The sequence below is a fragment of the Colius striatus genome, chromosome 14 (genome assembly GCF_028858725.1).
Source record: "Colius striatus isolate bColStr4 chromosome 14, bColStr4.1.hap1, whole genome shotgun sequence".
NCBI lineage: Eukaryota > Metazoa > Chordata > Aves > Coliiformes > Coliidae > Colius > Colius striatus.
In genome coordinates, this window is record NC_084772.1 from 19,333,342 (window position 1) to 19,475,515 (window position 142,174).

The 142,174-nt window shown below is 43.5% G+C and overlaps 4 protein-coding genes across 7 annotated transcripts in view; 3 read left to right on the forward strand and 1 right to left on the reverse strand.

The window, feature by feature from the left end:
* COTL1 (coactosin like F-actin binding protein 1) overlaps positions 1 to 4,501 on the reverse strand; it is a 21,155-nt gene extending 16,654 nt beyond the window's left edge. The window contains exons 1-2 of the mRNA XM_010201932.2: positions 4,349 to 4,501; positions 4,014 to 4,096 (exon numbers count right to left, since the gene is read on the reverse strand). Of these exons, the coding sequence (XP_010200234.1) occupies positions 4,014 to 4,096; positions 4,349 to 4,425 (160 nt within the window). The 5' untranslated portion in view covers positions 4,426 to 4,501. The remainder of the gene's footprint in view (positions 1 to 4,013; positions 4,097 to 4,348) is intronic.
* A 3,681-nt stretch (positions 4,502 to 8,182) lies between these two features.
* KLHL36 (kelch like family member 36) lies at positions 8,183 to 23,182 on the forward strand. Its single transcript, XM_062007474.1, has 5 exons — positions 8,183 to 8,478; positions 8,722 to 8,803; positions 12,149 to 13,222; positions 14,180 to 14,337; positions 19,850 to 23,182. The coding sequence occupies exons 2-5, from the start codon at positions 8,744 to 8,746 to the stop codon at positions 20,403 to 20,405; spliced, it is 1,848 nt and encodes a 615-aa protein (XP_061863458.1). The 5' UTR covers positions 8,183 to 8,478; positions 8,722 to 8,743; the 3' UTR covers positions 20,406 to 23,182.
* A 4,423-nt stretch (positions 23,183 to 27,605) lies between these two features.
* USP10 (ubiquitin specific peptidase 10) lies at positions 27,606 to 75,911 on the forward strand. Of its 3 annotated transcripts, none has more exons than XM_062007628.1 (15): positions 27,606 to 27,723; positions 45,978 to 46,046; positions 48,659 to 48,704; positions 53,361 to 54,386; positions 57,842 to 57,933; positions 59,433 to 59,542; positions 60,010 to 60,065; positions 61,425 to 61,528; positions 62,308 to 62,407; positions 63,494 to 63,674; positions 67,797 to 67,962; positions 71,761 to 71,905; positions 73,164 to 73,229; positions 74,734 to 74,931; positions 75,179 to 75,911. In XM_062007628.1, the coding sequence occupies exons 1-14, from the start codon at positions 27,703 to 27,705 to the stop codon at positions 74,919 to 74,921; spliced, it is 2,370 nt and encodes a 789-aa protein (XP_061863612.1). In that variant the 5' UTR covers positions 27,606 to 27,702; the 3' UTR covers positions 74,922 to 74,931; positions 75,179 to 75,911. The 3 variants fall into 3 exon arrangements, with proteins under 3 accessions (XP_061863612.1, XP_061863610.1, XP_061863611.1); XM_062007626.1 differs by having other exon boundaries at positions 74,734 to 74,917; XM_062007627.1 differs by having other exon boundaries at positions 74,734 to 75,911.
* A 3,516-nt stretch (positions 75,912 to 79,427) lies between these two features.
* CRISPLD2 (cysteine rich secretory protein LCCL domain containing 2) lies at positions 79,428 to 113,978 on the forward strand. 2 transcript variants are annotated; one of them, XM_062007545.1, is made up of 16 exons: positions 79,428 to 79,479; positions 84,085 to 84,159; positions 88,118 to 88,446; positions 93,725 to 93,843; positions 95,643 to 95,775; positions 95,901 to 96,016; positions 97,687 to 97,787; positions 98,894 to 99,052; positions 99,905 to 99,965; positions 100,574 to 100,640; positions 101,619 to 101,749; positions 101,891 to 101,934; positions 102,909 to 102,981; positions 103,673 to 103,748; positions 108,420 to 108,553; positions 110,508 to 113,978. In XM_062007545.1, the coding sequence occupies exons 3-16, from the start codon at positions 88,204 to 88,206 to the stop codon at positions 110,560 to 110,562; spliced, it is 1,512 nt and encodes a 503-aa protein (XP_061863529.1). In that variant the 5' UTR covers positions 79,428 to 79,479; positions 84,085 to 84,159; positions 88,118 to 88,203; the 3' UTR covers positions 110,563 to 113,978. The 2 variants fall into 2 exon arrangements, with proteins under 2 accessions (XP_061863529.1, XP_061863528.1); XM_062007544.1 differs by lacking the exon at positions 79,428 to 79,479 and adding an exon at positions 83,312 to 83,338.
* Positions 113,979 to 142,174: the final 28,196 nt, after the last annotated feature.

Consider the following 142,174-nt stretch of genomic DNA (forward strand, 5'->3'; position numbering starts at 1 on the left):
ACACAGGGGGTGTCTACACTGTGTGTTTAATGACCCTGACACAATGTTCTCAATGTTAGTCTCCATTCTTTGGGTCAGACAAAAGCCAGTACAGTCACCTACACTGGTCCTCACATGGGACTGCAAGAAGTGCTACCAATAGCCATCTCCTGACCTTCTAAGGACTTTACTGTGCCAGTGGTTTAACCAACCTCTTTGACTTTGCTTTGGGGTAGGCTGGAGGAGAGATGTTCACACAGCTGGGGGTGGTCTTTGGAAAATAGACTAAAGCAGAGTCTCCTACTGTCCAGCCAAAGTGTTTGAGTTGTCTCATGGCCTGACACAGACCTTCACAGCAACAGCCTGGCAGCCACAGACAAGCAAAAGTCCAGGGTTCAAGCTGTGTTTGCAGCATAATCCCGAGACCTTGAACAAAAAGGCACATGTGTTCTTCCTTTGAGAGTGGCAATTGCTGTCCCCAAACAGAAGCCTGATAACTTGAGTCTGCAATTCCTTCAGGTTTTTTGCTAGTACAAAGTTCAGTAAAGAGTTTAAGAAGAAAAAGCCTCCACTCCTGGATATGTGACATGAGGGTCTGATGTGCAGTGCACATCTGAGAGTAGAGCAGTGACAGTAATGAAACCTGCACAAGGCACAGTGGGTGCAGCAGCAGCTCCTGGCTCAGGGAGCCCTCATTGCCCAGGAGCTCAGCACCTCGGTCTGCCCCTCTTCCTCCAAGGGCAGCCCACAGAGCCTTGCTGGAGGTTTGCAAAGAGATGGTTCCTAACACAGTCTTTTTGAACTGCTACTTCCATTAAAAGAGGCAATTTCAGTTTCTTTTCCCTTTGTCCTCAATCGCTCTTGTTCCCTGAGGAGCTTTGCAGAATCAGTAATGGGCTGGCCATGAAAAAGGTTATGGATGGGGGCAAGAAAAATACAATCCTGCTACCAACAACCCCCTCCAGCCCTCCTAACTTGTCATTGCACATGGCAGGATATCCACCACAGGCAAATGGCTTCCAACCTGGTACAAAAGCCCCTCTTGGTCTCAGAGCCACATGAATTAGCACACAATGACAACGGCCTGCTCTGTAATTGAATGCTCTGGAGGGGAGCAGCACTGGAGGGAAGTAGTACATAGCACATGCCCAAGGTGCTTTTAATAAGGATGGTTGTTAAAGCAAACGTGAGCCACACAGGAGGCACTGCAATAGATGGTGCAGAAAGGAGAACAGAGCATGCTGTGACAGAGGAGCTTGGTGACACTTTGCATGCTGAGGCTTTCAATTCCAGCTCCTACTGTCACCTTCAACCAGTAAATTCTGCCGAGCTCCTACCAGAAGCAGCTGCAGTTCTTTGTGGCTTTCAGGGCAGTGTTTTTCACAAAACAGGAATTCAAAACAAGGAAGGAAGTTTATTCTGATGACAGTCACTTTAATCTTTTAATCACATTTTCCAAAGCTATTTGCATTGATAGTAGCTCTTCTCCCTTCTAGCAAAATCCCTCTGGAGATGAGGCATGGACAAGGAGAGACATAGCAAAAGGAAGGAATAATATTATCAGCTCCTCCAAGCCCTTCCTACTCTTTTTAATTGACTTTGTTTCAGCAGAAATATTCCATCCTGTTCTTCTTCCTAGTAACATTTGGCACCTCTGTTTCAGATGGGAAGGAAAGCTCTAACTTCACTGCTGGCACCAGCCTTGTTTTCTGACTACATCTAATGGTCCAGGCGAAGGGATCCTGCACAGATGGAGGCACCATAACTGCTGCACTGTAACTCGTGGGTGGAGGAAGATCCTTTCTAGCTCTTAGCCAAGAATTCAGTACCTGCATTTCCCAAGTTCCTGAAACCTCCAACAACTGCACTCCAGAGGTAGGTTTGAGGACAATCTCTTGCCCCTGGTCTGTCAAGGAGCAGCCCATATGACAGGCACAGGAAGGAAGAGGGAAAGAAGGGAGAGGGAAAGAGAGCAATGAAGTAGATATGAGGGATTTAGCTCCACCTTAAAGGCTAACAATAGGCCAGGGTCTACCCCACAGATGCCCTTTATTTAACTCTTCCCTTACTGTGCTTATGACTAAAATGTGCAGAAATTCTTCTTTGCTGTAAAAATGCTTCAGTATTTGGGCCAGTTTGGCACTTTACCGGTATGAAATGAGGTTTCCTTGAACTCTGTTTTGATACCCCATTTATAAATAAGGGTTTGGCACATGCAAATGATGGCAGGAAAACAAAACTGGCCATATTCCAGAGTGCAATATGTGCCTCCATTAGTTCTTACACACACTCTACCCAGCCCAACCAGTGCCTATTCTCTGCCAAATCTCCTCTGCTTGCTTAGCCACTTAAGAAAAGCATCCCCTTTGCTACAGAAGGAAAGGTGGGAACTGTTCCTGAGAGGGTACCACTTCATATAAAACCTTAAAAATCAGCTCAGGCAAAATGAGACATGGATTCCTCAAAAATAGTGGAAATAAATGGGGAAGGTTCCTCTGCAAGTCTCAGATGTCTGGAGCTTCTGGAGATGCTCAGTCATCTTGGCCACAAGAGAACATGAAAGAGAACATGGCACTCAGATACTGAAGCTGTTGACCTCCCAAGAGAACTACTGACCCTTTAGATAAACTTCAGAAGTGCTGAGCCCAGGGCTTCCCTGTGAGCCAGCCAGTTGTTGTTACCCTTATGTTGCCCATTACAAAGAGTTGAGAGGAAGGAGCTCTTGCAGTACAGGGTATCACCTCTTCTGCCATCAACTACAAGAGGAGCCTTTTGGGTTCTGAGAATTTTCCCTGAGAAGGCCTCAAGAGCATCTGGAAACGAGTAACTGTGTTAAACCCTGTCAGACCCCACTGCAAATGTAGCAGAGCAGTCTAACACTGTCTAGTAGCTGCTTCCGAGGACCAAAACATCTTTCTCCTATAATATTTACTGACTGATCAGCCCAGTCTTGCCCTCATTTAAGCTACTGGAAGTTCTCCCCTTCCAGCTCAGTAAAATACAGCCAATACAGATCTCTTGACAGATCAATTTGGTCAGGCACTGGCATTTCAGTAGCATGTGGGACTGACTATAGTGGGACTGACCCACCCTGAGAAGGGAGAGACCACTCAAGAGACAGTTCCTTTGCCGTACAGACAGAGAGATATAAACACACAGGTTAATCCTAATCCTTGATGGTGGTGGGGGTGAATGAGGAAGACTTTGTTACAGTCCACTCTTAGTTAAAACACTTTGTATCTCACGTCACACGGTGACATTGTTAAATAGCAGCCAAGAAAGGAAGAAAAGCTCCACAATTCCCCCTTAGAACTCCTCTTTGAGCAAAATCAAAACCTGCTTTTGTAACTAGAACAGACGAAGTTAAACATTCCTCAAGTTATTTTCATTTTCCTCCGCCTTTGTTCCTCCTGTCAATGTTCTACAACCGACAGTTCAACAATCAGCTGCCACGTTTCAACCTTAGAGCCGCAACTGTTGCGGTCCTGCAACGCCACACAGACGGTGGTTTGCAGAGCTGTATTGTTCAAGCCGATCTCCGGCACCACCGCCCTCCCCTTGGCTCCCACGTTCTTACCAAACCTTCCAGCTCCAGTTACTTTAGTGCCGTGTACACCGCTTACAGAAGAATTTGAAGGCAAAACAATGATCTGTGTGATGGCATCTTTTAGCCACACAAAGTGAGTCTATTTTACTGTCGTTGCGTTGATGCTGCAGTGCTAAGCAAGGAGAGCGTTGCTCATCCAGCGTTTTATCTTTGCTGGTAACCGAGAAGCAATGAAAAAATCATGCAAAAGGAGGGGAAAGCCCAAAGCACCTTAAGTCTACGGGTGAGACAAAGGACCGGCTGGACTGTGGACTTCAGCGAGTTTGCGCTCTGTGGCGGCTGGAAACCCGGGCTGGCAGGGCAGGGCGGGCACGGGGAAGGGCAGCGCTAATTCCAGCTCACCCAAGTTTTCTCCCATCCCTTTTCCCCCTTGCACTGGGCAGCGACAAACACGGCGCGGGGCCAAAGCAATCAAGAGCGAGCTTACCTGTGCACTTCCTTTTAAAGGTTTCATAGTCTACCCCTTGGTCTCCGGGGACGATCGTAGAGCCATTGTATTTAAAAGTGACCCTTTGGGAAGGGGGAAAAGAGAAGGGGAAGGATACAGTTAGAAGTCACCTCTTGAGATGGGGGAGAGGGAAAGCGGATAATATATTTTAGGAAGGGAAAAGAGGGGATGGGGAAGAATGCACCGTAGAAGGGCATCCTTTAGGAAGGGGGGGCAGAGGAGAAGGGGCGTAAGGCCCTCAAAAAGAGTCACCCTTTCGGGAGCGGGGAGAGAAGAAAGGGAACGGCAGAGCACCGGTGCCGGGGACCACCTACCAGTTCACCTCGGTGGCATCGTCCCTGACGAGGTTGTACGCCTCCCTGCACGCCTCCTTGTCGATTTTGGTGGCCATGAGGGCGACCGTACGGGGGGAAGGGGGAAGGGGTTGGGGGGGGAAGCGGCCGGAGCTGTGACCCGCCGCCGCCGCTGCCGCGCGCTGCCGCCCGCCCCGCGCGCTGCCCGCCGCTGCCCCGCGCGCGCCCCGCCCGCCCGCCAATGGCCGCGCGGCGCGCGCCGGGCCGGCCCCCGCGCGGGGGGGCGCGACGGCCGCGGGGGATGCGCGGATGGGGGCGGGGGGGTGCGGGACGGGACCGGGAGGGGGGTGCAGCACCTGTGGGGAGGATGCGGCGCCGGGGCGGGGTGAGGGGCGCGGAGCGGAACGCGGCGGAGCGGCCGCCGCCCCGCTGCGCCTTTGATGGCGGCTCCTTTTCCATCCCCCCGGTGTTTCCGCGGCCCGTGACGGGCGGGAGGAGGAAGGAGGGAGAAGCGATGCGCAAGATGGAGCGGCCGCTGCCTGTGCGGCGGGGCCGGGAGCCGGGCCGGGCGCACGGGAGGTAGCGGAGCCCGAGGACGGAGAGCGGGCAGGTGAGGGGCCGGGGGCGGACGCGGGGCTGGCGGGCGGAATGCGGGGGTGCAGCGCCCGGGACTTGTCAGGCTGCCGGCCGGGAGCATCGCCCCGCAGCGCGGCGGGAGCCGCGACCCTGCCCGGGCCGTGCGGGACGGCGCAGGGCTCTGCGGGACTGACTCTGGTCTCACCGCTGCTTCAGGTGTGCGAGCAGGGGCCGGGGCAGGGCCATGTGTGAGTGTGTGAGTGTGTGAGTGTGAGCTGTACTTGTGAGCTGTGTGAGCCGTGTGTGAGTTGTGTGTGAGTGTGAGCTGTGTGTGTGTGTGAGCTGTGTGCCTCAGTCGTTGCGGATGGAGAGATCTCCCCCTGCCGGGCTGCGCTCCCGGCCCCGCAGAGCCCAAATGGAAAAGCCAACCCGAGATCCGCTCAGGAGAGATGCCGGCTTTTAGGCAAAAAGAGAAGGATTGTCTGTAAGATAGCACTTCAGTCCTACGCCCACAGAAACAGACCCTTTGCTTTGCAGAACTCGGCTTGATATGTCACCAGGACTGGAGTTTTATAAAGCAGTCCCTGTATGTGTTAGGGGGTTTCTACCCTAACCCTGGGGGGCTGCATAGTACAATTTTAATAAAAGCTACATTCCATGATATAAAGTATCACTTTTCGGTTCTTTTAAGTTTTGCTGTGGGATGTTAATGATTTATTACCTGTCAATATGTCGTACATATGAAGTCTGGACAGTAAGAAAACGCTGTACCATGCAGTTAGGCAGTGTTTCCAGACATCTCAAGGAACAAGATCGCCAGAGCATGTGCTAATTGTAAGACACATCATTTACTGCCATACAACATGAAGCCCTAATCCTGCACAGAGCTTCTTCCAGACACAGTCTTGAATGACGTGAGGTTCCCTGTAGCATCAGCGCCCGCCACATGAGCGTGTTGCTGCTGCAGTGCATCTCTGGGATGTAGATGAGGTCATAGGGAAGACAGAAATATTTCTGGAGTCAGTACAAGTGTAGGACACAGCATCTGGGTGAAGCACAGTGTCTGTAGACTGCAGGCTCTAGATGATAATGTAATCACATATTCATAGGTCTCAATTTCTATTGATTTCTTTTTCTTTTTTAAAAGCCTCTGTGCTGACCATTATCTGCTCATAAACATACTTCATTTCATAGTCTGCATTTACCATCCTTTGGCACTACATTGCTGTTGTTTATACCTGCAACAACTGCCAGTTGGGTCGTCCTTGTCTCCTTATGCTGCTTCTCAGCTCCCAGTGTTTCCTAGGGCAGAAGTAAACATCAGTTCCCTTAGAAGGACAAAACCTCAACTTGTTTCAGTGTCTGCAGCCCAGAGGCTGGACCCTGTGAATTAGACTCATCAGGAACTTCATGCCTCACACTTTTAAGTGCTAGATTCAGACCTCAGAAATGCATTTATTCCTCCTGTGATGAACCTCTTTGCTTCTTTTCTTTGTCTGTGACACATTTTCATGGATGTTTTTCTTTTAATGCATGGAGAAACAAATACTGTGCTCAGTTTCATCAGGGTATAGCTGGGGAGAGGAAAATATCTGCTTCTTTGGCTTCGGTGAGCTCTGATTTGCTTTTCCATATGAGAGTTTTGAGACCTCCACCATCTGCACATGGTTCTCTCCTTGCTGAGCAGGAAGATGTCACTGGCCTAGCAGGAGCATCTGTCCATCTCACAGGACTCCTCAGAGAGGAAGCACAGCCACCAGTGAAAGTGAAAGGACTTAAAAGAGGACTTATGGACTTCCTCCTAAAATGTCTCCAGCAAGTACAAAGTCTTGTATCGCGGCACTGCTCCTCAGCTGCTTGGACTGTACTATTGAAGTTCAAGAAGGGCATCAGAATGGGTACAGGGTACTAAGCAAAAAGGAGGGCTCTGCAGAGCCCCGGGAGGGCTCCTGATCTAAAATATATCACTGCTGCCTTGTTCCTGTGGCTGTTTGCCATCATACCTTCTTGCTTCTTTTCTGATCTTTCTCTCTGGCTGTCCCCAGTCATTTATTCTCCACGTCTTTTCCATGCAGGAACAGAGAAAAGAATGGAAAATAACAGCTGCTTTCAGCAAGAGGCTGCTCTGAATTTACAGATCACAGCTAACATTAGGGTTGCCAGCAAAGTACGTTTTTTACTCAGTTCAGGAACTGAGGGTCTCTATCCGGGGTTCCCACGGCCACAAGGGCTATAGGAGAGACCAAAGCAAAACTGCTTCTCATCTTCAGATCTGATAATCAGCTAGGTTAGTAGGAACCCATCATCACCTCTGTTTTCTCTGAGGTGGCTGAAGAACAGACAGGGAGGCTGGATGCTGCCAGTGCCAGAGCTGTGACCTGCAGTAGCGGGCTGGGTGACAGCTGGGGCAGGGGAAGGTGCTGACATCCCAGGCAGCCCTGGCACACTCCCCTCCTCGAACACATCATCTCCTGCTGGCGACAACTGCCTCATCACCCTGTGGGACATGTGTCCCAGCTGAGCTGTCCTCGCTGAGAGCAGATGGAGTCTGGAGCACACGCAATCTTGCCACTTCTGCTGCCCTGACCCCCGGCAGATACCCAGGAGGGCAGGATTAACAAAGGCTCTTCTTACAGTGTTTTAGCAAAGACCGTTGTGCTGAAGTGGACACGGTGGGGTCCCTCTACCAAGTCTTTGCTCTTACTTCACCTCTGAAGGAGGTGTGCTGTCAGCCCCCCTGCTCACCAAGATGGTTTTTATTAACTCTTGAGCTTCCTGGGCCCTAATCAATGAGGAAGAGCCCCTGAGCAGTGCCTGCTGCTGAAGGGGTGCCAGTGGCAGGCTTGGCATTTCTGAGGTCAGGCAGTTTCGTGTCAAGCTGAGCCAGATGAGACGGGGCTTCTCGCCGTACCCACAGGCGCTGTGCACCGCGCGCCACCCACCGCTTCACCGGGCAACGCCGGAGCATCCCGCTGCCGCCCGCACCCCGCGCTGCCCCGCGGCTGCCGGACACGGCCAACCCCGGCCCGGCCGGCCGCCGGGAACGGCCCCGACCCCCCGAGGGTCCCCCGCGCAGCGAGCCCACGGGCGGGCGCGGGCAGCCATTTGCCTCCGCTCGGCCCTGCCCCACGGCACCTCCCCCGGCCCGGCGCTACGCGGGTTCTCGCCCCGCCTCGGTCCCTCCCCGCCGCCGCAGCCGGCATTTCCTGGGCCGGCCCTGCCCGCCGCGGCCCTCCGGCGAGCCCGCCCGCCCGGCCCCGCTCCGCGCCGACCCCCGCTCGGCTCCGCGGGGCCGCTACGGGCCGGCCGGGAGGCGCGGGCGCCGCGACGCCCCTTCGCGGGCTCCGCCGCCGCGGCTACTGCTCCTTGGTGCTCCTTTGCTTCCCCCACAGCCTCTTTTTGCTTATGAACTTGTGAAATAAAGGCCGCGTGAAGCGGCGCCGATGTAGCTGCGGGCGGAGGATGCGCCGGCCCGGCCCTGCTCGGCACGGGCGGGGGTCGCGGCACGGAGCGCGGCCCCTCCGGCAATGACACGGGAGCGGCTTCACCCGCGGCTGCGGTAGCGAGAACTGGCAGTAAGTGACTTAGCAGTAATACCCGCGGGAGCCTCCCCTGCAGCCCGGCATACACCCGACTTGTTGACACAACCAAGCATTACCAGCATCAAGACACGCGTTTTGTTTTGACCCTGACATCTTCAGCCCGCAGGTTACCACGTGCGGGTCTTCTTGATGGTGATATTTATTCCGCGCATTCTGGGTTTTAGGAGCCTGAAAGGATCGGCGTGCTGCTAACATCTTGCTTTGCTTTTGTTCTAGAGGGACTGCGGATCAGGCTGTCATGGAGGGAACCCGGCAAACCAGGATCTGTCGTCCACACAAGATAAGTGAATCCTCAAAGGTTTGTACGTTTTGTGTTGCTTACCCAAAACGCCAAGTTACAGAAATAACGAGAAGGGGGATAAAGTCTCTGGGCTGTTGTGGAGGAATGTGAATGTTCTGAGCTTTTACAAGGAGGTATGAACGGTGCTCTACCTGCTCAAATGGTTTTTGTTAGAAGAAGTTGCTGCCTGGTGGTTTTAAAGATAAAAAGCTGCTGCATCAGCAGCGAACGGGCATCTGCTTGTCCTGACTCACAACTTGAAACCCACATCATCAAGCACAGTGTTTTCTCTACAACCAAGAATTCAGTCATTAAATGGGACGTGTTTACTGGGGGATGTTTTTGTACCGATGCATCTCATACAGTCCAAGCTAGTAACAGGAGCAAAGCTGGGATTGCCCTTTAGATTCAGCCTTTTGTTTTGTATAGGACATGAGTCCAGATTTATAAGACATTACTATTAGCTGTAACTATTATGTTCACTTTGTTTCATGCCAGTGAAAACTGCTTTTCTGTTCCAGTGCGAGCAGCAGGTTACAGATGCTGCAGAGCAAGTACCTTGTATGACCAACAACAGCTAGAAGGGAAAAACTTCTCAGTGCCTGTTACCTGCCTTGGCAAAGTTGAAGGAGACAGATCTCATTTTCTTGTGCATCACTGAGTCGTGGTACTGCATTAACAACCTGAGAGAAATTAGATCTTTGAATCCAAAAGAAGTTAAAATGCTGCTCTAATACAATTGATTAAAGATAATGGGGCTCAATTTTGAATGCACTCCTACCAATATACTCTCTCCCTAAGTGCTGGTCCTGTCTACCATTTAAATGGTCGAGTCTGAACGTAATACTAATTCATCACATTAAAAATTAATTAACTTGACAGCATTGTTTTATTTTCCTGCTTAGGCAGCAGCTGTCACTATCAGTTAAACTCAGAATTACTGGGTAATGCTAAAGCTGTTCTGCAGAATATAAATAGCTTGAGAAAGATGTTCGTGTTTAGTGTAAAATTAGCCTTGGTTTTGAAACGTGCAGCTATCAGCTTCTGTTACTCACTCCCTCAACAAATTAGCTTCCTGAGTGGCTGCAGCATGTGAATACGTTCTGTGTCCATCCCCTGCCATACGTCATGATTTCACGCTTGATTTCTGGAGGAGCAGCAGTTCGACATGGCAACAAGCATTTCAGGAGCACGCGTTGTCAGGCGTGCTGGCGGTCAGGATTATGCTGCTGGCTCGACAGGCAGCTGAGTAAATAGGGATCTCTGGCAAATCTTATACCCAGGCCTAATCTTGTTATGCATGATGGGGATATCGGAGAATGTTAGAAATGATAAGCCAATTTGCAGAGACGAGAGGGAATATGGTTTTGGTTTAATCCAGTAATTCTCCCGTGAGTCAGGTTCAGAAGAGGGTGCTGTAAGATGTTACTTTCTGCTCATCCACTGTTCCTTATGGTAGCTGCCACAAATGTGTGGTTTGTCCTTTGCCATATTTACTCATTACCCCACCTCTGCTTGGGTTCCTGTGTGACATCAGCACTTCTCAACCTCAGGAAAGTGAAGATAAAGAACTTCACGGTCCTTTAGCCCCATGTTTTTTTCTGTTACAGATCTCTGGCAGTTTTATTCCTCAGTGGAAGTTACTTTGTTGTCTATGCCATAGATCCCTTTTTAATTTCAGAGATATGATGAGGCAATGAGTATAAGGCAGAATCATCAAAGAGCTTTGTCCCAGATAACTTGTAATAATTGAAGCCTCTTTGCTTAGGTTGGTTTAACTCTGTATACTTGCACTGACAAAGTTACTCCAACAAAAGGCTGTTTGGCAGCTCAGTCCCCATTGTTTAGAAAAGAGCATAAGCAAAACTAAAGAGAAGAAACTTGGCTGTCGAATTAAAACCTTTCCCATCCTTTCCCCATGATTTAACCACCCCGTTAATGGCTTAGCCAGACAGCAACAAACACATACTTTCTGTTTGGGAAACCAGGAAGGCCACAGCTAGTTGGGATGTTGAGGAGAGTGAAGGAAAGGTTGAATGCTTGAGAGGCTTGAAGAGACCTCGGGCCATCTGTGTGACTGTTTTTAGTGTAGGTTTGTACTGAGACACCTTTGCAGGCTGTGACTTCTGGGGCTGCAGTCTGAGGGTGTAGAACTAGGCAAGACCCACGGTCCTACAGCCAGAGCTGCTAGGAGCTGGTTTAGGCACGAGACACAGATGTGCTTCCTTTCCACCTCCTTTCATTTCTCTTACATGTTCTTACAGGCTCTGCAACTCTGCCTGGTTTGGATTTGGTAATTAAAGTTGTGTATTTGCATTTCACCTGGCTTTTATTTAGAGAGATCACGAGGTAACTGACTATGCCATCAAGCATTCCATTCCTCCAGATGGATGGTCCTAAAAGCTGCATCATTTGACATCCTGGGGTGACCATCCCCTTAAGTATGTGTCCTGCATGACGCTCAAGGGGTAACAAAATGTTCCCATTTTGGTTCTTAAGACTGATAACACAAGTCTGTGAGAGAGAGGCAAATGCTGGTTGCTTCAAAAGCTCCATACAGAGCTGGTGGAAGAATGTCTGGACCAGAGGGATCCCAGAAGGGCACTTCATGGTCATGTTCCGAGGGCATTTCCCCTTTCTTTAAAAGAGAATGTTTAGTCATATTTGTTGAAACAAAGACTACCTTGGCTTCTGGAAGCAAGTAGGAGCCTTGTGGGAATAAGTTATCCATGTGTGGCTTTGCACATAAATAAACAGCTGTTATTTTTGAATGCAGTGTGTGTGCCTGGAATGATATGGAAAGAAAGAGAGGGATTTTACCCTAATGAGCTTAGAAATGCAGAGTTCTGAAACGATTTAGGATGGGGGTAGCTGTCAAACAAGCACCAACCCAAACAATGCACAGGCTGAAGGAAAATTTGGCATCCTGCTGCACGTGTGTCTCCCACTCCAGATATTTATTGAGTAGCTTAGTTGAGGAGAACTCTGTAAGGAGTCATTTGGGGGACAAGTAAGAAAGGAAATGTCAGCAAGATTCCTCGAAGACAATGAGTGGAAGAGTTTCAGCAAGCTGGGCCTGTATAAATCATCTGGGAGGAGGTTTGGATGCAGCCTGGTGGAGGAGCTGGAAGTATTAAAACAACAGAAGGGGGAGTAGGAAGCAGTAAGTCTGCATAGGCCTTTCAAAGCCAAGGTGAGGAGCTTGAGCTCGCACTACATTTCTTGCCAGCTGCTTCAGGTCAGATGTTACTACAAGTGTGCAGCACAAGTAACCTTTCTCTCATGCATGGGAAAACACTTTGTGCACACCGAAATTTCTCTGGGTGAAGGTACCACCTGCCTGACACCGTTTGTTCATTCCAGGTGTACAGGTGGGATGACCACTCCAGTTTAGTTCTTCAGAGCCTGAACGAGCAGAGGCACCGAGGCCTCTTCTGTGACATTGTCCTGGTGGTGGATGAACAGAGAGTCCCTGCCCATCGGAACCTCCTCGCTGTCTGCAGTGACTACTTCAACTCCATGTTCACCATCGGCATGCGAGAAGCCCACCAAAAAGAGGTTGAACTTTTTGGAGCTTCTTACATTGGTCTCAAGGCTGTGGTGGATTTTCTTTATGGCAGCGAGCTGTCTTTGGATGGGGGCAATATCGACTACGTGCTGGAGACAGCTCACCTGCTGCAGATCTGGAAGGTGGTCGACTTCTGCTGCGAGTACCTGGAGAACGAAGTCAGCGAGGAGAACTATTTGTACCTGCAGGAGCTCGCCTCTATCTACAACCTGAAGCGCCTCGACTCCTACATCGACTCGTTCATCTTGCAGAACTTTGGCACGCTGTCCTTCACCCCAGACTTCCTGCAGAACATCTCTTTGCAGAAGTTGTGCCAATACCTGGACAGCAGCACCGTGCAGCAGGAGTGTGAGCATGACTTGCTGCAGGCTGCCTTGCAGTGGCTTACCCAGTACCCGGAAAGGGAGAACGAGGCTTACCAGGTTCTGGATAACATCCATTTTCCCTTGATACCTAAAAGTGACCTCCTCCATCGAGTCAAGCCTGCTGTGTGCTCTCTGCTTCCCAAAGAGGCAAACTGTGAGGGCTTTATAGAGGAGGCGGTGAACTACCACAACAACGTCATGGCTCAGCCGGTGCTGCAGAACAAGCGGACGGCCCTGCGCAGCCATGAGGAGCGGCTCCTCTTTGTGGGAGGGGAGGTGTCCGAGCGCTGCCTGGAGCTGAGCGATGACACCTGCTTCTTGGACACCAGGAAAGGGCAGTGGGTGGCAGAAACCCCGCTCCCAGCTAGGCGAAGTCACCACTGTGTTGCAGTCTTGGGAGGCTTCATCTTCATAGCCGGAGGGAGCTTCTCAAGAGACAATGGAGGGGATGCAGCTTCAAATCTCCTATATAGGTATGATCCCCGCTGTAACCAGTGGATAAAGGTGAGACTTAAGCTGTATTACTTCTCTGTTTCAAGTCCTTAATGTTTAGAGTGTTTCCTTCTTGTCAGTGGAAGGACAGGGCTCGTTAGAATAGCCAACTTAGCAACGCTTGCAAATAGAAATCCAAGTTCTTTAAGTTGCAAAAGCAGCTACTTGAACACCTTGTGGAGATGCTGGAGTTACACACACACAGCAAAAGAGTTTGGGGCAGATTTTCAACTCAGCTCGGGATGTGGGCATCTCATCCGTGAAGTTCCTGGTCAGAGCTCATCCACAACTCCTCAGATCACTTCTGGCAGTAATGCTAGAATGGACTTGGAGGTGATGGCTTAGTCCATGCAGTAGCACGTGTAACGAAATAAATAATGGGTCTGATGTAAAAGAAAATGTCTCTGGCACTTGTCAAATGTCTCTGTGCTAAATGGCTCTTAGAACAAGCTATTCACTTTCTGGGGACATTCCAAACCCACCTAGACAAGTTCCTATGTGACCTGCTCTAGCTGGTCCTGCTCTGGCAGAGGGGTTGGACTGGATCATCTTTCAAGGCCCCTTCCAACTCTTAAGATTCTGTGATTCTGTGATTCACTTCCAGTCCTGCTGTAAAACCCTGTGGCCAGTGCAGGTCCCTGTATGACCCAATCATCCTGTGTGGTTCAGTTGCAGTTTTGAGTGCTCCCCATCTGTTTCTTGCAGAGTGTTGGAAGGAGGCTCATGTAACACAGGCATTTCTAGAGTAACCTGTCTCTTAGATGCTTCTTGTCCCCTTTTCTGGAAATTAATGCTATGTAACATGCTACTGCAGAAGACCAGAAGTATGTTATGAATGGTCAAAACCAGTAGCACTCCTTTGCAAATAAACGGGAAGAAGCAACTATCCTGCACTCAGACATGAATATACCTTAAGTCAGCCTCCTCACCAGGTGTTTGAAGATGTCAGCATGTTGGTTTTTTTGACAGGCTGCCTCCATGAGACAACGCCGTGTAGATTTCTACCTGGGAGCTATTACTGACATGCTGGTGGCTGTTGGTGGCAGGAATGAAAATGGGGCACTTTCTTCAGTTGAGACCTACAGTCCTCAGAAGGATTCCTGGTCCTATATAGCAGGCTTGCCCAGGTAAGAGGGAAGTTTGGGAAGTTCTCTGGTGTTGGAGGACCGGTAGCTAAAGGAGCTTGTGCGACTTTAGCTGATGAATGGCCACCCCTAGAAGGAAAGCAAGGGGATGTATAACCAACATGGTACCAGCAAGTAGCAAACCATATAAACATTTGGTATTTGAGCAGCTGGTTCTTCCAGGCAGTGTGCCTCCTGTTAGCTGATTGGTTGTCATTTCTGTCCTGAGGTACGTGTGAAGGATGGGAGGGAGCGCTTTTCTATTCTTAAAACATTTCTCCTGAGGTCACTGGGAGTTGAATCTTTTCAGAGGTGCTGTTTAGATCATGTCAAAGGTTTTTATAATTCACTTGGTTTTACTTTGTCACCTTGCTGTGATTGTTTCCCAGGTGTTTCTCTCTGTTTGGCTGCTCAGGTTGGCCGTTGCAGATAAACCACATTTCCCTGTATGGCAAACAGATAACCCTGCAGGTGTCACCCCTCTCTCAGTCTGACTTAAACCTTAGCTGCCCTGCTTTAGAGAGGCTTTAGTACTGCAGTTCTTGTTGTAACAGCAGCACAGGAGATTGCTGGTACTTTGAATCAATGTGTGAGTGGTGACTTCATAAGAATGGTAGGACAGCATTTTGTTTGCAAACAGCTATTCAGATTTAGTCATCTTTCACATGGAAATTACAGGAGTATTGGCTACACAGCTGAAACCTGCAACTTGAACAGCAGGGCTTGCTTCCTTAGTGGCATCATGAGGGAGATACTTGCCTTTTGATTTGAGAGATGAGGGGTTTTTTCCCTTATTCCCTTAGCTGCAGGGCTGCAGAGCCATAGGCAGCCAGTGAAGGCAGAGAAGCCTGTTGCCCAGTTCTATTTTGGGCAGGTGCTGCAATGCGAGTCTGATCCAGGCTAACAGCTGGGCTCAAGGGCTCTTCACAAGCAGGATGCATTTCTCTGCTTCATTTCTGCTCACACAGGCAGATCCAACAGCTGAGGCTGAACACCACAGGCTGTCCAGGGAAGCTGTTTCTCAGAGGATCTTCAGGCCTTTCTCTTAATTGGGGTGACCCATGAGATCCCAATAACCTCTCACAGAAATTCTGGCACAGCTTTTCTGTTTTAAAACATTATTCTGCCTTGTGTGTTGTTAAAACCCATACCTGGTGTGGATATTTTTTTCCCCAGCATAGAAGTGGTCCAGGGGATGCTTGCAGACTGTAAGTTGTCTGAAAAGGGGCAGTTTTTCTGCATGTTCCAACTATTACCTTTGGATTGGCTTTGGGAATTTGGCAGCTGCAGCAGAGTTCCCTTTAAAAGTGAACTTTGACTTTGGGGGTGTTGACTTGTGGATTAGATTGCCCAGCTGAGCTGCTTGGACTTGCCAAAATTCCCCTTATGGGACAGACCTCACTGCCCTGGCTTAGCTGGTGGCTGACCTGCAGGGTGAGGCTGTAATACAGTCACTACTTTAAGTTACTGCTGCTTCCCCCAAAAATAGCTCTGCATCCTCTCTCCCTGCCTGCTCTGTCCTCATCCCATGCTAACTGTTCCTTCTTGCCAGCTCAGGTGTTTGTGCAGCTGTGTAGTGAACTAGGAACCTTCCCACTTTGCCACATGGCTGCTGTCTTGCATGTCTTTAGTTAAATCCTAATGTATGCTTAGCACTCTCATATTTTCTGTCTTTTCAGCCCTCTTTCTCTTTTTGGGGAGCTCTTGCATTGGCAGGATGTTGTTTGCAACAACCATTTTTCTATGCAGAAGGAACAGAGTTAAAAGAACTTTGTGCAGGTTGTAAAAGGCAAAAAGCAGCAGAGAGGTGGACAACAGAAAGTGCCCTTTGTGAGTGCAGGGGCAAGAGAATGCTGCCTGAGCTCAGGGTATGTGGCTCTGGCAGGTGTGGGTGACTGCTGGAGGGGATCTGGGCAGCCCTTGCCTGATGCACTTCAGATGGATTTGCTGACAGCAGAGGAAGGATGAGAGAGAATTGTGGCATCTATTCAAGATTAGGAAAAGCACGTTAGCTACAGCTCCTTCTGTGTGCTCTGATCCCTTCAACCTGTTCTTGCTCTGAGCTCTGTTTTCACTCCACCACTTGCTTTTGTTCCTCAGACTAATTTTACTTACTATTCTTACCCAAATAACATCTTCCCCAGCCCTGTTCCAGCAGAAAGCCTTTTCTCCTCACATAGAGGAAATCAGCAGCTCCAGTGCTTCCTGATTGCCTGATCAGGCAGCACGTCCTGACACAGCTGCCTTGTTTCCTGCATGCTTCTTCCCTCTGAAGAGAAAATGTGCAGGCTTTTTGTCCTCTTGGGTGCATAGTCCCCAGAAACGGGCTCCCTCCCTGCACCTCTGCTCTTCCTCCTGACTGCTCTAAGCCAGCAGCTCCCTGCAAGACTGTTCCCTGGAGTGACAGACACATGGTGAGGTCATTCTGGGGTGCAGGCCTGCGCGGCTCAGTTTGAGCTGTGTGGGGTTGCACTCTCAGGGGTTATATTTGTTAAAGCTTCTACTCTGAACACACAGAAAATGTTTTGGCTTGTGATTGTTGTTTTTCCTTCCCAAGGGTTATGTCTTGCCGTGAGTGTGGAGATTTTCAGGGCAAAGGCAATGGCTGTGTCTTTGTGTCTGCTGCCAGATCTGTGTCTGTGTTGCTGTGCACAGGCACACTCCTGCTCCTCTAAGGACGAGCTTTGCAAGCTCTCCTTTATCTCTTCTTCCCTCCCAGCATGGTCAGAACAGCACGTTGTTGTTTTCCCCAACCGCTTTCTTGGAAGGAGCTCTGAGCTGTTTTGACTGAAATAATGCTGTGTTACTGAAGAAGAAAACACAGCCTCTTGAGGCAGACGCTTAGCATGGAGAACTACAGCCAAGCAATCTAAAGGGTGGACCTGCTCCAAGTTTGCCACAAGTGAATTTTGCCTGACTCTCAGCAGGGTCCTTGCTCATGGGATAACTTTCCTGCTTTTCAAAGAGGCCATTTTTCAGTTCTTTCCCCCCCCATTTTCCCAGGCTCTTTGGGAGCAGGCTCTGCCACAGTTTCTAGCCCAGAAGGGAGCAGCAGCAGCTGACAAGTTTGGCAGAGCAGAAGTTGGTGCATTGTGTCCTCATCTTGCATGAAAAAGTCATACTGCAGACATCAGTGAAATGAACAGAGTGGCCCTAGGTTAAAGCTTGGCAGAACAACTGACAACAGTTGTGTGAGGAAATGTGTTGGAACAGGTTAATGAATGATGGTATCTGCTCTGTTGGTTGTCTCATGAATCATCTCACAGGGTTGCAACAGGTGGACAGTGAGATCCAGAGCAACCACAGCTCACCTGGACTTTGGCTGGAGTAGGAGATTCCCACAGCTTAAGTGAGTTGGGCCAAATGTTCTCCTGTTAACAGAAAAAATGGTAGATTTTCTAGCATTTACTGCAATGTTAGTTACTGGGTCAGAAACTGTAATTTTTGCAGCATTGTACCTAGGGAAGTTACTCAAAATCAGCAACTTTAGTAGATGTTCTGAACCAGAACTTCTTTCTTCTTAAGGCCTCTATCTCTTTCTGGGCACTCTTTACAGACAAAGCTGCCCAAAGGCTCGATGCTTTCTGTCAGAGGATGTCTGGACCTGCTGTATTGAGGTGTCCTGCTCTGTTCAAACCACAGAGCTTGTAGAAAGGATTGCAATTGTTTTCCATTTGAGCATTTTCTTTCATGCAGTTCTGTATTAATGGGTACATGCAGTTTTGGATGAGCTTTTCACAAGTCAGGCCAAGGGAAACACCTCTAGAGTATATCAATGGGTAATCTCCCTGTATTGGAAAACAACACATTCACAGTGGATTTGCTGCTTCAGGTACAATTGCCTCTTTCAAATTCCTCTTGTACCTATGGCTATTTGCTACACATAGCCATTGATTGAGGCAAAAAGTGGTGCTTCCATGGCAGACTGTGAGCTGTGGAATTCCTGAGTTGCCTTGTGGATAAAGTTTCATAACTGTGCCTCAGTCCTCTCTGTCTCTTTCTCTGTCTCTCTCTTTCTGTCTTTCTCCTGAGTGGCTAAGCAGCAGTACAGTTCTGAAGTAATCTCTGCAAGGTCCCCAGGGACAGTGCTCCACCTCATTTGGTTGAAAGGTCTCTCCTGGCCACTCAGCCTTCTTAAGCCAAGTGTGTCAAGAATGGTTCTGTAGCAGAAGCCTGTTACAATATCTGATTCAGACGCTGGTCAGGGATCAGAAGCTTTAGCAGGCATCTAGAATAATGAACATCTTTGAGCTCTTCTCAGAAGTGTTGTGCTTTCAGGGTAAATGTGGGCTTTCTTTTCTTTTTTGCCTTTTCCCTTGGCACAAAAGTGCTTGGCACTTAGGTGTGTGGAAGAAGTTATGATACCATTTGTGTAGCTGAGAGGAGCTATTACCATGAGAAATAAAACCAGCTCAAGGTTCTCTCCACGTTGAATTTTGAGCATGTTCAGGCATGGTTCAAAAGCATTCCAGGCTAAAGTAATGCCAGCTTAGGTTTGCCTGCCACAGAGGTTGAGTTGTCTTGAGTTTTTGACTACAAAGAGTGGTAGCAGAGGCTGTGAGAGCAGCATGATGAGGGCATTGCTCTGCAGCCCCATGAGTATTCAGTTATTTGGGCTCTTTGTACCAGTGTGAGATGTTTTGCTGTGGCTGTCCCCTGCCTTTGCATTCTGCTTCTAAGACCTCAAAGGGGGTCTGTTGCACCCTAGTGTGAAGTTAAGAACACCCTCAAGAATTAGGTTTGTAGTGGCTTTATTGTAGCAGATCAAAGGGGTTGTCTGTGCCCTGCGGAGACAGCGTGCGTGGTGTTGGTTCTGCTGTTTCATTTTTACTTCGTCCAACGTGGACTGTGGTCTGTGATTGACTGAGGTCTGTTGCCTCGTTTTTGAGTGAGCAGAGAAGGTATCCCCAGGGTGGTAGCCATGGTAGAGCAGGTGGATAGCTCATGAAAGCGACACTGTGTGTGTCACGACTGCAAATTAACTGGGCTGTGAACTCTAGTGGGTAAGAAATGTGATTCATGATCTTGAAGCTGGGGAAGGGGAAGGCAGCAGTAGTTTTCTCGTTGTTTTTTTCTTGGTTAATTGCTAGTGGTAAGTCTGAGAGGTATCATGATTATTTCCTCTTTCTATCATAGAAACCCTTGCTGAGATGTGGATTATTTTCCTCTCTGGCCCTCTCAGACTGACCCAAGCCAAGCACTGGAGCAGGAAAATGGGAGTGAAGGCCACGCCAATTAGAGCAGGATGGGTTACTTCTGTTGTATGACACACTGTAGAGGATGCCTTGAAAGTGATTGTCATACCTGAGTGCTTGTAGCCAGCAGGTATGAAAAGGATGCCTTCCAAAGTGGCTGTGGTACCTTAGTGCAAAGCAGCTTGGATAAAAGCAGTCACTGCATTAGGACTTCTGGCTGTAGTTACCTCTTGTTTCCTTTAGTACCAGTCCTTGTTGAGTGCTTGTGTGTCTTGATAAAATCCCTAAGTGCTAAGTTGGAGCATTTTTGCCTGTCCTAGGTTTACCTACGGTCACGCTGGAACAGTCTACAAGGAATTTGTGTACATTTCAGGAGGCCACGATTACCAGATTGGGCCCTACAGAAAAAACCTGCTCTGCTATGATCACCGCACGGACGTGTGGGAGGAGAAGAGGCCGATGCTGACAGCCAGAGGCTGGCACAGCATGTGCACCCTGCAGGAAAACATCTATTCCATCGGGGGCAGCGATGACAACATAGAAACCATGGCTCGTTTTGACATCCTGAGTGTGGAGTCCTACAGCCCCCAGTGTAACCAGTGGACCAGAGTTGCTCCTCTGTTGCAAGCAAACAGCGAGTCAGGGGTGGCAGTTTGGGAAGGAAAGATTTATATCCTCGGAGGCTACAGCTGGGAAGAAACAGTCTTCTCCAAAACAGTCCAGGTTTATGATAAGGAGAAAAACAAGTGGTACAAAGGAACTGACTTACCCAAAGCAATTGCTGGTGTGTCTGCCTGTGTCTGTGCATTGAAACCCAAAACAGAGGACAAAAAGAAAAAGACCAGAACAAAGAAACATCAAGATCGAGGAAGATGACAACTTCTGGACAGCCACCTGCTGCTGGTGGACTCCCAAAGGACCTCCAATTTAATCATTTTTGTCTAACCTTGATTATTTCTTTTCATTTTTAAATATGGGGTGGAGAGGGAAAGCATCTTCTGAAGCCTCAGAAAACATCCAGGTGAATGTGGGTTCTGGATTAAGCTCATGCTTAAGGTAAAAGCAGCCTAAAAACTCTCCCACTATACAAGGAGAGATATGGCAAGAGATATGGCTGCTCTCCTGAATGTTAAGGCTTAGTCTTTTGCTTCTGTGGTTCATGGCATTTCCACATACATCATATTATATCCATGTTTTTAAAATAAGGGCAGATCTGCAGCTGAAACAATAATGTCACAGGGGAGAAGGCAGAGCAGGGTCTGGTTGGAAGTTCCAAAGCAGTTCAGAGGAGCTCTGAAGCAACTGCTGAGAAAAAGTGAAACAGATCTTTGATGCTGTAAATGTTGAATGTTTGTAACGTTACATTTCCCTCACAATACAGTCTTGAGTTGTCAGGATCAGATTTGTGGAACACAGGAGTATTCAAAGAGAATGTTGCTCTTGGTGAATGCAGGTCAGAGCAGCTTGAAGAGCAAATCACTCCACTGTACTCTTCAGATTAAGGTGACCTTACTGTGTGGCTAAAGAGTAGATGGGATTGACTCGGGCTCAGACTGACAGGATTCTGAATTTTGCAGTCTGGGAAAGGTGAGATGACTTTTGCATCCCTTGTGGTACTTATATCTAAACACAAGAGCAAATTTTTCTTGAGCTTTATAATGCCCCAGGATGAGCTAAAAGAAGAACCTGAAAGGTTTGAGGATTTGGGTTTTCCTTGGCCTTCAAAGCAGATGGAAACAACAGAGCTCCTTGTGAGTTTTGGGTTTGCTGAGTAGGGTAACAATGAGGAGAAATAGCAGGAAGATCCCTCGGGTGAACTTGAAACAAGAAGACATCCCTCCCCAGCCCTACCAGGCTGTAGAAGCTGGGATCCATTTCATTTAATTCGAAGCTCACCCTGATCAGTGTGAGCAAGAGCCCATACTGGACTTATGTGCTGTCAGAAACCTTATTATCCCAGGATGATGAGTAGGGGTCAGGTAATCCTGAAGAACAGCAACTTAGTTTTTTACCTGAGCTAATAGCTCTCACTTTCCTCTTTTTTTTTTTTTCCAAGTTGAAAGTACCTTTTCATGAGAGTAGCCTGTTCTGGTGGGCTCGGTGGGGACTCGGCAGCCAAACACCTTCCCCAGCAAGACAGGTTCAAAAGCAAGAAACCCAAAATATACTCAGGACACTGTTTGGAGTCCAGACAGCTGGACCAAACTGAAAATGGTGTTAGATCCTCTGTAACTCTATCCTCTGCATACCAAGTAAAGAGCTTTCCGACCCAAGTGTCAGGCCGCCCTCTCCAAACACAGCTGATTGAGTTGCAGATACTGAAATTCCCTGCCTGTCTGGCCAGCTGTCAGCATTCACCCCGGGGCCCTTCACAAACCCACCTCTGATCTGCCACAAGTCCAGCACCAGCATTGTGCCAGGAGCCCTTCAGAGGCCGTGAGGAAGCCAGGCTGCAGGGCGACGTTCCTCCTTCCCACACAAAGACATTTGTAGCGAGTTTTTAAAAACAACTTTTATACTTTTTTTACAATGCATTTTGCTAACTCAGTCTCATGTTTGCCAGGCAGGACTTTCTTTCCTTGAGAAGCCACTGCTGTGTCATCCTGAGCCCACAGCTGCTGTGGTGGGGCTGGGGGATGGGTGGCATTTCCCGCAGTGTCCAGCCGCCGCTGCAGTGGTGCCTGTGGCCTGGCCTCTCTCCCCATGGGCCAGCTGCGCAGCTACACCACTGACCACACTTCCCTTCCAGCTTTTGGTGATCTGGGTGGATTTCAAGGGCTTTGGCTTAAAGTTCTGTGCTGGGGAGCTGTTGATTGTTGCTGTTGTGTCTTCCTCAGTCCTCCTTGCACATCTCCTTGTGCACTGGAATCCTGTATTTCACATTTAACTTTTTTCCATCCGGTGCACAGACAGTTGATATCTTTCTTTCTCCTTTCCTTTCCTTTCCTTTCCTTTCCTTTCCTTTCCTTTCCTTTCCTTTCCTTTCCTTTCCTTTCCTTTCCTTTCCTTTCCTTTCCTCTCCTCTCTCTTTTCCCAAACTCTTTACCTCAATAATTGGAAAACACTAAGAAAACATTTTTTGCACTTAATTTCAGCTGAAGCTCTTGTAACTGAAAGAACTCTGAGGTATACATCACAAAGACATATTTCATATTGAAAGACACCTGAATAAATCTCTGGTGCAAGGAAGTGACAGGTTTCTCTTTCAGTGCTAAGAAAGGATTTAAGAAAACCAGTTGAAATTAATTTAGTGAAACTCTCTGAGGGGGTTTTGTTGTTGTTGTTGATTAAAACAATAAGCCTCAGGAGTTAGTCTGTCATTTGCATTTCTGGATTTATTTCAAAGCCTTTGGACACTGCATGAGGTGATAGCTATTCTTTTTTGATCCTAAAAATAAACCTAAAGCCAACCAAACCAAACCTTTTGGTTATTACAGACTCATTAATCAGTTGCTTGGGGTTTTTTTTAATATATATTTGATATCCTTGTCATGTTGACTGACAACTGCTTAATTTTTGGGACATTTTCACATGTAAGTATAGAACTTGCTTTGTTTCTGTTACTGGGTTGCTTGTTACTATAGCCCCCCGTTTACTGTGCTTACATATTACATTAATGTCTGGAAACAATAAATCCAGCTTAGGATATTGTATTCATCACTTGTGTCTTGATTTAATTGAGGTTTTCCTTTTTGACAAACTGGAAAGCAGGCAGGATTTTTATTACATTCTGCTGGCATTGATAATGGTGGAAACATTTTGATAGGCAGATGCTAAATGTAACAATATGAAGTGGAACTAGAACTCAAGTTGGCTCATCCACCTTTTCCACACCACACTCCAAAGCAGACATGAGAAAAGTGGCTTTTCACCTTTTGTGCACTCCAGTGTGTAAGTTGTCTCAAAGACAGGAGTAGATAAATACAGTTGTGACTTCATAACATGAAACTTAACAGCAGAGGCAAAGTATAATCTCAGTACTTATCAAGGTAAGCTTGCTTTTTCCCAGTCTGTCATCCTTTCAGCCACAGAGGCTCAGGGACATCCCTCACATTATTAGTGGGCACTGGGGTGCTGGAGCTGTCGGTGCTGGAAGCACATTTGCATTATTAAAGGAGCAAATCATTCCCATTTGCGCCTAGAGCCCCGTGGCAGAAGCAGTGGGATAAGCAGAAGAGCAGCGTCTGGCAAAGCTCCCACCCGGGGGAATTTGGCTGTTGTGCACCCAGACGTGGCCTGTCATTGCCTGGGAAGTGTTGGTAGATGGCACAGGATGCTGGCAAGCCAGGAGCCCCCAGACCCTGGAGTGCTTTGTGAAGCTGCTGTGCTGGAGTTCTGCAAAACCAATGGGCACCAGCGGATTCCCGCATCGATTTTCAAACCCTCTTGGCGAGTAAGTAAAATGGGTAAAGAAAAGGTGGCTCCTCCTGCTCTGTGCTGGCAGAGAATCAGCCCAGCTCCTGCACCCATCCGTGCCACTGTAGTCATCTGCAAGCTTTGTAAAACATTTCACTTCTTGTCAGGAAGCACAGCTTGCTCTTCCTGCCCTGGGGAAAAAATAACTGCTGCTCTACCTCAGTTTAAAAACAGGCTCCTACCGCCAAATCCTGAGGAAAGCTTGTTTTACCTGACACAAAGCAGCAACCAAAACCCTCAGCTTTTCTCTTTCCACACTTCCATGCCTGTATCTCGGCATCAGCATGTCAAGGAGGTGCTGCTTGTAACACTAATGTTAGATAACACAAATCCCTCGAGATACCCTGAGGACAATTTACCTCATGGGGTGAGATGCAGTTGTTTTGAAGGCTGAGAAAGGAGCTGGAAATGTTTTTGTTCTCAAGTTGAAATCTTAAATTGAAAGATATGCCTGAGTGCTTTGCCTTTCTCCACAAGAGATCTGACTACTTTCTTCCAAATACTGGTGGTTTTCTACAGCCTACTCACAATTCAGGATTTTTAAGTGACAGCAAAAGTGTGTCTCACGTGAGGAGTTTAAGGAACTAATTTATTAGTACTCTTTCCAAGAAGCAATTTAATGCAGAAAAACTGACCAGATTCTAATTGTGGTTCTTACTCTGCTGATACATCTTAAAGCTCTGACCAGTAAGAAGTTTCTATAGAAAAAAACCCCCAAAACTAGTGTGACAAGCTTTGTATGTGTGTTATTTCACCTTCTTGGTGTCCTGTGTCATGGCTTTGGCCCACAGCTGCTCTCCGAACGTCCCTGGGTACACACTGGGATGCCTCTTGCTGGCCCCTGTTTCTGGCCTGTGCTAAAATTTCAGCCACAGAAAGTTCAGAACTTACTCTGCAAGTGCCTAGGGTTCTCTGAAGTGTGAGGCTGTGGGGGAACCTCAGAAGTGATCATCCAGCACAAGCAGCTGTCTGAAGAAGAGGCTTGACAAGAAAGCCCTGAGCAAGTTCTGCAAAGGATGGAGAAGCACTTCATCAACTGGCCTGTGAGCAGAAGCCTCTCCTTGAGATCCAACCAGGGAAGGTGCCTGCTGCTTGGACATACTTTATGGTAGGTGACAACAAAGAGAGCTTCCTCCCCGGCACTGTTCTTGTGCTGTTACAGCCATGAGTAATGTGCCACCACGGTCCCTCAGACTTGTGCTACTTTAAATAATGCTTCTGATTTTTTCTCTGCACTGCAGCTGCCTTGGCTTTCTGTGTCTTAGTCCCCTCCAAGTTACAGTATAGTGCTGACACTTTTAGTTTTTTCCCAGTTGACTCTCACTACAGGAGAAGTCACAAAGCCCTTACTGCACCTAGAAGCCATTGGGATAAAAGTTCTGCATCTCCGAAGACAAAATCTTCAGAGCCCCTAAAGCTCTTCAGGCTAGGAGGAAGCTTTACAAGGACAACAGCAAACAGAAGGCAGCGATCAACCAGGTCTTGCAACACTAGAGGAAGGGATTCCCTTCTGCCCCTGAAAGAACTGATCCCAGTTGCTTCAGAAGAGTGATTTGTATAAATCCTTTGCTCCTGGGCACTGTCATGAGCAGAGGTCTCATGATCTAGTGGAATCACGAGGAGCACGGTATGCAAGGGTGAACTCTTTCCAAGGACTTTGCATTTCCAGTAGGGTAAGGGCAGAAGCTAACTTGGGACTAGCTTATGCAGCTCACTGGCTCATGTCAGGCAAACTTTATTTCCACAGCCGTGGACCTCCTTTATTGTTGATCAATTCACAGAACAATTAAGTCAGTGCCATGTTGTAACGAGCATTATTTCATGAACCTTAAGAACATGGATAGACAGAAAGAATAACACAATCTTGGGTTATTTTTCAGTCAGAAAAGCAACATGTTGTTTGGGAGCTGCACTTTGTGGCCACTGACGTGAAGGACAGAAGAAAATCAAACTGATTTGTGCAATGCAGTAAGCAGCAACGCAGTAACAGACCACTGAAATGGCAAATAGGAAAGAAAACACAACTCAGGTGGAAACTTTCCAGCAGGTAAGCTTCTTCCAAGCATGCTATCACAATAAAACTTACAAAACTGACATCATCACAAAATATTGTGGTAGAACATTCACAGACTTTACAACGAAACTTTTACTAAGGCAGGATAAAAATCAAAGGTGTAGGAGACAGTGACATCCTTTCTGCCCACGTGGGTTTTTTGCCAGCTACACCTTTAGCAGTTTGGTATTTGGATTAACAGCTTTTCAGGCCTGTGCTCACGTGTTGTTTCAGTGATGTGAAGGGGCAGCCTTTCCAGCACAGGCAGTTTACTTAGACAGTGTTGTGGGCAGAAGGGAATTTTGCCTTTAACCAGATGAGCTATGCAAGGGCTTTCACTCCACTATTTACCTTGTAAATTAGACTCTCGAGGGGAGAGGGGGTTTCAGATTTTTTAAACACTCTATGCAAACAGCCTGTACGTTTGCCTCCCCTTTTTTGTTTCTCTCTTTTAATATTAAACAGTCGTTTTCACTGCTGGTTGTCTGCCTTAGGACAGAAGAGCAACACTTGCTAGAAACAAAGAAAGGGAGCGGCAGCAGGGTGTGTCAACTAAAAGGACTGAGGCTGATACAGAAAATCATCTTCTCCCATGAGCACACATTGTGTTGCACTTCATAAAATGAGAGGGAAATGTCCTTATCACAGAGAAGTGGGAGATTGAGTGAACCTCCTCCTCTGAGCAGCCAAAGTTCTATACTGCCCTTTCTTCAACTTTCACAGCACCACTTGCTTTGCCTAACACTTGCTTTCCCAAGTGGAGAAGACTTTTGCAGGATTTGGTAGTTTGTTTAGGGGAAAAATACATGGAGTAAATTAGCGATTCATGTCATGGATTCATGCCTGGGGGGGTTTCAGTATTGTTATGACTCAGTCCTCTCAAAATCATGAGATTGGCTTAGTCACTTCATGGTTTTTTCCAGATACAAAGGCTGAACCTATTCCCACTGTCGCTGTTTGGGCCGGACACGGGCCAGCTTGACTCTGCCAGCCCTACCACTCACCTGCCAGAGCAGCCCTTGGCACGCCGCCGTTCAACACTTGGGAACCGAACCCACGATGGATTCCTTGCGGGCAGCCCGGCTCCCTGCGTGCTCGGATGCTTCCAGCTGCGCTTCTCCTGCACGGCCCTACCTTGCTTCAGCAGAACTGGGCCGGCCGCGCTACCTTGCCTGGGCTACTCATCCGGACCAACGGCTGCATGGCTGCAGCTCCAGCATGTGGGACCAACCTCCTACCACTGAGCTCCGGAGGCGGCAGAGCTCGCCTCAGCCTGGGCCTGCCTCACGGCATCCTTCCCCCGCCCCAGACGCTGCCGGGGGGCGCTGAGGGCCAACTTTTTCGGCCGCCCCTATCCTCCTTCCCGCCTCGTGCGGCCTCGCTGTCCCCTCGGGGAGGCGGCGCCCGGCCACCGCTCCCCGCCGCCGGCCCCTTCCTCAGGGCCGGCCCCTCGCTCTGGGCCGCCCCGCCCCGCGCCTGGCCGCCACCGCGCCTGCGCCGCCGCCGCCCGCCGCCGCCGCCCGCCCCGCACGCAGGCGCGGAGCTCGGCCGGGCCGCCGCGCCCCTCCCCGGCGGCGCCGTGCGCAGGCGCAGTCCGCGCCGCCTGCCCGCCCGGCTGGTGCGTGCGAGAGAGAAGATGGCGGCGGCGGGGGCAGCAGCGTGAGGCGCTCGGGAGACGCCGAGCTCCCCGCGGACGCGGGCGCCATGGCGGTGAACAGCGCCCAGGTATCGGCCGCCCCCGCGCTGTGGGCCTGCGGTGTTGCGGGGGGGGCCGCTGACGGGCTCCGAGGCGCGGCCGGGCCCCGCGGCGCGACTCGCCGAGGGGGGGAGCGTGGTGGCCGGGACTAGGCCCAGGGTGATTCTGCAGCTTCATTGAATCTCCTCAGGGCGGTGGAGGGGCCTCGCTGCCGGGCGGGACGGCGGCTCCCCGTGCTCCTGGCGGCGGCCCTGCCCCGCCGAGGGGCCCAGCGCGCTGGGGCTCGGCCCCTCGGCCGCCAGTGTCACCGCGGCTTGGCGGGGGAAAGGAGCGAGGGGGGGAGGCGGCCTACGGAGTCCTTTGCGGGTGCAGTCGGTGCTGCACCCCTACATGAGCTATCGCGGACAGAGGACAGTTGAGAAGAGCCGGTAGCCTGGGCTTTTTCTTTTCCCTTTTTTTTTTTGAGGAGTGGTGGCGGGAGAGACAGCGATTCTATAATGAGAAGGGAGTAAGGAGATTTGTAAACTAATCCTCCCCCCGCGCAAACACTCAGTAAACCTCAATGCATTGGGGTGCAAAGGGCTGAGTGTTGCAAGATTGCTGTGCCCAGAGATGCGTGTGCAGTTTCCCTGTCTCCCACTGACTAAACCAGCTAGAGGATTTGTGCACGGAGTGAAAAAAAAAACAACCACCAAACCCAAAAGTGCACTCGTGGTAGTTTTTCACTGGAAGTTAAAAGCTCCGTTCCTGATCTAATCTAATGTGTGCATAGAGCAAATGATTGAATGGATTAACTTTGCTATTTCTTTCCTGGGAGGTTTTTCTCCCTGAAAACTTTAAAGCAAAAATGACAAGCAGTGCATGTGGTACACGGAGGTGTTTATTTGCAAGACTTCAGAGAACTTTGTTTTTAGCAAAGAATAAAGTTAAGAAGGCACTGGTCATGTGAAAGATAATTTTGTTAAGAAAAGATGCCTTTTGTGGTAGAAAACAGTCCTGATAAAACTTAAGTGTGTCAAACAAGGTGATGCTTTATTCTGAATTTTATATCTCTTTTTTTCTGAAGGGCAGATAAGGTACACAGCTAATAAGTTGTGTGCTAGTGGCACTGACAGTGGTTTCTCTGTATATTTAATCAGTGAAGAATTACCATAACATTTCTTGTCCAGCTTGATTTACATTTGAGAGAAAGAGGGATGTGTTTTTGTTAATGCAGATGTTAAACTCATTTGTGGGATTTATTTAACATTTAGAAGTAGAATTTTATATCCTCCAACTTTTCCTTTAAAGTGAAGGAAACTCATGTAGATTTGGACATTGTTTTTTACTGCCCTAATGAATGATAGCTAGAATGCACAAATACCAAATGATTCAGGGTCAAACTTGGAAGCTGTTTTACACTCTGCTTTCCCTTGCTCTTAGCAGCAGCCAGCAGTGCTTGTGGTCTGTTTCAGAAGGCTGTGTTCTACATTGCAGCTTTTGAAACTGATTTGGAAGAAATAAGGACATTTTTGTACAAAAACCCACTTCAGTTGATGGTACAGTTTATGGTGAAGCACTGCACAGCTGTAATAGAAAGCAGACTGTGCGTTCATCTTTAATAATTAAGTGTACATAAACTATTTTAAATCAACCCTCTCAATAGGTAAAGGTAGATATTTAGGTCTCATGAGAACGGCTACTTCAATTATATATAATCCTGAAGCAAATCTGTAAGATATCTTTCAGGTAGTGCTTTGTGTCATTAAACACAGCCTCTTTTTGTCTTCTGGGTTGTTATTTTTTTTCCCCCTAACCAGTTTTATTTAAATGCTGTCTGGGATTTATGTGAATTCATACTCTACAACAGTGCAGTGCTGTAATGTTGAAAGAGTTTTACACTTTTTTTGGATGGAGGATCTGAAAATAAGTTCAAGGATGCAGTTTTACATGTAGATGTTGCTCTTTTAGGGTGGTAGTTTTGCAGATCAGTAAGAAAACTAGAGAGTTTGGGTAAAAGTTGCCATGATGCAGAGTCCTAGGCCAAAGTGTGTGTAGTTTCTCTGTGTGACTGTAGTTGGAGTGTACCATAATTAAGACATTTTCTTTTGTCACGGGGGAGAAAAAAACGTCTTCAAGAAAATCATCCTCTTCCAATAGCTCAAACGTGTAGTCAGATTTCTGCCAATTAATGGATTTATGTAATAGTGGGCAGAAATATTTCACCAGTCAGTTTGCACATTGTAACACGTCAATCATGAGACACAAACCATATAATCTATTTTCAAAGGGACATTAATTTTGGATGGCCAAGCACATGAGTATAGGGTAACACAGTTTAGATATTGCTGGTGGTTTATGTATTCCATATCATTATTTCATAATCATTTAATGAGATAGTTAAGTGGTGTTGTCAGTTTTCTGGGCGTCTTCTGAGTATAATCTCTTAAGTTTGGGGTTATTTTTTTAATTGAGGTGACCTAGAAGTAAACCTGTTGTAAGACTACAGGTTTTTGTTTGACAGTACAGATATTGAGCTGATTTACTACTGGATGTAGTTGAAACCATTTGTCATCAAGGTCATTACAAATCTTTAAAATAAAGAAGACTATTTCCCTGTTTAGAAAGAGTATCACAGTGTAGGAACTGTATAAACAGTTGTTTCACCCACTTTTCCTTTTGTTTTTCATAGAAAGAATTAATAGAAATGCATCATTTCTAAATCTTGCAAAAACAAGTTAAGCAGAAGCAAGGATACCATAGCAGAATGAATCATTTATGCTTGTTTTGTTCTTTCACCATTACTGTGGTGTCAAATTAACTCAGTGCCATTTTAAATGTACCCGATTGCCCCAAAACCCAGCTGAAGTAATACCTGGGAGAGTTTGTGTTCTGAAAAAGCTGAACAAGCTCATGAACTGCTCATCCTCACCCAAGCCCGTGTCTGGCTTAGCAACCAGAATAACTGGAACTCGCAACATGGCATGCAACCTGACTCCCTGAAATCCTGCACTGCAAACTACCTCTTTTATAGCTGACTTGGAGAGTTGCTCTCTGGCAGGGTGTAGTTTGGTGTTCCCTTAAGCCAGTGCTGTTTCTAGAAGGAAAAAAAAAAAAAAGGCAGCATTCTGTACACATTTGTTGTGATATCTTATTTGTAGTGATATCTTTGCATTGGATTGCCTGATGTTTGTGGGTGACCTTGATTAGGAAATCAGTCTGTCTCAAAAAAAATGTTAAATAAGTGGGGTTTATGCAACTGGATGGGTTTCTTCTGCCAGATTGCTTGCATCCTATCCATACACATCTAGTGTCTTCCCAGGCAGGAGGAAGTGTTTGGAAAGAAGACAACGTGGATACTGTTTGTCAGGTTCCTGAAATAAGCTGAAAACTGTGGAGAACACCCTGAATGCAAAATGAAAGGTGGTTCTGAGTGAGGGCTCTGGTGGGTGGCCTTGGAGATGCTGTTTGAAGTGCATCATCTTGCTCCTGCTCTCCCCTGTCCTGCTCAGTTGCTCTTCTGTGTTTTAAAGGGTTGAAGAAGCTTTATTTTGCCCCCTTTTAATGTTTTCCATTGCTCAGAAGAGACTGGGTTGGTCCTTTTGCTAGAATGTTTCCCTATGGAGCTTGTAGTTCCAGGCTTTCATGGTCTCAGGTATTTGGGCTGCAGCTGAATCTGTGAGTTTAGATAGCCTGAAGGTATCAATTTTGCCTTTCTTAAATGTGAATGGTGAATCCATGTAGAGTTCAGTGGGTGAATGTGGGTTGGTTAACTTAGGAAGTCTGGGAAAACTGACACAGAGCTTAAATTAGGAACTGTATGGCAGCATGCGAAAAATAGAATAAACCCTACAGGTTTAGTGAATCACTGCTGTTTATTCTGTGCATTCTAGACTACAGCCCTGATTTGGATACTTCATAGAATGGATTCAGCCATTTACCTATTAATAAAACCATTTATTGTAGGCAGTTGCTTAAATACACTGCTTTTCCCATTCATGTAGCTGTTAAAATAGGTGCAAAGTTAAGTGGGGTTTTGTTTATAGGTAAACTAAGCAGTGTCCTTTCTGTTCAGTGTTACACATGCAACATGCTGTCTCCTACAAAAGAGCCAAGTCTGTTGTAATAGAAGTTACTGGCCTTGGGCCACTGGATTATAGTCATTTGTCACTCTACTGCCATTTCAGCAATGTAGATCTTCATTTCCAAAGAATTAAACATGCTAGAACTGCATTTTTTCTTTTTAATGGAGGTGGTTTATTTGTGATCATTGAACATAAAACTGGGGGTTATTGAACAAAGGGCTATTTTTCGTGGGGAGAAAAAGTGTGTGTGTACATGTGTGTGTATATATAACTATGCATGCACACAAACACTCCATAGTGGAGCAGTCTGATGTTTTAAAATTGAGATTTGGGGGTTTTATTCTGTGAAAGTGTAAAGTATACGTTCAGGACTACTTGTTTTATAGTGTCCCCAGTGATGGTGTGGTGGTGATTATTTTCAAAACACTTTAAAGGTTTTTGTTAGGTTAGAGCTTATGCTAATATATTCATTAGCACTATAATAAAACCATGCAAGTACTTTAGTCTTTTTCATTTTGTGTTTGAGACTCTAATTTAATTGCAGATGTTATTGATATTTTAAACACATGTAAGAACTTTTCTTCCCAGTTTGAGAGTGTTGAATCTATTGATCTTTGTTCCATGCTACAAGGTCTGTTTTTCTTCACTTGTAGTTAGGCAGGAGGTAGCTTAAATAACAGCACCTCTAACAAAGTGTTTGTATCTTATTTAAATCATAGACTTTATGGAAAAGCATATGCTTTAACATAAAAATAAGAAAGGATCTTCTTGAGATCCCATGTCTCAAATGTTACTACAGAGCAAACTGAAAGAAGCAAGCAAGAGTGCTTTTGAGAATTTTGCAGCTTATAGTATTGAATGTGAATTCATACCATGCATGGCAGTTTTAAATGTCATTTGCCTTGGAATTATAGTAGGAAAGAAGGGGATATGGATCAAGTTCCATTGAGTGTGACTTTAACACAAACGGGAAAATCACTAGTTCTCTGATTTGACTTTGTTAAAAAAGTTTGGGGTTTGGCTTGGAAGTGGAAGAGAAAAATCTCCTGTCTGTAACAACCTGTAAAGAAGTGCGTGTCTTCAAAGGTTATGTGAAAAGATGACTTTAAAAAAACATACAAGATATTAGGTTTTCTTCAAAGAATTCTGCATATTAAATGCTTCTGTTTTCTTTGAAGCAAACTGAACGCACTAGCAGGAACAGCCGTGCTGTATTCCCTCAGTCCAGCGGGCATGGTTTTTCATACAACATTTAGAGCCTGCTGTAGTGATTCACAGGTTTCCTGCCTCATTTTTCCCCATGAATGTTGCAGGCTGGCAATAGATTTACCAGTGTAACGTAAAATACAGAAGTTGTATATCATTCATGCAAAGAAGCAAAGGCTTTTGCTGGGAAAACGTTTTGTGGAATTCCTTTGTAGGTAGTGTAGCAACACGTTTCCAATAGTGATTCTTACAGTGTCAAGGTAATGTTCTTATTTTCATGAGCACTTACCAGCTTTGCATATGCACATACCTGTCTCAGCAGGAACGTTTCTATAATGTGCTCTTTAGCAATCTACATATGTGTTTTAAGTTGGTTGAAAATCACCTGTTATTAGCATTGAAAAGTCCCAGAAGTGCCAACTTTCGAGAGTAGGAGTTGTACCTGGTGTCAAACACAGGGATTCTCACTACTGGTTGTCTGGTGAAGCAGAATTCCTGTCCTGCATGACTCTTGTTTGAACAGACTGAGCGTAAGTTTTAAAGAGGGAAGTTAATTCAAAGCTAACATTCTTTACAAGGTGGGAGTTAAGGAAATGACTCAGACAGGATAAAAGGGTAGATAGAGGCAAGATATTGATAAGCCATTTGATTCTTGCTGCAAGCTTTAGAATGGATGGAGAGGGAAGTGGGAAATGTTAGTTGCTTAGTTTAATGGTAGCAAAGGACAATTAGATTGTGTTCAGGTAGTGACTTTCAGCCATGCTACTTAGGAGGTATTTGATTAAAAATGATGCTATACCAGTCCATCAGATGAGATGGTCTTGTTATTTTAAATATGAGTACATATGCCAAAAGGAGAGAGAAATAAAACAGAAGAGTCGTCATTGTCAGCACAAGTTACAGCTGAACTGGAGGAAAGATCAAGTTCTCTCCAGTTCCAGTCGACTTCATTCTGTCCATTAAATCACATGGTCTCTTGGGTAACAGCTAGCTGGTACAAAAGTAAAAAAAAGAGTGCTGTAATGTCCTTAAAGTATGGAAAACCTCACTTTCTGTTCCTCTGCTACCTTTGGGATACAAAATCAAAACCAAAGCTACCACTGTTTAAAAAATTCTGTGGAGCACTGTAGTTAATTGATATAAAGTTGGAAGAAAGTTAAAGACAACTTAATTTGGCAATTCCCAATACTCATTTTCCTCTTTTCAGCTAAAGGCTGTGACCATAGGCTATTGTCCCTAAAGGAGTTTAAGCTTCCACAAACCACAGATAATGAAAGTTCCCTAACAGACCTTAAGAAGAAAGGGTTTATGCTGTTAATGTGCTTTCATAGCAAGCAGGAGTGAGATACATGAAATTATTGTTCTGGCATTGCAAGCGACAGAAAATGTAAGTGCAGCAGAAGTGTAAAAGTGTGACAGAGGAGCAGTCAGTTTTCAGAGCGTGAGAAATAAAGCTGTTGAGTTTGCTCATGTCAACAGGTTTGCTTTCCCAGTCTTTTGAACTTTACCTTAGTTCAAACACAACTCTGAATTGTGGTGGTCACTCTTGTTGCTGTGAGTCAAAACAACTGTAAATACCAGATGGTAGCATGTGTTGTTTCAGACATTGCCAAAGACTCAAGAGTTTCCCTAATTGGGGAGTACAAAGGCAGTGGATGTGTATTACACTTGGTACTAATGATAGTCACATAAAGGCCATTGTGGTTTTCTGCTTTGGAGTAATTTCATCCTCAAAACAGAGATTTCCCTGTGTTCTCATCAGTGCTCACCCCTGGAATGGTGCATTAGGGCAGATGTGCACATCTGTTTCCTTTGCTTTTTGCTGCTACTAGTAATGGTGGATGCCATGATCAGAAGCTGCGGTGGAATAGAGGGATCCCTCAATCCCAGCAGCAGTGCTCAATTATGTGCTGAGCTACATGGCATGTGCAGTATTTTCATGGTAGTTTGACTTCATACTTAGTCTCATTCACAGAGTTTTTCTAGCCAGAAACCTTAGGGCTGAGCTAAGGTATTTCATAGCAGTTTGTTTTGCATACCAAATTTTGTATTAAAGTGCTTGTAATGAATGAACTGCCTATTATATTATCTTTGAAGATCAGTTCCAAGTATGAATGTCCAGCACATCCAGTATGTTTACTGAGTAGCCAGATGCTGCAATATTTGATAATGGCAGACATCACTAATTTGAAGCTTAGTTCAGCTTGTATTCTCTGTTGTGTTTGCAAAACAAGCATTTTGAACAGCAGGGCGAACAACTGATCGTGTTTCCCAAATATTTTTATGTTTTTTAAGACGTTTTTATTGGATTTGGGATCGAAGGATGCAATGTACAGCCACATGAGAAGCACATTCTTTGAAAAGCTGCCTAAATTGGTGGTGTTTGAAAGTGGAAAGTGTTAGAAATTCACAATAGGTAGGCTGAAATATGAGGGTGCGGTTTCATTCCCGTTGCTCAGCCTTGTCTGTATTGCAGATTAGATAGCAGTTTGCTGGTGTTTTCATGGGGTCCCCTAAATTGCTCTCACTCCTTTGTACTGTAGATACATGAGGGCAAGGATAGAAGGGGCTGGAGTTACTGATGTACTCTTGAAGGTGAGGGGTGTGAGCAGAGTCACTTCAGACAGCAGATGCTTTTGCCTCTGCCCTTGCAGTGAGTGAGCTGAAAAAACAGTGCTGTGTTGGGTTTGCCTCCACTGCTGTGTATTGATATTCCTGTTTAGAGATGGCTGGATGTGCCGGGCAAGGAAGTGGTGACTCCAACTCCTACCTGGATGGAGTGGTACCTGAGCTAGTGCTTTTGTACTCTGTGGGCTTTATCACTAATAATGTGTCAGAGGATACTCTGATTTAACCCCTTTTCCCCCCTCAGAAAGCAGGAAAATGTTGATATTTTCAATGTTGTAAATGTGTTGAGAAATACCTTGAGTGCTCTGCTTTGCATTCTTTCTATTCATTATGTGCAAAAGTAATCTGCATGCTAACAGAAGATCTCATCTAAAGATGTGAAGTAGCACCACTATCAGTGTTATTCTTTTGAAATGAGCTACCTGAAAAAAAAAATCTTAAAATTGTCAGCATTATTATCATACACTAAACCTACTGCCACATACATACCCAGTTTTTAATGCTGCCATTAAAAAATATGGGTGCTTGATATGCTTACTATCTTAGTTGCAGCAGTATATTAATCTGTACATTCATTTTAATAGCTCTCTTGCATCTACATAAAATTATGTTGCAGATACTGAAGCCCTAAAACTATCTCAGGAGGTGGTGGTATATGTGTGGTGTCTCTATTCTAATACCACTACAAAATACAAGGTTGCTGTCATTGGCAGTGCTAGATGCTGTCAGGCTTTCACCTGCTACTTGTTGCACATAGAGGAGATGGATGACTGTGGGTGGACTGAGAATCCAAACAATTGATTATGTCCTCAGTTTCTGTCTGCTGGGGGACACAGAGCACACTCCTGTCACCTGAAGGAGTAGTGACAAGGACCTGAGTTCCTGCAGAGAAAAAAACAGTAAGAACCTCTGTAGAATTACTCACAATCTTCAGTAGTTACAGAACTTAAATTATGGAAGACTTTATTATGTGGTGGTAGTCGTGTTTCGTTTCTGGGATCTCCTTCAGTCATTTACCAATCGTTGTATGTTTCACAAGTTCACTGGTTTATTTTTGTCTGTTTCTGTAGGAGATTATAACCCAGTTTTGGCAGGTCACAGCTCACAAAGGGGAAAGTCTCATTCTTTTATTGTTCCGGGACACTTGCATCTTTTACTTTATGCTGGCTCCATGCCTTCTCTAAAACCTCCTTCCTCCAGTGAAAAAACAAAACAAACCCACAACAACCAAAAAAAAAGCAAACACACACACCCCCTACTCGAATGGTTTTCTCTGAGTGTAATGCTCTTACTGTATAGTTCAGCATGTGCCAGAACTGGCACAGGAGGAGAGGTGGGATTATGATGCCAGCAAAACAAAAAGGCGAGTAAAAACTGTGTGGCCTTGGTGAATGGAGCAGGTGGTGCTTGTTTTTAATGATCAGGCAATGTTTTACTGTCACTGTTAAATGTGCAATGCCTTGCCAGGTGGTTACCCCTGTGCAAGCTCTGAGTATCATTAGCTTTTGCATTGTTGCCTTTAATTCTTGGTGGCTGATGTAGTTTTATTAGGACTTTGCACCACATTTAGATTAATGCTAAACTTGCTAGGTTAAATGTCACTCAGCTGTAGTTCTAAGCATTCAGTACTTCTAAAATTTAGTGTAGAGGTGTAAAGTTAGACCTTAAAAAGAGGCTTATCAGTCCTCTGTGGATGGGCTGAACTGCCTTCAAAGGTGCTAATCTGTGTTCCTTGTCAGGATGGAGTCCAGATAGCTAAGATTAGGTGAGGTAAAAATTAGCTATCTTAAATCCTGCCCTGAGTAATTGCTTGTGAAAAGCATTGTGTGGGTGACCTGTCTGGCCATGATGATATTAGGGAGAGATTTTAGTTTTCCATGACATTTAGCTGTTTTTATTTAACAGTTATTCAGAGGCTACCTACTCCTTTTCGACCTTTCTTTACCTTCCATTTTATCTTTCAGTTTGCTTGACAAACTGGAACGGTGACCTCCTTACTGCCCAGGGTGGGATCCTCTTGGGACAGGTCTGTATTGATGCTGGGAAGTCCTCTGTGAAGATAAGAGTAGTGGAAATAAGCAAGGAAAAAACTGAATGTACACAAACTAGTGGGAATTAAATGAATGTACAAGCAGTCTTAAATTTTCTGTAGCTTTGCTTTTGATTACTTAGTTTTAGAAGCGTAATTTTTTAGTGTAACAACCTTATCTTAAATAATAGGGTGTCAATCCTGACTCTCACATGCTGTATCTGCAAGGTTAGCACCTTTACTTACATGGAAAGGGCGTTGCATGGAGCAACTCACAAGAGAGGGGTTATTATTAAAGGAGGTTGGATACATACTACTGTAAGAGAGGGAATATTATTAAAGGAGGTTAGTGCTGTAACTGAATTAAAGAGCCTTTTGACTAACAGCAGAGGGATTATACAGTTCCAGAATTCAGCTTTTGGAGAGGAGGGTGGTCTGGCAGGTACAGACCAGTTCTTCCCATTTCTTTTTTTCCTGTGCTGCCTGTACCAGTAACTTCAGATCCTGTGTCATCTCTTTATCTAGCTCTTGTTCCTCATCTTTGGTCTCATCAAGTCATTTGTTATCTCCTTCTTGAACCACTTAAAAATATGCTTGTAGTCAAACTTGTTTAATTTCATAAAGCTCAGGGTCTTGATGCACTTTTTCTTCCCAGAGCTCTACCTCTCTTTTTTTTTTTTTTCTTTGTAATAACCTCATCCGAGTCTAGATGTATTAGTTTTTAAAATCATGGATTTGGTGCATAAAAGTTGCCTATGAGATACTTACAGGTATAGTAAGCACAGGAGAAAGGCTTTCCTCTGTCAGGGCACTGGCAAGAACCTCCAAGGCTTCCTAGAAATCATTACAGGGAAAGCCTCTGTTTGTTCTGGTAGCCCAGAGCATCCTGCCTTGCTGGGGTAGGAGTCTCTCCCTGCTACTACAGACTGTGTGGATGTTAGAAAATATAGTGAACATTCTGGAGGAACTGAGAGAAACTTGTTAAAACCAATACTACAGAATCTTAGTTGTTAAAATACTTGCTAGACAAAGACATCTTTAGACTGTGCTGGACTGTGTGTCTGGCGTTTGGGTGGGCTGCTGTGAGGTGTTCAAAGACAATTTGTTACTTAATGTGGCCAAGGCAGTGTTCTCCAGATGCAGAACTGATTTTACTAGTGTTCTTAGAAGTTTATGCTGCTGTAGGTATCTGGCACAAAAGTTTGCAGCCCTAATGATTTTAGTCTGGCAGAGAAAAAAAAGTGGCCAACACCAAAGTTTTTCTGCTGGGAAGTATTAGATAAAATTAGTAAGAGATTGTTTTGCCTGCCCCACCTATAATAAAATAGTAGTTAAACTGGCTGTGTTCTTGAGTAACTTCATGTTCCAACTTCTCTCTCCTGAGTACTTACCATGTTATAGTAAATCAGAATAATTCAGGTCTTAATTATTTTTGTTCTTGATTATAGGAAGAGTGTACAACATGCCCATTAGAGTCCGTAACTAGTTCAGTAACTAGCTCGTTTCAAGCAGGGCTTGCAGAGCTTGAAGTAAATGTGTTTGCTCAATTAGGAGCAACTAGCTTGAAGCTGATGTTTTCAGAGGGTGTGAAGATACAGACTTAGCAATAGGTGTTTTACCCACCATTGTTCCTGAACACAAAACCGAGGAAGAGCCAATCTACCCATTTTGGAAGTATTTCTTCTCCTTTAGCTATTTTGCAAGGGCTACCTGCTTGGAGAGTTAAATAGGAAAGTATTTTTGTTTTGCTTTTATTTTGATTTAACCTTACAAGAAAATAGGTTGGAAAATGGTACTGCTCTGAATCACTGGCAGATGTGCAGTGATCCTGTAGTGGTGGAGCTGCTGGTTTAAAGGTGTCAACTCTTTGGAGAGTAAAAGATGGAATTTCTAAGATTTGCTCTTAGCAGCTCGGACAATTCACTTGATATTTTCTCTCTTGCTTGATCTCTGGAGTACACATGCCAAGTATTTCTGCTGTGGTCCCAAAATGACTGCTCTTCACTGCAGCCTTATTTGTATAACACATGGCCATATGTTCTTACCTTGGATTCCAGTGGAAGGTAAAAGGAAGGTATTTTTCTTAGCAAGAATGTCAGATGCTCTCTGGATGCAAATGAAAAGGTATATAAAATATACAGTTCTTCTGCCACTGGGCCATTGCTATATGATCACGTATCAGTGATGCAGCTGCATTGCTCTCATTATTACTTGCAAAATAAAATTGTGCCTGGTTTGGAACATGTGGTGTTTTGTTTTGTGGAGCAGAAGATATCAGTTGAGGGAAGCTTTAAATGTGAAACAGCAGAGGTTTTTGCTGAGGCAGTCTTGCTTTGGTGACTAGAAGGTAAGAGAGCCTTTCTGTAATAGGGAAGGCTGTGCTGCAGATATAAATGCAGTTGTGTCTGTGCAAAATAATAGGTTGACTTTCATTCTTCCACTCCTTTTTTCCTCCCCTACTCACTACAGTCAGCATTCTATAGACAACTTCCTTGGGCTGGTTACACTGTGTGGCAGCTGCTATTTGTTTGAAATAGAAGAATGCCAACAAGCACCTCATTTTTGGTAATAGAATGAAGAAAGTATATAAACAGACTATGGGAAGATCTCATTAATAAATGGTGACTGTCAGGAGGTTGGGGCAGCCCTTCTTTCTGTTGTATCCAGTGACAGGACAAGGGGTAATGGAAAGAAGCAGGAACACAAAAAGTCCCATTTAAACACAGAGGAAAAACTGTTTCCATTGTTGAGGTGGGGGAGCCCTGGCCCAGGCTGCCCAGGGAGGAAAACCTGTGCTTTCAGACTAGCCAGTGATCTGGTTTATCCTCTGACAAAAAGATCGGCATTTGAGGATGATCACTCTTTTTTCATAATGAAGTAAATTCCCCTCAGATTAGTTCATGTGAAATGTGTGGCAAATGCTCAGCTTCAGCTGTAAGAATCTTGTAATAACGTCCAAGAAACACTGAATCAAACAAAAAAAGAAGGTACAGTCATGCACTTTATTTTTGAAGCCTGTGATTGCTTAAATGGTAGGCAGGCAGAGTGGCACTGACTCATGGGCTTAGTTGACCTACATTTACCTAGCTCTGATCTTTCTCCAGGCACTATGTAGATTTGTTCATGCTCTAGTTTTAAGCTGCAGGCTAGTGATAAAGGGCTGTAAGCTGTCCTAAGAGTTCGCTCGTGATTCGTTGCGTTTTCAGCTGTTAGAAGCTTTAATACGCAGTGCTTCACCTTAAAGTACAACTTCATTTCCATACATTTTTATTCATAAAAATGGACTTCATTTTTCCATAAAGAGGATATATCAGCATAATTGGGTGGTTTTTTTTTTTCTCCAGAAGCAAATGTGCCTAAAATACTATTTAGGCAGTGATCCAGCTGTATTATGTGGCCGATGATCTTCATAACATCCGGTTATGGGTTCTCACTTGCAAATTCAGAACCTTAAAAAAAACACCAACAACCTGTTTTTGAAGTCTCACAATTTTGTCTGTGTTTTTATAAGCATTTTAGCAAGAAGTTTCATGGTATTTGGGAGTTTAAAAAACCCTGTATCAAATTAAATAATCGTTTATGTACTAAGGCTTGAGAAACATTGACAAACTAATAGAAGTACAGGGTGTAGGAGAAATACCTTGTTTGCTGCTGGGATGAATAACATAAGAACATCTTCTCTGCTAATAAGTGCAGTACTACACATTGCCCTCTTTTCCTTGCTAGAGAACAGGCTTCTGTCAAAATAGTTAATTTTCATCCTCTACTCTAGCCTATCCTGCCAGCTTTAAGAATAAGTACACGTCGAAGTAGCTTGGTGAGCAAGATTGAATAGCTTATGGTACACATAAACTGTTTCATCATTCCAGTTTATATGTGAACTAGTTTTGACTTGTTAGGCCTTCTGCTTGGATACAGTTGAATTATTCCTTGCCATCATTAAGCAAAAGCTGTATTTTTAACTCGTTTGTGGAAAAGCAGTTGAAGTGGGAGTACTTGCAGCTTAAACTAATTTGACTGGAAGATCTGAAGCTGTTAGTTCCTAGATGAAAGCCACGTTAATGCTTCTTGAAAGCAGAAGTTGACACTTCATTTTCCTAGCTTTCTTGTGGCATAGGTGATGCCAAGGTGATGATGCATCAGCAGTTCTATTTCTACACATTTTTCTAGGACAAGCAGCTGTGTAACACGTACTCCTCTTTGTATTCCTCCAGGAGAGCATTCATGTTGCTAGACTGGAATACCAGTGGAGATTTCATTACAGGCAGTGGGATGACATTAGCATTCATTTTCTTAGTGGCTAAGGAGAGCACATCAGAAAGCAGTCAACATGGGGAGAGATTGAAGGTCAGGCATTTTAATCCTTGGGGTCTTTGGAGAACTTTTTCTCCCCCTTCTTGGAATTAGTTCTGTTGCTACTGCTTTTGTCTGCATAGTTAAGATGCCACTTGGCCAGTTGTGGCAATCAGAGTTATTGTACAAATATAAAAGTATTCTTACTTCATTCCTACGTGATAGAAAACACATTTTCTTGTGTAGATTTAATTGGTTTTATGTAATTTGTGTTGTAGATGCAGTTAATACCTCAGAGATGTCAAGATGATGTTGATGAAATGTGTTGTTCAAAGTGGCGTGGAATCTGCTGGAGTGCAGATGTATAGAATGCTATTGTAATTATATTGCAGAGATTGACTTAGAAACTGATTCCAGTTCTGTTGTGACTGGAAACCTCAGCAACTGACAGCCAGGAGAGTTTGGGATGTGGCTTGGGGTGATGTTACAATTGGAATTTTTCAGGACTTCCTCCTAGTATTCTCCTAAGAGTTATTCTTCAAAATCCAGGGTCATTGTAAGACTGACTCTCCAAAGCATTGTTCCTGCTCTACTTTGTGAGTTGACACTCAGGCTATTGCCTACTCTTCAGCATGCTTTTCAAACAGATGTTTTTTTGTCTGAGAATAGAAATCCAAATAATTTTTTGAGGTGCATAATTGAATGTTAAACAGTATTTTTGCTGGGCTGGTTGGTTGGGGTTTTTTTTCATAAAATGAGATTTGTGTAGAGCTCTGAGTAATTAAGCTTCGACTTTTCACTGGTAATATTTCTCAATATTTTGGGTTTGGATGTTGCCATACACAGGTTAGTTTGTTATCTGTAGTAATAGGCATGGATTTTGCTAACTGGGCCAGTTCACCTGTCTGTTCTCTGAATTGTCATAGTGATGGTGCTCATTGTTTGCTCAGGGAACTGTATGCTTGTGGGTACTGTAAAGGAAAAGGCTGTTGATGCACGGGCACTTTGGTACTGGTCAGTACAGCAAGCAGCTCAAATCAGTCTCTTGCCTGCCTTACGGCTTGACTGTAAGCAGTCGATATCTGAAACCCTCTTTTTCCTTGTGTAGGCATTGTGTAACTAATATAATTAAACTTCTGTTTGGTTATTTCAAGTATTAAATTTTATTAGTCAGTTTGAGATAGATCTGACTTTGAGGCTTTTGAAATTGTGGAATGATTTGGAGCATACAAGCTAGGACTCCAGAAGCTCATACTGCTAATGAGATTGTTTCTTGCAAGGGTGTATTGCTTTTATACAGTCCTAAAGCACTTGCTAAAAAATGCTTCCTACGTAGGCATTTCAGTGGCAGAAAAACCTTTTACATTTGAATTAATGATTCAGAGTAAGTGCTACAGTGATGTCTTTCTCAAGCTGTTTCACAACTGTAACAAGTATTTTCTTACACAGAGATTTGTATGGTGCCAGGCACACTGATTGCTTGGGACGTAGTCTGGACAAATAGCAGACAGGGAGCTAGTGGTGTATTTCAAGTTACTTACAATTAAATGTTTCCCCTCCCCAATCCTTTTTTTGTAGAGAATTTTAGACTTGCCAAATGATGTGATACCTTCAGCACATAGTTGTGTTATGAAAAGGGTACAAAATTCTGTCATGCTTGCTATGTCTTGAGAGACAAGACTTGACTTGAGAGGCAGAGGACAGGAAGGTGAGTTGAGTAGGTTTAATGTCATCAGTCATAAGGCTTAATAAGTTTTATTTTGAAACAGTATTTCTCTCAGTTTATTATGCAGGCACCATTTAACTGGTTTAATTTGTGTTTGCAGGTATAAAACGTTGTTAAATAGTCTCATGTAATCAAACAAAATTCTGGTTCTCTCCCACCTGAATGGGATGAGGGGGTTTTGCACTGTGATCTGACTAGGGTTAGTTTTTGGGTTAGATGTTGGGAAATTTTTCATGTCCTGTTTTGAATGAAGAAGCAGTTGCCTAGAGATGTTTGCATATGTGAATGCATCATTCTGTAGTAAAACAGTTCCATTAAGATAGTATTAATCATCACTTTGTTTTTTGACTTATGTTGCCTAATTAAAACAGAAGCACTTTCTTTTGCTCAGAAGTACCAGGCCTGTGGTACCTCCGTTAGAAACAGTGGTAAATGAAAAGATTGTGTTATTCTATGGAGGAATTAGGCTTGGATTTATATAACTTCTAATAGTCTGAAGTTGAGATTATTGTTTTGTTTTGACTGCATCAAAAATGTCTTGCAAAAACATAATTTAATTTATGGTTCAGCAACTGTTTTTCTTAGACATGTTTTTGGAACATGATAATGATAAAATGACTTGGTTCTGCTGAGACTATAAGCCAAGTTTTAAGTCTTGTGCCAGGACCCGGGAAACCCTTCACTCAAGTAAAATTTAAAGATCCTTTTCTATTCAGGCATAATAGTGCCTCAGTTTATAGTTGATTATGTGAAGGTTTTTTAAGGGATTAACCCTTTCTGTGCTTTGAGTATTTGAATCACAGATGTTCCAGTTTATTTTGATTTTTAGACTTGTTTGTCCACTAAACCAGATTGCTTTAGTATGTGTTTAAAAACAATGAAGGACGTTAAAATATTGACATTCTTTGCATACACAAGTGATACACATAGAAATCACTTTCTGTGGAAGAAAGCTACATTATTGTCATTGCTATGGAATTTAAGCCTTGAAATTTATGAATGTAGATGGCATTGAGTCATGCAAACAGCAAGTGAGTTTTCTGTTAATTAACCACCTAAAGGCTGAAAAAGATACTGTGATTCAGTAGCTGTAGCTACAGTTTGTGGCAGCAGCCTGTACTTGAGAGGGTTTTTCAGAGTTTAAGAACTTTTTTGTGTGTGGTTCAGCTTCCAGTCTAGTTAGTGGTATCTTTATACAGCCAAGCTAAGGATTTACAATTGGCAGGATTTGTCACTGCTGTAAAAGCTTTTCTGGTGGAAGGATGGAGGATAGCAAAGAGTTGTCTGAAGTGACTGTCAGAATATGCTGAAGATGAATGAAAGTGGTAAGCTGTACGGTACTGGGCCAAACTAACCTGCTTTATCCATAGCTGTAATATTTGTGACTGGTGACTTTTAATATGAATACCCTTTCACATGCCAAGAATGCATTATTAATGATATTTTTCCAGTCCTCTTTGTCTGTTTTGTCAGTTTATTCAACTCCTGGTTCAACTTCTCTCCCAATATCTCTGCTGTCCTTAATGTTCAGATGCTGTTTAGCTGATGACAGCCAGTGGTGGAAGTTTATAGAAGCTTCCAGGTGCTGTGAAAAGTCAACACATTGGGCTTATGTATTGGAAGTTTCATTTCTGTAAACTAAATAGAATCTTTCGTTTTAATGTGGGGGTTTTTTTGTGGTTGTGTTATTTGTTTTAGAAATACAGATGCAAAAGAGTGCAGAAAGATAACCTTGGGAGAAGACATTTCATCTTAGATTTGTTACACAGAGTTTCAGTGACAGGGGTAACAACATTTTTAACAGTAGCGGTACCACAATTGGTGATACTCAGATCTTGTGTGTTTTTTCTCTACCTGGGCAGTTTCAATTCTGTGCCTGTTCACTCAGGTAGTGCTTTTGGGAGTCTTGTGCAACTTTCTAGTTCAGCAGAAATCTGGAACAAAATAATTGTTGTTTTTTCTGTTGGGAAGGGTAGGTATCTTTGTTGTTTCAAAAGGTAAACCAGTTTGTGTCTAGGACTTATATGAACTTCTCACCCTACATGTTTGTAGGGTGTTTTAAAACTGGTCCTGGGATGAGCTGCAGCTTGTGCTGTGATTACTTGTAGTGGGAATTGAAAGGAAGATGCATTGTATGTGGTTTTAGAGCCTGAAGTACTTTGCTAAAGACTTGGAAAGGAATTGAGATGAGAGTTGGGATGCAAACAGATGATTTTCTGGCTCCCAGCACGCTGGTCGTTTTGAGTGCTGGTCTCTTAATAGATTTTCATCACAAATTTATTAATTCTGTTGAATATAAATTGTTGTTTAACAAAGGTCCTTCTCTTTTATTTTTAGTATATTTTTGGGGAGTTCAGCCCTGATGAATTTAATCAGTTCTTTGTGACTCCACGGTGCTCTGTTGAGGTAAGATCTACTTAAAACTTCTTTTAGAGATAACATTTTAAAGCTGCCTCTCTTTGTATGTGTTTCATATTTAACAACACAACTATTTCTTTATCATTCTCTTAGCTTGCTAATTTACAAACTGAAGATATTGAACAGGAGACTTCTTTCCATGTATGTCAATGTTAAGTCAATTTTTAGAAATAACAAACGAATGATTCCTCCTTCTGCTTGTCATCTTTCAGAGCTGGAGGAGCTGTAGTGCTAGGATGTTGAAAGTGTGTCCAGACCTATTGCCTCAGCTTTGATTGCTTTTTGATTTTTTTAGAGGTGCATATAAAGAAAACTCTTTCCAGCAGTGTTCTTGACATTTTGAGTTCATGAGATACTACAGTTACTACGGTAGACTCTTATTCTCTGTATTTTTTGATAGAGAATGAGGAAACCATTTCTTTTGTAGGGGATTTTTGTGCCATTTTTTGGTGCCATTGTTGTAATGTCAAGACTTGAAAAATAATTTTCCTGTAGGTCAATGTCCATGTTTTTTCCTCCAGTCATATCCACGCCAACATTTCAATTATGTTGCTGTCCTCCCCCCTCAAGATAAAGGAAATGAACAGTTCAGTTGTAGATAGGGAATCCTTTTGCCACAAATCTGATGACCATTATTAATATGGCTGTTTCCTGTAACTCGATTTTCCAAGTATAATTAGTATAGTAGACTGCTAAACAGTAAGAGTGTATGAAAAGAATGGGGTAGGGGAAGATCAGAAAGAAAAAGCTTCTTCTTGCCCTTAGGGGATAGCTTTGTACCTTCTCTGGTGAGTGGGGAGTAATGCAGAATATATCTTTGGATAATAAATACACATTTCTTCTGATTTTATTGGTGATTTCCCACTATTTAATACAGTAGCAGCAGTGTGACCTCTGTATCCTGTGTAGTGTCACCTGAAGTGATCAGCTACATCAGCTGATCCAATGCTTACATTGTGGAAGATGGAAATGTTATATCTTGACTTCTGTAAAGCTGTTCCCATAAAATATGTTGAGGATACATGAACATACAGCATTAGAACCAGTCTTGCTTCATTTTATAAGTGATTGCAATGTAGCACTTCCTGGTTAGCTATTGAAATAAAAAAGTGTGCTGAACAATGTTCCTTAAGTTTGTCCTTGATCTGGTTCACTTCAATGTTTTAATTATCTGGGTGATGAAGTAAAAGTTATGCTTATTAGCTTTACACTGTGCAGATATTTCACAGAAAAGTGGTCTGGAAAAAAGAGGATGAAATTCAAAGAGGACAAGACTAAGATTATAATACTTATGGGCTGTTTGACATATATTCTGCTGGTGACAGTGCCAGGTCTGGGAGTCCCAACATCTGTTTGTCTGTGTCCTCTTGAAGTCCCTTACTTAGAGAGTAAAGGGTGGACTGGGCAAGGGACAAATTAAAGCTGAAAGTTGTCTAGAATGTCACTTTTTATATGACATTTGTAATAGATGTTCTGTCAGGTACCTGTTGACTGAGGTGATTTAGAACACCTGATTGCATGAAATGGGTCAACTCAGAAGTCTCTCCTTGGCAAAGGTGCTGCTGTTGATTAACCAGATGTATAGGGACCAGTAGGTGGACTTTGTTTAAATTTTGTATATTCTTCATCTCTTTTAATGGGAGAAAAACAAGAATCACACGTTTCATTATAAAGTATTAACTGTAATTTTAGAGTGTTCAATATTAATATAGATAATATGTTCTTAACAGCTTGAAGGCTCTTTCTAACCCATTGATTCTCATTTTTCACCTGGAAATTTGATGTATTAAGACCTGTTGTGGTTTATAAATGGATTTTCCACTGCACTGTACTCTGTGTTTTATTTCCCACTGCAGTAATAGTTCAGCTATTCTCCAGCCAGCAGCTGGACTGCAGTGTAGCAATGGCTACCAGTTCCTGCAGGCCCAGCAGGAGGCTTTCAGAAATTTTAGAAATTGCCCACCCCCCCATAGCAGGAGTTCTCTCAACCACTGAGCCCATAATGGCAGCAGTGTTTTATAGCCAACACATTCACAATTCAGATAGAGACTTATTTGCTGTGGTTACCTTGTGCTCAGCTGCTGATGAAAAATGTTTGGTTTTGTTAAATGTGATTAAGAATATATCTTAGCTGAAACATTTGAAGGACAACACTGCAGCTGAACCAGGTTGAGAGGTAAAACTTTTAGGTGAGACTTGTCTGTGCAAACTTTGTTTCATCCTTTCACAGATAATTTGGTCTAGCTTCAGCTTTTGTCTAAAAAGAGGCTGTGTTCCTCATTTTAAAGTTGTGGTGATTTGCTGTTGATGAAGTAAGATCCTGATACTATGAGGTGAATTACTTGAGAAGCTGATGAGCCTATAGTGTGTAACCAAGATAATCTTTATCATTTGGTAATTGTGGTAATCTGCAAGGACACTTGAAGCTACAGTGTGGGATTTGATAAATATAGCAGCATGAGTTCAAGACATACTCTTAGAATATCAAACCTTATAATAATACCTTTTTTAAAATTATTCAGATGTTTCAAATGCAGCTGATACCAAATGCTAATACAGTCATTTCATCTTTAAATCAGTTTCATTTCTTTTTTGTACAGCTCCCCCCATACAATGAAACAGTTTCATGTGGTATTAAGTCTACAGGTAAGTTTGGTGATGGTAAGAAATCAATGTCCTGTTTTGGGGTTTTTTTTTTTAAACTTAAAGGTTGTGACACTTTCCTTAGATTTACTACAGCCTCTTTCAGTTTAATCTTCAGAAGTCATTCAGCAGCTAGAGGCATATTTTTGGCAGGCTGGTTTTTTAAGTACCTTTATTGACTGACATCTGCGAGAGTATTTTAAAATACTGCATTGAACTTCAGCTACTTTGCTGCCACACACTCTCCATGTCTTGTTGAAATACTGTAGGATGTACCTGGAAAAATGAGGAGAGGGCTAAAGTTTGCTAGAGAACTTGTACCGAAGAAAAAAATCAGTGTGGTATTCAGCTGACTCTCCTTTAAGAGCCATAGCATGAGTATTCTCTGGCAGTTGCAACCTGAGACAGCTCTGCAAGCAGTGTTTTGGTCAGTGTTTCTTTTGGTTCTTGTTTCTGTCTGGCTCAGCTATTTTTCTGGAAAATCCCCCTTGGGGTTTTTTTCTTCTCCTTTTGGGTGAAAGTATGATACTTGATGCAAAAATGCATTACAGAGTTCCTGTTTTAAAGCTGTAACAGTCACACATCTATTGTCTCAACCTGTACACCTTGCAACCTGGCCTTACTTCATAGTTATGTAAAGTTGGCGGTTAAATAGGAATTGCCATGTCATGATTACCCTACACAGTTTAAACCAAACTGTTACAGTATTTTAAGCAGCAGCTAAATTAATGTTTGTCTTTTTCCCCGAACCTGGGCGGAGCAAGGAAGCCAAGACTTACTCAGCTGTGTGAGAGAAGGGTACAAATGACATTCAGATCTCCTTCAGCATAATGTCTGACTGGACATTTCTCAAAAAGTACATATGTTGATGTTTAAGAACAGCTGATCATTATGCTTAGCAACTTTGGCCATGCATTTAAAGGTAAATAAGATAACCAGTCATAGAAACAGATCCCATTTGAAAGCAGATATGCAACGTTTCTGAAAATTCCTGAGCGTTATTTAGTACAAGATCAGTTTTAGGACCCTGAGTAGTTTTAAGTAGGAGTTTCAAAAATTCATTAAGAGGACCATATGGCATGAAATCTCTGTTCTGATGACAAGGACATCCCATCCAGTTGTATATTGCTTTGTCTAAGCTATGGATTTAACTTCTTAAGACTGAGATTTTAATGTTCACAAGCCATACAGAAAGTTGGTTTGTACAAATGTTTTTCAGATCATTCCTAGACCCTGAGAGAACCTCTCCCAGCCTTGAGATTAGGTAATGACAGCAAATTAGGTTTTGCCTGAAAAATGTCTTTAACAAGCTTGCACTGTACTGTGCATGCATGTTGTCACTGTGCTGCCTAAGAAGCTGTGGGAACTAAAGTGGAATGCTCTGCTTATGCAGGATATTTATAAGATGATGACATACACTGACCATGTTGTTACCCTGGGTAATCTATGCTTTTTTTCTGTGCTTATCTTAAATATTTAACTTTATAATGGAATTAGAAGATGAGTTAATACTTACTAGGAATAGTCAAATCTTGGCTGAAGCTCTAATATGCAGAACTGTGTTCAGACTAATTAGTACTGTTTTCACAGCTTTTGCTGTTGTACGTAGACTTTGTCCTTGGAGCATCTGTTTCAATATGCGTGTCATATTGTTCATGAGAGAGAAATCTGTTTCAGACCATTCAGAAATAGCACTGTGAACTAGATTGAAACAAAAATGCCCAGAAGCAAAAGTGAAAAGTCAAAACAAATCGGGGGAAAAAACCCTCTTTTTTTAATACAAAGTTGACCCAGTGTTAATGGCAGATGAGCTTCTGCCAATCATTCCATAGACTGTACGGTAGCTGCTGGTATTCGTTATTCTAATTCTGCTGTAAAGTGTGAAGATTAATTCTTCAGCTGTAACTTTTGTGTGTTAAATGCTAGAATATCAGTTGTGCTCGTGGCAAGATTTTAGCCTACAGTGTTCATGTTGCACCTTCAGCTAAACTACCGCTGCAACATAATTGTAAGGGATGTCTTTTGTCTTCTTCTCCCTCACTTGCCCAGAGTTGGCTCTTGTGGTTGCCTAGTCTACAGTGAGATCATTAATTCACCAAAACCAGAAAAAAATATACTGACTTGGATTTTGTCTTTTTCTGGGTTAACTTTTGGTAACACCAGTGCTGGAAGCTTACTGGAGAGTAGAGGAGCAGGAGAGGAGTGCAGAAGTGAGAATTCTCACTTTTGGCTGTGGTAGGCTTAGCTCAGCCACAAAGGCAAACCACATTCTTTGTTTCAAAGCAATGATTTTTTTTTTTTAACTGGGATTTTAGAAAAGAAGCAGAAGTCCCACATTATCTTGAACTGGTAGGGATTTGAAATATGCCTAATAATTCATTCTTACTGTAGCTGGAGGAGTATTAGATGTTACCATTTGTTGCTTGTGCTTTTTAGTGTTGTAACAAAGGGTGAAGAACTGGGTCTCGGTTCTTGCTTGAACTAACAAGTTGTTCCCTAACAGGTAAACTAATGAAGAAGAGTTTTGTTGTGGAATTGTGCCCCATATTCCTTGAAAACCCATACTCTGCACTTGCAAGCACATGGAGCTGTGGCTCATTTCAAGCTGTGTGTGTTCTGACAGTTCAGCCAGACTAGAGCACAGATAGCTACTCACTGCTGCTGCTGAACAGTTAGGTGATGCCTGAGCTCTCCCAGCCTTTCCCTGTTCATCAGGTGTCAGACAGCAGCTTTCCACGTCCCTGCCTCTAGACTGCTGCTTTTTAAAAAAGAAACTTAAGGCCTCTTTCCTGCTTAGTGATAGCTAGTCAGTGATTGCAGAAGTAGTTGGTGAGTGGTGGATTGACAGGCATGGTGTTACTGAATGTTTTCTCATGGGTGTAGGGGAGAGGTGAAGACAATTTGATATTCAGACTTGTTAACATCATTTGGAGAAATCGGATATGTATGGAGAGGTTTTCCTCTGTTTTTTTTTAAAGTTTCCTTTAGCTGACTGTTAGCAAGATTGAAATTGATACATGAAATGTGTTTACTTCTCAGTTAGGTTAGTAGATCAAAGCAGAAAAGGAAGTAACATCTGTATTACATACCTGTTCATTGATTCTTAGTATGTTGTTATTGCTTGTGTAAGTCACACTTCCTCACACATTGAAGGTTTGTTACTCTTCATTTCACATGAAAACACACATACCCTGTAAATTTCTGTTTCTTTCACACTTTTTAAAAAGCTACACTTTTCATCAATGGACTTCCCTAGAAAATATTTGGAGAGTTTCAAAGCAGTTTTGTTGCCAATTGCATGTCAGAGCATTCTCAGCCAGACTTTGTCCTCTGATAGGGTTATTTCCTTAGCTGTGCAAATAACTGGACTTTTTTCCTTAGAAACTTACTTTTTGTGAATGTCATTTTAGTGAACATCTCTGGTATACTTGAAAATAACCATTTGTTGATGTGTCATACATAATGTAGGTTGCACAAAATCTCCAAATTGAGATTTTGGAAGTAGTATCTAGTGTTGTTTGGTTCTCTGGGCAATTTGAAATGGGTTTTTGCCTTCCCCATCTTTTAGGAAACAGAAAATGTTATTTTTAATCTCTTTGAAACAGTAACAAATATCATAGAAAGACCTACAAAACTTCTACTAAACTGCGAGCTTACCCTTAATATTCCTGAGGTTAACTTCCTTTTATCTCTTTATTTGATAGTTGTGGAAACAGTTGTAACTGAAGTATTCTGTGTTACTATTCAGTATGATAAAAGTCATTAGATTCCATTACATTGCAACACTTGGTGACTGACAATATTTTGTGATACTCCAGCCTGCCATGAGAATATTTCTTAGCATTTCTTTAAAGAGCCTGTCAAAGTTCCAAGGTAAATAAATAAATGAAACCAAACAAAAACTAAACCAGAGAAACAAACCTCAAACCATGTTCATTAATTTTTCAGTCCTGCTTGTATGTACAAGTTGAATGCTGACCCATGTTGAGACAAATATGTTGTATTTGTCATAAAGTCATATAGTTATACATCTCATCCTTACATAGTCATACATTCAACTGTGCAAAATAAAGAAGTTATTGGTGAGCCTGGAGCTTCAGAAGCTGAAATTGCAGTGTTTCAGTGCAATTAATGTCAAATATTTCTCAATTATTAAGGATTACGGTAAATCTTTACACACCATAAAAATCAAACCAAACCACCTCAAAAAACCAAACTGTACATATGGAAAGTGTTAAAAGATAAAGGCTTGGATTTTGTAATTGTCAGTGGAAAAGATTGGTTTTAGAGGGAACATGGAGTTAAATATTAAGTGACATTTCACATGCAATTATACAGTAGTTAATGCAGAATATTGTTGAAGTCATTGGGCTTTAGTAGGTTTTCTAATTAGATGAATTTTAGTAGCTATTAGTTGCAGGAACTGTGCAGTAATTTGGAAAACTGCACACTTCAAGATAAGCTGAATCATACTCTCTTACGTTTAAGAAAATGATGTTTAGAAGTAGTTTGGGGATTGAGATAGAGAATAAGAACTTTTTTCTTGAGGGATTGTAGTTTGTTTTCTGAGTTGCAAGGAAATGGGTTCTATTTGTCCTGAATTTGCAGCTTTTTCAATAGGTGTTGTTCACTAACTCAGGTTTGCTTTCTCTTGTCCAGGGGAAGAGTATCAGAGAATTGAATTTGGTGTTAATGAAGTTATTGAGACACAGTCATCTGTACTAAATAACACCGACTACAGTATTTCAAGTACTCTGAATCCTCAGGCTCCAGAATTCATTCTCAGTTGTGCACCTGCTCAAAAAACCCCTGATGATACTCTCAGTGAAACAAACTACAACTCCATTGACTGCCAGTTCAGTGATCCAGCCCTCGCTTTGGACAGCGTTTCTAATGCTGAAAACGATGGCTTGTCTGGAGGCCTCGGACAAAGGGAGCGTAAAAAGAAGAAAAAAAGACCTCCTGGATACTATAGTTACTTGGAAGACGTCAGCGATGGCCTCGCTCCCCCAGAAGCTCTTGTAAACGGCCACGCAAATTCATCGGGACTAAACAGTATAAGCACGGAGGATACGGAACTGACGGGAGACATCCCCTCCCTGGCCACACCAAGGACTTGCAACAGCCCAGACAACTCTGTGGACTTCATTAACGAAGCTGTCTCTGATGATTCTGTTTCTAGCACACTAGACAATACCAGGACTGCAGGGCAGCCTGAGGTATGCCGTGTTACTAATTCTGAACAGTTTTGCATCCCCTCAGAGACTGGCAGAGATAGCCCTTTAAGGACAGCTGTTGTACAGTCTTATGCTGGTACTGATACTACTGAAAACCTTGGCGTTACTAATGGACAAACACTTGAATCCTCTGGTGAGGACACAGCTGCCAATGGGGTAGAATTGCACACTGTGGAAAGCACTGACTCAGACCAAGCTAAGCCTGAGGAAGCTTCACCTACTACTGAGGCAACAGTCCCGGTTGCAGGATCAGTCCCTGTTAATCAGCCTGCAAAATCGTGGGCTAGTCTTTTTCACAATTCCAAGCCCTCTGCTTCCACATCTGTGGTCTATGTTGAGACTAAGTATACCCCTCCTGCCACATCTACCCTGGTCCCTGAAAAACAGGTTGAAGTCAAAGAGGGACCTGTTCCAGTTTCAGAGGATCCTGTAGCCATAAAGATTGCAGGTATAGTTAATACACGAGTGGATGTTACACTGGAAGGATATTGACTCCGCTTGTAAACCGGAGTGTGCAATATTGATAGAGAAGATTCCTCTGTTAATGTTCTTGATAAGATGGCTATTCAGACACTGCTGTGAAAAATGTGAATTAAATAAGCCTAGTTTTGTATCCCCTTGAGTAAACCTTCCGATCAGATATTACCGTGTCGTTATCTCAGATGCGGGTCTGCGGCTTGTCGTACTGTGTTAAGTGATTCTGAAATAGGCTGGTTGCATTCAACTGTGGGCTATTGTCATAAGGAGAAGACATTATAAAAGTTTGCTCTGAAAATGATGTGTTCTCTTATTCAGCATTTAGAATCTTGTGATGTATTCCATTACAAAAAAGGGAAGAGTATTATTTATGACAAAGTACCAGAAATTCCTGGACACTTACAGTAGCTTAAGTGTAACATCTAAATAGATTTTACTTCAGAAATTCTCATTCAGGATCTAGTTTTTATATTTATTGATTTGCTATCTGAGAGGTCTGTCTTTCAGATTTTAAGGAATGATCCTTAACCATTATATACAACATTTTATTCAGAAACAGTGTTAGCTATTGCCTGCTGAAGAATAACCATGCAAAATTGTCCAGAGGGTACATCAGGAAAAGCTTTGACCGTTGGTCCCATTGTGCTTGTGGTTGTAGTGAAAAATGCTAGACTGTGTGTGAGGTCTTTTTTCCCACATTCAGGCAGAAAACATGAAGAAAAACAGCGAGTTAGTTGCGTTTGGTGTCACGAACTCGTGAGTGTTGGAACAAAAATAGCTACGTTAAATCTTTAGAACAGTCTGTCTGTGAAAAGGCTTGTGCAGAATCCTGCTATTTATGCTACAAACTAATTTACAAGTACAGTGGCATTTCATGTGTGACAGCTTTGAGTCAGTTTTCTACTCTAACCAGAACCTGACCTGGAGATTTCTCTTAAGAACACCCAGACTTACATGCCTGCTGCATATGCCCTCCTTCAGTTTCATAATTTAAAATTGTCTGTTGAGAGGGAAGCTGTCAGAATAGTCTGTATTTCTGGATATGTTTTCATTCAGGTGTCTCAAAAGCAGTTGATTTTATAAAAAGAATTATGTATAAGCAGATGATTATGGTTTTTGGGAACCTATACATGTGGAGTGCAGTGTACTCTTCCAATCTTAAGCCATCATTTGGTGATGAATTTTAACTTAGAACTGTTTTATGACAACTGATAGAGCTGCCTCACACAGATGAAGAAGTTACTTTCTTTAATCTTATCCAAGTTACTTGAGTAAACTTTATAGACTTTCGCTCATTCTGTACTGTTTTTTGCCACCAGGTGGGAGCAGAGCCTTTTGTTTTGTCTTAAATGCATTAAAATACCGATGTAATTTTTATAGAGTTTTCTTCTGCACTGTCACTATTGACTAGCTGGGTCTTTTTTTCCAGTATAGATCCTCTTGCAGCAAAGAGGAATTAATCTTCTCATTGTAGCTGATTTAGGTAGGAGTTACATTGCTGCAATTCCTGTAATTGACATGTATTTGTAGGTGTATTCATCACCACCTGATGAATGAGCTTTACCAACGGGTTTTCCGCTTGCCAACAGAAATTTGTGAACATGGTAGCATTGCTCTAGACACGTTTTCAAATCAAGACCATGTTTCAAAACTCATTATCCACCAGAGGGAATGTGAATTCCTTTTCTGGTTACTGACGTGTGCTTCATAGCAGGTTTTGAAAATGTGAGAAGGTTTTGCCATGGTTGTAAGTGGTTTTTAGTTCTGATACTCCTGTAAAAGTTCTTTTGTCTGTTGTGTAAATGTGAAATGAAAATGTGGTACTGAGTGTGATTGTTGTTCACAAAACCAATTACTTATGTTAAAAACCCCAGACTCACTGTAAGTGCTCTAGAGTCTATTTACAAAGCAGTTTTATGGCCACAAGAGGATGCTAAAGGCCCTAATAATGTATTTCATATAGTATGATGCAAACATGGGGAAGAGTATAGTTAATGTTGAAAGTTACTGAGAGGCATTAAAAATACTTATGTTACTATTACATATTATTATGTCCTGACTTTCCACAGTGCTTAAGTTAATATTAACTGAAGGATTGTATGTGTGCATACCACATTTCAGACTTTGCTGCTTTGACGGTATTTTCTGAACTACTTGAGCTTTAATAATTCAATAACATGTTTAAACACTCACAGAAGAAGTTTCTTTGCACCTGTACTGGGTGCTAACAGCTTCCCTCTTACATCTTGTTACTGTCTGTCCTTTCAGGTGTCAAGTTCTTTGTGTGATAGAAAACTGATTTAAATATTTTCTATATCTGGACATGTGTTTATCTTGGCATATTCCTGGTGATTCAGGAAGTGTGATCTTCTAGGAAAAGAGATTGTTTGGAAGCAGAAGGACATGATCTTGCTGGCAATTCTGCCCTGTCACTTGCTTAGTTACGGCTTTGTGCCTCTGCTTCTCCACCTGTGTAATGATATTTTGTCTGTTTAGGTAGTCCTTCTAGTGAGCAGCTCAGACTCTTTTAAGTTTATGCAGTGTAGCATGTAAGGGCTTTAGAGGACATCATGTTTGTTTTAAAAACAGTTAACCCCTGGGGTAGATAATTGCTGTATTCATTTGCATTTTTTATTCTGTCTTGTATGCCTCTTGTCTTTGTTTTGCACATTTAAAATACACCAGATGCAATATATTCTTCAGACAGTTTTTATTCAGATACCTAAATAACAGGTCAGACTTCTTGGGAAAAACCCGTCCTGGTGCTCTGAGTTTTGTAACTCAGACAGTCATATTTATATGCAGTGGTTTCATAAGTTTAACTTGGGCCACTGATGAAGTTTTTGAAAGCAGGAAAACAGTGGGCAGTGTTTTATGTAAGCCTGTTATCTTGTAGATTTTGGAAGTCTTAAACCAGTAAATTAAATGTACTGTTCCAAAGATCATGTTAACATCTGTCCTGTTTGCACCAAGGTATTTCTGTTGTAAGGTGGTGTACGTTGAAACATGTAAACTGGAGACTGCTATATCAGCTCGTTTCAAAGCAGATGAGTTTAGGAAATGCTTCATAAAATTGGTGGCAAGGGATTAAGAGCTAATAGGATTTGATGTGTGTATTTATGTACCTAGATAAAGGAAAGGATCCGATTTTAGGAAAAGAAAAATAAAAACAAGTAAGTCTTCTCAGTTCTGAAATTGCAATGGGTAGTTTTTGTAGCAGCATTCACCTGACCCAAATTCCAGGATCTCTCCAGTTGAAGAAATACATCTGATTTTAATTTTAAAGGGAGCAGAAGTTGTTTGCTGAAGTTTCTGGGAATCTTGTTAGTTGATTTGCATCATTGTGTACCATGTGAACAGACACTTGTTTGGATCGCTCACATGTGCGTTCTGGTGATGCTCAATTTACTGTTTCTCATTCTGCAGAAATACTGGAAAATGTAAGACTAATACATAAACCAGTGTCTTTGCAACCACGAGGGCTGATCAACAAAGGAAACTGGTGCTACGTCAATGCTGTATCCTTACCTTGGGAAAAATTAATACACTTAAGTTAAACTTTGTATGTTATATCTGTCAGAGTTTGTCTGATCATTCTGGTAAGTATTTTATAAAAGTGATTTGTCTTCCCATACCTTTATACTGTGGTTAAAATGTTTAAGGGAAGCATCTAGGAGTCCAGGAGTATTTTGGATCATAAAACCTTGTGTCCAGGGTTCTTTGGCACTTGGTTGCGCGATGCTGTTTGTAATTTGTCTCTGTTACCTCTGTAAAAGTATTTCTGACCTTTCTTGTGACTGAAACCTTTGTCATTTGTGATTAGATTTACTCATGAGTCTTTATGCATCACCTTCAGTGGTTATTTCTCTTTTATACTTGAAGTAACTATTCCTACTCTTTCAAGGCTTTGCTTTGGCAATTGTGCATCATTTAGTTTGCTGTTGAGCAGCCTGTTGCTATGGTCATCTCTGGAAATGCAGTGTTGGAAAGAATCCTTTTACAGCGGGATGGAAGATTAGCTCAGTCTTAATATCAGAATTGGTTTCCTCTGCAAAAATAACTTACCTTGGGTAACAGAAGTCTTCCTTCATCAGTGCTGTGTTACAATAGTTTTAATATGAATGGGGTTTTTATTGTATATATGTATGTCCTGTGTTAGCAATGGCTTCCTGAAAGTGGCAGTTAAGATACTGTAACTGCTGGTACTGCTTGTGAAAAATACTAAGATCAATTTCAGGAGTGGTTGCTGCACAACCTAACAACTTATTACCAGACCTGCAATAAACTTTGGCTTTTATCTTATGTAACCAGTTCTGCACTCATCTGATTGAAAAAAATGGGAGCTAATACATTTCCATGTTTAAGGCTGTGTGTGTTACTCAGTTTTTGCACACTCTGGGGATGGCGTTAGTACCTCTCCAGCTGTTGAGATTGCTGCATTTTTTGTCATTTCCCTGCTCCTCCAGTATTTTAATACATTTCCTCTGTTCACTGTCCTCACCAAGCAGCATGGATTTGGATGTTTTTATAGTATTTTCTCTCAGCATCCACTGTATAATACTGGTTGCTCCAAACTCTCCTTTACACTGCAGAATGTTTCCCATGACCTTGACTTTCTTTAGTTTGCTTTGGTTATGGGAGTGAATCATCACCTTTACCCTGAAGTCTGTCAGAAAACGTGTTACAGGTTATCACTTGCCAATTCTCAAATTGTTAATTTGTGAAGTCTTTCCTGTGAAAGTTCTTTTCCTGTCCTTCTCCTTGACTAAATGATTCCTTTGACTGAAAGTAGTTTTTGACACTCTTAAAATACCAGTGAACTCGCTGCATGTTACAAGGTGCTGGGGATTTTGTCCTACAACTTTTTACATCGTTAGTTAATGTTGTGATAAAAGCCCGTCTGCTCCAATTTAGTTATTGGATTAGCTTTGTTTTGCATATAATTTTAAACAGAATTGGATATTTGGTTAATATGTAGATTATGTTTTCTGAATATTTCCTTAATGCCACTGCATAGACCCTGCAAGCCTTGGTTGCTTGCCCTCCAATGTATCATTTAATGAAGTCCATTCCAATGTATTCCAAATCGCAGCGGCCGTGTACCTCAACACCAATGATAGACAGTTTGTAAGTAGCTTGTTAAATCAAATACAAATCTGTGGTGTGACTGAGCTAATTCAGAAATACCTAACAAATGATTGTTTACCGCAATTGCTGAAAGCTAGTATGTATCCAGAAGTCTTCCTTGTGTGAGTGTTTATGGTGATACGTGACTTTTATAATGAACTTGGTATTTTACAGTTACTTGTCTAGTCAAGGAAGATACTTCCTGTTGCCTAGGAATAACAGTTTTAAATGCTGTTTAATATGCAGAAATGAACTATGAGAGCTGCAAGAACTAACTTAACAGCTTGGTTTCATTGGTGATGATAAGATTAATTTTTATGTCCAAACTTTATTAAGACTTCAATATGATATTGTTTGATTTTGGTTTTTTTGGGCAGACAGTAATAAAAATGATGTAATTATCTTATTTGTCCTTGTAAGTCTTAACATGCAGCTCATGTCTAGTTGTTCCTTCCATTCTGTTTCAGTGTTCGTTTAATGAATGAATTCACTAATATGCCTGTACCTCCTAAAGCAAAACAAGGTGAGTGGGAACAGGGGGAGAAAAAGCCTTACAGTCGTGACAAAAAGGCTCTTTGGGTTAAAGATCAGCATTGTGGGATGCATTTAAGATGTTTAAATACTGATACTTGATCCCTTTTATGGCTTTTTGGATTTTTGGGGTTTCTTGATATCTTGAAAAGTTTGCTGTTGCTTTTCTGTCAATGTTTCCTATTGGAGAGTCATGTCAAGAAGTCATAGGTGTTGCACCATCTATTTTTTCTTTCTATTTGATAGGTGAAATGTACAAGTGCAGTAAGGATAGTTTTTGTTGAAAGCTAGCTTAGTTGTTAAGGTGTCTTCTCCAAACATGGCCTTTCTAACAAAATTTGATATTCACTGGATTTTACTTGGCTTCCTTCCTTCCTCAGATATTTCCATCTGTTTTAGTTTATGAAATACTAATTTGGAACAAAGTGAGACCATTAGAGATCTTTTTATCAGTTTGAGATTGCCTACAAGCATGTGATTATAGCTTTGAATTCCTCTCCCCATCATACGCACTAATTCCCTGTCAGAACTTTCGAAGTGTATGGTTCTTGCTAATACATGTGTAGGATTAATGATGAATCTGTAGTGAGAAATAGAACGTTTCTTTGATGCAAACAAAATCTAGGATTCATTTTCTTCAGTCTCTAACCCCAAATCTGTTGTATTACAAACCTGTAGAAATAAACACCAGTTTTAGGAATGTATTTATATAACATTAAAAGAAAATACCACAAGGAGCTGGTTGTCCCAGTGATTTCCAAGTAGTTCAGACATTTCTGTGGTTTGCTGCTCAAGTTGTGTTTCTGTAAAACAAATCTTACTTATGCAACTTATTATACTTCTGGGTCATTTGATTGTGTTGTGTAGTTTTCAGATATAGTTTCTGAGGCCTTGTATTGCCATTAGTTTGAATGTTCTGTCAAACTGTTTCTTGTTTGCTTTTTGAGGTTGTTTTTTTTGCAGTGATGAAACAGGATCTATTAGATTGTTATCTATTAGATAACAAATAATGTAAAAGTTTTAAGGAAGTGTTCTTTGATTACAGTAACTAGGACAGAATTGTTATGATGACTGTGGATATTTTTGTTAATGTTTGTGGACTGTAAAAAGAGTACTAACTTTTCCAGACCATCTTTAAGTCTATATTGGATGATATAACCCCAAACATTAACAGATAAAAGAGTTGTATCTTACAAATTCTGAGCTTGAGCCTCTAAAGTTGTAATAAAACTATTAATAAAAAATTATTTTGGATTCCAAAATCTAGTGATGTGTGAAGAGAATGTGAAGGTGTAAGGTAGAAAAACTCCTGTGTATTGCTTTTTACATGAACTTCTCTTTTGCCTTGCAGCTTTAGGTGATAAAATTGTGAGAGACATCCGACCAGGAGCTGCCTTTGAACCTACCTACATTTATAGGCTTCTGACAGTTATAAAGTCAAGTATCTCAGAAAAGGTGTGACTTGAAAATCTTGTTACTTTAGTAATTACATTGCAAGGCAGTCACAGTTGTTAAAACAGTGTAAAGCCATCCATCCTGTTCTGTGCCTAAATACTACTAAAATCAACTATTTGGTAGTTCATTGAGTGAACCTAGACTGACTTGGGACTTAAATTATAGGAAGATGAAATTACAAGTTTGGTGGTTTGATGTGTCAGAATAATGATAAAATTGCTGTTGCAATGGGACATTTTGTTTTCTAAAGAAGATACCTATTGGTTTGTGTTTCAGAAATGAACAATTGTTCACTTGCTGGTTGGGATTCAGCTTGGAGTGGTTGAAGATCCACAGAAACTTGAAAATACTAGTTGAAGTTTAGTTTCAATTGAAGGAAAAGATAATGCTGCAAACCATCTTTTGATTTAGCTTTGGTTTGACTGCAACTTTCAATACTACTTTTAAAAAAATAGGAGAAAAGGAATTACCAACTCACCAGCTTAAATTGCTTTTGCCTTTAGGTGCAGAAATGCTTGGGTGCAGGTCAAGCTTATGTGTCTCAGTACTGCTTATGGGAGGGTACTGATTCATGTGTTGATTCTTTCTGAACTGGTTAAAAATGAGGGGTTGTTCAGGTAAAATTTAAGCTTTATTTGACTTTACAACTTTGACTGAGTAGTTGGTAAGTCAGCTGAATTCCTAGGGGAAAGCTAGATGTTCAGTGTCATGCACTTTCTGTTAAAATGGAAAGATGAAAATGACACATAGTAATTGGAAAAACCCCACATTTTATCCAGGGCAGGCAAGAGGATGCTGAAGAATACTTGGGATTCATTCTCAATGGACTACATGAAGAAATGCTGACCCTAAAGAAACTTCTCTCTCCACATAATGAAAGTTAGTGGATTTTTATTTTTAATTTCTTTCCAATATTCTCTTTATTTTTTGTGATGGATTTGGAATGCAGAGTAATGTTTGGAGTAGATGTGGGGGTAGAAATAGTGCCATGTTTTAGAAGACTCAAGTGACATTAACTAATCTTTTGTTAAAGTCTGTTCAAAGGATGAAGTGAGTCCATTCTGTCCAATTTACAAGTGATTACTGGGTATTTGGAGGAGCGTTACCCTTCTGTACATACTCTGCATTTGCCTTTCATAATACCTCCAGTGCCAGTTGTTTGCTGAGCTTTTGGCTCTCTCAGTAGTAGTTAAAAAGATATCAGTGTGTTTTTTCACTAATCCTTAAACTACTTTTAAATCTTTGTTTAAAGTGGAACATTCTAGAACAATTGCTACTTTAAATCTTAAAAACATTGAGTTATTTTAAAGTTCTTGCAAAGTTGGAGAAAAGTTTTCTTTGGAAGAAGGGTTAGAATTCATATGCAGAGTAAAATGCCATTTTATTTTACAGTGGCTTTATGTTTGGGTCCCCTGTTAGAAATGAAACAAAACACTGTTAATCTTAGACAAGTGTGGAATTTAGATCACTGGTTATTCAGTTTCTCTTCAGTAGGCTAGATTTTTTTATGATCATTCCATATTTTATTCTTTAGTTGTGTGCAGTTCAGAGCTTCCTGACTTTGGCACTGGCAAAGAAAATATTTGCTAAGCCTTGGGTTCCCTGTAAAATATCTGTGCAGGAAAAGGACTTGTACTTAATGGCATAACTGTATTTCCAGAGTAACACTTGACTTTCTAATGTTCTATACCCCATAAATTTGCTACTAAAAATGTATCAATCTGCTAGCAAATGACATTTGCTAACATGCAGTCCTCAGTGGGCTGCACTGGTAATGTATGCATGTGTCCAGCTGTGAGTGAACCTGGAATATATTTGTTCTCATTTACATTCTCAAATCTGTGATCTGTACAAACCTTTTATCCTCTGAAAATTAGTGTTGGGTTTTTGTCTTTTGAATTCTTTATCTACCTGTTTAATTTGTAACAAAAGAATCAGTGCTTTTTCTTCTTCTTTCACTTTCAGAACTCTCAGTTTCCAATGGCCCAGAGGCTCAGACTGTTCATGAGGAAGAGGAGCAAGATGAACAAGGGGAAGGCAGTGAGGATGAATGGGAGCAAGTGGGACCTCGCAACAAATCATCAGTCACTCGACAGGCTGACTTTGTTCAAACTCCAATTACTGATATTTTTGGTGGTCATATAAGGTACAGTACTTTTTGGTAAAAGCTATTGAGACTGCAGGCTGCTTTGCCTTTACAGATAACTTCCCTCCACTTTGCTTCATGTATTTTTCACTGTTAGTGAGTTATTGGATGGAAGAGACTGTGAGACACTTTGTTCAGGCCAAGGGAGTTGCATTCTACCATGAAGCATTTGTTCAGAAAAAGAGTTCAGAAGATTGACTAAAATGATCAGAGGATTGATCAAAGATCAGACAATTCTGTCACTTGCTGTAGTGTTTGAATTTTTTAAGATGTCTTGAGAGAACACTGTTCAGAGAACAAAAGCCCTGAATTGCATATAGAGGAAGAGTTTAAAACATCTATACTTTGTGTACAATGTCTAAGACTTCCAAAGAACTTCAGAGCTACCTAATTTTTGTGAGCTCTGAGGAATCTTGAATTATTTTGTAAATGAGGATGCCAAGGGATAGTGAGTAAAATATTTAAACACTTAACTGTCCTGCCTCTGGGAAGTGTATGTTTAATAGTTAATAAATATTAAAGATGAAAGAAGTAAATTATCACAAGATGTTGGAGGAATGAAAAAAATGGGGGAAATGGCTTACAGTGAGATCTGATAGCAACCATATGAAAGCAGAAAGTAGATACTGACAGAATGTGGTTTGGAAAAGAAGCCTCATGGCTTGTTTGGAGAAATATATCTTTTAAATGAAAGCCAGGTAAACACTTAAACATACTGCAAACCAAAAATGCTAGGCTTGAAGAATTATTTATAAATTGGAGACAGACGCATTATTAATTGCTAGTATTTGACCCCCTGTGTTGCCAGTTATTCAGTCTAGAGGTGTGAATAACGTGGGCTCGTGCCTTGTGTCTGTGAAATGCACTGAAATGATTCTTCTGGGATTTGAGTCAGACAGATGACAAATAAAATGATATTTTCCACAGAAAGTGGCAGACAGATGTTTGTACATGCTGATGAATTTCTGTGTTGATGGTATGTTCATGTGCTCAGGGTATTGTTTAATCCCCTTGGTATATTTATCATGATCAGAATTGTTTAGATCTCTACATGATTGCATTAGTTTTTAATTTAAGAGTAACTAAAGAAATTATCTTGTGTAGAAGTCCATGGAAAATGACATAAAGGCAAAGTCATCCTCCAGAAAGGCAAAAACTTGCACTGAGCAACAGAACCACAGGGTCCAATCCGAGATCCAGTCCTCCAAACCAGGTCACACAACTTGCCATAGAAATGTGTTGTTGTAAAACTCCATCCTCGGAGACAGAGGGTGGAGATAGGAAGGATTGAATATAGAATTGCCAGTAGAATTCCACTAAATGAAAGCATCAGAAATGGGAAAAAAATCAAATGGAAAAAGCAACTAAGAAAACAGGGTTTGAGTTGGCATCTTTTGGCTTGGGAAAATTTAGACTATTCTCTTGAGGCCTTGACTGTCTAATAAAAGCCTATTTAGACATAATTACTTAAAAAAAAAAAACCCAAATAACCCAAAAAGTCTTCCTTGAGCCGTGTGATACTTAAATATTTAAGATACACAGTGGGATGAGGATCTGGTTTGCTCGTGTGCAGGAGCCCTTTCTGCTTTGGGCTTGTGTGAGTTTCAAATACTTGTTATGCAAGCTAACTCACAGGCCAGTTAGCAGCCTGCTAAGTATTTCCATAAGTAGTACCAACTTTTCCCTTCAAATGCACTGCTATTTTCTTTTAAAACACATCAAATAAGTGATATTGTTATAGGAAATCATAGTCCAGCAAAGACTTTGCTGGGAAATAAATTTCTGCACATCTTTCTGAAGAAGGTGTTTTGAACAATTATTGCAACCAAGTTTTTAATAACTAAACCAATTTCATGAATGGGATCTGTTCAGAATATTACTGGTGTTATTGATTTAAATCTTCAATACATGGACTAGAGAACAGTTGAACATTTCTCTGTTGATTATTGCACTAAATAATGATTAGCTTAAAAAGGGTTTGGGGAGTGAATCCAAGAGCAGCAAGGCTTACACAGGGAAGGGTTTGTTTATTGAAACACTCTGCTTGCCGTATGTTGAAGGATATGTACTTAAATATAGGCAAGGAGAAAGTGTTGAACTGAAATAAGAATGCTGCTGTTCTTCATACTCTCCTCTCAAGGAGATGTATTTGCCTATATAAAGATGCATTGGCTTTCACAGAATCATAGACTCACAGAATGGTAGGGGTTTGAAGGGACCTTTAGAGATCATCTAGTCCAACCCCAATGCCAAAGCAGATGCCACCTAGATCAGATCACACAGGAACGTGTCCAGGTCGGTTTTGAAGACCCTCCAAGGAAGGACCCTCCACACCCTCCCTGTGCAGCCTGGGCCAGGGCTCCCTCACCCCAACAGTCAAATAGTTTCTCCTTATGTTAAATGGAACATTTTGTGTTCCAGCTTCTATTACCACTAATCCTGTCACTGGATACAACAGAAAAAAGTGCTGCCCCAACCTCCTGACACCCACCATTTAGATATTTGTAATTATTAATAAAGTCCTTCCTCAGTCTCCTCTTCTCGAGACTAAACAGCCCCAGGTCCCGCAGCCTTTCCTCATAAGGAAGATGTTCCAGTCCCTTCAGCATCCTGGTGGCCCTGCACTGGCCTCTCTCCAGCAGTTCCCTGGCCTTCTTGAGCTGGGGAGCCCAGGAACTGAACACAGGACTCCAGATGAGGCCCCACCAGGGCAGAGCAGAGGGGGAGCAGAACCTCCCTTGACCTGCTGCCCACACTCTTCTTGATGCCCCCAGGCTGCCATTGGCTTCTTGGCCATGAGTGCACATTGCTGGCTCATGTTTAGTTCGTTATCAACCAGGACTCCCAGATCCCTCTCCCAGAGCCACTCTCCAGCAGGTCAATCCCCAGCCTGTGCTGGTGCATGGGGTTGTTCCTCCTGAGTTGCAGGACTCTGCACTTGCCTGTGTTGAACCTCATGAGGTTCCTCTCTGACCAAATCCAGTACAGTGATGTTTCAAATATTTTGTTCTATTGTTTTCGATCTGCAATCTATATCTTAACATTTCATACATGACCTGGAGACATTTCAGTGTGGCTTCATGGATTACAGCTCCATTATTTGTCGTATTGCCTTTTAGCTTATTGCCTTCAAGACCCCTTTACAAGCCTCACAGTATCATAAATGAATGATTTTTTTTTTTTGGCTGAGAAAAACCACGTTTTTGTAGCAGCTGAGGCTTTTTAATGTCAGGACTGTTCTCAAAATACAAACAAGAGCTCTTGGGCTGTGTTTGGTTTAAGTTTTCAGCAAAGCTAAAGACAAAGGAAAATTGGGGAGAGTCTGTTTTATGCAGTGATGTTGTGGCTGAGGAGTCTACTGCTGTCTCATTGCACAAAAGAGTGGTCACCAGGCTACTTCCAGGCTACAACTGAATGCACTTCAAACAAAAATAAACCCCAAAAGATCAGGAAACGTGTTCTCGTGCCCTCTTTGTTACTGCTGCCAGCTTTCCGAAAGGCTCCCGTTCATGTACAAAGGAGTCCATGGACAAAATCTGGACACAGAAAATTAGGGGAGGAAAAGGAAATGCCAGTTCTCAATGGAGCATAGTAGATATATTTCCTGTGGCAGGATTTAAGCAAACAATTTAAAATCACTGTGAAATTGGTCTTGGTGACTACAAGAATGCATATTTGTATTGGAGAATCTGGAATTGGTTCTAACTTCTGCACTGGAACACACAGTTAGATAAACACTAGTATTTTGCACTTCTGAAGGTGGATTGGAAAGCATCATTTCATAACTAACACAAAAAGAGTCTGGAGGTCAATGTTTTTTCAATACATTATGAAAAATGGTTACTTAAACATCTTCCGCTTACCCAGTAACTGTTTGAATCCTTGCATAAATAAACCAGGTCAAATATAATCCCATTCAGAGTGCTCTTAGTGGACCAGAAAACCATTTAAATTGCAGTAAAATGGATTCATGTTGTTGAACCATGTTTCACATTTGAATTTCTTTGTCTTGGTTTGGATTAACTATAATTTAATAGACTACAGGCCATTAATTCTTGAAGGTCCTATACTGTTGAAAATTACTCTGCTTTATTACATTTGAACTTCTTTTTGTTTCCATAGATCTGTTGTTTACCAGCAAAGTTCTAAGGAGTCTGCTACACTGCAGCCTTTCTTCACCCTGCAGCTGGATATCCAGTCAGACAAGATACGCACAGTACAGGATGCGTTGGAAAGTTTGGTGGCCAGAGAGTCTGTCCAGGGTTACACCACAAAAACCAAGCAAGAGGTGTGTTCCCTTGACCCCTTTTTGCAGTCAAATACTAAACTTCTTAAAAGGGTTTTTATGCAGCTCTTCCTTTACAAGTAGTTACTGGAACACTCTTACTTACATTAACAAATAGATACTACTTCAAAGTGTCCTGCAGCAGTAAGATGTTTTACACTTAAACACATACACTGAAGGGAAAGGAAATAACCTCTAAACAAAACTGTGCCTATAAATAGGTATTTCTTCTGGGTTGGTCTAGTAATTGGAGATTTTACTGGAGTGTATATTAAGTTAACAGGGTGAACTGTGGTAATAATACACACCATTATGAGTGAAATAGCTTTTAGCTCATCTTAACATACCAGTTCCTGGGGATTGCCACGTGTTCTTAGTGAAGCAAGACTGTTGTTTGAAAAGGTGCTGCAGCTTTGAGAGGAAAGCTTTTGCAGCAGAGCACTACCTTGGTTGTGTGTGACTGTTCTGAATGGGTTTTGATTTACACGTTTCACAAATGAGAAATTAAAGTATTAATTGGTGACAGGCCTACTTAAAAGTCCATCTAGAACTTCACTAAACCATCTGATGATCACTGTGTCTGGATTCATAATCTGAAATCTTTCAATAGCCATTAACACCTCTGTTCCATGTCCTTGGTACTGTGTGATTGACTGGTTTACTGTATGCAAAAAACTCTTAAAGGAAAATGTAATTCACAGTTGGAGAATATCTGGAAAAGAGCAATCAATATGAATGGCAGTAGAAAAATGATGATGTGAAAGGAATAAATAAGGGGGAGGAGCTGTTCAGCGTTAAGAAAAAACATGGAAACAGAGAGATGGAACTGGATATAAAACTTATATGTCAAAGGCTGCTCTGAGTCTTTCTCAGTGATGCTCGAAGAGTAAATAGGAATAGGACCTAGACTGGGTGCTACCTGTGCTGTTTATAGAGTTATCTTCACAGCTTTAAGAGAAGGTTGAGAGGCACCAGTCAGAATTGATACAAATCACTGTAATTGATTTAGAGGAGACAGAGTAGAGAGCCTTTTTGGGATTTCCCAAGTCCTGTGGCTCTCTGCCACCTGAAGTACCAGGACATTTCATTCTGTTTTCTCATGCTACTCTGCATATTTCTTTTTCTTATTTTTCACATAATACAAATCCATGATGGTAATAATTGCAACAGAAGAACACATCATAGGAAACAGAGCATGCCTCTGGCATGATGGTTGGAGAACTTGTGATAGAGGGTCATAAATTAAACTTCACTGTGGTATTGCCTTGCTTCTTGTGGTATGTCTTAGTAATGAACATCAACTCTGCTGGGCAGGAACTGCTTAGATTGATGTTTTGCTTATGCTGTGCATAACACCTTTTAGCAGGCCAGGATAGAAAGAGGCTCTGGCATTGTAGATGTTCTCTCTGACATTTATTTCTATATCTGAAGGTTTTCTAAACACTCCAAATGAGAACATGGTTAGATAAAGAGGGAGCATTTTCATTTGAAAAGCTAAAGGTGGATGACTGAAGCTTATCTGCCTCGTTAACACTCCTCCTGAGTATAAATTTATTTCTCCAGTTGCCTTCCATGTGAAAGAAACATTTGCAATGCAAGCTCATCATGATTTACCACAGAGATTTTGGTTTGCAAGTCATTCATTTCTTCATTTTTTACTGCAGATGGTTTTAATTTCTGTACTGACAACCCAGTGTTCAATTATGGGGTTTGGAAGAAACGGGTGTTCAAATTAGCTGCTGGAGCTTTGGTCTGGCTTATATTTTGGAGTCTGAATGGAAATACAAGCATTCACAATGTCTTTTAGATCATTCTGTCAAAAGAAATTCAAGTTGGAAGAGCTGCTTTTGTATTAAAATTGTAGTGAAAACAGCAAACACGTTGTAGAACGTGCATTGGACTTTGCACACCGTGAGATTCAAAATGTATTGCAAAGAAGTATTTCATCTCTCATTTTTCAGAAGGGGAACTCAGGACTGCTGATGAAGTTAAAAATCATATCCTTAAACATTATTACTGTCTTCCAAGTGTTTTAATCTCAGTTACATTCTTGACAAGTTGTGGGCATAAAAAATAGATGTGAAAGGACTAAACCTAGATATATGTGAATGATTTCTCATAAAGTTTGGGAGTTTTGTGTATGTCTTACTATAAACAGGGAATTGGTCAGGTTTCCATGCAGTGTGTAAATAATTAGGTATTTTAAATGCAAATGAGCTTTTGAAATGGAACAGCATTCTCTTGCTGTTCTTGACTCAGTTTCACTAGCTCCCTTCAGGTGCTCACAGGCATTTGAAGAAAGTTGTTTCGGTTCCTTCTGGTCTTGCAGATCTGTTTGTTACATCTTGACTATATTTTTAAAGGGCTTCATTTTTATCTGCACTGAAGTGATTCTTCTTTTCCATCTGTTGCTTCTGTTTGCAGAGCTGCTTATGTTTTGTGACAAAAGTCGAGCCTCTTGAGTAACAAGCTAGCCTTACCTCATGTACTTCTCTAGGTTACCTTCCACATACTCCTTAGAAGGAGTCTTCACATGCCCTGCAGTTCTCAAGCTGCTCCTTGAGAATCTTACCAGTATTTTCTTGGGCCTCTGACTCATGTTCACTAAACAAACATTTGTGGCTCTTTTAGCTGGTAACTGCTGCCAGAAATCAGGACTCCCCGCACGCAGTCAGGACAGCAGAACATGTGCCTGTTCCTCAGCTGCTGCTGCTCTTCAGTCTGGCACTGTAACACAAAACTGCTTTCATCTGTGGTTTCAGTGAATATGAAGCAGTGCAGCCGAGGTGCAGGAACTGCTTAAACCTCTGCAGTGATATTCTTAAGCATTCTCTATTCCTGGCCTGGACTAGGAGCTGAGAAGTTCTTTTTGCATGAAATTCTGAATTCAAGGACGTCAGATTTGAGATGGAGAAGACTCAATACAGAAACACCTTGAGATAGTAATAAAAACCCAAAAAACTCAGTAGAGCTGCTGCTGTTGCCATGGGTTTGAGAGTTTTTAGATGCAGAAAAGTCTATTTAAGATGGAGGTGAAGTTTTGCACAGTTTATAGAGACCACTTCTGTTTCAAATGTAGAATTGCTTCTTGTAAATTAGATCAGCTCAGGGCCGTGGGGAAATCAAGTACCCTACAAAATCTACTTGCCTCAGGGTCCTTAGGGGTTTTGCTTTTTAAGCTTGGAAAGAGATAATAGTTTTTCCCTATAAGTTTCTATTCCACCCTTGGTTCTGGCAGAATTGGGCCTTGTGTTGAACATTAATATGCTGGTGACGTACAACTCAATTTGGTGTTTACACCAAAATCTTAGTAGTTTGTTTCATGGAGATTCTTTTTGTTTGTGATTTTCTATAGAAAAATAAGTGATTTGGGTTAGGTCTTATTTTACCTTCAACTTTCTGTGAAAAGGTGTCAGCTTTTAGAAATGAAGAGAGCTTTTCAAAACCTTTGTTACTGTTGTCTTCCATAGTTCAGACTTCTCTGAAATCGACAGCATATCTTACAAGTTATTTACTTTTGATTAGAGTGTAACAGCTTGCTGAGAGTTACTAATCACTCAAGTGTTATGAAGAATTATTCCAGCAAGGTCTTTTCAGTACTGCAGTACCTAAATATCTGTGCTCATTCTAACTCATTACATTCTGTTAAGTGTTCTGAGTTCTTTGAGACAACAACAGATGTGTGTTTTCTGCTCGGATGTTTAAAATGAAATCCTTCTTTCCTCATTTAAAGGGGTAGATTTTGAGCAATTCACAAAAATGACAGTGATTTTCTTCACCTTTGTTGCATGTGTGTGTTAGGTGGAGATCAGTCGAAGAGTGACACTAGAAGAACTCCCCCCTGTTCTTGTTTTACACCTCAAGCGGTTTGTATACGAGAAAACTGGTGGATGTCAGAAGCTTATCAAGAACATTGAGTATCCTGTTGATCTGGAAATTAGTAAAGGTAAAGATTTTTGAACAATTTTTCCCTCTTTAGAGAAAAGATAATGTTGTGTTCTGATTCTCCCTTCCTTGTGCACAAGATTTCTGCTCCCTTGTTGTCTGGAATCGTAGTAATTTGGATGAGTATCTTGTATGTGTCTCTCTTTTCCTTCTTTCCCCTTTTTTAGTTCCTTTTTCATGAAGATAATGCATTTGGGTTTCTGGGTTCAGTCCAGCTGAACCTGACATTGCTTGTATATGAATTTGAGCATTCATTTTGCATAGAACATGATAGCAAAAGGTCTTGAAACCTTTGGCATGTTGTAGACGTTGGGTTGGCCAAAGAAGAGCTTTCTGCAGATTTAAGGAGTAAGATTATAGACTGCTGAGGATAACAACTGGAAGTGATCCTGTTAAATGAGGGATATGTCCCTATACAAGGATGTTGCAAATTAATACTAGATATAGACATATCTGGATATAAAATCTGTTAAAAATCTAGATATAAAAGTCTTGGAGTTCCTTCAGAGAAGTGGCAAATTGTTGTAACAGTGGCTGATGAAAGGAAATGTTTTATAGAAGATACAACCTGAAGATTAGCAAAGCCATAGTTCAGAGATTAAATGAAACAAAGTTCTTTCATTTAACAAATGACTTGAAAGAGATAATGATTGTAGAAATGATGAGAGCTTGCATATAATTCAGCAACCCAACCTTGCCAAATGAAATGCATTTTGTTTTGATCTGACACATTGACTAGTCAGCCAGCCAGAAGCTCAAATAAGAGAGAATAAATAAAAGGAAGGATTACTCCTATCTCAAGTGAGATATGTGTACTTTGTCAGATGGTACCCTTTTGTTTTACTTAAGATTTTAAAGGTTTTCTGAGGGAATGTAAATTGGTTGAACTAGTTCAATGTACCTTGACTGACATCAACAATTGTGGTATGACTGGGAATCTGAAATGGATTTTGACATTGTCTGACAGCAGGAATAAGAGGAAAAAGCAGTTACCGGTCTGATCTTTTGCCCTACTATTCCCCCCCGCCACTTCAGTTTTTTGGTGGCATTTTTAAACCATCCATAAATCCACGTCTTTAGCAAACCTACCAGGCATCAGAACCCTGATCATTCTATAAAGGCTGCAGAAGATGTTTTAATTACACTTTCTCCTTTGTGCTAGTGTTGGTTTCTCTGAGAAATAATTGATCCCTTTGAAATGGAATTTCTAAACTTGCTAACTGTTGCCTTTGGGATTTGTTTTTCTTTCCCTTCTCCAGAGCTACTATCTCCTGGTGTGAAAAGTAAAATTTTTAAAGGCCAAAGAACCTACCGGCTCTTTGCAGGTATTTTATCTGTGTGTCTCTAGCCCCCGTGTTGCAAGTACAAATTCTGCATATAGAAGTCTAGAAACAACAGAGTTTCCTGGATTATGTAAAATATTTTCTTAGAAATGATACTGAAATAGTTTGTGGGTGTCAAGTTCTTGGATTTAGAGAGGTTTTTTGTGTGTGTATTGTTACATCTGCATTTCTGTCTCTTACTGATCCAGTTTATACAAAACCAGAGTTCTGTAATAGATACACTCTGAAAAATATCAGCAGAAGCTGAAATACACCTGTAGTACAGCTGTGCCTAAAATACGCCTTGTATTCTCAGAATAATGTTTAAAATGTCTTTTGACTTGGCTGTTTGAACGCTGCCTTTGCATCCCTTTGAACCCTCTGGGTGGGGATTTCTGTCAGGGTGCGAATAGCATTGATGGTGAAGAAGTGTAACTTGGAGGAGATGAGGATTTTTGTGTGAAGAAGTCATAGAACCACAGGATGGTAGGGATTGGAAAGGATCATCTCTAAAGATCATCTAGTCCAACCCCTCTGGTCAAGCAGGTCCCACCTAGATCAGGTCACACAGGAAAGTGTCGAGACGAGTTTGGAAACCTCCCAAGAAGGAGCCTCCACACCATCCCTGTGCAGCCTGGGCCAGGGCTCCCTCACCCCAACAGTCAAATAGTTTCTCCTTATGTTAAATGGAACATTTTGTGTTCCAGCTTCTATTACCGCTAATCCTGTCACTGGATACAACAGAAAAAAGTGCTGCCCCAACCTCCTGACACCCACCATTTAGATATTTGTAGATATTAATGAGCTCCCCCCTCAGTCTCCTCTTCTCCAGACTAAACAGCCCCAGGTCCCACAGCCTTTCCTCATAAGGAAGATGCTCCAGTCCCCTCAGCATCTTGGTGGCCCTGCACTGGCCTCTCTCCAGCAGTTCCCTGTCCCTCTTGAGCTGGGGAGTCCAGAACTGCACGCAGGACTCCAGATGAGGCCTCACCAGGGCAGAGCAGAGCCAGGAGCAGAACCTCCCTTGACCTGCTGCCCACGCTCTTCTCGATCCCTCCCAGGCTGCCATTGGCTTCTTGCCCACGGGGACACATTGCTGGCTCATGGTTAGTTTATTATCAACCAGGACTCCCAGGTCCCTCTCCCAGCAGGTCAATCCCCAGCCTGTACTGGTGCATGGGTTGGACTAGATAATCATCTCCAGAGATCCCTTCCAATCCCTACCATTCTGTGATTCTGTGACCTCTAGAGATCATCTAGTCCAACCCTATTGCAAAAGCGGGTTCACGTGGGTCAGCTTGCACAGGAACGGGTTTTGAAAGCCTCCAGAGATGGGAGATGGCACCAAATGTAACCAAGCAAACACTGAGCACTTGAACACTTGCTTAAGTCCAGTGGCTAAACCCCGAGGAAAGCAGAAAGCCACACATGCCGTTGTGTGTGTGCTCTGTCAGTGACTGTTTTTCCACGTGTAACATGACACCCCCTCACACGTTTCCCTCTACAGTTGTCTATCACCATGGAAACAGCGCAACCGGCGGCCACTACACTACGGACGTCTTCCAGATCGGCCTCAACGGGTGGTTACGTATCGACGACCAGGCGGTGAAGGTGATCACTCAGTACCAGGTGGTGAAGCCGTCAGCGGAGCGCACAGCCTACCTCCTGTACTACCGCCGCGTGGACCTCCTGTGAGCCACCTCCTGTGAGCCGCCCCCTCCCCGCTCTGTGCAACAAACGCTTTGTAGAACGCCAACTGTCACTTTTTTTCTCTCCTGTAAATGCTCTTTTGAGTGAATCTTTTTTTCTTCTTCTTCTTTCTTTCTTTTTTTCCTCCCCTTTCTGTTGTTTTTGGGTTTCTTTTTTCCCCTTGCAACTATGGGATAGAATGATAAAGGAAACTACCTTGGCTTTGTGCACAACGTAGCTTGTGTTGACTTTTGACTTTGCAGAATGAAGTCACTTGGTTGAACGACTCAAGTCTCGTGAATCACAAAACAAAATAGACACAAAACAAAAAGAATTGATCTGACTTACTGCTGAATGCGAAGATATTACACAGGGGATTTGCATTCGAGTCCCACTTTCTAATTGCGTAGTAGAGGAAAACCCTGCACCAGCAACAGAACTTGTAGATTTCTGTGAAAATGTTTTATCTTCAGTAAAAAAAAAAACAAAAAAAGAGAAAAAAACAATTAAAAAAAAAAAAAGGAAAAAAGAAAAAGCTCTCTCTGCTTCCCCAATAGTTCTTTTGATAAGTGGTAAAAAATATGAGATGGAAATGGTCCTGTGTGCTTTGAAAAGAAAAACCTCCACCCGTACAAGAGGCAGAGTTGCTGGTTCCTGATAGGAAGACAACATTTGAATAATGGTGTGATGGGAAACTGCTTTAAAGTACACATTGCAGATCAACTATTTGGAGTTAAGATGTTAGTCTATATAGATGGGTGATTGTAACTTTATTGCTATTAAGAAATTTCAAACTGCATTTATGCTTCTGTGTACATGAGGTAAAGAAAAATAAAACATGGGCAAAATAATTAAGATTGATATTTCTTTAAGTCTGCTTTGTTTAATTTTGCTGTCTGCTCACCTATAACGTTGAGTTCCTAATTGTACACAGTTTAGTGATATCTAGAAGTATAAAGTTGTCGCCCATCAATAAAAGTCACAAAGTTGGTTTAAGGTATGTGTGTGGGTTTTGTTTTTCCTCGACTATCAATTCTACCCTTTGCTAACTCAGAAAGTTTTCCGTGGAGCACTTCCCCAAGGTGTAGGTGGTGTTCCCCAGATGATGTGTATTTGATGGGTTGTTCTTTTACAACTCCTTGAAGCTTAAGAAATGTTCTCATTTGGCACTAAGCTTTGAGAGGAGAAACTTTGAAGGGAAACCTTGTGGAGTCTCCTCTGGAGATTCTCAGGAGCCACCTGGATCAGTTCCTGTGGGACCTGCTTTGTTGCAATAAATTCCTCTAGCATTTCTTTCAGCTGGTTTCATTTTGTCTGGAATAGCCTGTCTGTCCAGGAGGTGGGTGAAAAGCCACGCTGGGTTTTTCAAGAGGAGGCAGCAGCCCTGTTCAGGTTTCAGCCCATGCCTGTTGGCGTGGGCATCCCTCCTGTGTTCTGCCCAAGTCAGGCTGCAACTGGTCATTTCACAGCAGTGGGAAAGGTGGTTTGTGGCTGCTTCTTGTGGGCAATCGTAGTGGAGGGCAGTTGTGGTGGATGTGCCATTCCTGCAGCAGAAACAAAACTGACTTGCCTGGGATGAGCTTGAGGCCTGCTGAATAAAGGCCTCTTGATTTGCCCTCTGGCTTTTCTAGCCTCTCATCGAATGATTGAGAGCTCAGGACTTTCCTGCCTGTGAATCTCCTGGTGATGCCATTGCTGTGTCAGGATGAGTGTGCTGCCCAGGGACTCTGGCAGCAAAGAAGAGTGTTTGGGGTGGACCTGTTTTGCCTTCTCCAGGTTAGTGGTCTGCTGTCTTGATTTACTAGACAATGTTAACTTCATATCACTACCACAATCCTGATGCTGAGAGGACTTCATGGTATTCCGTCAGTTGTGGATATTCCAAGGTACAGTTATTTTTCTTCATTGATCAGCAAATGTTAGTAGTGTTTTCTGATCTGAAAACTGGGACTCAGACACTATTCCTGATTTTTGGTGACATTCCACCAACCTTGCAACAATTTCCTTCCCAAAGCTTGTCTTGCTTTTCCCCAGAGGCAGGGAAAACCTCAGCTCCTGGCTGCTCCCTGGGCGCACTGGGGCTGCTGGGGCAGCATGCCAGGGCCCAGCTGAAGGGCTGCTGCTTCCAGGGTTTCCCAATGCAGGGCTGCCCGTGCTGGGAATTACCCCAGGACCAGTGCTGGTGAGACACTACTGCTGCTTTGGGTTTGTCATCTGGGCTCAGGGTCCCAAATGGGAAAGAAACTGGATTTTGAAATGGCTGTTCTGAACTGGGTGTTATTCATGTCCTGTTCCTGCAGCCTGCTTGCAGTCATTTGCTGTACTGCAGGAATCCTTCTCTTTGATTTTTCCTTTTCTGTGTTGCGTATTTACTTGTACCTCCATGGATTGGGAAAAGGTGATGTTAGTTTCCAGTAGTGTAACTGTTGGAACTAGACTAGTCCAGGTAAAGCTGGTGGTGATCAGTAATTAATACAGTACTTGACACTAGGTCCTTGGGTTTTAACTGGGTGAGGGGGTTGGCTGATAGCTTTTAACACATGTTATTCAAGAAAACTCAGGGTTGGAGTTTGTGAGTAGGACATGGGGTATATTTAGTAGAAACAAATCTGAGCCCACGTTGTTGGTTTTCTCTAGCACTAACCAGGCTCTTGGGGTGAGGGCTTAACAAAGCTTTTCCTCATTGCAGATGTCTTAACCAGCTGTGGGTGGCCTTTGTCATACAGCTGTGTTAAAAACATGCTCTGCAGTCCTTTTTATTTGGGGGGAATTGTTGCTGTTTGCAGCCTTGCAAGGCTTTCCCAGGACTTGGGGATTTGTGTTGACATGAAGCTCAACTTGTTGCCATCTGAAGTGTTGAATGTTGTGATCTTCAGGAAAGGAAACGCTGCATTAGGCCGTTTCCCTGTGAATAACGACACGAGTCTTGGTTATAAGTGACTCACGAGCTTCGGAAATGATAGTGTTTGACCCAAAGCAGACACCTCTTTGCAATGAGCAGTTTTGAGTGGAGTCCAGCACAGCAGCAACAGCTTAACAAGGGTAAAAGTGAAGGAGAGAGGAATAGGATGAGAAAGAAGGAACCAGTGTGCAGTTAATTAGCATTATTTCATTTAGCTGTGCTTGTGCTGCTGCTGAGTTGCTGAGTATGTGGGGATTAATACAACAATATTTCAACTACAGTTTAATCACCTAATAGAACTTTATCCAATATGAGTATCCTGAGAACATCCTGTTTGATTCTTTTTGCTATCAGGAGCTCCAATGGTTTTTCTCATATCCCCTAGGGTAAAAGAACAGAAAAAGAGATTCTGTCTCAAGTTGTGGTGTACAACTCTAGACCTCTCCTGTTCACAAAAGACCTTTATAGACATCATAAAAGTTGTCAAGGTTGGACTAGGTTAAGGGGATATATTCAGTGCATTGGGTTCCACTTGATGGGAACAGGTTACAAATGTTATTAAGGATTTTAAAGACAAGGCAATGAGCAATTGCTAGCTTAAAAAGTGTTGAAATGGTCTCTTGGAACCAACTGGGGTTTGTTCAGATGGTGTTGGTTTTGATTCGTTTTTCACAAAGGATATTACAAATGCACTTGTTGCTAAAAGGTGTTTTCTGCAGTGGATTACTCAAGGGAGGGGGAGGAAGGAGTAAAAATGTCTGTGGCAACAGTCTGATGCAAACACATAACCATGAGTTTTATTTTCTGGGTTAAACTCCTCCCATGGTTGCAAAACGGGGATTTTGCAGCCTTTTGGTCATTTGCTTTGCCTGCAAGTGATTATGCAAAAGGCAAGAAAAGCCAAACCCCAGTGCTGAAGACAATCCCCAGTCTGCCATCCAGCTGGGGCTGCTTCACTGCTTTCAATCCAGGGCTCAAGAAATGGGCTTTATTTTCAAAAGGCACGTTGAGACTTAAAGTTTTCAAAACTAAACTCACACTAGTGTGAATCCAAATGGCTGTTAGAAAAATACCTTGCACTGGAGGCTGGGTCTGCGTGAAGGATGAGTTGATGGGATGAGGGGAGAAAGATGGTGGAAAGCACGAGGTCTTTGGAAGGTGGTGGGGGTTTTGGCTTAGGAAAGCATGCTGCTTCATACTGTCTGCCTCAGATGGTGCCAGTCCTGAGGCAGGAGGGCCCAGGGCCACGTTGCAGCAGAGGGCACTGGTGGCACATGTGAGATTTGTGGTGTTGCAGCTCTAAAGCTGCTGCCAGAGTTGGCCTTTGGGGAGCTCCCAGGCTGTCAGCAAGGGGTTCCTCGTCACCAATTTCCTATCAGTCTTTTGGTTTGAAGGGCTGAGGAGTGTGCCTATGGCATGCAGGGCATGCTCCCAGGATCTTGGGAGATTCAGGCTATGTGAGTTTACTCCAGGCTATTCCTAATGACCCAAAGGATTTGGGAAAGAATTTGTATTAGCAAATAACCATGTGTAATGGCTGTGGAGCTTGTGATTGCAGTTCACCTTCTCCATTGCAGGGTGAAGTCTCTGAAAATGAGTATTGGAATATTTCTTCACTGTTTCAGTCTGCAGATCTGTACTGGTCACATTGGGATTCAAAAGGTGTGTTTCACTGTCTCTCACTGCAGATGTAAGCAGGAAACATGGTGAGCTGTGATAACAAGGTTACAGTGCCCAGCAGTTCTTTTATTTGCTGCTGTGTGCTTGTTCCCTTGTCTTACTGACCTGATTTTTTACCTGGGTGTTGATGAAACAGCAGAGGCATTAGGAAGTTTTGTGAGGAGTTTTTTTTGTCTTGCATGTCATCAGCAGATTAAATGTGTAGGAAAACATTCTTTATTCTGAGAAGGAGGAAAAAGAAGCCACAGATGAACCCGGGTGGTCACAGCCCAGACTGCCCCAAACCAGGAGAGCAGAGAGCGAGTAGAAATAGGAGTTCACAGTGCCAAGTATTAGTTGGTTTGGAGAGTAAAGCTATAAATGCCTGGCTTTCACTCCAGTCATCCATGCTGTTAATTCATCTGCTGGAGCAGCCTGTGGGTAATGCTGAGGTCAAGAGACTGGGGCATCTGCATCAAGCCCAGACAGGAAGGATGAAGCCTGAGTAGACAGCAGAGCAGAGGATGATTCCCCCAAACACGAGCATGGCCACGCTGCTGCCTGCCCAGTGCCCGTCAGCAGTAGCTCATGGGCTGCTGCTGATCTTCTCCAGCATACTCTCATTGGACATGATGATGAGAACCAAGCTTCCACATGTTTCCTGTTGCCACTGGGTTTGCTTCATCCCTGTATTTCCCTTGTACTCCCTGTGCTCTAGAGCAGGTGTTGGCACAACAGCTTTGGGTCCCTCAGCCCATCCCTTGCCCCCACTCGTGTTTGGTGCTGTCCTTCCTGAGCTGCTGTTGGAGTAGGACAGAAAGGGAGTTGTTGAAGATGAAGACATGCTGTCTGCATGGTCAATTAGGAGGATATGGAGAAATCTGTGTTTCTTCCTATTCATTGGCTATTACATTAAAAGCCTTCCCTCCTAATATATACTTATATATGCAGCCTGCTTTATGTGGCTTTTACCACACATGAAATGGAGACGTTATAATCAGGGCAGCCATAGCACTGAATGATTAAAAGTAACTTCTGATTGTTTTGGCTTTGGTCAGATGTATGACCTGAAACTGCTGACTCGAGACAGAATGAGGTGGATGAAAAGTCTCCTTCTGGGCTGTGCTCATCCCTAAGCATAAACCATGTACAACTTACACAGTGAAAGTGTGCTGCTGTGTGTTCAATCAATCGATCAATCAGTGAAGTCTTTGTAAAGCAGCAGGGCTGATGGAGAAGTCAGACAGCCCAAACCATCCCACAGGGATTAGTTTCCCATAGGAACAGCTGTGGAGATTACAGGGTGCTGCATTTCTCTCAAGATCTGGAAATGATTTGCACATGGGTATGTGAGGTTAAAAATGAGTTAATTCAGCTTTCTGGTAATGGGAGTGAACGGCACCTTCCGAGGCCGTGACTCAGGGCTGTGCAGCTGGGTGGCTTTGGGGTGGCACCAGCGTTGCCCCTCGTTATTCAGGGGAATTAGGAAACCAGGGGCTGCAGTATCTTTCAACTGATGAAATAAGCCTTTTGCAAATAACAGCAAACTCGTTGATCCAGAGTGAATCAGAGGAGCCAAAACAAAAAGGAGGATGCAGTGATTTTCCAGTAAAGCAGTGCAGAACCTCCTGTCAACTCAGTTCTGCGTGGTCACAGAGTCACAGAATCTCAAGGGTTGGAAGGGACCTCGAAAGCTCATCCAGTCCAACCCCCCTGCCAGAGCAGCACCACCTAGAGTAGGGCACACAGGAACTCATCCAGGTGGGTTTGCAATGTCTCCAGAGAAGGAGACTCCACAGCCCATCTGGGCAGACCCTGTCAGTGCTCCCTCACCTCAACAGGGAAGAAGTTTTTCCTTGTGTTTCTTTGGAGTCTCTTCTGTTTCAACTTGTAACTGTTGCCCCTTGTCCTATCATTGGCCATCACTGAGAACAGCCTGGAGCCATCCTCCTGTCACCCACCCTTTACATATTTCTAATGAGGTCACCCCTCAGTCTGCTCCAAGCCCTCAGCCTTTCATCACAAGGGAGATGCTCCACACCATCACCTTTGTGACCCTGTGCTGAACTCTCTCCAACAGCTTCATGCCTTCTTGAACTGAAGGGCCCGGAACTGGACACAATATGCCAGATGCAGTCTGAGCTGTCCAAATTGCACTGAATCACTCCTAGCAATGTAGAAGTGGGTTTTCCATTAGGAGAGTACAGTGAGATCCGTGTTTCTTCTTATTCATTGGCTGTTACATTAAAAGGATGGAGTATGTGTTGTTGGTTCCCATACACAGTTTGTTTTGAGGTAAACAGAAACTCTTTGTAAATACAGCTGTGTGGGAGAATGTGGCTAGTGAGGAAGAGTAGCCAGAAACTGTGTTGTGGCTATACCAGGACTGGTGAGGACTGGCTCCCCCATGTCTCAGCTACCACTGAGTTTAAAAGCCACAGGTCAGAAACAGTGTTGGAGATATGGCCAAAGTGATGAGAATCTGCTGCTTCTAAAAAAATCCTCAGGAAAATGGTGTAAGAGCAGGTATCAGCAGACATGACTTGGAGCTGACTTCAGAGGGGTTGTTTTCTTTGTTGCTGTCTCAGCTGCCAGTATTTGTTGCTTTGCTTGTGCACTGTTGAACAGGTTTCAGAAATATCATTCAGCTTTTTGGGCACTGCTGGGCAGCAGAGTATCTTGTAAGCTCCCTTCATGTAAATGGTAAATGAAGGTGACTGGTGGTTCACTCTAAGAGGTAAATACTGAGTATTTAGAAGAATGGAAGGACTTTTTCTGTCCCTAGAGAACTTTGGAGAGAGGACTAGACAGTGAATGTGGACAAATCACAGCTACCTTGCTTGGATGTGCCAAACCCAGGAGATGGGGCTGCCTGCCTCCATGCCAGGCCCTTGGCAGCGGGACCCCTGGGCTGGGGCTGGGTCCCCCACAGTGACCCGGGACCAGGAGCAGCCGGACCCGCTCCCCCCGAGCCCCGCAGTGCTGCAGGACGGGGAGCCCGGAGCCTCCGGGAGAGGGGATGCCCGGACCCGCTCCCCCCGAGCCCCGCAGTGCTGCGGGACGGGGAGCCCGGAGCCTCCGGGAGAGGGGATGCCCGGACCCGCTCCCCCGAGCCCCGCAGTGCTGCAGGACGGGGAGCCCGGAGCCTCCGGGAGAGGGGGTGCCCGGACCCGCTCCCCCGAGCCCCGCAGTGCTGCAGGACGGGGAGCCCGGAGCCTCCGGGAGAGGGGGTGCCCGGACCCGCTCCCCCGAGCCCCGCAGTGCTGCAGGACGGGGATCGTGGAGCCTCCGGGAGAGGGGATGCCCGGACCCGCTCCCCCGAGCCCCGCAGTGCTGCAGGACGGGGAGCCCGGAGCCTCCGGGAGAGGGGATGCCCGGACCCGCTCCCCCGAGCCCCGCAGTGCTGCGGGACGGGGAGCCCGGAGCCTCCGGGAGAGGGGATGCCCGGACCCGCTCCCCCGGGCACTCGGCCCCGCAGCATCCTGCTGCGAGCTGCTGTATTAGAGAGGTGCTGTAATACACTCGTGTTGTTATCATTCTGAGTTGAGAGGTTTTATCCTGTTTATTGAGGAGAGGAAAACAGAAAAAGGAACTTTGAGGCTGTCTTTTGCTCAATCGTTTCCTTCCACAGTGAGTAAAAGTGTGTTTCGCCGGCGGATGCAGACGCAGAGGCTGATGCCGAAGCTGGGGCTGGTTGTGCATGGGCTGTGTGTGGAAGAGGGGAGTTGCCTGCAGGGCTGCCCAGGTTTTGGTTCGCCGTGTTCCCCGGCAGCGCGGCTGCGGCGCGGAGCAGCGGGGCTGAGCCGTGTGTGTGCCCAGGCAGCGCCAGCGCTGGCAGAGCTTTGGGAGCAAACCCCGCAGGGTGAGCCATGTGCCTTTTCCCAGCAAACACCCGGCTCTGGGGAAAAAAACAAACCGAACCCCAAAGCGGGGCCAGCGTGGGGTCCAGGAGCTGCCTCGGGCCGGGAGCGGCTGCGCCCGCTGCGGGGTTTTCCCGTGGGAGGTGGGCAATGCTGATGTGGCAGCCGAGAGCAGACGCATGGCTTTAATCCCTCGCAGAGAAAAGCCCTCCGTCTTAGGTTCCCCGTCCGTCCCGCCCGCAGCCCGTGGCCGAGGCGTCGCGGTCCCTCTCGGCAGCGAGGACGATGCTCCCGAGCCCCGGCCGGGCTGCGAGCTCTGCCCGGGAGCTGCTGCAAACCCCTTCATAGCCCGCTCTGCCCTCCTCCTCCTCCTCGTCTTCCCCTCCCCGGGTGTTGTGTTACAGCCTTTGGGAGGATGGTCCTAATTTCCTGAGCCCCAACGACTATCTCTCCAAACTGCTGAGATCCCAAGCGACAGCCCTCTGCTCCTTGCTCCTTCCTTCTTTTTGTGGGTTTGGGGTTTTTTTGTGCTCCCCTTCCCCCGCCTTCTTTTCATTATTACTACAGGCCCATTGCCAAACGGGATGATCCAGGGTTGTCCTCTTTGCCTGGAGAGCATAAATACCACTGGGGAGCTGTGTGAGACTGCAGTTGGTACGAGCTGCTGAGCTCAGACCTCACATTCCTCCCATCCCCTAAGGCTTATTTCATCTTTTTTTTTTCCTCCCCCCTCCTCTAACTATTTCAGACATATAATTTATTTTCCACAAGCAAGACTTGGAGGAGCTACAGTTTCCTGGGGACTTGGAAATACTCAGCTAAGGTAAGTGTAAACTCTGGTCCCTGCTTCTGAGCAGTGGTTTGTGGATGGTGGGTGTGCATCTGTGTGTGTGTGTGCAAGAGGAATCTTTCTTAAGGAGGCACAATTTTAGTAACTTCTCTAAAAAGTTGCCTGTGTGGTATAAAACAGTACAATGCTGTCAGAGCTTCCCTTGTGTATGCTTTGCAGAGGTTACTGCACGATTAATAAGCATTAATTTTGAATGAATGGGAGGAGTTTGTAAGTAGAGGAGTGGATTTCTACACAAACAGAGCATATCCGAGGGATGCTGTAGCAGCCTGTATGAGCTGACTGCCCAGGGGCACACCTCATCTGCTCCAGGAAGCCTGTGTTTATGCAACTCTGCTCCTAAAGTCGTCTACAAGGAATTTCACAGTGTCACCACATGTTGTGTCTGTTACCAGCGGCTTTTCCATGTGGCTTTGCATAGAAACTCACCCACTTCAGTTCTGTGGGAGTGAATCCTGATGGAAGATGCAGATGTTTTGGCCCTTGGCCTCGAAGGTGCTGAATGCACAGAGTGTTCTGTGTGGACAGGGTTGTGTGTCCTGGCTCAAGGGACTTGCCATCTCACTTTTCTTTTGAAGCCACCACAGTTCTTCAAAGCTGGAAACGTGTGCAACTCGGTTCAATAGATGACAAGTGTGTTGTGGGTCTATCCCTGGATTTCTTTGCCCAGGTTGGAAGCTGATCCCAGCTTAGCTCACTCTGCTTTGCTGGTTCAGATGCTTTGCTGCCATCCTGAGCTAACTCTTGTGTCTTCTGCCTTGTCGGCTTGTTGCATGTGTAACTCTGCAGCTCCCACGACGTTTTAGCTGGAGTTTTAGCCAAGGAGTAGACACCCACTCGTATGCCTCACCAAGGAGGCAGTTAAAGGTCAGTAACCATAGGGAGTAAGGTGAAGTGAGGACAGAAGGGAGCCCAGAAATCAGGCTGCTTGTGGCTTTAGCCATGTACCAGGCTCCAAATGTACCAGCTCTCCTGCTTTCTGCCAAAAGCAAACACCATCCACTAGCTGAGGAAATAGCTTTCTACAAATAATCCTCTTTTCCAAAGCCTGGTCCTGCTTTTTAACTTCCTCAGACCCCAGAAGGCAGCCTCTCCTTTGTCCCCAGTTTGGACAGACTTTACAGCAGATTAAGGAGTCGTTTTCTGCTGATTCACTTTTTTCTGATGGCTCCCAGATGTTTACCTGGCACCAGTATCAAGGGCCTGATGCATTTCGAGGGAGGCTGTGCTAATGCTCCTCTTGAACCCTTGACAACAGCAGCAGAGGTTTCCTCAGCTGACTGTCAGGTGGTGCTTTTTCTTTTCTGAATAACGTCAAACCCCCAACTCCAAGACAATATGGTTTCAATCTTTCCCCAATGAGCTGTTCCTGATTGCAGCCTGGAGGCATTGCCCCAGCTCTGCAGGGCTGGCTGAGCTTTAACACATGTCTGAGTGTTTCATTGCACCTGGGCATGAGGATATTAAGAGAGGCAAAGGGATGGGTGTCTGAAAGGGATGAGAGCATGCTGCAATGTGAGCATCTTGCTGCTGCTTTCCATTCACCTGAGCAATTCATTCTTCCTTTGGATGCTCAGAGCTCCTCGAGCCAAAGCAGAGGGGAGGGACTTGCACACCTCAAGTGAAACAGGAGATAGTGCCAAAGTCATCTAATTTTAGATCATAAATCTTGTAAATGGGATCCAGGGAAGAGGATCCTGAGGAATAATGCACCATCTGTTGCAAGGGGTTGGCTGGATCACAGGTCCAGATGCGCTGGCTTCCTTGCGTAGCCGTGAGTAGAGCAGCTCCTCTGGGCTTTCAGATGTTACAGCTGATTTTTTTTCAGGCTGCCCTTTCTGTGAGTTCAGTGTTTGCCTTCAATGGGTGGTGGATACCAGCTCCTATTTAGCAAAGGGCACCTGGCCAAGTGAAAGGGAACAACTGCAGTGTATATGAGCTGTGTGTTCCTGCCTGCTCTACCTACAGGGCAGGCTGCACTTAGCCTTGCTTGTGCTAAATAGCCACATTGTGGATGGCTGTGGCAGCTCATCTATATTTAAACTCTCAGGGAAGTGCCTGAAAGTAGGAATTGTTCACTGAATTTGGGTCAGACAGTCTACAAAAGCAGCAGCTCATTTTGCCTCCCCTACCCCTTTGTATCCAGATTAGAATGTTGGGCTCCTGCTTGGGGGGGGAAAGAAAATGCCAACAAACAGGGCAGAGAAGAGGATGAGGTGAAAGCAATATTTGGTCTATCAGATGTGCTGGGAGCTGGGGACAGGGCCTGTGTGTTCAACTTGCTCTGCAGAGCAGGAAATAATGAGAAATTGTTACCTAAACTGAACAAATTACATTCCTTCATTGTTCTACAGAGGCAAAGTCTTAATGGTCTGCCTGGAGAGAGACCGAGGGCAGCTGGTTTTCATCTGCCTTTAAACAGTACAAATAAAAAGCCTCAAACAGGGACTTTGTCTCTTTTGTGTAAACAAACAGCAAGTTTTCAGGGGTTCTCAATGGCCTCAGAGCTTTTTAGGGGTCCTCACCTCTGCAAAGCACCTTGTGCTTGCTGTTGTCCTCTGCAGATGCTGGGTCCTTGGAACAGGGACTTCATGCTCCAGTGTAGCTTTTCCAGCTGGGAGCTGGAAGATGCTTCCCTGCTATGGATAGTTTCCAACTCCTCTGGTCTTGGTCTGTCCAAATCCTGGGTCACTGGGCTGAAACTTCTCAAACCATTCCTGCTCATGTGGGGTTTGTTCCCAGGCACTGTGTAGGAGTGCTTTCAGCATGTCTTCTAACAGTGCTGTCCAAACCAGATCGTCACCTGCCGTTGAAGACAGGGATGAGGGAGCTTTCTTCCAAAATTTAGCCCTAAGGAGAGAGAGGCTGTGCTTGCAGCATCTGTGTGGATGCTTATTGCATTGATTCTGCTCCAGTGGCTCTTGGGTCCCACCTGAAGAGCATTTCCCTGAATAGCTTGTGGTCTAAACAAAACCAGCCAAGGTGCACACGGCTCGTGAGATGGAGAAGTCGTGTAGCTGAGGTGCTGAGGGCCGTGGGTTAGTGGTGGGCTTGGCAGGATGAGGTGAGAGGTTGGACTCTGAGTTTAAAGGTCTTTCCCAAACAAAATCATTCTGTGATCAAGTCAGGGCTGAGTGGAGAGCAAGGGAAGGAAGAGTTTGGAAGTGGCCAGTGGTGCAGGAGCACTGTGGAGCAAAGGAGGGCATGGGGATTAAATGAAGCCCTTCAAATCCAGCAGTGACCAAACCAAGACCACCTCTCCAAGCCTTCGGTGCTGACAGCTACTGAGCATGCATGGGAACACCTAATCTCCTGGCTGGGGGAGGAGAGGATGCTCCTCTGCCAGAATTGCTGCTGCTGGCCGTGCTCCAGAGCGCTGCGTCAGCCAGACCCCCCCGGTGCGTCATTCCCCGCGGGGACCTGGGCCCTTCCACGGCACGGTGACATTTCACACAAACAGCCACTTTCACACAGTCTGGCAGCTGCTGAGCTCCAGTCTGTTGGCAGAGCAGGGCCTCTGAAATAGCTCTTGCTGCTGTCTGACCTCTGCCATCTGGCTTGCTGCGGATTTGACTTTCCTTTTTATTCATAACCGTTCTCCGCTGTAACGGCTGCTCGTTGGGGGAAGAGCTTCAAAGGGCTCCCTGACTGCGAAGGGATGGAGCTGGCATTACCCAGAGCTGCTGGGTGACAGCTGCACCCCTTCCCAATGTGATGTCAGTGGAGTTCCCTGGTGCCATAAGCTGAGTTCCCATCACTTAATGGGGTTTTTCAAGCCTTCCTGTCATCAGGATGAACGATAAACTGCTCAGACTATAGGCACTGCTCTTTTCCAAGCAAACCTCTGCCTTGTGTGACCTCCTTGTTGGGGGATATATGCACTGAGAGCTTCTCTGGCATTGCTGTGACTCTGTTTCTCCCCCAAATCCAGACCTGAGCTAAGCCACAGGAGGCCCTGTAAGAACACCTGCTGTTGTCTTCATCTCTGCTTCGGCTGTCTGTAGAGGAGGAGGAAGCATGAGTCCTGCCCTGCCTTGGATCCTTCCCCTTGGATGTGTCCTGCTCCTGACAAAGGCAGCTGAATGCTTCATCTTGCCCAACTCGAGTCACCTGGAGAACATTCTGAGTAAATATCAGGATGGGGAAACTCACTCCAGATCCAAGAGAGCCATTTTATTCTCAGACAGACAAGAGATATTGATGCTCCACAATAAACTGAGAGGTCAAGTGTACCCAGCAGCCTCTAATATGGAATACATGGTGAGTCTAGCTCCTGATACCTAACTTTATTATTCCTTTCTTCTGTTTAAAGAAAAGCCTTTATTTGAATTTTCCTTATGGTGCAAGAGGTGTAGCAAAATTTCCTCTGAAGTAACTTTTTCTTAAGAGGTTTCCTGGAGCAGTTTCATTCCAAAGTGAGCGATGTTTTAGATCATTGGACTGTTTTGGTTGGAAAGGGCCACTAATGGGTCATTGAGTCCATCCTCTGCATAGTTTCATGACTGGTTCCATTATTCATAAACTTGCATCTGGCCCTGCCCTGGATGTATCTCCAGTGATGGCAATTCCACAGCCTGCCTCAGCAGGTTCTTCCATTACCTTAATGTCAGAAAAGCATCACATTTTCCCCAGCATTTAACCCACGTTCTCCCTGTGGAAGCTTTCAGGCTGTGTGACTGGTGTTTCGGGACACCACGGTCTGCTCAGACAAACTTCTGATGGCTTTCCATCAGCCAGCCCTGGAGGTAGCACCTGCCCTTTTGTCATGTACCAGTCACCAGAGATTACCAACATGAGCCAAGCATCCATGATGCTGCTGGAAACCTGCTCAGCACCTGAGAGAAACTGAGGAACGTGGCTCCATCTGCAAAGAGTTTCAGTCACTGGGAGTTCATGGGTGGATGGCTCAGTGCTATTGGCTTTTTGTAGTTTAAGAAGCCAAAAGAAAAGTTTGGTCAATGAATTCTCCCACTTCAGAGGGGGAACTTAAAAGTACAAGCAATATGCCTTTGCCATCAACAAGTCAGATGGAATGGTTTGGGGTTTTTTTTTACCTGATGCCAGAAACACTACTTTGAGCTATTTTTGCCTTGCCATCAAAATATTACAGGGCCAGAAAATGATGTAGGCAAATATTTGTGTGTGTGTGTGAGCCTTTTCCCAGTGTGCAAATACATTTATGGCTGAAACTAGTCTGACTTCAACCGTGTGCTCCTGCTGCCATGATTTGTTAAGACCCTGTTTAAAAGGGTAAAGGTTTAATAAATGTGATGTAAAATTGTTTGCCAGCTGTGCCGAAATGAGTGCTGCAAATGGAAACCCCTGCCTTTTGTAACTGAACAGAGGAAAGGGAAAGAAAAGGGAGGGTAGGGGCTGGTGAGGAAGGACAGCTGCCTGTCAGTTGGCCTCCTTGAGCACTCATCCCCACTTTTGTCAGGAATCTCACGCCTTTCTAAGAACTGCTGCTTTGTACCTCTCTCCAAGCAGCAGGCTCTCTCATCCTGCAGGCAAGGTACTGCCAGGGAAGAGGTGACCTGATTAACTTCCAGAAAGTAAACACAAAGCCTGAGAAAGCCCAATGTGTTTTGGTTGGCTCTGAGGATCTGAGAGGGCTGCCGTTGCGGGCTGTCCACCGGCCGCCCGCTGTTGACGCTCGCAGCGTGGTTTCACTTCTCTGTTTGCCTTTGCTCACTCAGCTTTTCTAGTGGTTTTTATGGGCGATGGAGGGTCAATGAAAGGGCCTTATATGCTGTGAAGAAAGAGGCTGAGTATGAGATGGTGCTGCTTGGAAAGCCTATAATCAGTCTTTCATGTGTTCGTGTTTACCCAATATTCCTTGGACACGCTGTGTGTATTCTGAACGTGGATTTCACTTGAATCCTTTGTTCTGCAGAGGACATTTCTCATTTGGACTCATTTAAGAGGATGGTCTGTCTTTAGCACCGTAGATAAACTTTCCTCTTCTCCTTTGGTGCCAGTGTGGAGCGTCTCAGGCGACGTGTGGTGCTAATTTGTGGATAAGTGGCTAGAACTTGTTCTTCCCCATCAACTTCCAAAATGCTGCCTTGTGAAAATCCTTTCTCCCAGCCCCATATCTGACGTATTTCAGTGATCTAAACTGGCAAAGAGAGCTAATGTATTCCAGGAAAGGGGCATGTTTATCTGCTACAGGATTAACCTTCGTTGGTGGGGGCTGTTAATAAGAAAGCAGTAACAGAGTGAGTCCCATGACTGACTTACGTGGACATCAAAGGAATTACATACATATGGAATAAAGGTAAAGTGAAGAAATGAAGAAAGAAGCAGTTTTACTGCCGTGTTTGTATAATTAATTGAAAGCTAGCACAAGTACTCAGTGCTAGTGAGAAATGAGTGAGCAGTGTACATCTGCCTCATGAAGCTGACCTAATACAGGATTACCTTGGCCCCTCTGATCGACACTTCCTCAGTGTGTTTGGACTTTCCAACAGCAATCACGGCAATGGATGGGCAACAAGACCAAACCAAACTCCTAGTTAATGAACCTAGAGTGAAAAGGACATCATAGTTCCTAAGATACCTTGACCTTTTGAGATGGTTTAGTCAGATGGCTTTCAGCAGGGGTCGAAAGGCAAAAATCTTTCCTCTTGCAGAAGCCTCAAAGACAGCTGGATAGAACAAAACTGTTCTCAGTGCAGATCGCTGGAAGGAAAATTGTTTTCAAGTGTAAGGTATGCGTCCTTCCTCTAAACTGTAGGGTGGTGACTTCCCTTGTCAGAAGGGGATAATATTCCTGTTTGGGTTAGCAAAGTGTATCCAAGCTTCTGCCAGGACATGTCAGTCCTGGTCTCTCATGCCACTTTTAAAACTAAATTGCCAGTACTGCAATAAGCCTGAGCTGGAGAGAAAAATGAGGGAGCAACCTGATCACTACAATTCAGGTGTCTGGGGTTAGGTTGAGTAAGTAGGCTCTTTATGGGATGTACTCATGTTAAATCTGAACCTACAAATTGTAGCATAGCATGCATATGCCAGGTGTGTATTTCACACATGCAATGTCTAGTGCACTTTGAAAGACCATCACAGATTTCCATGAGTAATAAAGAGAGCCCATGTGCTAAATCACTTGGAATCACACATACCCAAAAGCTTCTCCGTCTCTGCTGGAGAAGGAAACAAGGCATGGGTGTGTACATTGACATTCTGGCTTTGGTTGTCTTCCTAGATGCTGCTTTGAGTATTAGCATAAAGAATCCTTGCAAATGGAGCTGGGAAAGTCTGAAATATCTTTCTAATTTTTGGATATGTTTATTGCTCTGAAATAATTCCAGCCTCCAGACCACATTCATGTCGGAGAAGCAAGAGGCAAATAACTGCTGTCATTTAAATGAGGTGGCTTTGTAATCCGACGCCTGCAGAAATGAGCTTCTCTACTCATCAAGCACAAAGCCATGCAAAGACCTAGCTCATTCCCAACTGCCTGTTGAGCGTCTTTTGTCTGAGTTTCTTTACTTTATCCATAGGCATCAAAGGAAGATGGAATGCATATGTTCACATCCATTTCCATTTAATTGCCTGTTGCTGGTAATGTCTCTGGATTAAATTAGGAGATTTGGAACATCTCTGCCTTTGAGGCTGCAGGGAGTAATGCTCTGCTAGAAAGTCTGAAGAACCAGCAGCATACAACCTCTTGGGAGAGTTTCTGTGGCTTATGTGTTGGATGGGAAGGCTGACTGTGGATAGTCATTGCCTAGTGCAGAAAGTGGGAGACCACAAAAAGCTGTGTGTCTAGGCAACAATTGCAACAGTCTGCGTGAACAGAGGTTTGGAAATATGTGTGTGGTGGGTCAGATCCCATCCACCTTCAAGAGCTGGAGCGCTGAGATGGAAAATGGTTTCACTCCCTCTGTCAGAGCTGTGTCTGCATGGCGTTTTGCAGACTGACATGAATTTGCTTGGCCACTGGTCAGCTCAAAGCCAAGCCAAGGGGCTCGGAGCAGCTCTGGGAGGGTGCTGGAATTTGTGTTGCTAGCATGCTTTATGATAAACTGTTCTCAGAGGTCTGGGCTGTTAGTGCAGTGAGATGAGCTCATGTTTGCCTTATGTAGATAGTGTAAGACACACCAAGGTCCAGGAGACGCTGTGTTTTCTGTCGACTTAGCAAGGGACGTGCGGTCCCTCCCCATCCCGGTTACAACTGCCTGAGACTGTACTCAGATGCTTACTCAGAATGAGCACTTGATGTCTTTCAGATGTGTTTAAGAGCCTAAATGCCCTCCAGTCCTCCAAACAGGCTCTGACAGGTCCTTTGATATGCTAGAGATCAGAAATTGTGTTTCTTCTGGAGAAACTTGGAAAGACCAGCTGGTTGTGGTGGTAAATGTCCAAAGAGGACATAATCCCTTGCTGGCACTTGAATGGGCTGGAGACACATTACAAAACCTCTCTTCTCTTTGGTTTTAGTTGTACAAATGTGTGGTAATATTTTAATCCCAACAAATTATCCTCTAAGGACTGTTCTGAATAGGCCAGCTGTCAATAATTACACTATGAATTCAAGGCACTGTCTATTAGGTCCAGCAAGTCTGGCCTTTAAAACCAGTATACTCCTGGGCAGTGGGAGCCACTGAAGACTGCCTTCCTGTTTGCTTTTGCATCATATTTGAGCTTTTATTTGGCTTACAGCTGGGTGATATTCAGTGAGGACTGATCTCACACCAATGTCCTTCCCTCCCCGAGAACATAAACAAGATTTGTCACTTCTAACCTGGTGCCTGTTTCAGTGAGAGTGATAATAGCTTAATACCTTTAGCATTTTGCTACCTCTGTTAAATTTGACTGGAGCCACTGGTGGACTTTGCAGTTATTCTGGAGGGAGAAGGGGAGATAGGACTGAGAGACTCAGACCCATACCCCTTGATTAAGAGGTTGAGCCAAAAACCTCCATTTCTGTTGGTAGTGAAGGGCAGGAACATGTCCATTGTCGGAGTTCCCCTTGATGGAAAAGTCTAGAAATGGCCTGATAGTAAAGAAAAGGAATGGAAAATTGTGCTGGACTGCACCAGAGCACTGACTGCATGTTACAATTCTTGCAGCTCTCAGTAATAGGTGTGCTGGGGGAGTGCTGGAATCTCTGTCCTAGATGGTTTGGTTTATGACTTGGTTTGGGGTTTTTTGTGTGTGTGTCTCTGTGGGCTTTTTTAACAGATTGGAAAAATCTCTTGTGGTTTAGGGTGGATAGTCTAGATGGGTTCTCAGGGTCTTCTCAGGTGTGTCTTCTGGTGACCTGTGCAAAGGCTCTCTTAAGCAGCATGGCATCAAGCAAGAAAAATAGACTCTTTAGTGCCCTGCATTTTCATGGCAGGGGCACATCTGGGGAACCTTGCTGTTAGGTCAGGGCACATCACTGAAATGTGTTGGGTTCACAGGGACAGGCCAGACAGGACTGAGCTGTAATTTAGTCTCTCCCCACTAACTGCTGTTGGTTGAGTCTCCTGATGTAATAAACTTGAGATGACAAATTGATCTGTTTTTTTTCTCTGCCCTCTCCACTCTGAAGACCTGGGATGATGAGCTGGAGAGATCAGCCCATGCTTGGGCTCAGCAGTGCATCTGGGACCATGGCCCTAGTGCCCTCATCAGGTCGATTGGACAGAACTTGGCTGTTCACTGGGGCAGGTAAGATTTGGGGTGCTACAAATTCATTGCAAAGAGCAGTTTATGGATCCTCCTTTAGTGCCAGTTGGAAAGGTTTGCCTCCTTGGTGCTGAGCAGAGCACTGGGGAGATGGGAGAAAAGCTGAGGATTGTTAATTGCTTTGGTGAAATGGTTATAGAGATAACACCTGCAGGCACCTTCAGCTGCATTGCTATGGGTTACTCCATTCATCTGTATCTCTGGGTAATGCAGCTGCAATATGCTTAAGGTCACTCTTACTCCTTAAGCTGAACAGATCCAGAAGTTATAACCCTTGCTCCTGTATCTGCTGTTTCAGGGAGGTTTTGGCAGCACGCAGAGTCCATGTTAAGCCTGTCATAGGTGAAGCCTGCTTTGCACAGCAAACATTTTGTTCTTGGGAGCCCTAATGAGTGGAAATGCAGTTATGTTTGTTGTAAACCAGGTAGAACTTGGTTGAAAGCAATGGAAATTTGCTGGTGTTGCAGTTACACTGATATAAAAACTGGGCCAGTTTTTGTTGGCAGAATTCAATGATGATTGGAAAGCAGAGTGGTTAATCCATTGGAAACAAAGGCAAAAGATTGTGTTATTCCTGGCTGCCCTACAAACGTTTGAGATGGCCATGGGTTACTAATGGAGGTAGATCCAATCTTGCTCCCTTTGCAGGCACTGAGAGGAAGAAGAAATCAGATTTATCTGAGCTGTTTCAGGAACAGGCCATAACTTGATTGCCTGAATTTCCTCTCCTGTAAAATCGGATTCGGAAAGTATTCACTTAATGACATCATGAGATTAATGCTTGAAAAATACTTGTAATGAATGATTTTTAATGAAGAGTTGGCTGCAAGAACAAACTCCAGTTGGTAATGATATTTCTGGCCACTTGCTTCATGTGAACTGATGAAAGCAATAGAAAGCAGAGGGTTTGAAACGCTGCTCTGTTCTGATACGGAGTTTGCAGATCGCTCTGTTTGCTCCCTGTGTAGTCAGCATGAAAAATGCATCTATAGGTAGCATCAACACCCTTTGTGCTCCCCCAAACAGCACAAACAGCATCAGTGCTGCCACAGACTGCGATACCTGGCGCAGGGACTACACACAGCCTGTGTGGGGCGAGGAGGGAAATGGCTGCAACAGCAGGTGGGGGGACGTGTGTGGGGCACCAACTCCTCTGCACCAACTCTTGGTGTGATGTGAGTGTGGAAAAGCCCACTCCCTGTCAAAGGACCTACAGTATGAACTGCTAGCATGTTTCTGCTAGCCTGCTTCCACATTTAGCAAATTGCCTGGTGGTAAAATAGGTACACGGTGGCTTTTGGTTTAAGACGTTTGACAAACCTCAGCTTGTGTTTACTCTCAAAATAACGACTTTCCTCCAAACTAGAAGGTGGTTTTATTTCTTGTAGTGGTGTGGAAAAGTCAGGAGGACATTTCAGGTCAGTGGCACTCGAAGGGCATGTCAAACCTATAAATAATGGAGAAAGTCAGACCAGGCTGGGAATCTTTAATGTTTTCAGTGAGATTTTATTTTCCTGTTCATCAGACCATGTTACTGGGTTCTTTAAGCAGCATCTCCTCAGTCAGTGGAACTTGCCTTAAGAAACTTTTATACAATGAGAGAACTGGTATTAAACCCCTCCTGTGTTTACCATACTGAATTAGCTCAGTTTTCTTAATGCAAGTGTTACTCACAACGTGGCAGGAGGTTACAGCTACAGTTTGAAAACTTCTTCCAGATCTTGACGATGATTTAAGCTGATTAAGGTGATTTAAGCTGTGACTGGACTTTGCTCCTTCAGGTATCGGTCTCCAGCTTTCCATGTCCAGTCTTGGTACGATGAAGTTAAAGACTACACTTACCCTTATCCCCACGAGTGCAACCCGTGGTGCCCGGAGAAATGCACTGGCTCTATGTGCACACATTACACTCAGGTAAAGGGGATGAAGGGCTTTTGTACCTGTTCTTTCTGCATCCTCCCTGTGTCCCAGCTGTCACTCGAGCTGTGCCCACAGTGGGGGCTCTTGGCTCGTTTGGAATAACTGCTTTGCATTTGCAGATAGTCTGGGCCACGACGAACAAGATTGGCTGTGCCGTGAATGTCTGCAAGCAGATGAATGTCTGGGGAGAAATCTGGGAGAATGCTGTCTACCTGGTCTGCAACTACTCACCAAAGTAAGGCAGATGAGCTGGGCTCTCTCCAGCTTTCCTAAAACTGCCAGGTTGCTTCACTAGCCCAGGATCTGGGGAAGAGATTTCAGGCAGTCTAGACTGGTGGCTGTGGCTTTAAATATTCTCTTTAGACAGCAGCACAGAGCTGCTTCAAGACTTCTGAGCATTGCCTGGAAAACTGAATGAGAAGCCAGAGCCAGGCTGGAGCTTTGATGTTCCTGCCATGGGAAGGAGGAGCAGGAGAGGGCCAGGACTGAGCTGGCCTCAGGCCTGCTTTGCTTCTCTGCTGCTCGGAGGGTGGGAAGGGATGAGGTGGTGATTAACGCTGCTTCAGCAGCAGCCTCTGTACCCAGACAGGTAGGCTGCTCTGCCATGACACATTTTCACCATTCCTCCCATGCAAAATCAGCTGGTTTAAACACACTGCTGCTTCCTGCAAAGCCAGCCCTGCCATGGTCACTGGTGGAAGCGAAGCGAGCTGGGACTCACTGGCAGAGGCTGCCAAGGGATAAATCCCACACCCAGTGAGCTCCCTGTGGCTTAAAACAAAAAGGTGCAATAGCTAAATCTTGCCTGATGCTGTTAACTCGATGGTTTGGTTACATTTCAAGACGAAAATCACATCTCTTGATTACTACATCCAGGAGAAGATTCCTCCCTGGCAACAGCAATTCATATTTTCTGCATTCATGGCTAATAGCTGAAACATTCCCATCCCATGCCCACGGTGGTTTAAATCTTAGCAACAAAATGAAACAGGGAAATCATCATCTAGAGGTGGAGTGGCTTGGAGAGCATGTGGTGTCTGACGATCACAGGGCAGAATAACACAGAGAAGCAAGCAGAGCCCTGTGTGTGGGTTGCCTAAGCCCCTCTCCCCACGTTAGATACCTAGCACGTCATGCTTGTGGTTGGGTGGGAATGAGTAGCCTGCTCCTTGTAAGAGATCACACCATCCATCTCTCATGGAGCAGACTGGGCTGTTTGCACATCATCCATTCAGGGCTGCTGGATGGAAAAATACTCTGGTTCTGCAGTTGCTGCTTAATCTTTTCTCTCTGGCCTCAGTGCACATTGTCCTGGGCTCGCCTTATAGGTGGAGACAGCAGTAACCCAAGGGTTTGTAGCTATGGACTGAGCTCTGTCTCTTTCAACTTTCATCCCCTAAAGTTTGCAGTGCAGAGTGTTAGAGCTGCTGGGTGTTTTCTTGAGGAAAATGCAGTAATCCATTGATCTACTTCTCTTGACAGAAGATCGCAGCATTTACGTTGGAGGTTAATGTAAAAGCAATATTGCACGCAGTTTTTTAAAGTAAAACCCTGAAAATGTCATCTTAGAGGTGAAATGAGGAGGAATGTTTTTCTTATAAGGCTTTTCTGGGATGGTTGTTTAGTCTTTGCTCAGCTGCTCTAGGCCAGGACAATGTTTCTGCAGCCTTAGAGGCCAAACTGGGGGCTGGAGGATGACCAGGTTGGGTGAGGAGAGAGTGCAAAACGCTGCTGTTCCCAGATGATTGTCTGGGATCACCTCTGGAATGATCTGGGATGATCTACTGCTCTTCCCAGATGATCTGGGATGACCCATTTTCCCCACTCCCTCTGTGCCAGGCGTTCCTGAGGGCTTGGATGGGTATTTGGGTGTCTGAGGGTTGCTCATTGCTCCTGTGCTTGCAGGGGCAACTGGATCGGAGAAGCCCCATACAAAGCCGGCCGTCCCTGTTCCGAGTGCCCACCGAGCTATGGAGGAGGCTGTCAGAACAACCTCTGCTACAAAGGTGTGTGATGGGGGGCTTGGGGCACCCTCCTGGCTGGAGGGAAAAGGCTGGAGCAAGCTCATGCCTGGAAACTTTTAATTAGAAGCAGCCGCAGCGTTACGCGCCTTCAATTAGGCACACTTCATATTTCATCATCGTGACACGTGGTGGATCGACAGCCTCTGCTGAAACCAAAAAGCCCTGAGCTGCTGCAGATCTGAAGCTGGGATTTGCTGCCTTTTCCCCAGTGAAAACGAGAGGGAAGGCTGGGATGGGGGAAAAGCTGCTCTGAGCTTTTGCATGAGTTTGGCTCGGGAGCTGGGTTGGGGTTTGGAGGTGGCAGGCTGTGGGCAGGACTGATCCCATCTCGTGGGGTTTGTTTGGGAAGGGAATGTTCTCCTGTGCTTACCAGAGGCTCTGTGGGTGGGCAGAGCTTGGCCTCCTGCCCTGCTCCTTCAGGGACCAGGATGGAGCCCTTCCCTCACTCGCCACTTTGGTTTTCATGGCTGGGAAACGAACAGAGCGATTCGTGTCTCTTGGAGGAGAGGAATGGATCCTGGATGGCTTTTCCTAGGAAAAAATGTTCTTCCCACTAAAATCTCCAGTGAAGCAGTGCTGTCCTCTGCACACATTCAGGCATTCAGGGCATTTTTCTTCTGTGTGTTTTGCTTCACAGAGAACTGGGCTCTTAGAAACAGGCAGGTTCCCTGGAGACTTGCCCAAAGCAGAGGCTTATTTTGCCACAACATCCCCTTTATCCTTTTTATCCTGTGGAGTTTTTGGGGAGGATCCCGAGGTGCAGGGGGGCTTCAGCAAGGAGAGGGGAGAGAATGCCTCAGCAATACAGTAAGAGGGAGAAAGCTCTCTCATCCCTCACTCCTCAGAGAGTGATCATGTCTCCCCTCAGCCTCCTCTTCTCCAGACTAAACAAACCCCAGTTCCAGGGAAGCAGGAGAGGAGCAGATCTCACCTCCAAGCACTACAATAGCCCCACGCTTCCTTTAATGTCTGTTTTTGAGTTTCCAACTACTTAAAACCGGATCAAAGTCTCTCAAAACATGAATCTGCCTGACTTAGCCATCAGTAAGAACCCATTGTAATTCCTTGCAATCCCCTATTCTGACAAGATTACCGTTACGAGGATCCCGTCATCGCTGAGACGGATGAGACCAATGAAGTGGAGATTCCACAGGTTGGGGAGCAAAAGCCAGTGCGGTTCTACCCTTCAGAAAGCGAGCCCAGCAAATCCAGCAAGCCCAAGAAAATCATCCCAGACTCCTACATGAGTAAGACAACCTCTTTTGAATTCTTTTTTCAGCTCCCCTAAGTTCTGAAGTACCTTGATGGCAAAAAGATGTGGAAAGTGATGAGGATGCCCAGTGAAAAAATGAACTGGGAGGATTTTTGAGTGGAGAGGGAGGTGATCTGTGCAAAAAATCACTGTTAATTATAACAGAAGGCTGCCAAAAGCAGAGAGTAAAGCTTTGAAAAGCCACTCCTACCTTCTGCAAATCAATCTACAATAGTTATTGGGTCTTTTAAGCCATCTCAAGGAAGTATCAATGAACCAGAAGTCCCTCAACCAATAATCAATTTAGGAAATGCTGGGCTTGTTTCCCTTCTAAAATACTCCACATTCAGCAGTTCCCTCTGCAGCTTTTCTGGGGTTTTTTGTTTCCTTTTTACTTCTTGCTTGGGAAGATCTCTGAAGTGATTTGTGGAGCTGGTAGTACTTCCTCAGTTGTTTTCTAATGGCTGTTAATTAAAAGAGACTTATTGTGAAAACAAGGTGAGACAAGCCAGTGCATCCTTTTCAAGTTTATCTACCAGCATCTGGAGAGTCTGTAATTAAATGGAGAATGAGAACTCTGACTACAGACCTCAGGCTGTAAATCAAAGCCTTCAGCTATCAGATGTTTCTTCCTAATATTTCCAAAGACACCTGTCTCAGGTGAAGGGTTAAAGAGGCACAAACTGCTCCAGGCTGGGTTGCTCTGTGATAAGGTTTTAATCTTGCTGCACTGAAGACCTCCAGGAAAAATCATGGTGGTTCCTCCTCTCTGTAGCTCCAGAGCAGGCCATGGCAATCTCTTTCTTTTTTAAACAAACTTGTATCTACTTTATTTTTTTCTCTCCAGCACAAGTCATCACCTGTGAAACCAAGATGAGAGACAAATGCAGAGGCTCAACGTGCAACAGGTAGTGTTTTATTGATAGCTCTTGGAGCAATGTGGGGAAAAAGTAGCCTAAAAGTTGTCCAATTCTTGCAAACACAGGATGGGCAATACTGTGGATATTTTTTGTGACTATCTAGGTACATCTCCTAAACAAAGAACCCCCCTCAATTTCTCTTAATACAAAGCCTTCAGCCAAGCCTAGCAATAAGATGACTCAATTTATTTTGTTCAGCCATGATGCCCCAGAGTTTCAGGTGTCCAAAACCCTTTAATAAATTTTGCCAGAGTCACTTTTGAGCCTTTTTCATGCATTCCACTGCTGTCCAAGCCAGACCAATAATTCATGGCTTCTTCCCTCCCAGCCAGTCAAGAACCTCTGGTTAAGGTTTCTGCAAAGAACAGGACAGTTTATCACTTGGAGAAAAACCAAATCCACGGAATCTAAATATTGGTTGGGCTTTTAAGGAGGGTGGAGAAACTGTTTTAAAAAGCAGCTATTTTGCAATCTGGTTTTTTAAATGGAAGAGTTACGTGAAATGAATGGAATGACTGTTAAATGAAATGGAGTCAAAGTCTGTTTTTCTTGAATTGTTTTTTTCTGCCACCCTCAAAGATATATATCTTTACTAGGTATTTGTGCCCAGCTGGCTGCTTGTACAGTAAAGGAAAAATCTTTGGAACATTTTATTATGAGAGTGTAAGTACCTTTTAATAGCTCATAGATGTAATTTGTGGGGAGTTAGTGGTAATAACAGAAATGGGAAATGCCAGCAATTCTAGTGTAATTTGACTGTTTGTCTCCTCCAGTTGTGGTGCTGTGAAATGGTACTAATAAAGATTATCTGTATTTTCCTCATCTTAGTGATGAAAAAGAGAAGCAGTCTGGATAGGCAAAATGATTCCAGACGTGATTTTATCATGAATGCACTTAATGTGCAATGAAACCCATGGAAAGTGAGGGATGGGGATCAACAGACAGCTCTTACAATGATCTCTTCTTTGGTGTGGGCAGCTGTCATGCTGGACAGAAACTTTATCAGACAACCACTGTTAAATGTTGTAACTAATATTTGGGGCTGATTTGCTGGACCTTGAACGAGCAAGATGATTTAGAAATACAGCATGGCACTGTTTTCCCACCAAAACTACTTTTGGGGTGATGAAAGGTTGAAAATAAAGGGGGTTTTGTGTAAAAGCCTTTTTGCTTTCCCCATTCTCACTGTTGGTGCATAAGTGATATATCTTTGCCCATGATATATCTTTGCCCTGCAGCTTCTGTGATTGCAGACAGTTGCCTCCTTCAAGTGGTTTCAACCAGAAGTATTTTGGGTTTGAATATTTTGTTGAGAACTGGAAATATTTCCTACCAGTCGTTAATTTCCAACCTGCTTTTCTTCTTTCTAAATGGTATCTAAATGTGTGGGTTTGTTGTTTAAATAAAGCTTGCTATCCAACCAGGCAGTGCTTCAAATAACCATCACCATCATAAAAGAATAAGGCAGTGTTGGAAGAGTAAGATTTAACAACCAGATTCCAAGGGAGTGTACTCAGCTTCTTTTCCACTTGAAGTTTTGGTGGTGGTTTCATTTCTCCTTCATTCTGAGCGGCAGCTGGTCAGCGTGGCTTTGGGAAGGAGATTGATTTCACATGCTGTTTGTGTTTGTGCTCTTGTCAGTCCTCAAGCATCTGTCGTGCTGCAATCCATTATGGCATCCTGGATAATAAAGGAGGACTGGTTGACATCACACGGAAGGGAAGGACACCAGCTTTCGTGAAGTCTACCAGGAATGGTGTGGAGTCCTTTAGGTACTACCCTGCATGAAGAAGTTTCTGTGTTTTGCTTTAAATACAGATGTTCGGTCATCTTTGTCACGCCTATATAGAAAGAATGATGCAAGTAGTTCTTGTAGGCTCTTTAATAGGTATTTCTGTTTGCTTGTTTTGCAGGAAAAGTAAACCTTCCAATGCATTCATGGTCTCCAAAGTCACAAGTAAGTTTTAAAAGCTGGAAAGAAACTATTGCTGCTAGAGTTTTATCATAGAATCATCATGGAATGGTAGGGTTGGAAGAGACCTTTAGAGATCATCTAGTCCAACTCCCCTGCAGATCAGGTCCACCTATGGGGTACCTGGAGACATCATTCTTTACAGTGCCCTTTTTCATTCTAAGTGGTCAAGTGAAATGGTTCAACTAATGTGATCCATCACCCACAATGGGCAGTTCCACCATCAGCCACCTCATTTTTCTGTAGGGATCTCATGGGGAAGGTTCAGGAAAAGGTGATAACTGGCCATTTCCAGTAGCATCTCCTGGTGATGGATCACCTTGGGGTTCATCCATTAGCTGTAGTGTTACAAGCTGCTGTTGATAAAGTGGTGGAAGATGGGCCATCCTTGCATGAAAGCCTCAGTTTAGTGTGAATACTGTATCTTAAAAATCCCAGTACCTAATGTAATGGAGAAATAGTATAATGAAACACATTCTATATTAAATTAGTTTGTTATTAGTTTATATTTATGATGAGCATATAAATACTGTGGGGTTCTAAACAATTCCCACTTCCTGGATATCTTTGAATAATTCTTCCTTCTCCTCCATATAATCATCATTTTGATTAGATCTACTTGAGCCTATTCAGGGCAAACTACAGGTGTCAAGTTATTTGGACTCCACACCTGGATGTGTAGCAAAAATACACCAACTTGTGGGTTGGCTGCTTTTATCTTTTTAAAGCTATGACCTTTTGAAGGCCACATTGTTGTATGGCAGCAGGATTTCTGCTGGAGAGCTGGTCAGCCCTCTCCTGGGTGCATGCTGCTGGTAAAGGAGGAAGCAACTTTCCTCCTGCTGCCTTCAGCTGGACGTGGGTCTCACCTGATGTGTTGTGTGACTGTGACTTGTGTTTTCTGCAATTACCTGAGCTATTAGATCTGGTAATTTCCCTTTCCATATCCATTTCTGCAGCACAGACACTGGATTGCTACACCACAGTAGCTGAGTTGTGCCAGTTCAAAAAGCCAGTGACCCATTGCCCAAGGTAACACAAGCCCATTTATGTTCAACTTATAGTTACTGTGCTTCTGGGAGGGACAGCTTGATGGAGGATGCTGAGGTCCCCAAATCCAAGGGCTAGTGGGAATGGAGCTGATTTTACCAGATGAACTGGAGAAGGGGATTTGGAATGGTGTGTTTCCTTCTGCCACTGTGTTTTTCTTGACATCGTGATGGAAAACTTATGTTTTCTGACTGCTTCAGTAACCTCTAAGTCAGGCTTTGCCGTCCTGTTTCAGCACACTCTTATGTATCAGTGTGCCACTTTATACTCTGTCTGTATTCTCCTGCACTAGCTGTTTTTGGGATGTGGTTTTCCTTTATACCTTAAACCAGCGAAGAAATTCCTTCTAGAAAGCTGCTTTGTGCAGATGGAAGCTGTGCCAGGGCAGGGAGGCACATACTTGTGCAAAAAAAATTACATGCAGAGCATTGGGAAAAGATACAGGTACTTTGAGAATGACATGAAAGAGGAATCCCTCCTTTGCACATCTAACCCCCTCTATTTTCAGTTCTGCACTAACTGCCAAATGTCATCTGAGGGGAAGAAATAATCAAATTCACTGTTGCCACCTGCAGACCAGATGCAGGCACTTGAAATCTCCCAAGAATGCAGCTTGCTTTCCTGTTGAGCCTGGATATAGGGAATAAATATGGATAACTTACTTGTTTTCTAGGATTTATTGTCCAGCCCACTGCAAAGATGAGCCATCGTACTGGGCACCGGTGTTTGGCACAAATGTTTATGCAGACGTGAGTATGTTCATTTCCTTGATGACCCCTTGTATCATGAGCTCTATGTCAAGGGCCTGGGTGGTACTCTGCAACTTTCCATGCCCATTACAGTGAGGGCATGAGGAAAATGTAGATGGAGGAAGAAGTAGCACCAACAGCTACAACATCAGCTTGAGGTCAGTGGGCTTGGGGTGTCCACGGACACTTTGACTCGTTCTTATGGACTTGGGCAGGTCACTTCCCTGCTCTGTTCCGTTTGGGGCTGTGGCTATGGGATGATGAAATGTTTATCTGCCTTCACAAAGTCTTTTGGGATCTACAGATGAACATCAAAGAGTTTTTACTATATATTATCCTGTTATATAGTTGGCAAAAATCAGCATTCTTTCCCCTCCCCTGTCGTCTTCTTTCTGGGAGCCGAGCAGCATTTTTGAGCAGTCGAGACACAGTGTAGAGAAGTGGAAAGAGAGCATGTGAGATGATTTTATTGGTTTGTTTTTCTAAATTCTGCCATGAGGATGAGCAGAGACTTAATGCTAAAACTAGGCAAAGAGTAATTTTTTTTTTGGAAATCTCTTAGTCTTAGCCCTCTGAAAACTGGACTCCAACGTTTTTCCACTTGCTGGTGCCTCATTATTTTCCTTCTCTTCTTTATTTTTTCTTTTTATCAGGGGTTGTGTTTAGAAATGCCAGCTCCCTGGCTGCTGTGCAGCCTGTAGGAATGGGCTTTTTGAAGTTGCCTGGGGGAGGTAGTCAGCAGATTGTAGATTCCCAGCTTGGGATTACTATGGAGCTTTGCAGACTCCTGAGAAAAAAAACCCCATCCTGCAGAAATCATACAACAATGTGGGGCAAGCAATTTTGAAAGCAATTAAAAAAATCAAAACCAAACAAACTTTACTTTCTTTGAGACCAATTTTTGTAAGGGTAGAGCTGCACAAACAGCTTAGCCAGGACTACCTCACATGCAAAGGGCAGCTGCTGCTCCACGGTACCTGTCTCTGTGCATGCTCCCACCTGCAGGAAATGGGAAATAGTTTTCTCTCTTTTACTGAGGGCAAAACTACCTCAAATTACCTCCAAACAAGACTTGTGATTATAAGAGTATTAGGGGAGGACCAGCATCCTGGGCTGGCCTTGTTTCCTGCTTTGTACTGACGCAAAAGGATTAGTGTCCTTCGATGAATCCCCAGCTCCATTTCCTACTGTACCTCCTGGGGATTGTTTCATAAACAGGGGCATGGACTGTGATATGGGAGGAAAAACAAACTAACAGGGAAAAAAACCCTATTTGACTACTTCCTGGAGGGTTTGGTTAACCTTTTTCTGGACTACTGTACTAATAGGGTGATGTGGGTGTAATGAAGGAAAGCATTTAGGTTTTTATCAGAGTGAGAGAGTGCTAGCAAAGGAGGTGGAACCAAGTAGGAAAAGAGTTTGAGGTGACTGTGAAACATGCTGCAAAGGGAGAGGTAATGATGCTGAGAAATGCTCAGGCTGGAAAGTTGATAAGAGAGGCATGTGTGTTGGACATGGAGAATTGGGGCAAAGACATTCCCCAGGGAGCACGGGCTGTGCAGGATGCTCTGCAGGAGGGGATGCTGTGAATTAACCATGACCATGACTGAGGAACAATTAAACCAGGCAATAAGCTGGGTGAGGCAAATGCTAATCTTCTGGGAAGACTCTTTGGTTTTGTCTAGAGTGGCACCTTCATGACTCTGGGGAAGACTTGTGCTCCAACTGTGTCTTCTTAAATAAGTTATCTAAAGAAAATGAAGCATTTTCCCCCATTTCCAGTGTGCACTCCCTGCAAGGTGCCCTCTGGCCTTTTAGCACCTTCTCTAAAACTTCCATTTGCTAAATGCTCTGGAGGGTAAAGAGATGACAGTCCAGGCTGTGATGACAAAAATGCTTGACTCTTCTATGTGATGACCTGATACACTGTGATTTTGGCCTGAGATGGCATGTTCACATTCACTTCATCTCAGGAAGGCATGTGAAAGTTTGTTTTGCCATGAAGACCAAAGCTATGACATAAAGGATTGGCAGTTTTTGTGGGATCATTCTGATTGTTATTCAGGGGCTATGGGAACCACTGCCTTGGTTTGTATTAAGGGATCTTCCCCTGCTTTAAAGGTATTCTGATTGGGTTTTGTTTTACTCATCGTTATGAAATGATCTTGGATTGTGTGTTTATAAGATTATATCATGGTTATTCCTGGTGGCTTAAAACACAGAGAGGTGTGTGCAGCAGCCTTACAAAGCAGTGCAGGAGATCATTCGTGGTGAAATTGGTGAGGCTGTGAAACAGGGATGCAGCAGAGCCTTAAATGTTGAACAAAATGCAAGAAAATATGCTATGGGAAAAGATGATGCCTAGATCCCAGGCCTTTCCACTGAATGGCATTACTTTTTGATGAGAACAGACTTTCTGCCAGCATACAAGGTTTGCAGATTGAAGCATCCTGTTGGGGCAAGGGGGGAACATTTCCAGCATCCTCCCAGTGCTGAAATTAGTCTCAAGAAGTGTCTGACTGGGGGAAAGAAAAATTGTTGCTTCTTTTCCCTGGTGACATATTGCAGCAAAGTTCTTTACCTTGCCATGTGAATGAGGGGAAAAATGAAAATCCTGACAACACATGAGTATACCCAGGAAAAAAAACCCCAACTCTTGCTGATATAGACAGGACCAGTTCTGGGATGATACTGGAGCTGTGTGAACACCCAGGGGGTTTTATCAAGGCTGCAAAAGAGCTTTTAGGTTTCACTAGCCACTGGTGACTACTCTTTTGTTACTGCCTGGCTCCTAGTGTGACATAATACTGCAAGGAAAACCTGTCTCCAGCCCTACTCAGGAGCCCTATCCAGCTAGGAAAGAAAATTACTCTCTGCTCTTGAGATAAGGTGTTTTATCCACAGTTGTGCAGCAGTTAGTTGAGGGAGGATAGATACCTCTGTAAAGTGGCAGGTGTTTATAACCAGAGGAAAACAAGTTGGGTGGCTCAGCTCTCAGGATACAGAAACTTAATGATTAAACCAGTAACACTAATGAGGAAATGATAGGTGATTAAACCCATAGTCACAGATTATTGCTAATGGCCCATTATAAAAAATATCATCATTTTATGGTGTGTGCCTCAGAGTCCACCTCATCAGGAAATGCTCTCAGAGCGTCCCAAGGGGCTACACCATGGAAAGACAGGGTGTTGGACTTCTGAATTTGAGGGGAAGGCTTTGCTCTTGTAATGTTTCATCTTCCAAAAGCTCTGCTATCAATTTACCAAAGCAAAGCCCAGCCTGGGATGTAAGAAGGCCATAATCCAACAGAATGATAAGAGAAGGTTTGGAGTAGGGCAATAAAAAGCCTGTTGGTTGAAGCTTTGAGTAAGCAGCAGAACAGCAAGTTCAGGAACAAAACAAAACCCCACCAGGAATGCCTTGAAAAGAACATTGTTTAGGATGTCTCCCAGTGGAGAGTGATGCAAATTGATTCAGGACAGTTTAATTTTATGAGCCAATTTTAGATTGAGAGATTTCCCACCGCATACTAGGACGAATTCAAGCATATCTTCCAAACACAGCATTCCCTTGTTCCCTTGACCATATATAGAAGCAAAACACCAAATTGGCACTTGAGGCTGAGAGACCTGCCAAGAGATAGGCCCTCCAACATGATAAATATATAGGGGACAAGGCAGACCTGCCATATATGGCTGCAAGAATGAAACAGCACGATTTGTATTGTACATACGCGACAGGAACGTTTGCCTTTGGCACCGGTTGCCCTTGGCACTGGTTTTGTGCTACTTGGATTTTTTTTAGCAATCAGGGAGTTTATGGGGTTGGGATTTTCACCTGCTGCAGTTCCCCATGCAAAGCTGGTTTTTTGCTTTTTGTTATTCCAGCTTGCTGTATGTAAATCCTCAAGAGAGACGATGGCCAAGTTTATACTTCACTTAAACCTTCTCTGCTTTTGCTCTTATTTCTGGATGCTTTAGGAGCTTAGTCATCCGTTGTTAGTGCTTTGTGTTCCTCCAGCTCTTCTGACTCGGCACATCTTGTAGTAGTGCAATGAGAGGAACTTCAGTCTTTCCAGAAATGTTACTCTCCCTCCATACTTGGTGGTGTCTTAGAGAGTAATGCCTGTCCAACAAGTGCATCTCTCAATGGGTACAGTCTTTCTACTTTTCTTAGTAGGATATGAACTGTCCTGGAAAAATGATGGCCATGTACCTTAATTCAGGAAAAGCATCTGTTTTTCAAGCAACAGAGGGAATAAACTTTGCTGAGGTGGCTGATCACTAGCAGAGTTTCACTGCAGCAGCTTCTCTGGTGCAGAACCAAGAGGCATTGGCTGCAAAGTTGTCCTTGATTTAGTTTTGGTCCTGGATAATCTCCCACAGGCACAGCTCCACTGCAGGCAGGAGTGGTGAAAAGGCTACTTGACCTCTGCAGTGATGGTGGTGAATTTTACAACCAGGGCATATCACATACTTGCAAGATGTGGTCTGTGGCATCTTTTCTCCCTGGTCTATCCGTAAGAGGGACAGAATATTTCATCTCCTTTTCACTGTTCCTCTCGTTCCCCCCTGCCCCACCCTCATTTTCCTTGATGCTCATGGAGATGGTAAAACTCCAGATATAAAATACAAGCAATTTGTAAGTCAAAATAATGCTGTTTTTCAGAACTCCAGTATCTGCAAAACTGCAGTGCATGCAGGAGCCATTTCAGATGAAAGAGGCGGCTTTGTGGACGTGATGCCTGTAGAAAAGAAGAAAAGTTACGTTGGCTCCTTAAAGAACGGAGTCCAGTCTGAGAGGTGAGAGTTTTTCTCTTTGTACTTTCCTCTTATTCTTGGCTGTGTGTTCAGTTGTGTGTCAAAGTCAGCAGATATCAGCTAGAAAGGCTGGTGGATTGGAAATCCATGATTTCATAGTGTCACTGTGAATTTGGAGAGCCAAATAAATAGAGCGTGCTGTCCTGCTCTTACCTTCCACAAGTGAGGAGTTGCTCAGAGATTGGTGTGAAAGGTGTTGTGAAGCCTGGTTTTATTTTGTTACAGTTTAAGACCATGTTAATACATTTTATTGTGTGTGTTTAATGTATTAAAAGATGAGGGTATTTCTGCAGCTTCCAGGCTGGGTCATATTTTGAGGCTTATAATTGAGATTTCCGTTCAATTCCGGGGTGTGGGATGCTTTGCACCTGTCAGTTAATTTCCTCAGTTCTCTTTGAAAGAAGCATGAGTAAACTAACCTCTTGAGAGATGGTCAAACAGTTTTTTGAAGGGTTTGGAACCCTAGTAATTTTTTAGGGGTAGTTTCTTTTGTGCCCAGCTTGCTGTTTTCAATGAGCAATCGATGATCACAATGATCAAGTTACAGCTTGTTCAGTCCTAATTTGTTCTGTTTCAGCCTGTGATGTGGGGTTTTTTTTCAGACTTTGGTTCTGATTTCTCAGAGCTGGCTTTGCAAACATAGAATTTCCCATTATTGTGGACTGGGTTTTTTTTCACTACTAACATGTTTCTGTCTGCTCTGTGTAATTCTTGTTTTACAATTACCATAAGTAATCCAAACGAGTTTGCTGCTTTTATTCTAATAATGGCTGTCTCAGAATGCTGTAGAGCATCTCACAAAATAAAAATAGGCTAAGACAGGAATGCTGTAGGCATTAAATATGGGCTTCTCTAGTATAGATCTATCAAGGTCATCATTTTGCAGTTTGGTAGGCTGGGTTTAAGTGTCAAACCTGCTGTTTGTGTGAGTTTTCTTCTATATCTGTCTTGCCTTCCCTTATATTTTGTACTAACAGACAACTTTTTACTTGGATGGCAAACTCTGCTCTAGCTAAGAATAAACTCCCTGCTAGCAGTGATATGCAACATGAGCACCTGGTGCTGATCTAGGGAGGTGAGGGAAACCAAAGACGTTCTCGCAGCAGGGATGAGCGTGAAGGTTTGCAAAAGTGTTATTTACACTCAGCCATGAGGAGCACCTTCATGCTGGGAGATCCACCAGACAGTGTAATAGCTTTTCAAAGATCAAGATGAAAACCTTACTCTTTAGGACAATGAAAATAACCTTTGGTAAAGAAACATGCCCAACCAGACATGGGAAAAGGTTGCTTTTAAGATTCACTGAGCTTTTACCCTTGTTGGAATGTTTGTTTTGCAAGAATATGGGGTTTTTGCCTTTTTCCTGGGGTTTTGCAGCCCAGCAGGAAAGAATGGGAACAGAAACAGCCCTGTGCTTCATGCACACAGCCACACCTAGCAGCTCAGACTCAGAGCTGGTTCACCTCTGCAGACTGAAAATCATCACCCATATTTATTGTCGTTTAATGTGAGCCGATCAGGCTGCTCCCATTGCCAGCAGCAGGACGTGAGCCAGACAGGCTCTGGGAACCTGACAGCCTATTTGACAACTATTTTTTAGGAAAGCATGTTCCTTTTTATGCCTGAATCTCTGCATGAGGGAGCACAGTGTTCCTTGGATAAAATCTAAGAGAGGCTGTTGCTTCCCAGCTCCTTTTGTTGACGTTAGCACTGTAGATTTGGACTGAAAACATAAACCAAAGGTGAACTCATGGATTTATGCTGCTTCTTTTTCCTGCTCCTGGTAAGGTCACATCAGCACAGAGTCAGTGTGTTCAAGCAGTGCACCCCAGAGAAATCTGGAGTTGCTTGTAGGTCTATAACACTCTGGGTCCTGCCATATGTGCATTTGGTTCCTTACATGTTTGGGTTTTCTTGTCTTTCTTGTCTTCTCCAGCTTGAAGAACCCATCGGGTGGAAACGCTTTCCGAATTTTTGCTGTGAAGCAGTAAATTCCCACGGAAGGTTTCTTTGGGAGAGAGCTCTGTTGACCTCCAGATACAGGAAGGCTTCTCTGATGGCATCAGCTCTGACTGTACCCTCCTTGCCCATCTCTTTCAGGGAATTAAAAAAAAACAAAAAGAAACGGAAAAAAAAAAAGACAAAAAAAAGAAAGCCCCCAGGTTGTGACTCAGCTGTTTGCATCTCATCACACCCAGGCAGCATTGGAGCTTCTTGTTCCGTGGTTTTGTTTCTCTAGGGGCATTCAGCAATGATAAACTGTTCTAACTTTCCATTTACAAGAGGTGTGCTACACAAACCAGCGGTGGCTCAGTGGGCAGCAGATGCAGGGATCTCAGCCTGGCCCTCCATGGGATTGTTTAGGGTGTGAAGCATTTACTGAGCTGGGTGTGAACTGCTCAAGCAGAATCACAAGTGAAGGACTGTCCAGATGCTGAACACTTTGAAATGAGAGAAACGTTGCATCTGTTGTGGGGAGGCTGGGCTTTGATAGAGCGTTTTTGTGTGTTTGGTGTTTTCTGTGCAAAGGAAGAGCAAATTTGGTCTTTTGCCAACTAGGTGACACGCAACAGCATTGCTGGGTAAGGCTGCTGACCCATCACACTAGACTATGTTGTATGGTGTCACGTTTGGGGAGAGGATGTTCTTGTTGGCTGGACATCAAGGTGTTTTGAGGACTGGAGTGGGAGGTGAAATGGTGGCAGAGACCCTCGCTGCAGAGAATGAGGCCACTGGATAATTGAAACAGCAGGTTTGGTGTTTGCTGGTCAAACATTCACAGGTATTTTGCAAGTCTGGCAAGCTATGAGAAGTCAGTGAGTCAGGGCTCCTGCGCTGGCACATCTCATCCTATCCTACACACCATTTCAAATAAGATTTCAGTTAAGTACAGTGTATTGTTTTATACAGCAGTGCTGGTTGTTTTATCTGTAGTAGTTAAGTAGTGATGAAGTTAATCTTATTTCTGCTAGGGATGGTTGCATACATAGGAAGCATGTTCCCTTCACCTTCGTGAAGCTCTTTGTGGTGTGTGCAGTTCTGAGACTTCAAAGATATGGCATAAATTGGGGTAGGTTATCTTTTTCCTGATCAGTTTATGAAACCACCAGATCTGTGCTTTCAGTGCAAATGATGTACCCATGAGCATTTGATATCCAGGATGGTATGTTTTGCAAACCCCATAGGTGTTGTAATGATATTATTTCATATTTTGTTATTTATATCTCAACATGCCCTCAAATGCATTTCAAAGCCAAGACAAGAGCCTAGCACAACCTGCTCTTTTAAAGCAGGAGAATATTCTCTGGTTTATATTGTGAATGAGCTCTTAGAATTGGTCTAAACACAAATCTGGTTGTCTTTTGATTCACACACATCCAGCAGCTTCATTAGTCACAAGAAGCCAATGTAAACTTTAGTTCTTCAGTTCTTGTAAATGAAGAAAAAGTGCATAGCCCCACTGCTCAGTAACTTGGTTGTAATGTTGTATAACAAATGGGAAAATATTTCTCTCTATTTGACAGATGTCTCATAGCTACTCTTATGCTCAGACTGTGTTTGGTTTTAATACAAAAGCCATCTTTTCAAGCTGTTTCAAAACACAGACCAGAAGTGTTTATACGATTAAGTATTTCTTTAATTCTGTAAATACCATGAAACCAGCAAGGAAATTACATTTATCACTCAGTTTGTCTCACCATTGGGGTTTCTTTCTCTGTGAAATCTGAATTTGGAAAGAGACCTTTTGTAAAATAAGAAATTGGAGCTGCTTTGCATCGTCTCCAAAAGTGCTGCACAGCAAACCTGCCTTTGGGGTGGATGGAGAGAAATGACTCTACGTGTCGTCTTTGTTTATATAGTATCGTCTTCCAAGGTGTACAGATATTTGCTTTAGATAGGAAAACTGAACTATTTTTTTTCTTACTAGGTAAACTGATGTTAAACACAGCTGGAATGTATCTTAGCAAAGCTGCTGGTTGGAGGTGTTTGAGATCTTGGCAGTGAGATAAGGCTTCTCTGTTTCTGCCCACTGTGAATAATTATGTTATGCATGGTCTGGTTCAAGCCCATTACACACTGCAGCATGCATCTATGACCATCATGGGCCAAACGGTAGCCACAGGGCTATGGATTGAATTGGAAAGAGTAAGAGATGGAACCAGGTATTCTTCATGGGGACTGCAAGAGCACATAAAACACCTCATGAAGGATCCCACCTCTAAAATGCTGTCTGTGACCATCACATAGGCTGTAAAACGATGGAATGAAACATGAGGGCTCTTGGACAAAAGTCTAGGGGATTCACCATGAGCACATAACGATCCAAACAGCTTGGGATGTACCTGTGTGATGAAAAGGGGGCGAGGGAAGAATTGTTGTTCTAACAGAAATATCCTAAAGTGCTTTAATTCAAGTTCCAATCGCATATTTTTATCTTCAGCCAACTGGTTTGGATTTGTAGAAACCAATGTTAATTTAAGTCTGTATCTGTTTATTTTTATATTTGCTGTACAAAAGAGAAATTGTGACTTTGCTACACAAATATTATTCGAGGTCCTGGGTGCTATTCATTTCAACATACCTCCACCAGAATTAGGGGTGATCAGGTCCTCCGAGGCAGTCATGGGATATCAATTACTTGCAATCACGTGTGCTAGCTGTTCATATATAGGTGGGACAGTACCAGTTTTTAGCCAAATATTTACTCATTTTTTTCCTGATACCAAAACATTTCTCAGCCTAATATATTCCAATGCAGCTTAAAGATGCAGCACGTCTTTCTATCCCCAGATCCGATCCTGCTTAGACCCCAGCTCAGCAGGTTAGTTAAACACGTGCCAACTTGAAGCACCTGGGTGTAGCCTCACTGAAGCATCTGGTTAAACCCTTTGCAAAGCCAATGCTGTCTGGTTGTTCTTTTCCAATGAATTTAGTGTTGGAACTAGACCTACCATTGCAGAGCACCTGGCTCAGCACAACCAAACCTCTAGAAAAGACAACCAGCGTGAGAGTTGCAGCGTGGCCCTTCCACAGCCACCCGTGTGCTGTCGGGTCTCTTGGCTCCATTAATTTCTTCACTTTAAGGTATTCAGCCAACAGCTGATTCAGGAGTCTCCAGTTGGTCAGTTGTGCAGTCTAAATATTTAGGGCCAGTTCATAGAGTTGCTCTTTTTTTTTTCTATGAAAAATGATGTATTTTACTTCCTATGTATAAAAGTTGCTTGTAAATTTTGATGTGCCTTTGCATGGTTTTCAAGGGGCTGTGTGTTTGTTTATAAACTGTTTTTTTTTCCCCTAAATACAGATTTGTAAAATATCTCTCTCTTTTTTGTTGTTGTTGTTTTCTCCCCTTCCATTTTCCTTTTATTTCTGAATTATTTGTGAAATAAAACCTTCCCAGAATGAATGCTTGCCTTGTCTTTAATGCTCAGACAGAGCTGGAGTTGTGTTTAGAAAAGCTATTTGGGATTACTCCCTGGAGGGGCTAGAGCATCCCTTGGAGAGCCCAAACAGGGATTGGGAAATGCAGAGCCTGTTCCACAAACAAATAAAACAAACTACCCAGTATCCAGGCATTAAAGTCAATCTCTACCCCATCAAGAATGAGATGTATCCTTTCTGGAAGCATCCTGAGAGTAAGGGGAAGCCAATGTCTGTCTTTCAGCCCTTATGCTGCATGGACTTTAGTAGATTAATGAGTTGAAAAAAGTGTTTAATGAAGTAATGGTGCAAAACACAACTCCTCCTCCTCCTGACACGGCTGTTGTTAAATGTACCTTTGGTTTTTTTGAAGGGGAAAGTATGCTGAGTTTTTTGGTAACTCCCCTTGAAATTTTGTCCAAGCCCATACTTGCTGACAGCACCACAAATCAAACCAAGTTGTTTCATGGTAATTCAACACCGTTTTGGTCAAAGGAGCAATATGACAAGGAGTTTTACAACTTGTCCTCTGACCAATGAGCACCATATGGCATCTGACCAAAAATGCAGACTGAGCCATGGGAGGGAGTCCTGATTGACAAGAAGGCTGTGAAATTGTGTGTTTTCCATTACATATAGAAGATCAACATAAAATACAGAGATGTATTGTTCCAAGGTTGGCCTGATAGAGTTATGGTTAAATCATATTTACCTGTAAAACCCTAAACCAAGGACTGACAAGATAACACAGTTGTTGCCCTGCCAGGGAGTTCTGTAGAAGGAAAGTTTTGTGGCTATTGTATGCTTTGCAACTACAAACAGCCCATTTGAAATTGCTCATACTCAATTTGTGCTTGGTCTCTCCCACTGCTGCAAAAACATCTCCCTTGTTGAAAATATTGGGGAAGATTTTCATGAGCTTAAGCAGAGAAAGGTATTGAGGCTGATGCTCATGGTCATGCTGAGGCTGCTTAGACCATCTTGATTACAACTTCTTTGATTTCTTGTTTGCTAGTACTACAAAGTGCCCCAAAATGCCATTGCAAAATTTAAGTCTGAGTTGGTGTAAGGAGGAAAACAGCTCAACATCCAAACTTTAACGCTGGTATTCCCATTCTTTGTGTTAGCTTCCATCCCTTTGGTACTGACTCTGGTTTTGCTAACTGCTGTGTCTTCCTGCTTGACCTATGTGCTTTACCTACGCTTGGCAACAGAAAACCCCCTTGATGTCATCAGGAGTGCTGTGTGTGGGCAGTGCTGCAGACACAGCTGTGTCTTCTCTCTGTACAGAGTCTGTGAGAAGCAGGTAAGTAAAGACCTGGAGCAGCACAGAAAGAGGTAGGAGCAAAAGTTTTTGTCTTTTTTTCCTGATCTGGGAGTGGGATTCAGGTTGATGCTCTAGTGGAGAGGGCATAAAAAACTAGAGGGCTGAATGTAAGCAGAGTGGAAAGGAAGGAGAAACCCACGTAGATGTGAGTGAAGGTGGCAGCATAGAAAAGGAGCAGACTCCACTGTTTTCTCTCTTTGTTAGTAGTCCTCCAGGATCAGCAGGATGCAGGGCTCTTGCTGCTTGTTGCTCCAGGAGAAATGTCTTGTTGCCTGCTGCTCTGCCTTCTGCTGCCTGCTCTTCCCCCCGTGCTGAGCTCATCAGAGGCTATGTATAGCACGGGCATACCTTGGGATGGGTGTTCTTCCAAAACCCCACATTCATTTATAGGATGCACATGGATGGATGTTTTCAAAGCCATTTTGCAAACGACAGGGTTGGTTCCCATTTATACTAAGGACCTACTTTAAGTCACTTAGAAGACATTTATGCCACTTTAGGGTGCGGATAGAGCAGTGTAAAGAAACCTCAGTGTAAATAGAAACCACCCCTATATCTTGTTGACAGTGGTTAAAATAGGGTTATGGAGTTAAATCAACAGACAAGGTCTCCCCTATGCAGCACTCTTCTCTGCAGTGTTTGCTCCTCACCCCTCGTAGCACGGGAGCAGGCGAGGGCTATACGCTGTGTGCCTCATGTCCTGCTGCACAGCAGAGCACATCGCAGTGCTGTGAAGTGTCAAGTTGAACACAGGGCTATTTATAGCAGGCTAAAAGTCAGGAGGCTCAGGTGGACTGTTATAGCTGAAAGCTGAAGGAGATGCAAACACAGGCTTGTGAAAGAAATTTGTTGCTTAATGAGTAAATGCTGCTTCTCACAGGCTTGGGGTTCATCTGGGTCAGGGGCTGTGGGTGACCATGAGCCTGAGAGGGCAACTGCCAACACATACACTGTCCTGACAAGTATTTGACACTGATCCTCAAGCTTTTATTTCAGTAGCTGCTTCAAGGCTTATTTCTGCACGTCTGTCTTTCACACTTGTGCAAGCTAAGAAAACATCATCTGTGAACCATGCCAGGGAGCCTAAGGCCAAGTTTGTCAGAAACAAATCCTAAGAGCAGCCTAATTTCCTTCTCTACCAGCTTAATGGGCCTTGTGAGTAGGAAAAAACCCATCTGATATGGATTGGCTGTAGGAGGGATTTTGGTACCGTCACACTTGACACGCTCGTAATCAAAACTCAGTTCAGGTGAATGGAAGGGGACTCCAAAACTGCTTCAGTAGCTGTCTGTATCTGTCTGGAGAGGAATTCTCAGTGTTTCAGAGCTAATATCTGTTTTGTTTCATCTGGTTAAATCTATGGAGAGCTGTCCTCCACAGGCAAAATTTCAGCCTGATTCTAACCAGGAATTTCCTTTACAATCTGTATTGTGGGAGAAAAAATATGCTTATTAAACCTGCACAGGGATGGATGGTACAGAGCTGAGAAGGACTTAGGGTGTGCTGGGAGGTAAGGCTAGAAAACAAAAACCACTCCAAAAGCTGGAGAAATAGTCTGTGAAAACAAGCCAGCACTCAGATGGGAGGAACAGGAGGAGTAATAAAAGATGGAGACTAACCAGTAAGGCAGTAACCCAGTCCAGTTGAGACAGAGGGGTAAAAAGCATCACACTATTGCCAAGGACATAAATGTCATATAAGGTGGGCAAAGAGGGATGCAGTCTGCAAGATGAGTGAGAAACCTTGCAGCTTTGCTTCATGCTGGTAAGGTCTTTAGTGCAGTGTGATGTCTGGGTCTGGACTGTACTGCTCACAAGTATGCAACTGACTGTAGGAGGTCCAGGAGGAAGCAAGGAGTGACCTGAGAGCTGCAACAGCTCCCGAGAAAGGAGGAAGGATCAGTGGGGTTGACAAAAGAGAGGGAGAGAACTCTTCATTGAAGTGTGTCAAGGTACTGTAAGGGGAGAGAGGGTATTTGTTCTTTGTGACCAAGGAGGGCCCCACTGCGAATTAACGGGTTTAAAGTGTAGTAGGAAACCTTGAGACTGGCCATTAGGAAAAGTTCTGACCAGAACAGATACTCTGCATAGTCTTTTCAGGCCATTATTCACAGCTTTTAAGGAAATGTTGGGTGGCAGTTCCTAAAAACAAGAATGCTTAGAGCGGAGGATGGAAGAGAAAATGTCTTGTTGACCTTCCCAACTACATTTTCTCTAATTCTGAAGGCTAAAGGAAGCATGGAATCCTATGGGAAGGTTTATCATCCACTGGGACTGAGATGGTTCACAATCATGGACTGGCATTGTCCCACAGTTGATACAGATCGAGATCTTCTAGAAGTGACCTAGGAAAAGATGCACAGTGTCATGTTACTATAGACTGAGCTAACAAAAGGTAGTTAATGCTCTCAAAACTGTTTGTTGCTTAGACTTTTTTTTTCCTTTAAGGCCTTTGTCAGACAAATGTGTCCCATGGAACCGTGAAGTGGGTTTGCAGATGGACCCATGGACCTCCTGCCACGTCTGAGGTAAAGTAGTGGGGACAAGTCTAGAAAAATACTGATCTGGAATGCTGTCAGATTGAGGGCATCACTGTGGGGATGTCACTGAGCAGAGTAACACAAACAGAGTGTTGGCTATTGGAGAGCAGCACAGAGCGCTGAGATGCAGAGGAGGCATCCCATACTAGCGCCAGGCATGTAGCACCATCTGAGGACAGGCTTTTGGTGGGAAGATGGAGACCATGGAAATTTTCTCATCTGCAGAGTCATGAAACAATGTCAGGCGTCTGGGGGCAGGCAGCCAGCTCAGCAGGCTGCGTTTGCCTTTCCAAACACACGAGTGAAGTCACACTCTCTCAAACCACAGCAAAACAGATGCACAGAGCTCAGTAGACTATTGCTGGTTAATTCTTTTCTGGGGAACAGCTTCTTTATCAGAAAAATGGTATTTTTGGGGGGGAATCTAGAGCATCAAATTGGAATTTGTTTGGCCACCAACCATTTCAACAAGAGCAATAAGGTTATGAAAATGCCTGAGTTTTGATGAGCTCGAAACTCTGGAGCCAAGATGAAGAAAAGGACTTAAAGAGCTGTTGATATCGTGGACAAGGCAGAGTGCAGTTCCAGAAAATGCTTGTGATCCTCTTTTGAGGAGAGTTGCTGGAAAAGTGACTGAGCCCTGGCCCCTTGGCTGTGTGCAGGGCATGATGGCGAGGGCTCAGTGCAGAGGGGTCCTTGGGTGTCTCACGCTGACGCAGGAGAAACTTGTGTGAGGTCTCTGCTCTTCTCTTATATAATCCATGACTTCAGATAAAATTAATGCCAAGTACCCAAAAAAGGGATTGTGTGTGCTCTCTTCCCGTAATCTGAACACAGTGTTTGACTGTGACAGTTCTGCCAGTAAAAGAGAGGTTTTTCCTTTGCCTTGAGATCCAGATTTAAAATTAGCTGCGTCTCAGCAGACCCATCGTCAGCACTGCCTGCCAGCCTCAGTGCTCAGCATTACAGGTCCAGGGCCATAAAAGAGCCCAACAGCCCAGTTTAAACAGTGACCAGAAAAGTTTGTTCAGGGAGGGCTCCGTGGCTGGTAACAACAGGAGCCTCCATTAGCTCCTACGTCGAGAAAACCAGTCAAACTTTACAAAAATACTTCCTAAGGTAAATATTAGTGAGTCACAGATACTAAATATTAATAATTCATAAATTGGGAACAGCAGCATTAGGCAGATCTGTAAGGCAGGTCTTTCTTAGTGAAATGTTACAGAATTGGCTATGTGTTAGTCTCTTTTTCTTGTATGTGCCAACCTTTCATGTCTGAGGTGCAAGTTTGGAGCTGCTCCGAGGTCTTGGGTCAGCAAAGGTGGTTGGTGTCTAAGCCCAACTTGCTTGGAAGGGACCCAATCAGGGAAGGTGTTGAGCAGCATTCCATGTATGGGGGTCAGTAGTGAGGACTTCTCAGGCAACTGGAGGGTTTGACTCCACACTTGCAAATTGCAGATAAATGAGTTTTTTTTTCATTGCCAGACTGAAAAAATCCCAACCCTACACCAACCATGTTTATGCAGCCACCCAATTCCCCAAAGCCCTTTTGTTGCATTAAGGGGCAAAACAGAGCGAGAGCCACCCCTCATTTTTCCAAAGTAGTCTTATTGTAAGTGCAAAGTGGTTTTGTTGCTCAAAGTGACAAAAGAATAAATCAGAGTTTTAAAAAGTGAAATAGCAGTGATTTCAATAATTTCCTTTCATCTTTGAAAGCCTGGCTTAAAAGTTTGTTGTCACTGCAAAACATGAATGGAAAATTCTAGTTAGATTGGGTTTTTTTGAGCTTCCCGTGGTGTGTAAGTGGCATTTGCTGGCTCACGGTGGAGGCTGAGGTGGTGTCTGGGTGAAGAGAGGAGCAGTTTTGAGGGCTGAAATTGAAAAGGAGTGTCAAAGAAAAAAATAAATGCAGGAAGAACTGCAAAGGAGGAAGGTTTTCTTGGAGCAGTGGAACAAAAGGAGGAGTGAAGACTCAAACTGAAGTCTCACTGTCAAACCTGAGGTGAGTTTTGCCTTGGACATTGAATGGAAGCCAGTCCCTAAAAACCAGAGAGGTGAGTAGAATTCAGGATGTGAGAGGATTCCAGTGTTTTGAACCACCACAAACAGATTTTCCCCTTCCTCCCCAAAAGAAAAGTGCTTTGTGCTGCCAGTTGTGAAAGACTCAGTTTCATCATTGGTGCCTAATTTCATGATGCTGTGCCCTGGCTCTGCAGCCCATCCTGCAAAGGCTGGTCCAGCGTGATGGTGGGAAGCCTGTTGCCACTTAGGTGGTCCCAAATTGCTTCTTGTTTCTCAGCTCCCTGAACCTAAACCCCAGCCTTGCAAGGACTCTGTGAGAGCTTTTAGCTCTGAGAAGTTGATTAATTAATTAGCACACACAGCTTGAAGGTCTGCAGCTCTCACTGGGAGCTTTTTGGCCCTCTGGCAGTGCAGGTGAAGGTTCCTTTCTGGGAATGGGGAATGGATGTTCTTCACATTTTGCATTTTGGCCATGGATTTGATCCAATGTGAAGTGAAGAGGCACTCTGTGGCTCTGAGAAAATACTTCTTACTGAGCTGGGAGCTGTATTGGCATGGAGATGCCAGCCTGTACACGTGGAGCCAGTTTTCTGTTTCATCTTAGCCTGAGGGTCTGAGGGGTGTAGGACATAAGCCCATGTCTTGTAAACTTTCTCTGGACAGTTTCTACTGAAAGAAATCCCATGAAATTGTCCAGAAATGCTGAGAACATCCTTTTCTTGAAAACACATGGAAGAGTACCATCATCACCTCTGCCTTCTTACAGGAAAACTTTTCTTTGAGAGATCAGATCATGATACTGTTCCAGCTAGGCAATGTAAAGGATATTTCTCAGTAGGAAAGGGGAGCCACAAGCAGCCTGACTTTTCCTGAGCTAATGTTTGGGCTTTCTGAAAGTTACTGGATAATATTCCAGCTTGGCAGGTGGACACACAACACAGTCATTGTTTCTACCTCTTCATATCACCAGCTTCCCAGTGAGCTTTCCTCAGAGAAAATGAAGTGGAACAGCTAACTGGGCTGTAAATAGCACACACAGCCTGGGATACTGCTGAGGATTGCAAGCCTGGACACAGCCCAACTTCTGCTGTTACACCAGTGACAGTTGTTATTAGTTTTGTGCTTGCTCACTGACAAGTGGATGGTTCCTTTTAACTGCTGTATTTGTAGACCTGGTTTAAACACTGATGTGTTGAAGCACACCAGTCTGCTCTCTTGCTGGGGTGCAGTGAGACTTTGTGTCTTGATAAGCCGCATCCCATCCATGGGAGCTTTGATAGATGTGTAAAGGAGTCATTCCCACAGATGAGGCTGTGCAAAACAAAGGGGAATCCTATTCCCACCAGCACCTTTGAACTACCATCCCTCTGGGCACAATAATTTTCACAGATGTGAGTTTCTCATCAAAGCCCCACTTTGTGCTGAGCTCTCCCTTCTCATTATCACCCGCCAACCAGTCTACTCTTCTGTGATCTCCACCTTTAACTAAAAGCAGAGCAGAGACCTCAGGGAGTTGCACACCCCCACTCCTCCCCCTCTCCCTTCACCAGTGTCAGAGAGAGGCAGGTAGGTCTGTGCTGAGCCTGGAGGGCAGTGGTGGCAGGAATTTGTAGGCACAGACTATGCTTAGAGTATACCCATCACATTAATGATGGGGGAAACTTTTCCTGGGAGAGCAGAGTGGCAAGAAAACTATTAGAAGATGAAGCAAAATTGAGCCACTGATTCCTTTTTAATGAGTGTTCTGAAAATTATTGTCAATTATAACATCTGTTTTGACTGGGTTGGGAACTCAGTGTTACAAAGGATGCAAAAAAGACACAGATGGCCTTTCTAAAAGAAAGGATCACAAAATGCTGCCAGGATATCTTTTATGGAACCATTAAACCAGAGGCTGAGCTAGTCATTACATTTCTGCCCCAAGTTTGCCTGCTTATGGTTTGCAAATGAACCCCAGTTCTGTATAAATTTGCATTCATGGGGAAATGTAGGCACAGGTCTGTATTTTCTGTGTGAAACACAGCAGGTCACCTCCTCAGGCTGCCTTGCATTTACAGAGTCCCATGATCTGTATTAGAGCCTCTAAATCAGCCAGGGAGGAACATGCAGATTTTCTGGAGTGGTGGCATCTTGGTGAAGGTGTCTTTACAGGGCAAATGATTTTCCCCATGGAAGAAACGGGACAGGAGATGACATCAAACCACACCTCTGGTTGCTGATGGCTCTGCTGTTCCAGCTGGCATTGAGGAAGAGGTATGGACAACATCTCCTGTGAGTATGGACAGAGCTGTGGGAGTGGGGGCTGTAACACAGGCTCACTGTCATGAATGGTCCTTGCAATTGCTGGAGGATATTGTGTGGCAAAAACAGAAGCAATCAGACACCACAGGAAGCCCACAGACTTGCATCACAGCTGCAGAAGTCCCATTCTGCAAACTGCACGACTCTGATTCACTTATACGTGATGCACTGTTTGGTAACAGCCACTTACTGAACTGCAACTACCTTGATGCTCATTTCCTCCTTTATTTCATTGAGGTCTGCTTCAGGGCCATTAAAATAACTGCAGAGTGTTGGTGAGCTGATGTGGAGCAACCGCCAGGGACCGAATTCGTCATTTGGTATTTGAACGGAGTGTTTTGCACAGATGGTCCCCTCTGGGCACAGTAGTAACTCTTCCTGAGCATAATCACCCAGTTAGTCTGCCAGCATCATGGTGGCTTGGACATCAACCCTCTGGCAAGTGAGTCAGCAGATAATGAGAAGGCGTCACACCTTGGGCTGCAACCCCATCACGTGGTGCAGCGTCAGCTTTTGGGCTCAACCAAAAATTCCTGCTTTATGGCAGCAGTTACAGAGCAAGGAAGGCATTTACTGTTCCAAATCCAGGACCAAGGCATTGTGATGTACAGTAAAAGCAAGAAGGATGGTGCTGAGTATGTCCCAACCTCAGGGAAAAGGATATTACTGTGATGAGTCTGATGATTGCATCCTCTTAGACGTTCACTCACTTTTCCTTCTCACAGCAGCTGAGTGTTGTCCTCAAACTTGTCATTGTAGCTGGGCTAGGGACATGAGTATAGTTGTATTGGGTAGCTAGTAACAAGATAGGAAGGAATAAAATGACTTTCTAAGAAGAGAGCCTATGTTTTGATGAAATATGTATGAGAAAAGTAAGCCTGAAGAGAGTATGACATAACTATTGCTGACTGTACCAAAAGAACACAGTCATGGAGGTCTTCATGATGTGCCATGGGATATGGACCAGGAGGTGAAATCAACCTCCAAGTACAGTCTGTCAACCCATATTGCTCTGAGTCAGTGAAGTGTGGGTTCTGGACACACAGGAGGGCTCTGAAGAAGAAAGGTTGCTTGTCTCCATATTAATGAGGCCAATGATTCCCTTCCAGAGGTAGTGAAGGCAGACGTGAAACCTCTTTCCAATAACTTCAAAGATGTTATTACATTGTTTGTAGCCCTATTTGGATGATTTCAGATTTCCAATGCTTGTGTCTCATCACAATAAAAGCAAGTGTTGCTCACATCCTTGCTCACCCAGAGGAGCCAATCTCAAACATGAGCTTTTTGAGCCAAAGAAACTAGGGCCACGTCCTCAGGCACAGAAAAGTCAGCCACATTTTAAAGCTTACTAGATTTTCCTTCACTGTGCTTGTAGTCACGTTGGATCCCTGTCCATAGTCTGACTCATGGCTTCAGGAAAGAGAAATAGGTATTGCCTGCTCGGAAAGCAAACTGTAAGTGATAAACCCAAATCACCATGATGGGGACTCTCAAGTTCCTTCTGTGGATGATTTACAACTAGAAGTTCCCATCAGTGGTCATCAAAGGATACAAACAACAAACAGTTCTGTGTTGCACATGGCACTTCACCAGTCTTGTCCTCTCCTTTACCCCTGTCTTATCCTCTTTGACACAATGTCCACTAGTATCAATCTGAGGTTTGTTTTTGGAGTGAAGATAAGATTGTCGGGTACATCTCCAAAAAACATGTTAACTCAGGACATTCTTGTGATCACAGAGCAGATAAAGGAGAGTGCAGAGATGTGTGTATGAATTATTTTTCCCTGAGAAAGCAATTGGGTTTTTGTCAATGGACAGCAGAGCATGCAGCAGCTCTTTGTACAGCGTGGAACAGAGTTGCACGAGTCTTCCAGAGAGCTTTGGTGCCTGCTTTAGCAACGTTGGTCTAAGACATGGCCTTTTTCTGATCAAAGCTTTTTTTGATGGGAAAGTTGAACTCCTGATATGTGAATTTTGTGGCATTTTAAGTAAGGGGTTGACTTTTTCTCTGGAAAGTTTTAGTTCTCTCATGGGAAGATGACAGCATGCCCAATCTAAACACTAAAGATATTGTTTGAAACACTTCTTCCACGCTCTGTGAAGCTGTTGGGCAGTTACTGTGTGTTGCCTTTTTGCTTTCCAGAAAACCCCACCAACCTGTCCTGTGGATGTGCCACCCTGATTTCTGACATTGCATAGTATGGATTGGACAGTGGGAGAGAGAAGTCTTGCATTATGCTCTGAACATTACTATATTGTGTACTTCTGATTTTGCTACGAGTATGTCCTTATTCGACACAATTTCTCTGCACTGTGATAAGTCTTTTGACATGTTTTAAAGTCCTGGAGAATCTGTATAACTGGTCCCAGGTATCTGGGAAATACATTTGTTATTCTGCTTCAAATTCTCAGCCAAAATGAACAAAATCTCAAAGCTTCATCTCAAAAGTATCTTTTTCCCTGTTGAAACAAAACTGATATTCTTCTTTGGATTTGCAGCACTTGAATACATGTGGTTTTGCCCATAACTTATCCACGAGGCTAAAACTGTAAATTACTTGTTCAGGCTTTGAATGAGACACTCAAGGTTTTCAAGGCACAGTTAAACCCTCATGGGCAGTATCTCAGGTGGTGTAACTTGGCACAGCCTTGCTGCAGCTGATGGACCTGCTTCACATTTTGGCTGCAGGTGTTTACAGTCTAAAAAAAAACACCCCACATTGTTGCTGCTAACAGGCTGAGATATATAAAGTCATGCATGCTAAACCCATCTCCATATTCAGGGGTAGTTAAATTAAAAGTAATCTCATCCCTGTCTGAGGTTGAGAGCACAACCTGGTGGGGCTTGCAAGCCTGAGTCATGAATTATGCCATTGCTGACGATGGTTTCCTGTTATGGTTGGAAAGGCTGCAGGGATCTGGGCAGAGCTGCCCTCTCCCAGGGAATCACACAGGCCTGGAAACAGAAATAAACTTCCCATGGCATTTCTTCTGACTGACTGTTTGCTCCTCAGAGGTATATGGTGTATCGAGAGACCAGCGTCAGCAAATGCATCACTCTCCACTTGCTATAATGTTATTTCTAGGGGTTTGCTTGGTTTACAAAGAACAGAAAGCTGATAAAATGGTTGGATGGAGCTCATGGTAAATTCAGCTGTTCTACAGATGTGAGATGATGGAAAGCCCTTTGTGTCTGTCTCTTTTTAAAACAAACCAGCTCCTTCCCTTCTTCAGCATGCAGTCTCTTAAGCACTGTCACAGTCTCTCCACCCCAGTAGAAAGAAGAGGTATCCTCCCCATGCTTTCACTGTTGGAAACCCATCTGCGAGAGATGCATTTTAGGCTTTGTACTGAATGTATTTTTCATAGTCTCTGGGCTCTTTGTGTGTAAAATGGTGCAAGTAAAGCAATCACAATGAGCATAACATATGTAAACAGAATAGAAAACAGTGTTTAATAAGAATAATTTCACCAGTTGACTTGACTTCGCTGTTCTTTACCTGTTTTCTCGAGCTGAATTTGTGCAAGTTGTTCCAAAGAAGTTCAGGGATTTCCTCAGTGTCCATTGAATCAACTCATCTCTTCTCTTGGTCTTCAGTTGTCTTCACATTTCCTGATGTGCCCAACTGCAATTGCAGGCAGATGACACGAGACCCTTTTCAGCCTTCCTGACAGAAAATCGGTACGTGTCTGATGATTCCCCTGCATATCAATTCCAAACATATTGCTGCCACACAGTTGTCCTTTCTATCTGTTGCAAGTCTTCCTGAAAATGCACTCTGTTGTCTGTTCTGCCCTCTACATGGTGATACACTGTAAGATATTAAACAACAAAACAGCAAAGAGGATATGTTTTATATTAGTTTGTTTATAAGAACACTCTTTGCTGGTAAACAGCTACACCCTTCAGAAGTGCTTTCCATTTTCTCTTTGAAATATGAAGCAAGTGGTGCTTTCAACAAGCAGCTCTTCTTTTTCAAGTCTTTTTTCTTGTTTTAGGATACCCAAATAGTTTGAAAGTCTAAGTGGTTCCAGAAAACATGTTTTGGGCACACTTTGTTGTTGTTTTTTTTTAAAGCCAGGCAAAGCTCAAGCTGTGAGTATAAAGGCACAACTGTTCATCATGCTGAGTGAATAGAATATCATTCTATCAGGAGAATATCTTGCAGTAGAGGAACCAATGTGTGATCTGTGAAAAGACACAGCAACCTTATAAAGCCACTTGCATAGAATCATAGAATGGTAGGGGTTGGAAGGGACCTTTAGAGATCATCTAGTCCAACCCACATGAGAGATCTCACTTGCTTTACTATAGGGAAAAATGGTACCTTCAGACATTTCAGTGGCCTGAAGTAAGGTATTCTTGTGATGATCACTTCTTGGAAATGAAAGACCAGACCAAAGCCTTTCAGGGCTGCTGTATTGCTCCCAACAGCATGAAATGATAACAAAAATCTCTAATTCACCAGCTCATGCCTTTGCTCTGTGAGAATTTCTGAGTGCATGCCTGGGACTTGATCTCTGAAGTGGGGCATAAAGCTGGGATTTTCCTTGACTTCACCATGAGAGAACTTGAAAAATTAGGTCCCAGACCCGACTTATTGAAGACTCTTTGAAGTAATAATTGCAACTTCATGAAAGTCTTTTTAGTCTTGCTGTAGCTGGGATGGTTTCTTCTAAATGTGCTGCACTCCACTGTATTGTTCTATGTTTCCAGGGAATGTTATTTCAACCTAGTTTAAGGTCACCTTGAGAGTGGCTGGACTTGGCACAGCTGATTTCTGGGCCCAGGACTTGCTGCTGATCTTGAGTTGTTGGCTGATTGCACAGAATAGTTTATAGATTAAGTCTGAATAAACCCTTCAATTAAGGTCATAGTAAAGATGATTCTAAGGTTAAAGCCCTCTATGACAAAATAGGCTCTTAGGAACTAGTCATATTAAGAGTAATGATTTGATTAGAGAATGAGAAACAGGACTGGGAAGACAGGAACCTGACCTCAGCAATAAAATGTGCATAGTTCCTTTTTTTCTTTCTTGGAAACTGGTGTCCAAAGGTACAATTAAACTAAATGGCCAATGCTTCAACAGGCCAATGCAAACCATTTGTGCTTTTCCTGACTCTGGGCATCTGAACAGAGTTTTGCTTTGCTTTAAACTTTTGTGCCAAATCAGATTTGGAGTTAGGTGAAATTGGAGTTGGAGGGAGGTGGAGAGGGGGATACAGAAGCAGCCAAACACCCACACGACCCCAGTGCCAACCTTCACTGCCTTTGCAGTGTTTGATTTGTTGTTTCCTTAGAAAATCAGGCTCAACTCCCAGCAGCAGGTCGTTTTCAGTCTCTTTCAGTTAAAAAAGAAAGGCTTCATCCCCAAAGTGGATACTTCCAGCATCACTGGAAGCGCTCACTGGTGTTTGCATTCTTGTTATTGTTTCTTCTCATCTTTCTGCAGGAGGATGCCTGTCCTGGGAGCAGGGATTGAATGCTTAGATCCTACTGCTGAGGTGTTAGATGTCCTCTGTTTTGTTCATGAGAATGTAGGATGCAGCTGAGTGTGGTAGCAACCAAAGGGATAGTTACAGAGAGGATGCATAAGCCTGGACTCCAGCTCTGTGCCTAGTGGGAGCCCTCCATTTCACTCTGGCTGAAATCTGACCTGGTCTTTTGCAGACTAAAGCAAAAGAGATGCTTTCAACAATCAGGCAATTTTCTGTTTGTTCTTTTCTTGAAGTATTAGAAAAAACCAAGTTGTTTGTGTAAAAAAATCTCTGCTAATGTGAAAATCTATAAAGCAATTATAGTAGAAGAACCAGAGGAGGTGTGTAAAACTCAGAATAAGCAAAAATAAAGAAACTTAGTGAGGCTTTGAGAAAATCCTGTATTCCTACATACACCTCTGGGAATTTGGGAGAGTTTTGTGTTGGGGAGTTTTTTGGGGGGTGGGAAGGGGGACAGAAATTGCTTTGGTTTGTTTTTTTGATGTGTCTTTTTGGCCATCTAAACAAATACTGAGATGTGGAAGAGAAAGAAAAAGAGGTAGCTGTGCTCAGATCAAAAGGAGAAAGATAAAGCAAGCCTTCTCTTTTGCTTGACCAGATTGTAACACCACAGGCCCGTTCAAGGCCTGTCATCCCATCTGAAAAGTGGGATTTGATATCTCCAGGTGTCATCTTTGCTGCTCTCTCTCTCAGTAATCAAATCTCTCTCAGTAGCCAAATCCAACCGCTGTCCTGCCTTTATTATTGATGCATGGGTTTAAGTATGTGACTTTACAAACATTTTTCACTGCTGAGGTTGACAAATCATGATGTGTGGCTGACCCAGCAAAGCCAACATCTGTCCAAAACTGTATTTTCATGAATGTGAGTACATCTGTTCTTGCTGCTACAGCTATTTTTGAAGGTATATCAACAAATGCGTTCTGGGTTTGATCTCTCAGAGGACCAACAGTATAGCAGTCATCTCTTTCACTGACCAACCCTACGTCATTTGCTCAATTTAGGAACAGTTTTGTTTTGCTCTTTTTCTCTCTTTCATTGGTGAGCTGCTGAAGCAATGTTTGCAAAATATTTGAGCTCCATGTGGTAAAGCATGAGATGTCGCTCAGGGTGAAGCCTGAGCTGGCAACAGTTTGCATGACATCTGCAAATGAAAACCAGAGTTGCCTGAGGTCACATCACCAAAAGTGACCCTGAGCATTACTTTATGCCCAGGGCCAGCTTCTTCCTTCTATTCACTTTGTTGAGGTTGTCCTTGGGACTATGTCTGTTGGCATTGCATTGAGGGCTTCTCAGAGTAGAGATGCATCTCAGTGCTGGATGCCGGAGCCGGCTCTGACAGCACTGGGGAGGTTTGGTGTGTAGCTCCAGAGCTGTGCTGACAGAGAAGGGGAAACTTTTTGGGAGTTTGCTTGAAAGCATTTTTCACATTTGGCAGCTGGACAAAGCAAATAGACACAAAACAGAATTCTCTTGAACATTATAGCTGGTTCATCTACCAGAGGCTGCTAGAAATGAGAATAAGCCCATTGCCCTAAACCTGACACTTGTCTTAAGCCTGGAGAAATGATCTATTTCCCTTATAACTTCTTGACCAAACCATACTCTGCACAAGATCTTATCATTTCCTCATACAATAATAACCAAATCTTTTCAATTATATTACATTCCTCTTTTGGTGCAACCGACATCCTGTTTGTCCTCTGTGCTGCAGCTGCACAGGGAGCTGAAAGCTTTGTGAATACTTTCTACAGTCTCCTAAATCTCCAATATAATTTGTTAGCTGCAGTCCCTACCAGCTTTTGCAGCACCTCCCATCTGCATCAGGGATAGATTGCCTCAGGAAACATTGCCCAGAGTAGTTTTACCATCTAGTTAAACCTTGATTATTTACATCCTATTGAAGAAAGTAGAGCTTTTCCTATGCTGGGAGCTTGGTATGTTCCCTGAGGTTTGCCTTGTGCTGCAGGTGTTGCAAGAATTTTGCTTCTTCAAATGACAGGAACAGCACGGAACAAAAATCATTTTGGGATGAGACTTGCAGCTAAAGATGTTTTGAGGGGTTGTTGAGGTCACTAGTGGGATTTCAGGGGAGTTTCATCTCCTTCCTCAGTGGTCTCTTTTGTTTCCAGTCAGTTAGAAAGGGTACAAATGTCATTGTGATGCATTGTGAAGTGTATTAAGATGTGCTGCAGGGTATTGCATGAAGGAAAAGGCAGTGTCCATCCTTGGTTGGGACAGTGACTTGGCTCCTGCACCCAGCACTGCTGCTCACACTCTTTGCATCAGCTGGAGCAGAGCTGTCACGCTGCCTTTTTGTGCTTATTGGTGGCTTCTAGTTCTATATACTTAAAAAAATAACTCTTTCCAGAGAGGATGGCACAATCACAGAAGAATCACAAACCCTGAAGCTTCTTCATGCCTTAACAGGAAACACAACCACAAGTTTTTGCTTTTGACATTCCACTTGCAGAGTGATAAGTGTTGTTTCCTCCTCACTTCTGATCCATTTTTGCTTTTAATTTTCTTAAAGATGAATGTCTCAAAAGTCTAAGGTGAATTGAAACCATGCTGAAGCCTGAAGTTGACTCCAGGGCATTTGTTGCAAACGAGCCAAACGCTTCATGTGCTCATTGCAGTAGTCTTGGAGAGCTGCTGGTTGCTTTTTCCTTGATAACAATCTTTATGTGCTTAGCTGTGAACACACATTTCCCATCTCCTATTACCACTTTTCTAGTTTAGACAAATTAAATTCTTGTTCAAACACTGTGTTTTCCAAAGCCTTCCCCCCAAGCTGTTCTGCTTCTTTTGAATATGTTCTCATCACCTTTCCCATCCCCAAATAAAGTCTATGGTTGAGGTCAAGAGCCAAGAGCACCGAGCAGGATGGAGTGACCCTGCAGCATTCATGTTACTGCAACTCTGAATGAGGTTGGTGTTATCTCAAGCAACTTCATCCCATTGTCCCATCCAGTCTGTGGCTCCATCTTCCTCCTGGGTTATTCACACACAAGTAGAGGCCCTGCCATTAGTTCCCCATTCACACTTGGTTTCTCCTTTCTAAGTGCAATCCTTTGGCTCCTCATTGTGCAATTCAGTGATTTTCATTTCAGCCCATTTCATCAATTTTCCAAGAATATTTGGAATTTAGTCTTGGCTGGCAAACCTTCCTACTGTGACCCAATCTCAGCCTTTGCAAGTTCCCTCTTTGTTTCTACCTAGAACGGAGCCATGGGTCTGCTCCAAAGACCTGACTCTGCACTGATAAAATTGAGCAGTGTGTTTTAATTAGTTTCACATCCATGTTAAAGGGGTTTTTGTCTCCACCATATTGACCCAAGTTAGCTTATCCAAATGTCATGCAGAGTCACATTAAGATTCCCAGGGAAATAAATCTCCAAAACTTTGTTCCTGTGCCATGCTCGCTGGTGTCCTGCTGTGAAAGTGATCTAGCTCTTACCTAAGGAATGCCAATTTTCCTCACTTCTCTGGATAAAAACAGTGGTCTTAACCTAGACCTTTCCTTTGCAGTGTTGTGAAGAATGTTTTCTTCTCAATGTATCCCTTTTTCTAGCAATACCCCTGTTTTAAGTTGATTCAACACAGGGCACTTGTCTGCTCTGTGCTTCACATAATGAATGAATCCTTTTGCTTTTGTTGGGAGAGAGAGATGAAAAGCTTCAGCAAACAGGAAGCAATGGCAAGATGTGGGTTTATTGGATTATTAGCCCTGGGGCATGAAGTTTGCATGATAAGGTATTTTTAAAGTAGTTGCATCCAAAGGTCACTGAAAGTGTTCAGGCCTGAGATACACGTTAGGCTGATTTCTTGAAGTTCAAGTGCTGGATCACATGGTTTATTGAAAGCTGTATGTAAGGTTATCTGTATGAACACTGTTTGTCTGAATTATAGGCATTTGATGGAGAATTTGTGCTTGTTATGCAAAATGTGTTGTGCAATTTTGCTTGGTAATTCAGGACCCCACCTTCAGCTTGTGAACTTTGATGCAGAGGGACAGGTTAGTAAAGGCTTCAATTTATATATTCAGGGGTAGAAATCCCTACCTGAGCAAGAACTGCTAAAATGAGAACTGTGTTTGAGGTATTGTGCAGATTATACAGGATCAGAGCTTCGTGCAAAGAATGCTTCAGCCATTGCAGTTCAGAGTAAAGCTCTGAATGAAGGGAATAAATTGTCTGGTCCACAGATATAGCAATTAGATGAGCTAACCTCTGCTCTGCTTTATCTGGGCTCATATTCCCTCCCAACATGGGAATATACTTCCAGAAACACCTGACATATGTGAATTCTACTCAATTTGGGGTAGGAATTTCTTGAATAAACCACAAAATTGAAGGACTCTCCATTTCTACTTCCATTTCCCCATTATATTTTATGATATAAATGAGATTAAACTTGATAACAACAGAACTCAATGTACTAAAGATCCAGGGAAAAAAATGAGATTGGAAAGAAAACAAACTTCAACCTTTAGTAGAATTTGGACTTTTTCTCTTTTAAATAAAACCATCTGTATTTATATTTTAAAAGTTTGTCAGGGCCAAATGTCGACAAACTGTTCTATTACCCAATCTGTAACCTAGATGGTGACCCTTTTGTGTAGCCAGGCATGTCCTTACCCTTCCTATACAAAATATAGTGTAAGAGGCCAGAGGAGGAAATTATTTGCCAAAAATGTTACAGAAAGAAAAATGAAGGAATGTGTGCTACTGGGATTGGAGCCTTAGGAAAAAACACCACAAGTCATTTATCTTTGTTGCAATCAGCCTCAGCTAAACTAAAACCCAGGTAGACTAATGTTCTGGAGACTGAAAAACAGTTCTCTTCAATCTGAAAACATTTTTTTCTTGATTTGAAGCACAAACTTTAGATTGGAGCGTGGGCTTTGCTAAAGCCTCTAGAGTGTGCTTGGATCCTTGGCTTGGTATGTATCTACACCCTGATTCAGTTTTAACTTAAGGTACATTTATATGTCTACAGAAACAGAAAAATCTGGTTTTAACACCAGTTAATTTATATTCATTAATGCTAATGAAAATAAGCATGAAGTAAAAGAAGGGAAAATAGCCTAGTTTCTCACTCAGTCCAGCAATTTGAATTCAACCCCAACCTAAGCCCCAAGTCACCTCTTCATTTGGTTCATAACTGAAGAAACCAGAGTGTCCACACCGTAGGTTTAAATCACCTGAGATGCAGTAATTTGTCCCACAATCCATGATCCTACTGAGAAACTCATTTCTCTGAGATATTGTGAAGGATGAGCTGTCATATAAGCCCATGAGAGACTCTTAAACTTACTCATTGGTTGGGAGCTCTGGCTTCAAATGTTTCTAAAGCTGTGACTTTCTAAGGGCTGGATATAGCATGGGGATTAGTCACTGCTTCCCATGCTTGTGTGTTCCTCCCTGAGTATATAAGGACCTTTAATCTGAATCAGTCCATATTTTTTTGTGTTCTAATAGTCTTTTCACCTCTATTTTAATCTGTCTTAGCTCATTGGGGTTGACCAAAGTGAAATGAAACCATTTCTTTCTTTACAGAGTAGACATAACATCAGGCATCCTTGTTCAAACAAAATCCTGTTAAAGTGGCTGCAATTAAACTGGGAAAGGACATGGGATCTGGTCTTTATTTGCAAGTTCTTGCCTCTGCAATGATTCAGACTGGCTTGGTTAAAAAAAAAAACCAAGACTCCTCCTCTTGCTATAAATCAGCATGTTCTGGCTTTTGTCCCCAGAAAGAGACTGTCTGTTCTGTTGCCAGCATTATTCCCAGTTTTATGTCATAGTTATAGGACTTGATTATCTTCAGGGACAGGCTGTTGTCTTGTGGTCATTCTAACAGTTTTCAGAAGACTGAGAAGACCTTCAGGTTGTGAGCCATCTCCTTCCTGTCTCTCCTCTCACCAAATCATTCCCTAGCATGAGCTGAGTTACAGAAAGATTTGTGTTTTAGAAACATTTGCATTCTATGTCTGCAATTTACTTAGACGTGGGACTGATGGGATGTTTGGAGAAGAAAATGAGTCAGCTGATGTCCCCAGTGCAATAACACTGCCTGTGCAGAGAGTGCATTTATGCCTACCCAGCTTCTCACTCTCTGGTCCTCTCTCCTGTTTTTAATCCTGTGTCCACTTTACTCTTCCCTCAGCCTTTCATCCCTTCCCAGCAGTTAAGGTCTAGATTTAATATTTTGTACATTTTCAGGGCCTTCTTTTGCTAAGGATACAGGCAATATTTCTCTCTGGAAGCTCACTATCAGGAGACTAAAGATGACTCATTCAAAGTGCTCCTCAGGCACTGTAAAAATTTCATTACTGTAAAAAATGATGCATACTAGAATATGCAAAACGTGGGCTTGCTATTGCCAAAGATAAGAAGCCACATATATAAGATTGCAGGCAATTCTTCCTCTGTGAGAAGGATATTTTTCCTTTTCTTTGGCTGTTTGGTTTTCCTACTGAATCATCTGTCTGAAGGCTTTAGAAAGAATCCAGAGGAGTTCTACAGTTTCAGACGTTGGTGCAATAAATTAAGTAAAGAAGGTGCGTGGCTTTAATAGAGGGACAACGGGAGTATGGGCATAACCAAGTGGGGTCAGTGCCTCAGACAGTGTAAATCATCATTACTGCCATGAAATCTATGCAGCCATGCTGGTAAATGTGGGAGTTGGGTTGCTCATGTAGAAAAATGCTTAAGCAACTAAATTCATTTCCAGACAAGGCTTGGAGTTACATAAAATCTGATTGTAATAAATGTCTTGCTTTTAGTCCACAGCTTTATCAACGAGTTGCCCTCTGATACTGCATTCCAGGAATGTACATAAAGGCATGTTGAAACACAGTTAAATTCAAAACTACATGAGAAATTATTTTAAGTTCCATTAAAATCACACAGAACATTTGAGGTTGGAGGGAATCTCTGCTCGAAGGTCAACAAGAGAAGGTTTCTCAGGAGCAGCTTAGGTGCTGGTTTTATTTAATATTGTTTTCCTGAATCAGGTCATCACTTTTTCTTTTATATCTCTGAGGTGAATGGGACAAGAGGGAAATGTAGTTTTCCTCCTCTCGCCTTGAAGCCCTGGATCTGTGTCAAATGCAGTGACAGTTCAGCTGATTTATAGACTTTATGCATCGATACCACGATGACAGCAACCCTGGGCACTTCAGGGACATTGGAGAAGGAATCCCCAAAAGAATCACCACGACTAAGCCAGAATATTCTTGAGTTCTGAATTATTTGAGTCCATAAAAAAAAGCCTCATTTCAAGTTGTAGTTAATTCTATCTGCCTAGGAAGTAGTGTCCAGTGCTGGTGTATCTTTGTTGATAAGAATCAACAGGAATTGATGATGCTGTGTCCACACGAGAGTCAGCAATGAGAGATGGCCACTCAACAGGTGTACTGAAATGCTAGAACAAAGTCATTGAGAGGCACTGAAATCCCCATTTTTTGAGATATTCAAAGCATGGCTGCTCAAGGCCATGGGCAACCTTATGTAATTTAGAAGTTAGTCCTGCTTTCAGCAGGGAGTTGATCCTACCAGAGGCCTCTGAGCCCAAGTTGCTCGGTGATGCTGTTTTTCTTGCAGCCAGTGCTTGGAGGTTCTTGTTGGCCACATGGTTTTACACCTCCTCAGTCTAAGATCTGAGACATTGATGCCAGAAGTCTGATTTTTTTTGCAGGGCTTCTTTGTTTTTTGAAGCGCTCCACTTGCATTTGATCTCCCGTGCTCCCTGAAGGAAGGCAGACTGGCTGGCAGCTGGTGGTGGGGATGGAGAGGATTGAAGAAGTGGAACTTAAACTCCAGATTATTGTCTGGACTGGCTCAAAGTGCCATCAGGTGTGAGGCTTGGATAGACATTTGCGGAGTTTGACGCCTTGCCCAGACAGAGCTCGAGTTCAATCACTTCAAGGCATGTCCGGCTCGACACAGTCATTGTGTCGGCTCCTGGAACAGGAATATCCTGTGCACTTTCCATCAGAGCCACAGCAGTGTTTGGTTTTACAGGTCACTTCATTTGTTTCTGGACTCTGCCTGTGATAAATATCTCCATCTACTGCGCTTGGACCTTGCAATGCTGTTTGCTTAATGTCTGTAGGTGTTCAGATCTACCTGAGGTGATTTTTGCCATTTGGCATGGGTGGTCCAACACCTGAACTGCAAAGACACGCTTTGTGAGCTTGGCATAAGTGGCATTTATTTGAGTCTCCCCTCTTTCTCATCAGACTAAACCTGTGGTGGACAGTGCATATCTCAGCAATGGCGTCGAGAGGCTTTATCTGCAGACAGATTGAGATTCAGAGTGTCAGTTTTTACTGCCATGAATTAAATTGTTTTCTATTTGCATCATAATTACATCAGTGAAATGACAACATCAACTCATGGTCCCACCTTCCTAGGACTGTGGCCAAAGCTCCTCCATCACACACGCTCCATGACTTGAGCTGTCACTGCTGTGTTTCTTCTTTAGTTTTTACATCTCGGTAATGGCTACAGTGAGCAGACAGCCCAGGGAAGCTCCCAGAGTCATCAGGGCAAAAGTATACGTTATTGTTTGAGCTGTGCCAAGTCACTAACTGCTCTGTCACTGTCCTCTTGCCTTCTCCAGAGTTCTGTGCTATCACTCCAACAGCTGAGGTGCAGCATATATCCCTTTATGGCAACACATCTGAGGGGGCTTGTGACCTCCTGCCTGCTGCAGAGCTCCCTTCATCAGGAAAGTGGGGTAAGTAGCAAAGTATGGCCATTTGTAGAGGCCTAGAGAGGCCAGAATAAGCCTGTCTTGGGCTTGGCGAGACACGGCACTGCAGCACATTCCTTCCTCGTTGTAGCTCTGAGCTGGGGCTGTACAGCCAGAAGATACTGGCAAGGCAACAGAAGTTGAGTTTGTGGTTTTTGGTGGGGGAACAAAGATTAATACCACCAACTGCAAACTCAGGGTGGGGGAATTTTAGGAGAGCAAAAACGTCCTGACTCTGAATCGTGCCAGAAATTAATATCTCAACTCTTGCAAGAAATACAGAGTTGTCTTTCCAGTATAGCCAGGGCATAATAGTTACCTCTCATCTGAAAACAATAATATCTCTCAGGCAGCACATCTGATCAGACTTGGATGACTTTGCTTTTTAGGTACAGGTGTCTTGACTCTGTTACTGAACCCACAGGGTGGAAGGAGTCCAAAGCTGAACATCATCCCCCAGCAACTTGTACCAGGTGGTAGAGAAATGAAGAGAAACCAAAGTCAGCATTCCCTGGGACGATGCTATCAAGGTATTTCTGGGGCTTTCATTTCATTGCTGGAAAGCTTACATGTGTCCTGTGTTTTGGCTATTAATGGAATTTCACTACAGTTTGAGGGGAACAGTTTGTGTTAGAGCTGGTTCTAATTAAAATGAGGGGGTGACGACATTAAAACCAGGAGTTGTGAGTCCAGTCAGGAAGATGAGTGGTAGGAAAAGAGGGGTGGTTAATGCTGAGTCCTCTGTTTGCTGCATGTCAGTCACCAACCTGTCAACCATGGCAATGTCCATGCAGGCTTTGCCAGTCGATTGCCATGGGACAGTGCAGCAGTTCTGCCTCACATCTCCTTTTCACCAGCCCCATCAGAGTTTCACACAATTGCCTTAGGTTTGTAAAGATATCATGCTTTCTGTGAGCCTTCTAAAACCATTTCTCTGGTGGTCTCCATCTGGTTGTTAGAACTGTTTTGTTGCTTTTTGTGGGCTCATTGAACAAGCTTGGAGTTGCAAGGTACTTCTGGTCCTATCAGCCCATCAGACTAACCAAAACTGCTTGACAGAAGCCTGGGTAAAATTTGTGTGGGACTGGGCATGTCATGCCTACCCTTAGTATCGTCCCAAATGCAGCATCAGGATATGAAGAAATGAACTGAATATGAGTTAAGAACCTAAAAATGTGCTATTGAATTCTCTATTGCAATTCAGTTACCATAAACAGTAATTAAAATAGTTCTTGGGCTATCCACTGGCATGAGGAACATTACATACTGTTATGTTTTCCACAGGCACAGAGCCAAGCTCAGGCCAGAGTCAGTCTTGATGCCTCTTATTTCATGCAAAGGGAATCACAAACATGAGATTTTCCTTCAAAGCCCTGCAATGAGCTTCCCCAAGACATTCTTCACCTGAAATTGAGCTGCCTTCTGCTGCTGGTGCTCTGCAGTAGCACTTGCATGTTCTGGAGTGAGGTCACCAGTGACACCCCTTCAGTCCTTGGGACACAATGCTGCAGCCCCATTCATTCCCAGCAAAGCAATAACTTCTGTTTACTTAAACTTTTCTCCTCTGTGACTGGTGCAAGGCTCTTCCTCTGCAAATCTCCTCCTATCTGACTTGACTCAGACGTGCTGAAGTGACCTCAGGTGCTTTGAGTTGAGAAAGAAGAAAAAGGTAACCAAGTTTTGCAATATCCCTTTGGGAGAAGAGAGCTGAAGTCATTCATCATCCTGTCTCTACTCTGAATTTTCTGAGCCTGCCATTCCCACCTGTAAGGGTAACAAGAGCAGTAGCAACCCCAAATTAATGTTTTTAAAAGTAATACATTTTAAATATCCAATAACTTCTATGTTAGTACATAGTACTAACTTCTAGGAAGTACTAGATAGCATCTTCTCCCCGGGGAACTACTTCTTTCCCCTCTTTGAAGCTTTTCTTTTAAATCCAAGGAAGATCCTTTGCAAAGAAAACTCCAAAATTAAAACAGCAAACGTCAGCTAATTTGTTCCCAAAACCTGGGGCTATGCTGATGTGCCAGAGGTTCAAAAATACCTTGAAAGGTCTTGAGAAGTGATGCCTCTTGCTCCCCTTTTTTTCCAGCAGTTTTGCTCCCTTGAGTGCACTGCAGATGAAGTACCCAGGGATAGTTCCTGTGCCACAGCCATTGGGGTTGTATGACTGTGAAGTGTGAGATAGGATGGACTGAAAAGACTTTGCTGCCATTGGGGCACCAGAAAAACAGTTTGGATCTTCTGCCATTCCAAAACTTGGATATAAAGTGCTGAAGTACCTGATACCTTTTGTCTGGGTTTCTTCCTGAGCAGATCAGATGTTTGTAGAAGTGGTGAACAGTCCTCAACAGCAAAACTCAACTGCATTCAGGGACCTTGTATGGAAACTGAGGTATATGCACAGTGGTGCCAGCAGAGCAATGGGCTCAAACCCAGACACCCTACTCCAGCTGCCAGCCTCTGCAGCTCCCGGTGCTGTGTCTGCGTGTGAACGCACCTACAGGATTTACATGTAAAGATGCTGCAGTGAGAAGGTTTGTATAAATAGATTAGATAGAGAGGTTTGCTTAAAATCAACTGTCAGACTCTGAAGGTTAATATTTTCCATCCTGAACAACTGTCTGAGCATTCAGCTCGTATAAATCTCTGCTCCATGTTCAATGCTCTTCAGCAGAGCAGTTATTCATTTCAAAAGATTTCTAGAGGAAAGCCTGGTGAAAAAAAAAAGCAAAAAGAAAGAAGAAAAAGTACAAAAAGAAAACAAAAACCAAAAAGAAAAAAAAAACAGAGCAGGAGATGCAGCCAAGACATCAGTGATAAAGTGGAGCAGAAGAGACAGCCGGAGCCTTGGACTGCAGCGCGGGACATTGTGTGCTAGAATTGGGAGTCGCTCCAGAGAGATCAATATTTGTTGCCCTGCCAGTCCAAATGCCAAAGCACTGTGTCACCAAGAGGAAGCAAATCCTTTGTGTGTGTGTGTGTGTGGAGAGCCAGTGATAGGGTGTGACGTGTGGATAGCAGGAGATAGTGTAATAACTCTGTAAAAGAAGATAGATAGACCATATTCTTGGCTATTTGGTGGTTGGGGTTTTTTTTCCACCCCCTGACTCTACCTTCTGTCTGTGCTTCTGTTACTTTCTTTCATATTCCACCCTCACTTGATTCCAGTATTTCCTGAGCCTTGAAAGCAAAACTTGTTTTCACTCTGAATGATCATGCCAGCATCTTTCTAGGGCCTGGCTGAGGGTGATTTTTTGTACCAAACAAGAGATCATGGGGCCATTTGACTCTCCTCTATCCATGTTTTTCCACTGCCATCGGTAGAAAGAAGAGGGACTGGGAAATCACTTTGTTTTCTTTCATGTGTAGCAGGAGGTGGATGAAGTTTGGAAAGTCTTTGTCTCTGTATCCAGACCCAGAGGCCCAACAATGCAGCTGAGCAAGGGAGGAAGGTAGGAACTGGTTTTCTTTGCCTTATACATGAGAGACCTTGTGCATCAGCCTGTGAGTGTTGAGGTCACTCAGTTCCACCATGACTACACACTACCTGCTTACTCAGGGGTTGCAAAGAACTTACTACCCAGCTATAAATTCCAAATTTCTGCTCTACTTATTGGATGGCTCATTAATGCTAAATGTCATCTGGGCTGCCCTGTGGCAGCAGTGTCCAGCTTAATATGCAGAATGTATTTTGTGTGTCACATGTACATAACAGGTCAGGCTTTAGCAACTTTTGAGTTGTCTGACAAACATGATTAGCTACTTTCAGCCACAGAACCAGCTTACTCACAAGGATTTTATGGTGTCTGGTGGAGGCTTCTGTGTTGCTCTTTGTCTCTCAAACCTGACTTTGGCATGATGATTAGATAGCAGCAAAGGTTTCTATTTGCTTGGAAGATGCTACCATATGATGTTAACGGGGCCGTGAACTCGTTGCTAGGATAACATCAGGGTGCAAGCTACAAGTTAGCTGTCAAAATAAGGCTATACTTATATTCAACCAAACCCAGGCTTCACTCATAGTCTTCCAGGGAACAGAGGCAAACATAGGGCAACCCCTGCAAGGGAACACATGGTGAAACGGTCTCAGGGAGAGTGGATGAAGGTGTCAGCAGTCCTAAAATCTAGGGCACATCAGCTCTTTCTAGCTATGAATGCTGAGTCTTAGCAAAACCCTGAAATGAATTTTTAAGAGTGTGTTTGCTGTCTAGCCAAGGAACTTTTCCTTGCTAAAACTTTTCCACTATAGCTGGCAGAACTTTAACTGCGCATGAAAGATTGCACAATGCTGTCTCCCAGTGCACCAAACAACGGGGGAAAAGCCAAGAGCATCCCAGATAGGTTACAACTAGCACTCAGAGGAAACAATTTCATAAATGTAGGTGGATATACCACATTTTTCATCCTCCAAGAATTACCAGGCAAATATCAATAAGTTCAGCTACAAGAGATATCAGTAGAAAAAGATGAGCCTTTGGTTTGGTTTAGAAATGACTCTTCTGTTGTGTTTATTCTATGGGTAGGAGAGTCTTTCCTGCATTGCTTGCTACAGTCTTTTTTTTGACAAATCATAGCAGACTAATAGAGCTTCTGTTTATTTGTGATGGGCAATTTGTTGGCTATTGGATGGTGCAGAGAAATTTAGATGAGTTAAAGCTCTGGCTCCAAGTAATTTGGAAGGATCACGACTCTCATGGAACAATATTAAAGCCAAAAGAAAGATTTCTATTAAGCTTTAAAGAGTAATTGAATGATTTAACTTTGATAATGCTTACCCATATTCACCAGGCACAGCAAAATTCAGGTAGATAGCCCAAATCTGGGTCTCTCCTCTCTGTCCTTCCCATCTGGTTTTCATCTGCTTGCAGAAAGACAATAGTAGTCTTTTGGGAGAGGACAAGAGAGAAACGAATACCAGAAGATAATTACAGTGGGAGTATGGAGGTCAGGAGACATCTTAAAGTAATAAGTGAAGAGGTGCATTGGTTGAGTCAATGAAATCTTTGTGGGAGTGGAGGAATTGTTTTACATCACTGAACAATCTTTTTCCCCTGAGCTTAACTCAGTGATGTTTTCTACTGCAGCTTACTTTCTGTGGCAGGTTTGTGCTGTCTTTCTGACAACAGGGTTTTCCCTGTCAAATTTATAGAAAATATATAGAGTTTTTTATGCTTAGACTTGTCTCAAGTAAAGGGAATGAAAAGAAAGGAGTTTTATACAAATCTTGCAGAAATATACAGCTGAAGAGGGTTTGATTTAAAGTTGAGACATGTAACACTCTCCACAAGTTACTTACCATAAATTTTCAACTCATGTTATAGTTTTGATTATACACTTTATGATGCATTTCATGCCTCATTTCCAGGCAGATTTATAGCCCTTACACAATGCTAGATGAGTGACTCCACATGCTTCATGTCAACAAGTTCTTTTTCCTTTTCTTCCCCCCCCCTTGAAGCTTCTGTGTGTTGGAATAAAGCCATCTTGCAGTCAAAGTGCATTTACTTTTGTCAGTTCTGAACTGCTCTTGGTCATCCCAGAGTGTTTAGTGAAAAGGGTCGAGAGAGTTTTGAGCCTACAGATGGGTGTCAGTAGCAAGGGCTGGAACCCTTAAAAATTCCCAAACTGAAACTGAGCCTTTTTCTGATCTATCTATATATCTGTATCTATTGTGCTGACCACCTGAGTTTTGACATGATTAAAGGTCAAGCCTATGTAACCTACA

Bases quoted from the DNA above. Each gene is read 5' to 3' on its own strand.
- KLHL36 (XM_062007474.1), top strand. From the start codon at position 8,744: ATGGAGGGAACCCGGCAAACCAGGATCTGTCGTCCACACAAGATAAGT. The intron at 8,804-12,148 runs GTTTGTACGTTT...TGTTCATTCCAG, and splicing joins AGATAAGTGAATCCTCAAAG to GTGTACAGGTGGGATGACCA. The intron at 13,223-14,179 runs GTGAGACTTAAG...TTTTTTTGACAG, and splicing joins GCTGTAACCAGTGGATAAAG to GCTGCCTCCATGAGACAACG.
- USP10 (XM_062007626.1), top strand. From the start codon at position 27,703: ATGGCGGTGAACAGCGCCCAG. The intron at 54,387-57,841 runs GTATAGTTAATA...CTCATTCTGCAG, and splicing joins TGTAGCCATAAAGATTGCAG to AAATACTGGAAAATGTAAGA. The intron at 67,963-71,760 runs GTGTGTTCCCTT...TGTGTGTGTTAG, and splicing joins CCACAAAAACCAAGCAAGAG to GTGGAGATCAGTCGAAGAGT.
- CRISPLD2 (XM_062007545.1), top strand. From the start codon at position 88,204: ATGAGTCCTGCCCTGCCTTGGATCCTTCCCCTTGGATGTGTCCTGCTC. The intron at 95,776-95,900 runs GTAAAGGGGATG...TTGCATTTGCAG, and splicing joins TGTGCACACATTACACTCAG to ATAGTCTGGGCCACGACGAA. The intron at 99,966-100,573 runs GTAGTGTTTTAT...TATCTTTACTAG, and splicing joins AGAGGCTCAACGTGCAACAG to GTATTTGTGCCCAGCTGGCT.